This window comes from Lotus japonicus, chromosome 1, assembly GCF_012489685.1.
Source record: "Lotus japonicus ecotype B-129 chromosome 1, LjGifu_v1.2".
NCBI classification, from domain to species: Eukaryota; Viridiplantae; Streptophyta; class Magnoliopsida; order Fabales; family Fabaceae; genus Lotus; species Lotus japonicus.
In genome coordinates, this window is record NC_080041.1 from 76,061,034 (window position 1) to 76,163,296 (window position 102,263).

Sequence of the window (102,263 nt, forward strand, 5' to 3'; positions counted from 1 at the left end):
GGGGTCAAAAGCATTGAATGTATTTCGCCACCTCACAATAAAGTCACATGACGAGCGTGGATGGAGGAATGAGTTTGAAAGTGCTGAAGAAAACCAGTTTCATAGATGGGTTCCCCTTGGTACGATTCAAAGCAAGGGAAAGTCATCATTTCAGCTGTGGGGAATTCCCCTATGTACCGCTCATGGGCCCAAGGGTTGTGTAACATACACACCGGCGGTTTGTCGCAACCGGGGTCGCGGCGGGGCGGCGAATAAGAGTTTTGAAATCAGAAGAGTCGCACCAATATTTATTAAATGGAAAACATTGGAAAATCCATAGAAAATGGTTTTTGAAACCAAATCCAGATCCGGGAGTCGATTACGCGAGGGGAAGGTATTAGCACCCCACAGCGCCCGTTTATAAAACGACACCTCTAATTAATTGTGCAAGATATTATAGCTTTAAAAAATATTTGTTTCACCCCAAAATGAAATTTCCTTTTATTATTTAAGTAATATTCTAATTAACTATTTCACCAACTGAATACCTTTTTTATTGTTTTAATTATTTTATTATCATTTTGAAAAATGAAGATTGTAGCTTAAAAAAAACAAAATGCCTACTTATTAGTCACGTCTGCTACCACTTGGGATTTTGTTTTACTTCTAATAATTTTGAATTAGCTTCTGGCATGAGGGTGAATTTTCATAAGAGTAAGTTGGCAGGGGTCTCGGTTGTAGGGTCTGCAGTGGCTCGTTTTGCTTCATTGTTGAACTGTAGGACTATACTACTCCCTTCATATATTTGGGTATTCAGGTTGGGTGTAACCCGAGAAGATTGCTTTCTTGGGATCCAGTAGTACAAAAGTTGAAAAACAAGCTATCCTCATGGAAGAGCAAACATCTCTCTTTTGGTGGCAGGGTATGTCTTATTAAGAGTGTCTTAACTGCAATTCCTCTTTTTTATCTTTCTTTTTTCAGGATGCCCAAAGGAGTGCTAATGCAATGTAAGCAAATTATGTCTCGCTTCCTTTGGGGAGGTTCTGATGAAGATCGGAAGGTGGCATGGGTAAAATGGAATGATCTTTGCAAACCAAAGTCAGTGGGTGGGCCTGGGATTAGAGACTTGGAATGGTTCAATTTAGCATTATTGGGAAAGGAGATGGTGCTTAATGCATGAAAAAGACCAATTATGTGCAAAGTCCTCTATGCAAAATATGGGGATGGTCAAGCGAAAAAGGTGTCGATTTGGTGGGCTGATTTACTAAAATCTTGTGTTGGTTCAGAAGCAAAATTCTGGTTTGAAAATGCAGTTAGCAGGAGAATAGGGAAAGGGGATGATACTTGGTTTTGGAGGGAAGATTGACTTAGCTCTGGTAAATTTTGTGAGGTGTTTGCTGATCTTTTTCATGTCTCGGCCCAACAAGATTTGAGGGTGGTGGAAATGGGTCGCTGGGAATCAGATAAATGGGTTTGGAATTTCCAGTGGCTTTGTAGGTTGGAGGATGGCTGTTCAAAGCAGTTGTCATTGAAGGTATGAAAAACGGTAGAAAGGGGGGGGTTTGAATAACGTTTTCAGTACAAAACTACCACCTTAAAGATTTTAACAAATCTTTTCGAGAACTAAGTGCAAAAGATAGAGATAGAAAAGCACACAAGATTTTATCCTGGTTCACTTGATAAATCACTCAAGTACTCCAGTCACCCGTTAAGGTGATTTCTTCCTTCTTAGAATGAAGGCAATCCACTAATCAGTAAGATTACAACTGCACTTGAAACCTACAAGTGACTAACAATTACACTGACTTAGCTCACACTAAGATTCACTCTCTTAGTCTTCTCTAGGATCCGATCAACCTTGATCTCCTAAAGGAAAATCAAACAACTGTTTGAGGTTGGTGTTTACAAGGGTTTGCTTCTGAATAAGCTGAGTGTAAACTAAATAAATTACAAGATGAAAGAAAGCTTAGAATATTTTGAATGTCTTGCGCGGTGTTGCTTCTTAGTTTCTTAGCCGCTTCTTTCATCTTCAGCCTCTATATATACTCCAAGATTAGGTTGAGCGTTGCATGGGAAATGCTACCGTTGGAGGCAGTTCTGGAAAATCCAGCTTCTGCTGTGGCTGAGAACGTTAGGTAGGTCGTCAGGAAGGTACACTGCTTTTGTACTTGGATAGCGACTTGACCTTTTAACCTAGGAGACTTCTGATCAGAGGAATGCTTCGTATAGGAACTTGTGAAGCCGGTTGATCAGAGTCAGAGGAAAGCACAGATCCTCTGACCATTGTATCTTCTGATTCTGAACTCAGAGGGAAGAACATGCCTTCAGAGTTCTTGCTTCTGGACTTCAGAGTTTCCACTATTCAGCTTCTGGATCTTCAGAGTCTTCTACACCATCAGAACATCTGAACCTTCAGTGTTTCTTGGTTGTCAGAACTTCTGGATCATCAGAGCTTCTAGCGACTGATCCTCATCAGAGTTTGTATAGCTTCAGATCTTCTGAAGCTTTTCCACTGTTCATACTGAACATGGTGAATGCGAAAGCGTTGCTTGGGTTACCCTTTATACACAGTGCTTCTGATTTGTGTGAAATTGAGTCAGGGTCAGAGCCTGTAAACAGCACACTCAGAAAAACACGTTAGAGTACCACAATTGTTCATATCAAAAGGTTAACTTGTAATCATCAAAACATAGAGTTGTACTACTAGATCAAAACTTGATCTTACAATCTCCCCCTTTTTGATGATGACAAAACTAAGATTTTTGATGAACAATTCTTAAACATTAAACTGAATTCACTCAGAGTTTAGAGATATAGAATAAGACTTATCCTGATGTGAATAGTTTATCTTGCTCATTCTGAATTCAAGTCACTGCTTGATTCTGAGCTTAGCTCCCCCTGAATCTAATACTTGATGAAAACGTTAGTAAAGTCTAGATTCTGAGCTAAATCATATAAGAGTTCAGAGTGAAAAACTTATGACATAGATGAAAAACGAATAATCAGAGCGCATAAGTGATCAGAGTCATGGACAAGGTATCAGAGTCTTGGGTATCAGAGTCAACTTAGAATCACTTCAGAAGAAGTGAAATGTATTCCTTGTATTTGCCCAGTGACACATCTATGGTCATGAAGTGGAACTCTTAGAATCTCCAAAAGAAAAATAAGTCACACTAACACATCTTACACATCAAAAACTGGGTTTACTCCCCCTTTTGTCATAAGCAAAAGGCTCGGGGTGTGAAAAACTTAGCTTGAAGTACAAGGTACTCCCCCTTAGAGAAGGTCTAAGTTTAAAGAAAATGAAGACGATGTAAGAAGCAGAGTGAGGCGATAATAAATAGAGGAGTTAATGCAAGGGTATGAACGTTTACCACCGGTCAAGGGAGTAAATAGAAGGGTCAGTTACCAAGTACTTAACCTCGAGAAAACTGTAAAGAGCATTAACTTTCAGAGAGAAGGTGAAGCCTATAAAAACGTTGGAGAGAATGGTAAGCTTCACATCTCGAATAATTTTCAGTAAGAAAAATGGCATCATACAGAATGGCATTAGAAGAGCTCAGAAGGAAGGCGTTTGAGGAAGATATGTTCCTCAATATTAGGCATCCCGATGGTTCAAAGACCATACAAGAGCTGACGAAGACACTGCTTGAAGAAGATCTTGGTCCAGAGATGGAGAAAGATCTGAAGGAGTTCCTCTGCTTCGTGGAAGAGATTCAGGAGCTTTGCCAGCGGGAGCTGAATCTGCTGGAAGAGAAGGAGACTGTGGAAAAGAGACTCAAGACGACAGAAGATAGTCTAGAAAAAGATGATCTGAGCATCAAACTCGGCAACATAGAGTATGCATTGGATCGTCTGGAGAAAGAAAGAGTGAAGCAGCGCCAAGAATGCAGAAGAATGAGGAAGGATCCTCCATTCTAGATATAGGGAATAATGTATGATGGAAGGAAATATGATGTAAATATAGAACAATTATGAATAAAACAGGTTTTGCAAACATGTGTGACACAAATATATATAGATATATGCATATAGAAACACAAATGAACAAATTAAAATAAGTAAATAAACAGAGTTTAAATAAAACAACGTTAAATAAAAAGGAAAAGGAAGAAAAAGAAGAGATCCTAAAAACTAAGGTTTGTCAGTACGGCGCAGAAGTTCCATCATCATGTGCTTCATCTCAATCAGCATGGATTCATGAGTGTCAAGACGTTGTTCCATGATGTCGAGTCTGGATGAGCTTGTCGGAGTAGAGCTGGAAGGAACGTTCTGAGCAGCTTGAGGTTCTGGAATGGAAGCAGAAGCAGCAGGAGTAAATGGAACTGGTGCAAGTCGCTCTGCCTCAGCTTCAGCTTCAAGACGTTCTGCCTCAAGTCTGGCTTGTTCAGCCTGAGCTGCTGCTTGACGGGCAGCTTCTTCTTCTTGTTCTTTCTGTCTCCTGGCTTCTTCAATGGCTTCAAGAAGCTTGGTTCTCTGTTCGAGTTCATGAAGAGCCACCCTCCTAGCAAACCTTTGCTTTGCAGCCTCAATGCTCTGACTTCCCTCTGCATGCAGGAGCTGCAGCATAACGGGAAACTGAGCCACCAGCCAAGTGCTCAACTCGTGCCACTCATCAGCCACATTTTCAGCATTCTCACTGAGGTCAGTCTGACCGTGCACATTGCGGAGCCTCAAGGAGGCTTCATGATTGAAAATATTGATGCACTCAGAGAGAGATGTGGGTTGAAGGTGAGTATAGGGAATGATGGAGAGGTTGGGTGCAGGAGAGGCTGGGTGATTGCTGCTATGAGCTTCAGAGGCACCTTGTGGAGAACCAATGTTAATTATGGGAGCATTGGGTTCAGAGGTTCCACGGTGAGGGTCTGAAGTTTCAACCAGAGGGTGAGGTGATCTAACCGAGGATTGGTTAGATACTGATTGTTCGGGTTCAGGGTCTGGTTGAATTGGCTCTTGTTGGTCAGGGACAGGGTGAGCCTGTTGAACTAGGGGGTCTGCCTCTTGGATAGGATTGGCCAAGATAGGTTCATCTGGGTCAACTAGACGTTCAGGTCTAGGGCCAGGATATTGCCTAGGGCTTGGACAGGTAAGGTAATGTTCTTCCAAGGCAGATACCTTCTCTTTCCTAACCTCCATGAATTTTCTAAGTGATTCAGAGGTATTGGAGGGAGGAGAGTCAAAGACATTGATGGGGAAGGATACAGGTGTGAAGGCTGATGAAGAGTCTGTATCCGTGGGTCTGACAGCAGGACGTGCTGATGCTCTGGGAGCAGAGTGATCAGACGTTCTGGGTTGTGATTCTGTTGGTTTGGGTTCTGGTTGGTTTTGGATGATGGGTTCAGAAAGTAATGGGTCGTATGGAATGGTGAGGAGAGAGGTTGGATCTTCTGACCTAGAGGGTTGGTTCTGAAGCAAATTCCAGAGTGGTGCTTCAGTAGGAGAAGGTTGAAAGAAAGAAGATCTTGGGGAATGTGGTGGAGTGGTGGTTGGTGCGGCTGGCTGGGATTCAGGAATAGGAGTGAGGGGATTTGAAGATTGTTGGAGTAAGGCAGAAATTGGGAGTGCATCAAATAAATTCAAATCATCATCAGAGGTAAGTGCAGGCTTACTTGTATGTGCTGATGATCGAGTCACTCTGGCAGGAGGTTCAGTCCTTCTGACCTCTGCAGCAGCTGGTTCCACCCGAGTAGGCTTCACCACAATTCTGACTTTCTTCTTCTTCTTCTTTGGAGGACCATCCTCACGATCATCACCATCATCATCATCAGGCTTGCTCTTCGCCTTCTTGACCAGAGGGACATCAGATTCCTCTGAGGATTCGTCCAGAACCATCTTCCTCTTGGTTTTCTTCTTGGGAGGAGAAGGAAACTCTGGAGCTGGTGGAAGTCTGCTGACGAAATCATCAAGGTCAATCTCGAATCCTTGAGCCCTGAGGTCTTCAACATAGCATCTGATGGCTTCAGGATGATCTGCTTGAGTCCACAGAGGGTAGTCATTCAGAGGCATTCTTCTTCCTCTGATCTCAGAAGATGTGTCCTCATGAGCAGGAGCAATCTTCTTCTGGACTAAGCCCATCTTCTTCAGAGAGTTGGCAGTGAAGACATCGCTGACGATTGTGCTCAGGTCCTCTGTGCAACCAGTATCGATCAAATCTTGCACCAGGTTGCTTTCAATGAGAAAGTCTGAGAGCAGCCTCCCAAAAGGGATATATTTGATGGCTGACTTGATGGAGGAGGTGGTGCGAGACTTCCGGATGCATTCCTTCAAATAGGAGAACAGGAAGTAGGGAAGGCAGATCTTCTCCTTGTCTTGAATGAAGAACAGCATCGCCTTCTGATTGAAGTTGATGTAGTCTGGAGAACTGCCCTTTGGTCGTTGATTGATGCAGTGGAGCAAGATCTTGTGCCAGATTCTCAGTTTGGGGTGAAGATCCATCACTTTGTAGCTCGTCTTGCCCGGTTTGAAGGTGGTGTACAGGGCCTTGTTGACGATGTCCTTGGTTCTGGGTTTCAGCTTCGATTCCGTCAGTGAGAACCGATACCCATGAGCAGTTTCTGCACCTAGCAGATTCACGAAGGACTTCTCCGTGATGATGATCTTCCTACCCAGGATGTAAGAAACCACCTGAGTGTCATCACAATCAGCGTGCTTCCAGAATTCCTTTACTAGCTTCTCAAACACCGGTCCTCGAAGTCGATTGAAGTAGTTTCCCCAACCTTGAGCTTGGACTTCAGGACGGAGATCAAACCCATTTGCAGCCAAGTTGTCGAGGTTGAATCTCCATTCTGCCAGGACTTGGAGTTCCTCAGGAGGAAATACACAGTGAACGGCACAGCCCCGTTCTGCAATAGGAACAATCTCCTCTTGAGCTTGAGCTTGTTCTTGTGCTGGGTTCTCAGGACCCCGTTGACCCGTTGCCAAACCGACTACCATGTGAGGGAACTGAGGTGCATCTCTTCTGGTTTGTCTCACCATCTTGAAGAGGTTGAAGGTTTGAGGTAGAAGATGAAGTTTGAAGGATGAAGAGAGATCGAGAGAGAAATCACGAAGGAGGCGGTTTTGAAAAGCAGGGAGTGCGAGAGTGAAAACCGGAAGTGAGAGAGAACGTGTGTGTATAGTGGGTTTATCAAATAACCGTTGTTGATTCAAAAAGCACTTTAAGATAAACGGTTGAAAATTAAAAATAGACAGTAACTGTAAAATACACAATCACACACAGGAGATAAGCAGATCTACACGCAATCACAACAGACTGTCACACGGGCACAAGGAACTATGCATCAGAAATTCTGACGCACGTGTTGTTGTCTCAGCTTCAGAGTCAGTACCAGTGGGCACACACACTTTGATTGAGTTACCTTCTGAACTAGACATCTTCTGATCAAGAAGTATCATAGTCAGAGGTTCTGATCTATCTTCACTCTGGACAAAAGTCCATGTTTAGATTTTTCAGAATAAAATTAAATCTATCTTCAGCTAAGGGCTTTGTAAAGATATCTGCCCATTGATGGTCAGTATCAACAAACTTCAGAAGAAGTACGCCCTTCTGCACATAATCTCTAATGAAGTGATACTTTACCTCAATGTGCTTTGCCCTTGAATGCAAGATAGGATTCTTGCTCAACGAAATTGCAGCAGTGTTATCACAATAAATTGGGATATTGCTCTCAAGGATCTGATAATCCTCCAGCTGATGTTTCATCCAGAGCATCTGAGTGCTGCATATTGCTGCTGAGATATATTCTGCCTCTGCAGTTGATAGAGCAATGGTTGATTGCCTCTTGCTTGCCCATGAGACTAGATTGCTTCCCAGAAATTGACAGTTTCCAGAAGTACTTTTTCTCTCTGTTCTATCTCCAGCATAATCAGCATCACAATAACCTGAAAGCTTATACTCTGATGTTTTCTTATACATCAAGCCAAGGTTAGTGGTGCCTTTCAGATACCTTAGGATCCTCTTAACAGCAGTTAAGTGGGTTTCCCTTGGATCTGATTGGAAACGAGCACATAAATGAACACTAAATAATATGTCTGGCCTAGATGCAGTTAAGTACAGAAGTGAACCTATCATGCCACGATAGAGCTTCTGACATACTTTACCACTTATATCTTCTTTTTCCAGAATGCATGTTGGATGCATTGGAGTCTTGGCCACTGTAGATTCCAGCATGTTGAACTTCTTCAGAAGTTCTTTAGTGTACTTGCTCTGATGGATATATGTTCCTTCTGGTGTTTGATTAACTTGTATTCCCAGAAAGTACTTTAATTCTCCCATCATACTCATCTCAAATTCAGCCTGCATCATCTCAGAAAATTCTTTGCATAGAGATTGATTAGCAGAACCAAATATAATATCATCAACATAAATTTGCACAATTAAGATATCATCTTTATAAGTCTTGCAAAAGAGAGTTGTATCTACTTTACCCCTTACAAACTCATTCTCCAGAAGGAATGAGCTAAGTCTCTCATACCATGCTCTGGGAGCTTGCTTCAGACCGTAGAGTGATTTCTTCAATTTGAACACATGGTCTGGTTTCTTTTCATCTTCAAAACCTGGGGGTTGATGAACATAGACTTCCTCTGAGATATAACCATTTAGGAAGGCACTCTTTACGTCCATCTGATGTAGAACTATGTTGTGATTTACTGAGAAAGAAATCAATAGTCTGATTGCCTCCAGTCTTGCTACTGGAGCAAATGTTTCAGTGTAGTCTATTCCTTCCTGCTGGCTGTAGCCTTGAGCAACTAGCCTTGCCTTGTTTCTGACTACATCTCCTTTCTCATTTAGCTTGTTTCTGAATACCCATTTCGTTCCAATAACATGGACATTCTCAGGCTTCTTCACTAAGCTCCAAACATCGTTCTTGGAGAATTGATTCAATTCTTCTTCCATGGCCAGAATCCAATCCTTGTCCTGAAGAGCTTCATCTATGGACTTGGGTTCAATTAAGGACACCAATCCTTTCAGACTCAGCAAGGTCTCTTCAGAGGGTCTGAAGGCAGATCTGGTTCTGACTGGTTCATCTTTGTTGCCCAGAATCAATTCCTTAGGATGAGCTGCAGTGATTCTGCTCTTCTTCAGAGTTTGTGAGTTAGAGGGACCAGCTTCTTCCTCTGGTTCATCTTCCTCTGGCTCAACTTCCTCTGGAGCTTTGCCTTTGTCAGAAACATTAATGCTTAAATCTGCAAACTTTTCAACTAGCTTTGACTGGTCAGAGTCAAGCTTATCATCAAATCTAACATGAATAGATTCTTCAATAGTCTTAGCATCAGTATTATAAAATCTAAAACCTTTAGATCTATCAGAATAACCAAGTAATAGACACTTAGAAGATTTAGCATCAAATTTATGCAATCTATCCTTAGTATTGAGAACATAACAAACACAGCCAAAAGGATGAAAATAAGAAATGTTGGGTTTTATGTTCTTCCACAATTCATAAGGAGTCTTATTCAGAATTGGTCTCACAGAGATTCTGTTCTGAATGTAACATGCTGTATTTACTGCCTCTGCCCAAAAGTGCTTAGCCATGCCAGTTTCTTGGAGCATGGTTCTAGCCATCTCCTGAAGAGTTCTGTTCTTCCTCTCAACAACACCATTTTGTTGAGGAGTTCTGGGACAAGAGAAATCATGTGCAATTCCATAGGAATCAAACAGACTCTCAAACTTGTCATTCTCAAACTCTCCACCATGGTCACTTCTGACACGCACAATTCTACAAGCCTTCTCGTTTTGCACTTGAGCAATGAAGGTAGAGAACACAGCATGAGACTCATCCTTGCGGGTTAGAAACTTTACCCATGTCCAGCGGCTATAGTCATCAACGATAACCATCCCATATCTCTTGCCACCTATAGACTCAGTTTTCACTGGTCCAAACAGGTCGATATGCAGAAGTTCTAACGGCCTTGAGGTTGAGACAACATTCTTTGCCTTGAAAGGGACTTTTGTGAATTTGCCTTTCTGACATGCTTCACAAAGAGCGTCTGAAGCGAACTTCAGATTGGGTAAGCCCCTGACAAGGTTTAGCTTGCTCAGCTGAGAAATCTTTCTCATACTGGCATGCCCTAACCGTCTATGCCATACCCACTGCTCTTCATTAACAGACAGAAGGCACTTCACATTTTGAGCCTCCAACTCAGATAATCTGATCTTATAAATGTTGTTCTTCCTCTTGCTGTTAAACAGAACAGAGCCATCGATCTGACTTACAGCCCGGCAGGACTTTTGATTGAATATAACATCATAACCCTTGTCAGCTAATTGACTTATAGACAATAAGTTATGTGTTAAGCCGTCTACCAATAAAACATTATCAATGCATGGACTACTATCTACACAAATAGTACCAGTACCAATAATTTTACCCTTTTCATTTCCACCGAAGCCAACTTCGCCTCCAGGCTTAAGTTTCAGCTCTCGGAACATACGCTTTTCTCCCGTCATGTGACGCGAGCATCCACTGTCCAGATACCATGATTGGTGTTTCAGTGGAGCTATCAAGGATATCTGCAACATAGATAATCTTGTCCTTAGGTACCCACTTTCTGGGTCCTCTTTTGTTAGTTACCCCAAAGGTTCTGATCACCTTGGGTGTCTCAACATGATATTTTAAAGGAATATTTGCATGATATTTAGTCATAGAGAAAGATCCCTTTTTAAGAGGGTTTTTAGCAACTTCAGCAGGTACAGGATCAGGCAATATGGTACCAGAGGGAACAAAGCATTCATACAAGGATTTAGCTTTAGACACAGAAGGCTCATTTCTAATTGGTTTAGAATAGCCAATGCCATGCATTCCATTTCTGCTTACACCATAGATCATTGAAGCCATTAAGCTTCTATCTACGCTTTTAGCCAGGAATCTTTGAAAAGATTTTTCATACTTAGATTCATGCTTACTATCAGAGGCATCGCAGGCAATAACTTCTTCTAACTTTGCAATTTGATTCTTAAGCACAGAGTTAGAATTAACTAAAGCATGGTTATCATTTTTCAAATCAGATATGATTTTCTCATGTTCAGAAGGAGTTTTAGAAACAGCAGATAAGTTCTTTTTCAGCTTCTTATGCTTAGACAACAAGGAGTTATACTTATCCATGATATCAGACAAGGCATGTTTCAGTTCAGAGGTAGAGAAGGAAGCAAATACCTCATTTTCATCGTCAGAGTCTGGATCTCCTTCTGATTCTGAGTCAGAGTCAACAGCTTCCTTTGACTCTGTTCCTTTGTCTTTGACAATAGCCATGAGTCCTTGGACTTCACCATCAGAGTCAACATCCTCTGACTCTGATTCATCGAATGTCACCATCAGACTCTTCTTGGTCTTGAAGTGCTTCTTTGGCTTCTTGTCCTTCTTCAATTTTGGACAGTCACTTTTGTAGTGCCCTGATTCTTTGCACTCAAAGCAAGTGACTTCCTTGATTGATGACTTCTTCTGACCTGAGGATTCAGACTTTCCTCTTGCCTTTCCAGAGCCTTTGAACTTGCTCTGCCTGTGCTTCCAGATGCGGTTGAGTCTCTTGGAGATCAGAGTCAGCTCATCTTCATCAGAATCTTCTGATGCTTCTTCAGATTCTTCTTCTTCAGCTTGAAAAGCCTTTGACTTCTCAACCTTAGCCTTTTCAGATTTGGATTTCAAGGCTATGGACTTTTTCCTCAGATCTTGCATCTCTGAGCGCTTCAGCTCATGGCATTTCAAAATGCTGATGAGTTCTTCTAAACTCATATTCTCAACATCTCTCGTGAGCTCTATTGAAGTCACCAAAGGCATCCAACTTTCAGGAAGACACCTGATGACCCTTATGACATGATCTTTTGTTGTGTAGCTCTTGTTGAGAGGACGTATGCCAGCTACAAGCAGTTGAAATCTGGAGAACATTTCTTCAATGGACTCATTTGGCTCCATGATGAAGGATTCATACTTTTGGATCAAAGACAATGCCTTTGATTCTTTGACTTTCTTGTTTCCTTCATGAGACATCTTCAGAGAATCAAAAATACCTTTAGCAAACTCACGATCTGTAATCTTCTGGTACTCCTCATAGGAGATAGCACTTAGAAGAATTGCTCTTGCTTTGTGATGTTGTGAATACAGCTTCTTTTGATCTGCAGTCATCTCTGACCTTGGGATCTTCTTGCCATCTGCATCAACTGGACGCTCGTAGCCATCCACAATAATATCCCAGAGATCTGCATCGAAACCCAGAAAGAAACTTTCCAGTCTATCTTTCCAATATTCGAACCTTTGACCGTCGAACATAGGAGGCTTTGCGTTGTAACCATCTCTTTGAGTTTCACTGGTGGTGGCAGCCATTGTTTTTCACACCGGCCCGGATCACTGAACACTGTTAGGTGTGGTAATCAGAACTTGCGCTCTGATACCAATTGAAGGTATGAAAAACGGTAGAAAGGGGGGGGTTTGAATAACGTTTTCAGTACAAAACTACCACCTTAAAGATTTTAACAAATCTTTTCGAGAACTAAGTGCAAAAGATAGAGATAGAAAAGCACACAAGGATTTTATCCTGGTTCACTTGATAAATCACTCAAGCTACTCCAGTCCACCCGTTAAGGTGATTTCTTCCTTCTTAGAATGAAGGCAATCCACTAATCAGGTAAGAGTTACAACTGCACTTGAAACCTACAAGTGACTAACAATTACACTGACTTAGCTCACACTAAGATTCACTCTCTTAGTCTTCTCTAGGATCCGATCAACCTTGATCTCCTAAAGGAAAATCAAACAACTGTTTGAGGTTGGTGTTTACAAGGGTTTGCTTCTGAATAAGCTGAGTGTAAACTAAATAAATTACAAGATGAAAGAAAGCTTAGAATATTTTGAATGTCTTGCGCGTGTGTTGCTTCTTAGTTTCTTAGCCGCTTCTTTCAATCTTCAGCCTCTATATATACTCCAAGGATTAGGGTTGAGCGTTGCATGGGAAATGCTACCGTTGGAGGGCAGTTCTGGAAAATCCAGCTTCTGCTGTGGCTGAGAACGTTAGGTAGGTCGTCAGGAAGGTACACTGCTTTTGTACTTGGATAGCGACTTGACCTTTTAACCTAGGAGACTTCTGATCAGAGGAATGCTTCGTATAGGAACTTGTGAAGCCGGTTGATCAGAGTCAGAGGGAAAGCACAGATCCTCTGACCATTGTATCTTCTGATTCTGAACTCAGAGGGAAGAACATGGCCTTCAGAGTTTCTTGCTTCTGGACTTCAGAGTTTCCACTATTCAGCTTCTGGATCTTCAGAGTCTTCTACACCATCAGAACATCTGAACCTTCAGTGTTTCTTGGTTGTCAGAACTTCTGGATCATCAGAGCTTCTAGCGACTGAGTCCTCATCAGAGTTTGTATAGCTTCAGATCTTCTGAAGCTTTTCCACTGTTCATACTGAACATGGTGAATGCGAAAGCGTTGCTTGGGTTACCCTTTATACACAGTGCTTCTGATTTGTGTGAAATTGAGTCAGGGTCAGAGCCTGTAAACAGCACACTCAGAAAAACACGTTAGAGTACCACAATTGTTCATATCAAAAGGTTAACTTGTAATCATCAAAACATAGAGTTGTACTACTAGATCAAAACTTGATCTTACAGTCATCTCTTCTAAATATTTTGTCTTCTTTTTCCCCAGTTAGAGGCAGAAGGATAAATGGTTCTGGATAAAGGAAGGTAATGGTATTTTTTCTGTCTGCTCAGCTTATGAGGCCTTGGCTTTTGATGTTAGTTGGGAAGAGGAACCGTGTTTCAAACTGCTGTGGAAAGCACAAGCTCCGTCAAATGCAATTGCTTTGGGTTGGAAGGTGTTACTGGATAGAATCCAAACTAAAGATAATTTGGTACATAGGAACATTCTGATTGCTGATTTGTCATGTCCTTTATGTGATGCTTTGGAAGAAAGGTCATGCCATTTATTCTTTTCCTGTTCGGTGGCGTGGAAAATATAGGGTTTAATTCACAAATGGCTGGGTTTTTCTGTGGTTATACCTTGGCAGGCCAAAGCTCATCTTCTGCAGTTTGTGGGTCTTGGGTCATGGAAATCAAGGGCTGGTTTGTTGGTTATTTGGTTGGCAGTAATATAGCAAATTTGGGTGGGACGAAATGCAAAGTTGTTTAGGGGGGAGGTTTTTAATTTGTTAGTGTGTTTTGATCAGGCTCGAATGAAAGCTTGGCTTTGGCTTAAATCAAATAATAAGAATTTTACTCATGCTCTATCAGAGTGGTTTGGTGAGCCGTTATCTTGCTTGGAGGACATGTGATTCAGCTGCTGTTGTTGATAGCTGTGTATGGAATACATCTTTCTTATCTTGACTTGTTGGTAATATGAACCTGTCATAGCTTCAAGGCGTGTACTGGGGCCTCATATTGGCTTTTGAAGATTTGGAATAGTTTTGATGCTTGGAGAAGTTTGCTGGTTTTTTCTTGTGATTTAGTGCTGTTCGTGTTGATTGGGTGATGCCATTTATATGGTTTCAGCATGAAAATTGCATTGGATGGAAGCTGTATTGGGTGCATCCTATTCTTACCTGTTCCAATATCTAGAAGGCTTGGATTTGCATTGATTTTGAAGGCATGAGGCGTGTAGGGGATCACAGAGTCAGCATTCTGGGTCGGTTTCTTGGAGAAGCTATTTGTTTGATTGGCAATTTTGATCTAATATTTTCATGGACTTATTCGTTAATTGGTGTTTTAAATTGTGCTTGAATTGGCAACAGGGTGTGAGGTGGGTTATTAGATTTTTTTGTAAACCTCCTTGAAAATTTACTCTTGACTCTTCAAAATTGGTACTCTTTTTCCTTGATAGGTTTTCCCAAGGGGGTTTTATCCTATTAAGGTTTTAATGAGGCTCGTTTTGTTTAGTCTATTTTCATTGAGGTATTAGGTGGGGTAGTTTCGTTTTCCTTAGGACCCTTGCTCTTGTTCAAGTTAGCTTGTAGCTTGTCTCTTTCTATCTACTTCTTTCTCTTTGTATTGGGTTGAAGTACCCCTTGTACTTCTATTCAATATATTTCTTATCGCTTATCAAAAAAAATATAATATAATAATAATAACAACATCTAACAAAGTTAACAATTAAAAAAAGGAAACTTATCCTAAGAAAGAAAAAAAGAAACTGATTGAAAGAGTAGTGGCGAAGTGCAGCGGCGGCCGGCGGAGACAGTGAAAACAGGGGAAGAGGTGCGAACTTAATTTGACAAAAATTAAGAATTCAATTGAAGTGGTTCATACACACTTAATCATTTTGTTCTTCCTTTCTCTATCTATAGTACTGTAAAATTCGGTTTTTCATTCGGATTGTATTTGATTCTATCATCCATGCTCAACAATTTGATTACAAAGTTTGATCACTATGAACATATATTGAGGTTAAAAATCACGGAGATACATGTGAGTTTGCAGTGTTACAATAATTTGTGCAAAGGTGAGATAAGAAAATAAAGAAAGACAACAATTACTTGGTGATAGAACCAGTTGCAATTAATTTCCTTTCCACTGCTCAGTGACCAAGCTCTCCTCCTCAGCACTATCTATCTCAACACTCTGTTCTGATTTTTTCTCTCAATATTCTGGTCGTGTTTCTTCCTCCTTTTTGTTCCCTTTTGAACTCTGCTCCTCTCTTCATTTATAGGCCAGAAAGCTTGGTAATTTCTTCATGCATTTAAAGAGCCCAACTGTATTTCTTCCATGTTTTCAACAATTGCAGCTGAGATGTGAAAAATTGTATGCGGTGCTTGCCATTCTTGACATTATATCTTCAAATTGCAACTTGAGAGGATTTGGTACTGTGCCATGGTTGCCATTTTCAACCGTAAATCTAGCACCAAGGTGTATATTCAACAGCATATCTCTAGATTAGCTTCAGATAGGTAGATAGCAAGGCACATGGTTGGCATGCTACTAAGGGCTTTTGTCTCTCTTTTCTTTATTTTTGTATTCTCTTTTATTGCTTGGTCACGTTGTGCCCCTTTTCTTTCTCTTCTTCTATAATACTTCAGGGATAAAAATTAAAAAAGCTGGTTGAAATTTGTTTTTGAAAGCATTTAATGAGATGCCAATTTTCAACACAAATTTCTTCAACTTCACTTGATGTCCTCGACCACATTTCTTTAGTTTCCAAGCCAGTGCATGGCCTGCAAGAAAAGATGGTGCGCATGCACCTAAAAACTTTTCAAAAATGATAGAAATTTGAATAAAATTAGAATAAGGGAAAGATAAAAAGGGTAGGATAAAATTAGGTGTTCACAGGTGAAATAGAAAAACAAATAATACTTTCATGAAAATTAACAAAATTAATTGCACTTATAAATATATGTGTTTCTTCTTCTCTATCTAGATAATTATATAGGAACGAAAGTAGTACAATTTATAACATGCAAAATCTATTTCTCGTTGCCAAAGGCGTATCTAGGGAGGAGCTGGTAGGGGCCGCGACCCCCGCAAGAATTTTATTTTTTCACCGACTACAAGTACTTTTATGGAGTTTTGTTTGTGGTCTTATTCTCGCCCCTGCAAAGTTTTGTTGTTGTAGAATTTTAGTCTCATCCCTCAGTTATCACAAATTTATACTTTACAACGTCCTCATGAAACTAAATGGAGTTCTCATTTTAAATTAATAGTAACAAGTTTGATAAAATTATTTGGCGAAATTTCTAAGGTTCTTGAAAATATAAATGAGAATGCATTTAATTCTTCTCAACGAAGAGATACAAGAGCAACTTCTCGAATTTGTCAAAATTAAAATTAATAAAATCTATCTTAGATCAATCATGTCTCAATAAAGATTAAATAGATTAGCTTTATTATCAACTAGATATCATACCCGTGCAATGCACGGGCTTAGTTAAAATATTGTTTAACATTATATAAAAATTATTATAGTTAAATAATTAAAATTATTTTTTTTTTCACTATCAATATAAAAAAAATTATGTCAATCCATTTCAATAAATATTATTATAGTTCATTTTGTATAAATAATTAATATTACTCAAATTTAATTATTAGCATAAAATAATTTTAACAAATAAATTTTTTATTTATTTAATAATATGAAAAATTATTAAGTTAATTTGAAATATTTAAATTACTAAAAAAATGTTAAATAGTAAGTGTTTAATGTCTTGAAATAAGTTTTAATATCATTTTTTATATTTTTTTTACCTGGAAAAGCCATTTGGTGTGACATGTCAAGACCAAGAAGAATAAATTAATTTTAACTTTTTGAATTATAATAAGTGATAACTTAAATAAAATTTTTACAAAAAAAAGTCCAAAATATTATCTTGTGAATTTAATTTTTTTCAACTTATTTGGTTTGGGAGTATTTTCTCACAGCTGATAGCCATGAGACTAATTTTTTGAGATTCTACGATCACGTTAAATGGATAGACCAGGCCTCTCACAACAAACATTTATTCAACTTTGATCATTATTATTTTCTCTATTATGCTTCCTTGAGTAATTTTATTAATACATCATAGATAAAAAAACATTTTTTTATAGTTAATATTAAATACCTTAGCATTTTTCAATTTTAAAATAATTTTAATTTTTAATATTTGTAAAATGCAAAACTTAAATAATTTTAAATAAATATTTAATATTTGTCAAATGCAAATAAATATTTTTTGTTTTATAGTTTAATGTATTTAATGTAAAATTCAAGTCTCCTTCACATTTTTTTTGGTACTTCGGAAAGATAAGTTGCACTCGCTAGGAATCGATTCCTGGACCTCCCACTATCCAACCCATATGTTCCGAGCTCTTACCACTTGAGCTATCCTACGGGGACCAAGTCTCCTTTACATATAAACTCAAATGCACATATTTGTTTTTAATTGTAATTTTTTATTGTAAGATCTTTATAAATTATAATTTTTTATAAATATAAGAAATATATTAAATAGAAGAAGAGTTACTATTTCCTTTACTATTGTCTTATAATTTTGTTTTTAATTAGTTAATGGCTTTAAACATTGCAATTTTATTAAGTTTTTAGAGTTGTGCTATCCCACACGATTTCATATTATAATCTCATTATTTTCTAATAACTGATACTTAATTTTTTTTTTTAGTCGGTTACATCTCCATGTAGTATAATTTTTTGCGAGTTCATTTCATTGACCTTTCATTAAAAGAAAAATGAAAATACATCAGAAAATACAAATACATTCTAGGAGTATATTATTCACTGTATGTTGATTATACATATTCATCTATTTATTTATTTAACCATTATTGGGGACTTTTCATTTCTGTCAGTTTCTTAATCCTTACTCCCTCATATGTCAACTTACTAATGTGGATTATCATGCTTATAAAAAAACTAATGTAGATTATTATTTTAATTCAATCTTTGTATTTAATACAATGATGAAGTCTCTTGTACATATACACATTTAATGCTTAAAAAAACACAAGTGTGCCTTACATATATACTAGAAATTAAACCCGTGCGTTGCACGGGTTTGTTTTTAAGTTATGTGTCTATTATTTGTTAAATTAATTTATGTAATATGACAAATTATTGAATAGTAGGTTATTAAGAATATGATAAACATATGTAATGAAATTACATTAATGAAGCTCAATAAAAAAAATTATTGTACACTAATTTTATTAGTTTTTTTTTGTAATAAACATTTGGTACCGGTCACCCTTTGGATATACCGACAGATTCGAGATTTAGTCACAATTAAGACTCATCATCCATCTCCCAGAGTAGTGATGATGAGAGGCTCAGTTGGCAACGCAGGTTGAGTGTGTGTGAAGAGCTCTCAATATTAAGTAAAATGATAAAAATATATAATTAGAGCTGAATAAGTTAGTCTGTGTTTGTGTAAAATCATCTGTAAAAGTAAACTGACTTTTATAAAGTGGTATTTATCTCTTGCTTTCATGTTTTGGCCATCAAAGTAGTGTTTTTAGTTGAAACTTTATGGGAAGTGTTCTAATGAAAGTTTAATGTCGAAACATATTCTTAGTGACACATATAAAATTTATACTATTTATTGCATAATGAGTATTTAATTAGTTAATATGCAGTTTGTAAGAGCATATATTTTTTTAACTTGATTACGAATTAAGATAATAATTTATCTTATTCGATAAATGTTTATAGTATTATAGAAAGTAAAAAATTATAAAACTCCATAAGACAATTTGAAAACACAAATCATCCAACCTAATGAATGTACATTACAATGGTTAAAATTAACTCTTTGAATCCCTGATATTCCGTTATTAAGGAATGCACTTTATGATAGACCTTTAACTTTCACTACACTTGAGGAGAACATGGTTCCTTCAGTAGAGGATTGATGTGGTTAACACAAGTAAATTATAAGGACTTAGTTAAGAAATATTCTTAATTAAGCTCGTGTAGCATAATAATGTGCAAAAGTGAAAGTTTGTTAAGAATGGTTGTTATTTTTTATCAATGAATAAATATTGTAGCTATATCAAATATGATTTCATTTAGGAACTTTATGAAATACTTCATTGCATACTTCATTTTTAGTCTATTGTAGATAAGTGCAACAATGGTAAACCTCATAGGAGGTTATAAACTCATATTAAATATTATTAGAAAACATACTTTAGATCAAAATTATAACTAACCAAAAATTTTAAAGTTAAACTATTTTTACAAATAAATTTAATTAAATTATTCTATTTTTTGAACAGCATAAAGAACTTTATTGAAAAAATGATCAAACATACAACCAATGGATACTTGCATGACTTGCATAAAATAATTAATATATATCTCATAATTTAATTAACTTAGTTTTTAATATATTTAATTTATTTATCATCATATATGCAGTTAAATAGAAAATTACTCTATGATAATTTTAACTATCAATAATTATTTAATAAAAATATTTATTAATTTTAAATCTATTTTACATAATTAAATCTATTTTATATTAATCTATTTTAATTTTTAATATTTGTCAACTCAAGTTATTTTTTTAAATTATAACTATTATTATTTAATATAGATATTTTTGTGAATATTTAATGTAGGTAGTTGAATAGCTTTTGACAATACAATTTTTTTTCAGTTTTTAATCTTATTATTTAATATATTTATTACAAAGATAATTTGTTATTACTTAATGCATTATAATACATGCAATATTTACTAATGTATTTAATGTAATGGTTCAAGTGTGCTTTACTTATATATATAGACTAGTACTTTTACCCGTGCGATGCACGGGGATACTAATTTTTGTTTATAGCATGTAATTGATTAAAATCTGTGTTTTTTGTTATTTTTTAAGAAAAATTTCATGAATAAAAAAATAAGATTAAAAAAAAACAAAAAATTGATTTTTTTTTTATAAATGTGTCTGATTTACTGAAATGAAGGTCTAACAACTGGTTCATTCGCCAAGATTTGATTCCTGACTTTTCACCTTGCAAATCTCTTCATTTCCCTTTGCTCACCAAGTGAGTTACCCTTCCCCCCGAATGCCTAATAACTAACCACTAAATTGTATTTAATTTCTATGTTAAATGATTGATAGTGCAAATACATTACCCCCGCCTCCCACTTGCATAGAATAGATATTGCAGTTAAACCACAAAAAACAGTAGATGATTGATATAAAACTCTAGTAAAGTGCACTCATCTACCACATCATGAAATAAATTCCATCACCTAAAACTAAATATATATAAATGAAGACTAACCGGATATTTACAAACTCTCAAGCTGAAGTTCATTTATTTTAGGAGACCATAGCATTAGCCATTAACATTAGCATCATCTTCATCAACATCTCTTGTTTCACTGAACATGTAATGACTTAGATATTCCATCAAGTAATGACTTAGACATATATCAAGGCTGTTTCTACACCTATTTTGGTTAATTAACAAACACTTTGCGCCTTCAGTGAACGCTACATCTTTCTCATGGCATCCAAATCCAGAGATATAAGTATAATAGAGGTATAAACTTTGAACAATAACAGGCCCCCCTCAATGACAGAGTTATCAATCAGAGCAAATATCTGCTTGTTCAACTTTCTGTATCCTCTATGTTGGTTCAACTTTCTAAACATGAACTCTTCAAATTCGGGATCAACTATGTATTATGCAGCATTTTCATTGTTGATTTGTTAACTTTAAGAAAAACACCATTAAAAATTTGTCTCAATCTCAATAGCTGTAGAAACCTCCTTGTCTTAGGATGCATGGCATTAATGCCAAGGATACGAATAATAAATAAGAGAGAGCTTAGCATTAGGATCTACATAAAATCAACCTTTCAGCTTTTCCTCACATTTCAATGGAATCAATTCCATTTCCTGCTCATTGCACTCCTTCACGCACTGCTTAGTCCTGTTGTAGATAATCTTACGACTCTTGGCTCTCTTTTCTTCTTAGCAGCTTCAAGCTCCTGCGTTTTCACCAAGGCAGGTCCCTCTTCCGCTTCTTACACAATGTCCTACATGCAAAGAGAATTTGATCAATAATAGTAAAGAAGAGGTTACCTAGAATAATGCCCCTTGACTGACTAAGACCTAAAATAATTTGTACACTTGATGCTAAAATTATTTCACCTTCAGCCTCAAGTTATTTCAGTAAATTATTTCAAGCTTTCATGCCAAATCCTAATATCTTAGATCAAATTTAATTCCCAAAGATCTGAAGCAGCAACCAAGCAGCCTCAAGTTATTTCAGTAAATGAATAAATCAATGTACATGAAGACAAAAGTTTGTTAATAGATCATGGTAACTTAGGTTGATCATGGGAAAGGGGTAGGAGCTAAATTTGAAAGTTAAAGGGGGAAAAAAGAAAAGGCATAAATGCAAGAAGGTGAAGTTGGACCAATAACCTAAGAAGGAAAAGAGCAGGAAAGAGCTTGTTGAGGAAACATATGTATGAATCTAAATCAATTTATTTGAAAATGTAGATCAAGTGCACAAATGTCCCAGAGCAGCAAGTCTCGGAGTCCAAAAACACAACAGATTTTGTATTAAGGAGACAAAAAGTAGTAGGATGAAATAAAATTTAATCAGCTATAGGAAAGATATATGTCTAGCATTGGAATTTATTAGTTGCAGCTAATGTAAGAACTTTCTTTGACAACATTACATCTCCAACATGGTCACACTCACACCCAACATAGAAAGTGCTAACCTGTTAAAACTCCCCATGTTATGAGATCAGCGAATTGCATAACAAACATTAGATGTTAAGAAAATTAACAAACTTGCTGCATTAAAGAAAGAAATTTATAAAATGCATGTAAATGAAGCAATTTAAGGGTGAAGCGAATTAAGCCAAAGCCAAAGACAGAGCACACTTACCTATTCATTTTTTGAGATGTAAAATTAGATTCCCATTGGTTTAGAACTTTCTCCTCCCATATGTTGTTCGAAACCTTGTAAGCTACTCAGTGGTTGCAGCTGATTTTGAAGTAAATCCAGCAGGTACTACCAAAATTAAGTGTTTTCATGCTCTAGCTGATACATTAAAATGAATAAAATATATCAGAATCATGGATAAAAGAAACAAAGAGGTGGGAGTATATTTGGCAGCAACATAACAATCAAAAGAATGTCAAAGTAGTATGAAATATTTTAAATTTCTTTTTAGGTCAGATAGGGAATATGATAAGGATAATTTTTCCAGACCACATGCCCACCACGCTTTCCTTTTTTTCTTCAAGTTACCTTCTTGATTTTTATCATGTCTGATTAATTGCTTATGCCCTGGTTCATAGCTGCATAGATAAATATTAATGTGCTTGGAAAACCAAAAGTCTTCCATCTCTAAGACCATAGACATGAACAAATTGGATAAGAAATAGGAAAAGAAGAAGCTCTAATTAAGAGCTTGTCTAACAATCAAAACCCAGTAAAACCCTTTTAAAATTACACTCCTTCTTAATACTTTTAGAAATAAAATAGAAGAGTAGTATTTGTGAAGCCAGTCCAAAGAGCATTGATTTAATAAAAAGGCATTAAAAAAGCACTATGCAAGAAACAATACAGGACCTGCTATTCTCACACTGACGCATCATGTTCCTTGCACATTACGTGTGGAAGCCCAGACACCATTTCAACAGCCATTTCTCCTACTTAGTAAATATCAAAGAATGTAAAATCAGCAGCCTTTCAAAAAAAAATTAGTTCTATAATTTATGTAGGAGGAAAAAAGAGAACCATTCTTACAATGGGGATTGACAACTCCATAACCGTAAAAAAACACATGCATAAAAAACATCAATTCAATTCTAACCCAGAAAATGCAAGCATGGGCGTCAGTTCAAATGAATTAAAGTCCCTCAAATTTGGCCTGTCCAGAGCATAACTGCAAGTAAATTAAAAATGAAAGAGAAGATGAGACCCTAAATCACATAATAAGGTTGATTGAGATGAACAAATGAAAGATAAAAAGAAGAACAATCAAAGAGTTGCAGATAAAGAAACCTAACACCATGATAAACCCAGCCAAGGCGCACCGCAGCGGCGAAGCCACAAATCCAAGGCGGAAGCAGCGGTGCGGTCAGCATCGGCGGGAGTTCCAAATCCAACGGTGAGATGAATCTAGTGAACAACAGCGACAAAGGAATTAAATCAACAGCGACAAAGGAAGGCGTACAACAGAACTGAAACTGTGCAAAAGAGAAGAATAAGAACGGTAGGAGAAAACGAAAAGTGTGAGCGGATACGTTTGAGAAGCCAAAAAGCTAGGAAGATTGTAAAGGGAACTAACGGCTGTGATTGAATCAAGAAGAAGTAATAAGTATTTTTACCAAAATAACCATACTTAAATTTTTAATATAGTACAATAAAATATTGAAGTACCAAATTGCCCTCAAGGTTGCAAAAACTCTTCCTTTATATATAGTATAGATAGATAGATAGATAGATAGATAGATAGATAGATAGATAGATAGATATAGATGGAAAAAGACATGTTAAATCAAATTGGTTATGATAATATAATAAATGATTTTGCATCTTAAAAAGCTCAAAAAATGATATTTTTTTACATAATTTTTTTAATAAAGAAATAATTTTTTAGGTAAAAAAAGTCTCATTTTAAAGTTTTCTTTATGCCTTATTTTATGTTGAGCCGGCCCTTGCCTTTGCCATTGGGTTCCACCATGTTATCCTCAATTGCCACACGTTTACGATTTGATGATAACAACAACAATAACGAGTGCTGGAAGACCATGTTTGAGCTCCAGCATTGCACTGGTGAGGCCATCCTCTTCTTTCTCAACGACGAGACCTATTTGGGATCCACTTGTTGTCATGCCCTCCTTACCATAGCCTAATGATGCTGGCCTGAAATGCTTCTCACGCTTGGCCTCACCCGCCAGGAAGGTGATCTCCTCCGTGGCTACTGCGATGATGTCGCCAGCAAAATCGTTGCCACCATTTGTCTTCGACGTCCATGCCCTAAGCCCTATGGCCTGAAATCCCACTTATTCTAGACTCTAGACCACTATTCTGTTGATGATAAAATAAATACACATCTCATATTGTCACCATCAATACATAATACGAAAGAGAAAGATTATTATTTACAATGTTTTTTTTATGGAATATTATTTGGTTGTTATGATGTTGTTTACTTCTGTTTTGATTTTTATTTGGGCAACAATGAGTTAGTAGTTACTGATGCTTTATTTCTGAGTGAAACTACTGATTTGCAATAGAACGCAAACAGTCAAAACAGAAAGTTTTAATTCTACTAACATCTGGCCTATTAGCTCAGCTGGTTAGAGCGTCGTGCTAATAACGCGAAGGTCGCAGGTTCGAGACCTGCATGGGCCACTTTTTTAACTCCCGCGTCACTTAATATTAAACCGTATATACTTTTTTTTCTTGTCAAAACCGTATAGCTTTATGGATAAAAAAACATATGGGCCACAAGCCCACAACGTTGTTTTGCAGTTTTTTTTCCTCTCCTTACAAGCGTAACTTGTTGACAAAAACAAAAAACGTCACTTTGATTTTTTTTTAACATCACTTGATATTAAATAGTGAATGGTTCAAACTTGAATCATTGGAAAAAATTAACCTTAAGTCAGTTAAGATTTTTTTCCTACACTTAAAAATGTTTGCCATTTTTTTCAGAATTCTTTATTCCCTTGCAATAGCAATTTTTAAGTCATTTATGATTTAACATTATTTCACAACTCTTGCTCCCTTTCAATTGATTTTTTTTGTGTGGATGTAAAGTTTTATTGGTGATTCATTTTCAATTGATACTAGACAACGTATAAAAAAAAATTTATGGGACATTTTTTCACTAATTGATTTTCTTCCAACTTATTACTTTACATGAAATTCATCCGCATTCTCGAACTCATGTTACAAACATTTTTTTAGAACTCTAATTCCTTTCCAACGGGATTCCATACGGTAAGAAGCATCATCTTGTGCGTAAACTCCGCACTTGAAGTAATGGGAGACCCCACTGCGTCCCATCGCCTCATGAACAAAAACTCCATCAATGTAAATCTTCACATTTGAGGCATCAATATCATGGATCACATTTAATTTAATCCATTTTCCCCAAATATTTGGCACCAAAACTGGAGTCCGATAGTATGAAAGTGAACCATTGTAGGTTCTGAGCATAAGAGTGGTGGCATGAGGCGGAGCTGCCCCAAACACTTGCATAATGCACACGCCGGAAGTACAATCCGGCACAAAGAAATGCCCTTCAAATTGCCACACCCCGGATGAATAATCATAGCCCTGAAATGGTAAGCGAACAAATTTGACAAGCGAGATACACAATAATATTTGTGGGCTTCATTTCAGATCTTTGGATTTGAACTGTTTGATTAAAACATATGATAATCCAAGATCTTTTGGAGGTTCCAAATTAATTAAAAGTGTGTGTTAAGTTGATAGCATTATTTTTCTGAGTATCATGGAGATTGTAAAAGTTCAGAGGATCACTTCTAGAAATTAGAAGGGGTCATTTTGTAATAATTAGTTAGTCACTTCTGAACTTTTACGGGAAGGAATATAATTAATTGAAGATGAAATTGGAGTAGAGTAGTAAAGCAAATCTAGAAGATTTAACTCTCCTAAATACTAGCTATGTCGATAGTTATTTTACCTTTTATAAACACTTATCTTGTTAGAATATAATATTAAACTATTTCTGTGATGTTTATCCCGCAATAGTCCATGAATAATATACTAACTCACCTATCATGGGCTGAAATTTAACTTTTAATTAGAATTATGAGGCAACAATGATCGAACTCTAGACCACTTAATTAGTCATAGAGAATCTATACCATGTCTCATGTCAAGTTACAAATTATCCAAAAGCTTAGGTAAGAGCCACATGAATTATACTATACACTAACATATTACATATCTAACCATATTTCAAATCAATGCGAGAAATCTCAATAAAAATAGGTTTACTACTTACTGTAATACGGATTTCTGTTCGGGGATTGGTTTTGCTAGTTACGGAGTGAGGTTTATCGGTGGAATACACCCACAGCTTGTGTACTCCATAGACAAAGCTATAGCGAGCGCTTTCAGGCAAATCATAAGGCTTCTGAATAACAAGGTTGGAGCTGTTCAAAGGAACTTCATTGAATCCAAAGGTTAGGTCCACCCCCGGCCAGCTTCTTGCTGCATGCATGAATGAACAACAAACAAGGAAGTTAAAAAGAGCAACCATGGCCTGGCACATATATCTCATCTTCCTAGATTGAAGATATATAAATTGGGATTCCCTATTTGAATTTGAAGTAGTCTATGGGATCATTTGATCAAATTAGAGAATGTATAAATATGCTGAGTGTTTGAAGGAGTGAGGAAGTGTGAGTACTTCAGAGTTCAAACTTCTCAATTGAATAATTAAATTATATATAATACCTACTCTACTCTAAGCTCCATAATTAAGAGAACTGCATCTTTTTAATCAAATACAATTAAATAATAAGACTTATAAAAATATAAGGGTGGGTGGGTGTTATACATATATTTTTTTATTGAAAACACTTATTGTTAAATAATTTAATTTAAAAAATAACCACGAATCTTTATGTCGGAAAAGAGACAAGGGGATGATGAAACAAGAAATATTGCGTGTTAAAGCTACTTCAACAGAACAGTTTACTTTTCAAATATTGATAGGGGAGGTTAGAAAATTGGATAATTCACACTTCTCAACCTCCACGAGAAAGATAGAAAAAGAATGGAGAGAATTAAGAAATATGATATGTGATGTAATAAAATAGAGGAGAAAATAAAAATAAGATGACAGAAAATCTAAAGTGTGAACATATCATTATTATTATTATGGAGATTATTACTAACACCTCATCACCCCAATTTATACATCAATTCGCACCCCTTTTTTTTAAATTAAACTATCCTTTTCCTTTTCCTTTTCCACATTCTCACCCTCAGCTCACTCACGGACTCGCTCCAACCCCCTCATTTCTTATCATCTCATCACCCTCACCATCACCCACTAGTCTCTTTCAACAGTACTCCTCATCATCTCTCCCCACAATTCTTCCTAACTATAACTTCTACCGCTTTCCCTTAGTCAAGAAGTTCGACGACGGAATCGGTGAAGCAGATATGCATTTGATCGAGAATTCAATCTTCAGAAAGCATTTTAATCATACCGTATTCTAAAATGCAGTATGTTAAAAATTCATCTACTGAATTTTCTTATTTCTAGTATGTATATGTTTAAGTCGTGGAAAATACAATTTTTGGAGTCAAACTGAAGTCTAAACACATTACAGGTTCTAAAACCCACTAATGTGTAATTTGGAAATTACCTAATATTCGAATATCCGATATTTGGAAAGTTGGAACAAATAAACTCGTGAATTTTACAATTCACGATATTGTTAGAGAAAAAAAGTTATGCAAATATGTCACTTGTTTTTATATCCCAATAAGGTTAATGTGTACTACTAGATTTTTAAAAATCCGGTACTATTCTAATTTAGTTTCGAGAACTTCAGTTTTTAGAGTGTAAATCACCAAAAGCTATATTGGGAACAAGAACCTAGGCGAGCAATTTTGATTTTAACGTGCCAAATTCTAATTCTCATTACGTTAATAGTTAGAATCATGGTAGTAAGTATCGGCCGATACATCGATACGATACGCGATACGATACGTTTTTTTAGACTAATGATACGTATCGTACCCGTGTATCGAATAGTCCCTGTATCGCACTCGTATCGGATGTATTGTATCAGGAATCGTTATATCGCGATACAAAGTTGAATCGCACGATACAGAAATTGGGCAAAAACTTCGGAAAAGACTTATTTTTTAGCCTTTTTTACGTTTTTTTTTAGTACTTTACATTTTGTCATGTTAATGATGTTTATTGGAGGGAATGAACACTTGCAATTCGTCATCTTTGTTTATTTTGAACTTCGAAGTTTATTAAGTTGTAGCCTTGTACGATCAAAGCATAGTTTTATTGACGATTTTGAATGAGATGAAGAGTTGCATTTATCATATTTTGATTAATTATATATATATATCATATATTTTCATTTATGACTTATTTTTGTGTGTGTTTGTATCGTACGATACATAATACGATACGATACACGAGACAAAAAATAGGTCTTTCGATACACGATACGATACACGATTCAACTACCATGGTTAGAATACGTACCGGGTTTTAGATTCTGGTAAATAATGGAATTGATGATATTTTAAAAAATTACTCTTGATATGAGAGGCATGAAGAATAACTAAAGTGATAAGAACAAAGAGACCTAAGGATGCGGAAATTAATTTCTGCAAAGAATAAACCCCTTCCGAAAAAAAAATTGGTCGATGAGAGATGTGGTTGGAGGTGTTTATAACAACCCTTCATAATGGAGGTAGGGGTTGTTTAAATAATACATGAAAAAGTTTGAGTTAAATAACTTATCGTCCAATCACATTGAAGATAAACGTGTTAGAATTTCTATATTTTATTTACAAAAAATTCTATTGGTTTATTGAGTTATAGGTTAGTAAATAGTAATTCACATAGACCATTTAGACAACCCGTGAATTAACTAATTCAAGTAACATAAAAAGAAAAATTCAATATCACTGTGGATTTTGATATGGAAATATTTAATGTTGATAGTCAGAACTTTAACATGCATTTTGGTTTATTATCGTTCGATTACTACAATTTTTTAGATTTCTTTCTGGTGTTTTTGTCTGATTTACTAGACATCAGCCGTCCTATGCCACAAGATAAGTAAGAGTCAACGCGAACCAGTATTAATCTTCATGGTTTAGACATTTAAATTTGAATATTTGCAAGTGGGCACACTCCACAATGTGAGGCAGTATTATACAATCAAAACATTTTGTGTAAAAAATACTAGTGCATTGCAATCAAAAAATAAGTAAAAGCCCCAACTTAAGTTGACATGATTAACCATGAATTTTAAGTTTAACTCTCAATTATGTATTGAGGGTGTTTAAATGACCAATGATAAAGTTTGGGTTAAATAACTCATCATCCAATCACATTGGAGATAAGTGAGTTGGAAATAAATTAATAAATAAAATATAGAAATTCCACCTCACTTATTTTCAATATGATTGGATGATGAGTTATTTAACCCAAATTTTATTATGAGTCATTTAGACAACCTGGTTGATATTATCAAAAAAAATAAAACATTTATTAGTTGATAGATCAAATTTTCCTGCGCTTGTGTCCTGTAAAATCTCAGGCGTCTGATGCTAAATCTAAAATGTAAAGTCATATTAAGCATCAAAAGAAACTAATTTTCATGACTCAACAACTCTATTTCATTTCAATCATGAACATTTTTTGAGAACTCTGATTCCCTTCCACCGGGACTCCATGTAGTAGGAAGGATCATTCTGTGCATAAACTCCAAATTTGAAGTAATGGGAGCTCCCTCCACGACCCGGTGCTTCTAAAACCAGAACCCCATCAACATAAACCTTCACATTACAAGCCTCCACATCATGGATCACATTCAAATAAAACCATCTATCCCAGATGTTTTGAACCAGAACAGGACCCCTATAATATGAAAGAGACCCGTTATAGGTTCTAACCATTAAGGTGGTCGCATGTGGAGGATCTGACCCAAACACTTGCATGATGGAAACGCCAGAAGTACCACATGGCACATACCCCTGCCCTTCAAATTGCCATACCCCAGAAGAGTAATCGTGGCCCTGAAAGCAACATAATACATTAATTCATATATATGGACATATGGTATGAGCCTAAAGAAGAATCAGAAAAGTGTACTTGAGAAAATTAAGATTGAATGTTCAATTTCCTCACAGAAAATGTAAGTGTCAAATAGGTTAGTCTGTAAAAAAAAAAAGAAATATCCACGCGGTCCTTATTGTTCAAATGTTGGTGAAGTTGGTTCCTATATCTGCCATAGGGATTAACTTGACCCACATTCAACACAATCAAGAAGGAACTGCGTCATGAGATATTTCCTTCTTTTATTGACTAACTTTCCCGACACTTACACTTTGAGAGAGAAATTGAGCACTCACTCGAAAATTAAGGAGGTTGCTTGGATTATATACAGCAATGCGGATTTCTGATCTAGGCTTGGTTGGGCTATTTCGGTACAAAGGTTTGTCTGTGGAGTGTACCCAAAGCTTGTGTACTCCGTGTCTAAAGCTGTAGCGTTTGTGTAGGGGTAAATTGTATGGCTTGTGATGGCGCAAATTGGAGGAGTTTAGTGGGAGATGAATGAAACCAAGTGTGAGGTCCACCCGTGAGGTGCTTATTGTGCTGTGCATGATTAATGTAATATAAAGAAGCATGTTCAGAAGAGGCAGAGTAATCTGATGCAGAGTACCCATATCCTTCAGTTGAAAGATGTGGAACAGAGAAAGCCTTAGTAATATAAGTTGAAGCAGTTGAAATGATGAGGAAATGTGAGGAGATGGAGGGAAGCCTTGAGCGGATGGTTTGCAAAATTAGCTAGTCTGAGCGGCATATTTATAATCTGCCCCAATATTACATTGGTTTGTGCCTGCAAGAGAGTTTTCATTGGTTCAATTGGTTTGTGCCTGCAAGAGAGTTTTTATCAAAAGGTTGAACCCCAAAAGAAAAAACAAGAGGGTATGCAACCTGCTATTGATGCCGTCCGCATCCGGGCACTTAATAGTGATTATTGAGCTGCAATAGGAAGACTATGATAATTTACTGAGTTTAGTTTGCATGTGATGTGTGGGGTCGAATCAATATATGTGTATTTGTAAAAGTTCATTGGATCACTATTAGTAATAAGTAGTAGTACAAGGACTATATTGTAATACTATAGAAGTTTATTGTAAGCTGGCATGAGCTGGCATGTTAGTTACTGATTAGTTCAGAGTTTGTTAGGTTGTTAGATAATTAGTTAGTGTCTAATCTAGCTATAAATAGCTATCAACAGTGTTGTATCTTCATTCAGTTGAAATCTCAATATATCAAAGTTTCTTCTTCTTCAATCTCTCTCGATCTCTCTCAAACTAATTTGTGACTCCTCTTTATAGCTAGATTAGACACTAACTAATTATCTAACAACCTAACAAACTCTGAACTAATCAGTAAGTAACATGCCAGCTCATGCCAGCTTACAATTATATCGTATTATACTTTAATTAAGTAATTTTTTTATAAATTTTTTAAATAATAAAAATAAAACAAAAAAACCAAGGTAGTACTCAGTTACCTGGTGGCGCTTTTGGAAGAGTCGTTGATCTCACAAATGGGGATTGCATTTGCAGTGGAATAAGGGTTATGAACAGAGATATTGACTCAGTTCTTGGCTTTATTCAGCAACTGCGGCATATATTATTTTCAATGGTTTATGTCTGTGATCACTGATTACTGTCATTCGCGAGTGAGGTTAGTGGTGTTGTTCGTTTCCTCGTGTTCTATTTTCGTTTCCTGTTCTTCCTGTTTTGGTTTCCATCGTTTTCTATTACTTTTCGGAGGGTTTGGGTGGGTTTAGATTTAGTGTCTGAACAAACCTATTACCTAACACTAATTTGAGTGACCATTTCTTTCTATAGCCAGTCCACTGAGTTTGCTGCTCTTGTTTTTATTTGTGATTTTTAGTGTTTACAAAAAAACCTAGATGAAGAGAAACATTCAGGAAGTGTAAGAGATTAACTGAAGAAAGACAAAGAATCAAGTATCCCAGAGGAAAAACTGATAAAGGTGAGAATCATTATTTCATTATTCATTCCTTTGATCTTCAATTAGCATTGTTATTTTAGCGGGTTGATCAGATTCTTGGGGTCCAAAGATTGGGTTATTGATTAAGTATACATTACATAGCCCTGGGAAATTTGGAAAATAGTACAGCAGACCATTGCATTTTCTTTTAAGGGAAACATGCATTCAACCACCATTAACTTTACACCTTTTGCAAATGAGCGCCATAAATTTTTATTTTGTACTATTTAATCCTTTAACTACACCTATTGTTATAATATGTCATTTGTTCATTATTATATCATGTTCCTTGGAACATTGAAGTTCAAATTGAAATACAATTCGGGCCTCAACAAGTTTTCTGCTAAGAATGCATTAAAATCATCACTTGCTTTTCGAGGGATGCAAGATGACCCAGAGTATGATGTAGAAAACTGAACGTGGGGGGTGATGTGTCTGATTTTCTAGCGCTGTCTCTTGAAGAACCGCTCTTCAGGACCCTTTACCTTTAAGCCATTTTTCAAGGCAAAAAGATGCTGCACTAGGGGAACTTGCTTCACTAGCATATATTGTATTTCATCAGTTCGATTTGTAGTTCAACATGGAGCAATGCTGCAGAAGCTCAAGAACTATATTCAAAATTTTCCAAGGAAACTGTCCTAGACATCACAGCTTCCCTTTTTGACCCTTCCTTTCTTGTTTTAACGGGCTTTATTTTACCACCAAAGCCTGGTAGATAGAGGTAAAGACCAAAGAGCACTGTATTTCAATCCATCCTCTAGTATTTTCATGTGCGTAATGCTCTTACTCTTAGGACTTTCTTTAAGAGCTTCAGTTTTGGAGAATTTTCCATGGTGCACGCAAGTTAACTTGCTTCACTACACTTGGTTTTGACAACCAGTGATCAATTTCATCAGAGGCCGCACATGCTCTTCCTTCACATGGGGTATGCAACTTTGCATTTTCAATTACCCATGACCGATACAACCTTCTTCTTAAGCTGATTGCTCAAGCAAGGTTCCCACTTTTTCTAATGGTAATCAGGCATGGCGCTGATAATGATCAAAGGATCTATTATAACAATAGTAGAAGTTTAAGGATTAATTAAGACAAAATGAAAATTCATGGTGCCCATTTGCAAAAGGGGTAAAGTTTATGGTGGTTGAATGCATTTTCCCCTTTTTTTTATAAGCGTAGACCATTGCATATGCTCAATCTGCATCTGCTATCATGGGTTTTACAAATTCTTCTCAGCTGCTAGCTTCTGCTACTGCCCCGAAAGAGGCTATCTTGATGCCTCTATTGCTGAATAAATGGCTTTTAGATGGGTTTTATGTTTTACTGAAGTATGGTTTGAAACATACTGTCTGAATTTGGGTAAATGCTTGGCAGAATCCACACTTTTTTGTCCTACCTGGTTGCTGTTGTCAAGGATTGTAATAACTGTTTCTTCCTATTTTGTCATCTATTCTCTTTTTATTCAATTTTGTCACTTATTTGCCGTGTATGCTTTCTGTATTAATAAAATATGAGATTAGGAATTCCTCAGTGTTATTGTTCAAGCTTCCAATTGTTTCTACATATATTAACATTGATCTCATAGCCTTTTCTTGTTACAAATTGTGTTCCTTTTCCTTCTACAATAATTATTGCTTTATACTACAGATATTGTAGGAATCTCTCAGTGCTTCCTTCTCAAAAGCATCATATCAGTGCAATAAAATCTACACAACCAAAACTAAAACACAAAATAAAAATGGTGTTCAATGGCTTTGTATTTTATTGACTTAACTACTGTGATCATATTTATCTTTGTAAAAGTTTATTATCAGGCCTTCGTGGAAGGGAGATAAGTTTTATCCAGTCAAATTTTATAATTATACAGGGGCGAAATTATCATTTCTTATTTTTTGAAGGCGTATAGTGCAATGCTCTATGTGATTAGATATTTTTATGTTAATACTAGTCATGAGATCTGTTGAGCTTAGAAAAAGGTTTTTTTTTTCTTTTTTCTATAAATATTTAAACACCAAAAAATAAATTTTCATATTAATAATATTTTGAAAAATTATATATATTAAAACAAAAAATAAAATACCCGTGCATTGTATGGTCTACTTACTAGTATATATAAAACAATGATTAAATAATGAAATTTGAGGTGGGCCATTTTTAATTGAAAGGTGTCATGTTATTAGTTTTGGCCTTTGGGGTGTGAAAATGCAACACTTTGAAAAAGAACACAAAATAGTGATGATCACAGAATAGGAAGTAGTTGAGTTCAAATTCTCCACCTCATGAACCTTCATTCTCTACAATCTTCTCCCTCTTGCAGAATGGCGTGCATCGTAGCTAAACTCAGAGCAACAACCCAATGCTCCTCTCTTCTGAGGCGCATTCAGAGCATGAGCAACATTCCCGAAAACACAGTGTACTCAGGACCCATTTCCCAGAACTCGAACCAGAGAGTGACGCTGTCCCAGTTGAGGCAGAAGCACAAGAAGTCCGAACCCATCTCCATGGTCACTGCCTACGATTACCCTTCCGCAGTGCACGTGGACATGGCCGGAATTGACATCTGCCTCGTCGGTGATTCCGCAGCCATGGTGGTTCACGGTTACGACACCACTCTTCCCATCACCATCGATGAAATGCTCGTTCATTGCCGCGCAGTGGCTCGTGGAGCCAAAACACCTCTTCTTGTTGGGGACTTGCCTTTTGGAACATATGAATGCAGCCCCAACCAGGTCATATGCTATAATTTATTTAAATTTTCTTATCTTTTTCAATATGGGTGGAATTTGTCACTTTTGGAGTTGAAATGTGTGTTTTGTTCCAAACAGGTCATGTGTGTTTTGTTTTTGGGAATTGATATGTGTAAGTGAAAAATGAAATTTAAAGGTTTTTGATATTAAGCGCTTGAGGTGTTTGTTTGTTTGTTTCACTCAATTGTTGAACTTTCTTACCTTTTGAAATGGTTGTAAGTGTTGCTGTTTTGGTTATGAGCAGGCAGTGGATGCTGCAGTACGGATTTTGAAAGAAGGGGGAATGGATGCCATAAAATTGGAAGGAGGGTCCCCTTCGAGAATTGTTGCTGCAAAAGCTATTGTTGAGGCTGGAATAGCAGTGATGGGGCATGTTGGGCTTACTCCCCAGGCCATTAGTGTTTTAGGGGGATTTAGACCTCAAGGAAGGAATGTTGCTAGTGCTGTCAAGGTCTATCTCTCTCTTGCATAATGCATCTATTTTGTATTTGAACAATTTTTTCGTCATCCTAAGAAGAATATGTCTGTGTAGGTTGTGGAGACGGCATTGGCTTTACAGGAAGCAGGGTGCTTCTCGGTTGTTCTAGAATGTGTGCCTGCCCCTGTGGCTGCTGCAGCAACAGCAGCCCTTCAAATTCCGACAATCGGAATTGGAGCTGGACCCTTTTGCAGTGGACAGGTTCGTTTGCTTGATTTCTCTCTTAACTAGTATCTATTGATAAGATATTTTTATTAAGAGATGAGTGGTTTACATTTGTAGCACTTATTTGGTTTAGGTGAAAACACATCACCATTGCTTGATTTGAAGTCATTTATTCTTCATCAACTTGCTTTATTTGGCTTTTAAATCATGATGAGTTTGCTCTTAAATTATAGTTTCATTTCCCATGTATGCGTCTAGATTTTACTGAGTTGGAGAATATGACAAGATTTGTTTGAGTCTCTTGAGTCTTGACTACCTGAAGCTATAGATGGATGTAGCTCTAGTTTAATTATTTCTCAGTTATTTTGGCATGATTAGACAAAGCGCTATTTGTGCATTTACAACTTTACCTGGCACTTGTTCTTCTGGGGAATCTGGTTTCAGATGAAGCCAATAATGTCTAATTAGTTTTATTATTCATGCAGGTGCTAGTTTATCATGATCTGCTTGGTATGCTACAACACCCCCACCATGCAAAGGTGCTTAATGCAAAGCAATTATTAACCTAGTTGTTCTTTCTTTCATTATGGGATTCAAAATAAAGTTGAGATTATCTATATCTTTCACAGGTTACTCCAAAATTTTGTAAGCAATATGCCCGTGTTGGAGATGTCATCACTAAAGCATTAGTGGAGTATAAGGAAGATGTGATAAATGGTTCATTTCCTGATGCTCAGCATAGCCCATATAAGATCAGTGAAACAGATGCTAATGGTTTCTTAAATGAGTTGCAAAGGTTAGGTTTTGACAAGGCAGCATCTGCGGTGTCTGATGCAGTTCAGAAAATGGTTACAAACAAGTCAATTGGTGAAAGAAACTCAACAAAGTGATTATTTAGTAAAGCTACATGATAGCCCTTCTTTTTCACTTGATGTCCTTCATTTTCTTTAATGTCAGATAATTAAAAGGCACAACACTTGACTAAGATAGATAGATGCCATCTTGGGGCATATTTCTTTTCTTGTTTTTCCTCATCTCCTTTTGATAGTCAAGGTGGAATGCATGAATCTAGATATGCTACAGTACAGAAACATGTTTTTGCTATCTAACGTCATATATGGAGCCTCCAAAATACCAAAGCCAATATCAGTAAAATAGTCCTACGTTTTGAAGCATTGTAGCAGAGTAGAATGTTGGAAACTGACTCTGAGTAAACCCGTTCATATGTGGAAGCCGATGTCTACTTCATTCACTCACCAAAATGAGGTGGGTGGTAACATGCTTGGATTGTGTTATTTACCGGTTCTTCTTTTTTCCTTCATAAGTTGCGCTTATTGGGTTGGAATCTACTAAAGCTCGCAAAACTAAATATGTACTTGTGAAATTGCTTGTTAAAAATTCAGAAATAATAGTTAGGTTTTGGTTTGGCAACACCTAGCTGATAAGTTAGTTCAAAGCTGAAATGCTAGATGATAGGTTATACGTTATCTGAAGGCTAAAAGATGAACAGTTGGCTGATATAATCTTGGTTTTCTTAGTTCTAGAGATTTTCTTAATGATTTTCCTGAATGAATATCATCATATAGACTCTCTGATCTTTATTGTTACCCTGCTTTATTTGAAATTTGTGTTGCACCATTCACAACCATTTCATACATGTCATATTCGTAGCATATTATATCTCAATTTAAAATTGAGTTTTATCTGTACAATACTTTTCTAAAGTTTTGAATGAAACTTAGTGTTAGCAGGTCCACCGGTGAGGTGCTTATTGTGCTGTGCATGATTAGTGTAAATAATATAAACAAGCATGTTCAGAAGAGGCAGAACAATCTGATGAAGAGGACCCATATGTTTCAGCTGAAGATGTGGAACATAGCCTTGGTAATATAAGTAGAAGCAGTTGAAATGATGATGAAATGTGAGGAGTGGGAGGAAACCTTGAGGAAATGGATTGCAAAATTAGCTAGTTTGAGCGTCATATTTATAACCAAACCTGATATTTACCACTCTCAACAGTCACTTTTATGATAATTTTTTACCGCCGCAAAATGTAAAATAGAGAAAACGTGCACGGTCCTACAAATGACTTCGGAAGTGAATTGGAAATTTTACACTTTTATTAAGAATTGTATATTAGAGGATAAATTAGACAAATACTCCTCCCTGAATTTGCATTGGTTTGTGCCTGCAAGAGAGTTTTTATCAAAAGGTTGAACCCCAAAGAAAAAACAAGAGGGTATGCAACCTGCTATTGATGCCTTCTGCATCCGGGCACTTAATAGTGATTATTGAGCTACAATAGGAATACTATGATCATTTACTTGGAGTTTAGTTTGCATGTGATGTGTGGGGTCGAATCAATATATGTGTATTTGAGCAAGATTTTTGTTCTCTTTCACCAAGTACCTTCTGCTTGCTTGGATTAACTATCTTGTGTCTCAATAAATTTATTTTTCTTATAATAAACTGCAGTTCAATTGTTGGAAGCTCCTACAATGTTTCCTCTCATGTTAATGATGCTGAATGAGATTTTATCCATTGCTTTTCGCCTTGAATTAGACCATCTTCTTCAAGCATGTGCGTAAAGAGGCTAATTGTGCAGAATTGTTAGCATTTTGGGATTTCCATTTGCAGTGTACTCTTAAGATTTGGGTTGTTCCTTTAATTTTGATCCACTTCTTGTTTTTTATAAGAGGTGTTGTGTTGTTGTTAGGTAGTGTTTATTGTTTATTTTCCTTTTGCACCAAAAAATAATGACATATCAAAGAAAAGATAAATTTTCTTTGATAATATTGTATTTTATTTGTAGACATAAAAGATGGTTGGGTCGGTTCAAAGGGCCCAATAGCACCTCAGCGTATAAGTCATCATGACTAAGTGAGTACAATAAGAGCAGACAAAATATATGATTTAATTTAGTGAAGGAAAATCTTGTTCTAGCTAAGACCGATCAATTTGACTGAAAAAGCTTTTGGAACTCGCTCCTACATAGTATCTCCCAGTGCAATGTAAAATTCAAAATCATGTAATTTTGTCGCTGAAAGAGATTTTGTAAAGTAAACAGGTAAAAATGATATTGTATTATACCATCAACTAAGTAATTTTTTTATATAATTTTTTTAAATCATATAGTTGTGTTATTTTATATGAGACGAAATGCATGATCAAACATAAATACACTGTTGCGTTTAAAAAATAAATGTATTAATAAAATTGTATTTGAAATTACGTGACAGAATACAGAAAGGTGAGGTATTCTTGTCTTTTGATGGATGCTCTTTCCTAATAAAGAACATTTTCGTTCATCATATCTCTAGTTTCTTCTCTTCTATTTTTTATCTCTCTAGTTGGGGTTGGGGTTGGGGTGTGGGTGAAATGTCATGTTTTTCCTTTTTAAAAACTTTGATATTTTTCCACTGAGATTCCATGTAGTCGGAAGGATCATTTTGTTCGTAAACCCCAAACTTGAAGTAGTGCGTTCCGGCTCCACGATCAGCACCTTCGTACTTAAGCACCCCATTAATGTAAACCTTAACACTAGAGGCACCCACATCATGAATCGCATTCACCTTGAACCACCTATCGTAGATGTTCTCAGCCATAACAGGGGACCTATAATAAGTGAGAGAACCATTGTAGACCCTAAGTTGCAAGGTTGTCGCAGAGGAGGTTCCACCGAACATTTGCATAATGCACACCCCGGTTGTGCCACTAGGCACATAACCATACCCTTCAAATTGCCACACACCAGATGTATAATTGTGTCCCTGCAAAGTGAAAATTAAGTCAGCCGAAACTATTCATGGTCTTTTACTCCAAAAACTTAAAGTTGGTTTAAGACATGTATCGTGGACTTTCTTGATAGAAAATAGAAGTAATGAGAAATGTAATAAAAAAATTTAGGAAAAGGGTGGCAGAGAGAGCTCTAGTTGTGGGCTAACCCGACAAAGTGCGATAAGGGCAAGCCAAACAACCATGACTCAGGAACCTACGCGCCTTATATAACACGTCAACTTGCATGAGTAACTTATTCATTTAAAGTGGTTTCATGAGTAGGTTTTGGCAAGCCAACTCGCAAGCCAACCTGCCAAAAATATTTTTTAAATGCTTTCACATCATTTATTATTATTTTTCTTGTGGGTTAAGTTGTCAATCTGTCGTGGGACAGACGAGTTGGTTACCAACCCGCATTCTCTCTCTAATGGGTCAACTCGTCCCTCTCTGCCCAGTTTTAAGGCAGAGTAGGGTGGGTTGGGTTCTCCTTTTTTTTTTTGAAAGCACAGGTGGGTCGGATTCATTACAATCCTCGAATAGAAAAAAAAAATTAATAAGTTATATATGTCTACCGTAAACCAATAAAATTTCATTTCGCAAGTTTAAAGAGTTTTTTCATGTAAATTAATTTTAGCACATAAATGACTATATTATAAATAATATCGGATAAATTTTTATAGTCAATATATTCTTCATGAAAGAACCACTTTTTAACATGATTAATCCACTATATATAGAATAGCAGCGCCGAAAATAAGAGGATTGGAGACGTAAGAAAAAATTGATGTGATGTATCAAGACTGAATTAATCAAATCTGAAACATAGAGAATTGGGTCTTACAGTGATACGAATCTCAGTTCGTGGCTTTGTATTGCTGCTAGGCATGTGAGGCTTGTCCGTGGAGTATACCCAAAACCTGTGCACCCCATTTATGAAGCTGTAACGTTCGTCCACTGCAACATCGTAAGGCTTTTCGACTATAAAATTTGAGCTGTCTAAGTGAACCCGGGCGAACCCTTTTGTGGGATTGTCAGCACCTGAGGCCAGGGAAGGTTGGTAGATGATCAATGACAAAATGGTAAGATGCAAAATTGGTAACAGCTGCACCATTTTTGAGGTTGAAGATAAGATGGTTTCAGACTAGTTCTTTTCTCTTAATATTGGATGGTTTGGAAAGGTTTGACATGGGTACATGGTTTTATATGGAAGAGAGTCAAACACGTACGGTTGATAAGAATATGTCATATATGGTTTATGTTCTGAAAACTATATATAATATAAACGTATAAAAAGTCAAGCTGTCTATTAAGACCCTAACTCATACGCCAACTCATGTCTTTGTCCCCTTCCACACCCAATTCTACTCACTCATGAGATTGAAATATAAAAGAAAAAATTACGATATATGATGAATAATGTGATAGAATAAAAATATAAGTGAAGATAAAATAGATGATTATATTATGTGAATAAGAAATAAATCAAACACATTGTCACTAATTTAATTTATAGCTAACTTTTTTTTTGAAACCAATTTATATAACTTGATGATATGGTTGTGGGGGATTCCATACATTTTTTTTTTATCAACTTTGACTTTTACACTATTTTTTTCTTATAATCGCAATACTTTTTCATCTTTTTTTTCATATACTTTTCTTTTACTTTTTATAATCACAGATCATTTACAATATCTAAATTTTTTTTTTATCTTTTTTTCTCATTCTAGGTGTATATGAACATTAGTGTTTCCCGACCTAAACACGCACAGTAAGCGTTGATGTCTGAAGTTAGCGGCATTTTTAATAGATAATCCAAATTCAAAGGTCTTGCATGATGTCACTTGACCCTGGCTCTACGAAAATGCCTAATCCTCATTGAGATTTAATAAACATAAACTTTTAATTACTGTAATATTACTTAGTTTTGATTTTGGTATACTCTAACTTTTTCCTATATAAGCCCTAATATCTGAATGTTTGTAGTTGATTTTCGTCATTAAGGGAGAATATAGTAGTTAAGTGATGGTAAATCTAACATAAATCTATATCATCATCATTTGATGATGTGACATACTTTTCCACAAAGTCACATTCAAAAATCAAAATCAGATTTGTTTAAATTACATATAAGGGTGATTTTAACCCTATTCTAAAGGACTGATCAGATTATATTTAAAAAGTAAAGAAAAAAGTTATGAAATTCTTCCTGTATTATTTGAACAATGAAATGAAAGTGAATCCCTAACATATGTCACCCTTTCTATATTAGATGGCATAATTATAATATGCACCATCTTAGAAAATGCATGATAAAAATAATTTGGGCCCTTTTTTGTTTTTCTTCAAAGCAATCTTTTTCAAAATTTCACCTATCCATCCCAGGAAATGTCTCCCATTGTGTGGTTAATGGGCGTTTAGGCCCAAAGTCCAAGATCACACGGGCCAATTGCATAATAGAACGTACAAGTAGTTGTTGAGGGTGCCCACTAGGATGGGTAAGTTATATTTTGGTCCACCGTTTGACCAAAGGATAATTTTGACATTTCCCTTTTTCTCTACCATTTTTCTCTTCCTGTTCCCTTTCCCTTCCTATTCTCTTTTCCTCTTCTCCCACTTCTTCCCAATCAGCCCAGCCACCAGTGAGAATAAGTGAGATTTGCAAAGAGCGGTGCGATTCACATCCTCGTCGGAGCACTCACTCGCCACCACCACCCATACAATCCGGCGAATGCAATTCCCCTGCTCGATGCTCCGCCGACAACCGTCGACAACAAAAATCACAGAGGAAAACGATCAACAACCACATAGGTCAGGTAGAATCCCAGGAAGATTTTTTGCTTCAATTGGAGAATCATCACCTTCTTCATTGAAGAAACAGGGTTCTGGTTCTGGTTCTATCCGTTCCGCCATTGTCCCAGGAAGATTGTCACTGGATGAGAGAAGTGGGAGGAAGAGGAAAATAAGTGAGATTTGCAACCCAAAAGGTTTCTGATTGTTGCTTCTCTTCAACTTGCTTTGATTTCACAACTTCTCATATGCAAATGGAGAGCGATTGTAACATGAAGCTGAGTATTGGATTGATGGGTAAAGGGAACAGATCTCACAACTGGATGAGTATCTAACGATTGGGGGAAGGGGGAGTCTCACGCCCAGAACCGAAGCTTTGAATCATAGGGGTGTTGAAGACAACCGATTCTTCTGACCCTTCAATCTCTCTAAAATCATATTCAAAACATCATGGAAGAAAATGAGATTCAGATCTAGGTTCAGATTTTTCATTTGAAGAATAACAAGATCTTCGTTCTCCTGTTCGCATAGATGTCCTGAGATGGCGTTGACAGAACTGAGTTTCGGATAAGGTGTGAGGATGACAGAATTGAGGGGTTGAAGGAGGTGGCTGGGAAGAAGATGGGTCTATTTCCACTTTTACCCTTTTATCATCCATCAAATCCTAACCATTCAAATAAAGAATATTCTAAGATTCTTAAATCCAACGGTGTTTAAGACTGGTCCACCGGTGGGCTAAAATATAACTTGCCAACCCTAGTGGGCACCGTTGTTGAGACTCTAGTTTTTAAAGGCCACATATTGAAATAGAACATAAACCCAAGCACATGGAAATAAATTATAAAATAATTTGGACTCTAGTTTTGTTTACCATAAAAATTACACTGTATTTCTCTTATATGAATTTTTTTTTACAAGAGGATAAAAAAAACAGAGAAATACTTCATACAACTATGAATAGAAACTAGTTCCTATAGCGTCCGTTAGGAGATGAGGAGCAAGATTTGCCGGAGGATCCTGAACTAGAACAAAGCCACAATCTTGATGAGCCTTGACCTTGGCCAAGAATTTCACATATGCATTGCCCTCCCCCACTCTTAATATCTATCAAACAGATCGCTAATATTAGTAATGAGGACTTTATATTTTTATATATTTTACGATAAAAATATATTCTAACATAAAAGTAACTGTTTTTTTTTTTAACCAAATAAGAGGACGATGTCTACTTCTTTCTCATTTTTTTCTCATATAGTTCTTTCTTACCAAAAAAATTATATGATTTACTATATTTCTGACCACTTTCTTTTATCTATATATGTTATCTGACAACGACCTTTGCATAAAGATTTGTTTCAACCAGTCACTTTAAATGTTATCTCGCTGTTTACACCGGTTGCTCACTTCGGACCGGGGCGTCGAGGATTTACAGGTTTGGAGTGGAAATTTGGATGGTTCTCACTTCGTGATGGGTACAAGTGACTTTTGTCTTAAGATAATACCTAGTAAATGGTCTCGAGCAGTGTAGTTAAAACCACGATCCAGATCCTGGAATCGCACGATTCAGCGATGTCACTCACCTTCACCGATCTGAATCCTGCATAGAATCGCCGGTTTCTAGGCTCGCGTGGAATCGACGGTGTGCATCTGTTGAAAGATTTTTACTGAACCGAACCACTTTCGAATCCTTCAAGATTCAATTGTAGTATAGCATAGGGTTTTTGTCGTATCCGCAGGGAATTGCTAATACAAATGTCGTTCTCTAGTAAAATTACCCAAGCAATAGATTTTCAAAAGGTTGATAATTGTTTCGGTGACCAAAACACATTCAAATTAAACAAAGTGAGAGTAAAACGATTGGATATCAAGATGAGAAAGTTGTTGGAATTGGACTTCACCATTTAACTACTAGTGTCCTATGATTCTATATGGAAATTCATTCTTATATATGATTCATCTACACCAGTTCTACCATACTTCATTGATTCCTCACATGATTGGATATCTATAACTTACTTTCCTAAACATTGATTCCTCACATGCATAGCAAAGTTAAGTTATCTTTAAGCTTAGGTGTTTCAGTGACTAGCAACGCCTAATTCCATTCCTAGACATTAGGATTACTAGATGATTAACTCTATGTTAGACTCTAGACGACGTAGCTTCCGCTCTTACGCCGAATCAAGCGATATGTTCTAGGTGCGCAACTAAAACATAGCATTATGAACAAGAGAAAATCATTGAATCATGTAATAGAAACGATATTTTCATATAGAAATCAAGAGAAACACATCATAGTTAAAGGCTACATCCAAATCCAACAAAAAGGGTTTAACAATCCATTTCCATGGATGCTTTAAGGCTTACAAAGAGAAACAAGAAGATGATGACAATCCGGGACGTCCGCCGAGCGTTCCCACCTCGATGGATGATCAAAGAAGTCCAAAACTATCTTCTTCTCCTCAGTTCTATGAGTTCTCTGTTCTGTTTCCCTATTTTTCCGCCCCCCTGTGAAATACGCTTGTCTGTTCTTTTTATAATAGTTTTGTTTGCTCAAGCGGTCCAAAGTTTGCTCAAGCGAACTCTTTCTTCAACGTGAAGGAAGGGATTGGGAACCGTCTTTCAACTGCTCAAGCGACCAAATGTTCGCTTGAGCCAACTTCAGAGCCAAACACTCAAAACCTTTTGTTGCTAGATGGCTTGAGCAAACTTCTGAGTCAAGCACTCAAAACCTTCTATTGCAAGATGGCTTGAGAAAACTTCTGAGCCAAGCACTATTCTTTGATGTTTTTTATGATTCAAGCCTCTTTGAAGCAATCTTCATTCCCAATTCATTCCTACATCAAAATTTGATAATTAATACTTAAATTCTCTAAGGACCTCTACTAAACCATATCTTCACAATTGAGGGTAAATTTGATAGTTATTTCACATTTCTAACCTAAATAAGTGCCAAAGAATGATATCAAAATTAAGTAAATTTGGCACTTATCAGCATCGCAGAATCGTGGAATCTCCGAGCGATCCCGATTATGATTTCGACCTATTTTCCTGCTTTCGACCCGTTTTCCCCCCAAACGACCACGTTTTGGCAAAACGTGGAACCCTAAAATTGAACGCAAAAACGCTGTGTTTCAATTCAATAACGAAAATTTTGGCTCCTTCTCCTCTCGCATAACGCCACAACCCACTGCTATGCCTCTCCTCGTTTCTTCTCACATACCCATACTTCGTCCCCGCCGCTCGGTGCGACTAGCTCTGCTTTGTGTGTGGTTTCGTTTCCTTGCTCTGCTTTGTGCGTGATTTTGTTTCTTGTTTCTTCTCATGGCTGGAAGGGAAGGTTCTGTGTGTGGTGTTGGAAGGGGTTCTGGAGTGGGAAGGGTTTCTAGAGCTGTTGGAAGGGGTTCTGGTACTTGAGTTGGGTACTTTATTATGACAAATGACAATATTATGGTACTTTAATGCATATATATAATATATGCATTAATGTGCACACACAAATATACAAATTGTGGAATCGTAGCGAACGAGTTATGTTTATACGATTTATGATTTTACATCCCCTCTTCGATCCTACGTAGGAACACAATTTTGTTAACCTTGGTTCCAAGGGCTTGGCTATGGAAACTTGAGGTTCCGAGAAAAATGAAGGTTTTTTCTTGGCAAGGTTTCCATGAAGCCCACCTTGTTGCGTGATTTCATCATCAGGGTGTTAATCTTCCTTTGATTTGCAAGATTTGTGGCTGTCATGTTGAGACCAGGGTTGTCAATAGCGGGCTATAGCGCCGCTATCGCGGCGCTGCGTGGCGGAGCGGCGGCTGGGCGCGACGCCGGTGGTCGTAGCGGCGCAGGAATCGCGGCGCGGTGGTAGTGGCCGCAATCGCGGCTGGGTTGGGGCTATAGCGGCGCGATCTGAATTGGGGAAGGGGATGAACTTGAAATTCCGATTTTGTCCCTACTTAGGTTAAAAAATGAGGGCAAAATTGTATTTTCCCTCAATTAATGAAATATCTTTACAGCTGTATTTTCCCCCCTATTTTCCCTCCCTGCTTCCTCTGTCAAAACCGTACCCTCTTTCTCTTTTACACGCATCTGTTCCATTCTTTTTCATCTTTTACCTCACACTCCTTCTTTCTCTTCAAACTTCTTCTTCTCCTCCTCCACACCCTCACCACTTCCGGCGGTTTTCCGGCAGGTTTTCTGGCGTGGAGGTTCTGAGCCTTCTCAGAACAACACTGGTTTGAGGTGAGGATTTTATGCTCTATTCTTTGTCTTTATACTCTGTCTTTCTTTTTCTTGTTTTTCTTCTCTCTTTTTCTAATTTTCTATGTTCTCTAAGCCTTATTTCTTTGTTTTCCATCTTCTTTTTCTCTATTTTCCACATCTGTTGATTCTGTTCCAGTTTTTTCTTATTCTTTTGGTGTTTGTTCTACCTATTCTTCATCTAGATATGCTCTGTTTTCTGTTCCATATGTTCATTCCTTCATGGTCATATCTTGCTTCAGTTGATGCTCTGTTTTCCTATCTCCACATGTTTGCTTATGTTGATGCTCTGTTCTGGGTTCTTTAGGATGACTACTCCCAATGAACAAGCCCAAGACCCAAACTCAGCACCTGCTGCAGCCTTGATCAAGCCAAAGGGTGATAATCTTGACATAGCATGGCAGTGGAATAGTATGAAGACGGTGGATAATAGAAGATCAGTGATATGTGATTTCTGTGGGTTTTTGTCAAATGGAGGAATTACCCGAGCCAAAAGACACCAAATGGGAATAGCGGGAGATGCTAAAAAGTGTCTAAAGTGCCCTGCTGAAGTGAAACTCTTGCTGAAGGAGGCTCTTGAAAAGAAACAAGGGATAGCTAATGACTCAATGTTGAAAGAGATGCAAGATGCTCATGATGAGATGGAAGAAGTGCAAGAAATTTTGAACCTCCAAAGTGGAAAGAGACCTTTACCCCTAGGATCTCAGGCCTCTTTGCTGAATTCCAAGAGAGTGAAAGGCCCCTTGGATCTAATGTTCTTTAAGGATCCAACGATAACTATGAGGTTGGAAAAAGACAAGAGGCAAACAAGCATAATTGATTCTTGTGAAAAAGAAGCTAGAGCAAGAACCATTCAATACATAGAACGGTTTCTTTGTTCAAATGAGATTGCTTTTAATGTTGTCAAATCAAAAAGCTTCAAATTGATGGTGGAAGCTCTTGGAAATTATGGACCTCACCTAAAGCCTCCTAGCTATCATGAGTGTAGGGTTCCACTCCTTAAAAAAGAGTTGGAATACACAAAGGCATTGTTGAAGAACCATGAGGAAGAGCGTGTCTTGCACAGATGTTCCATTATGTCGGATGCTTGGACGGATAGGAAGAATAGAACGTTGATAAATTTCTTGGTGAATTGTCCAAAGGGATCATTGTTTGTCAAGAGCGTTGATGGCTCTTCATTCATGAAGACGGGGGAGAAATTGTTTGAGCTCTTGGATAGCTTTGTCACGGAGATTGGAGAAAACAATGTGGTGCAAGTGATCACGGACAATGGGAGCAACTATAAGTTGGCCGGTAAGAGATTAAGAGTTATGTTTAGTATTCACTTGTGATTATTATTTTATGTTTGATTTTCACTTATGTTGCTTGTTGATTTTGGTCTTAGGGAAACTTTTAGAGATAAGAAGGAAGCATTTGTTTTGGACTCCTTGTGCTGCCCATTGCATAGACTTGATGCTAGAGGACATTGGGAAGCTTACCAAAGTTCACAAAGCAATAGAGAGAGGCATCAGCCTTGTTGGTTTCATATACAACCACACATTGGCTTTGAACACAATGAGGTTGTTCACAAAGAAGATGGAGATGATTAGGCATGGGGTTACATGGTTTGCTACGTCATTCCTTACTTTGCAGAGATTGCATACTCAGAAAGATAACCTAGAAAAAATGTTCCGTTCAGATGAATGGTTGAAAACAAATGTAGCTAAAGACCGCAAGGGGAAGAAGGTGGCTTCCATTTTTTTCATGTCTTCATTTTGGAATGATGTTCTCTACACACTTAAGGTCATGGGGCCTCTTGTTCGTGTGCTAAGACATGTTGATCATGAGAAAAAGCCCGCAATGGGTTACATTTATGAGGCTATTGATAGAGCAAAGGAGGAAATTAAAGCTTCTTTCAATGACAAGGAAGAAAAGTACAAAGAAGTCTTTGAAATCATTGATAGAAGATGGGAGTGTCAACTCCACCATCCTTTGCATGCGGCTGGTCACTTCTTGAACCCCGACATTTTCTACAAAAATTCAGCAGCAATTGAGATGGATGCTAAGGTGATGAGTGGACTTTATGCTTGCATAGAGAGGCTAAGTCGAGGTGAAAAGGAACAAGATCAAATTATGGATGAGCTGGTGAAGTATAAGATGGGTGAAGATCTCTTTGGACTTGGTTTGGCAGTTAGATCAAGGGATACACTTTCTCCTGGTAAGTGAAATTGAATTAGATTTCTAATACATTTTATTTCAGAATGTGTCCTAATAAGGTGCATTGCATTGTATTGTAGCTACATGGTGGAGTAACTATGGATCAAGAACTCCACATCTCCAAAAGTTTCCCATCAAAATATTGAGCTTGACTTGTAGCTCATCGGGATGTGAGCGTAACTGGAGTGTGTTTGAACATGTAAGTAATCATGATTTCAATTTATGCTTGATTTGAAAAGTGAAAATGAAACTAAATAACTTATATCATTTATTTTAAATTGCATAGATTCATTCAAAAAAGAGGAGTAAGCTAGAGCATCAAAAGCTACAAGACTTGGTATACATCAAGTATAACCAAGCTCTTGCTCACCGCTTTGATTGTCGTGATGTGATTGATCCAATTCTACTAGATGATATTGATGGAAGCAATGAGTGGTTGATGGGACAAATGAGAGATGGTGAAGATATTGAAGCTGAAGATGATTTGCCATTTGAGGATCATACCTTGAATGTGGAAAATGTTGGTAATGTAGCTGATGTTAGTGACCCTATTATATACACTAGGAGAAGGGGAAGAGAAGCACCTACACTTGCACCTACACATGTGGCCTCAAGCTCTAGGGGGAGGGGAATGGAAGTAGATGAAGAATATTCTGAAGAAGAAATAGAAAATGATGAAGAAGTTCACATCAATGTAGATGAAGTCATTGATCTTAATGGAAGTGATAAAGAGGAAGACCTCTATCTAGAGGACGATGATTGATTAAGAAGCATTCACTTGATGATTTATGTTTATATTAGTTAGAACATTGCTGCCTTTTGTATACTAGCAGCTAGTAGTATGAGCTTTCATTTGTTCTTCATGGTTTTAGAAGTTAGAAGTAGAACACTAATGTCTACTTACAAGCTAGAAAGCTTTATTATAACCACTCATATCTTTTTGTAGCTAATTATGAGTGAAATATAATTTCAGACTTCAATCTATTTATCATTTTTTAGTAGTCATATATATATATATATATATATATATATATATATATATATATATATATATATATATATATAGTATAATTATATGTAATATATATATAAAAAATCTGCGTAGCGGCCGTAGCGCTACCCGCTATAGCGCTATAGCCATTTTTGGGATTGCCGCTACGCGACGCTATCCGCCATTAACAACACTGGTTGAGACTATGCCCCACTGCCTAAGAATTGTGAATCATTAAGTCCCCGACAACAAGGAATTAGGAATCCTCAAGAATCCTGATCATAACTCATAATTACTCACGGTCAGCCAAAAGGCTGAGCGATATTATACATAGGTATAAGCAACACTAATACAACTTAGACTACCAACGTGCAATGGCTAAAGGGATCGGGACAACCCAGAGGGATCTTAGTAAAGCTCAGAGGCTTAACATGTCAACGACACAACAAGTTGGTGGGGCTGTTGTTATGGTCAGCTCTAACACCATACGATCTGATGGCGTTGCGGTCGACTCAAAAGGGTCTACTCTTAAGCAGACACCATAACCAACACTACCTAGTTAAAAAACGGACCCTCCAAACTAAACTTGCAAAGTATCTGGGCGGTCTAGCAAAGGAACGAGATAAACTAGATAAACACGATGGCACCAAGCAAACCGCACGTTCAAAAGCTCCATTGAAAGGACTTTTCTCACACTTGCAAAGACTTCGAACACAAACAATGAGCCTATAATTATTGGTTCTTTCGTTCATTTATATAACAAGTCATTCATTCTTAACATTTTCAGAATTCTTCTAAGACTCATGGATACGTTATTTGCTCATCCACTGACTTGAAAATCGGAGTGTCTTCTGTAGGTACTTTCCCCGCACTCGAGGTCAGTACCACCACTCTCAGGCCAAGCCACTACAAAGCTTCGCCACCAAGCACGACAAGAAAAATAATCCAGAATTTGGGAAGAACATAGTGAAATGCATAATGTGTACATGGACTTTACATTAGTTCATAGATTTTCTAATCATTTTTTATCAACTCTCATCCCATTCTTCATTTTTCACACCACCTACAAAACGACGATTATGACTACACCATTTTCCGACGACTTCATCAACCTCCATATCCTCCTCTTTCCTCCTATTTCTCTACCTCTACCTCTCTCCCTCAAACCTCTCTCTTCCCATGTTTTTTTGCAGTGTCTTGTTAACATTTCGAAATAAAATATTGATTCATTCGCACTTCTTTTTTTCTTGTATCTTATTTTTACTCACATTTCTTCTTATATTTTCCTATCAAATCATATATCTCATTTATCTATTTTTCCCTTTCGTATATCTCACTATATATCTCTTTTTTCCCTTCGTGTATATGTTTCTTTTAAGTGTTATAGAAATATTATTCTTATAATTAATGTATACCTATCACGTAATCCCCAATCCTTACCAATGAGCATAGCTGGATATGAGGAAGCAAATCCTACCAAGCTTCCCCTCTTCCCCCAAATACGCGACGTAGCATCTCCAATTCCAATATCATCACAATATTCTTGTCATTATTATATTATATGCAGCACTGTACAGCAGATGCCACGCGAATAATTTTATATCTCCCCTCCCTTAAATTAAATCATACTATAAGAAACAAAAAATACCAGAAATTGAAGATAAGAAGAAATCTGATCTCTAAAGTCGTCCAAACTCAATGCTTCTGTTTTTTGTCCGTTCATCTCCCTTAGCCCCCACCAAACATAAGAAAACAAAATAAAATAAGAAAACATTACCCTAACCCTCTCAATAACTCTCTCTTCTTATCGTCAAAATATATACTCAGAGTTCACATGTACCTAATTACATAAGCGATGTGCTCCAAATAAAATTTTGACCGATTAAAAAAAGAGTGTTAAAAAGTGAGTGTTGTAATGTTACTAATAAAATAATACAGATACAGCTTCCATCGCACCAAACCGTAGGCTACAACAACACAAGTAGGAGGTGGTGGTATTGGTCACCACGCACCAACTACAACACACTCTTCACCCTTTACCATACCAATTACCACACCACACCACCACACTGTACATGCAAATTGCAATACAACTACACAACACAACAACAAACAAAAACTTTAATCAAATTCAATTCAATAAAATCAAAAAAAAAAAAAAAATTAAAAATTCAACGATTCTCTTCTCGAATATACTCACTCCTTCCTCATCATCAATCATCATCTTTCACTATTCTCTTCTCCATTATCATCCTCATCTTCTTCTTCAAAGCCTTCTTCATCTTCCACAGATTCAACCAACCTTCACCTTTCACCTCAGTTCTACGCCGTAACCGTTTCCGGTGCTCACCACGCGCCACCATCACCACCTCCGTTAGATCCTGAAACTGAACCTCTAAGCCTTTGAAACGGAACAAGGAATAGCGTTTCCTTCAGTAGAAGAAACAGAAGAAGCTAGCTATTGCTCAGTGTATATATATTACAGTTTCTGATTGATCTGTTTTTTGTGAACGAACTTGTTGATTGTTGATTGTTCCACGCACGCGCCTCGGATATGGATTTGGACGATTTCCGATCCGTATTGAAGACGGCGGGAATCGACGTGTGGACGTTCATCGACACCGCAATCGCCGTCGCTTCAACGGATTGCGCCGGCGAGCTGAGGCGTCGGAGAGACGGAATCGTCCAGCGTCTCTATTCCGCCACGTCGGCTCCTCCGCAGTGCCGGAACTGCGAGGGGAGCGGCGGCGGTTTGATTCCCAACGGAAAGCAAATCAGCAAGCGGAGCAGTCCTAGCCCCAGTCCTCAGCGCCGCGGCACGGTTTCTCCGGCGACGCCGCAGTCTCTCGGAAACGATGAGGAGAATGAGGAAGAGGTGGATCCTTATGGTGGCTTGTTCGATGATGAACAGAAGAAGATTCTAGAGATTAAAGAGCAACTCGAAGATCCTGAACAGGTTTTGAATTATTGAATTCGTTTTTTTAGTTTAATTAATTCAGAAGCTTAATTAGGAGTGTGATTAACTGATAATGCTTTTTTTTTTTGCTTTGATATTTTGTAGACTGAAGATTATTTGGTGGAGTTGCTGCAAAATCTGGCGGATATGGATATTACATTCCAAGCGTTAAAGGTGAAATTTGCTTTGAAAACTGTTTTTTCATTGTGCTTTTGCTTGTGATGATGATTTGTTTCGGTTGCGCTCTTACTTTACTTTGCGGATTTTGATTCCTGTAGGATTCTGACATTGGGAGGCATGTGAATCGGTTGCGCAAGCATCCTTCCAATGAAGTTCGCCGATTGGTTAAGCTACTTGTCAGGTTGTGAAAGAGCACATGATTTGAAAATTGTTGTGTTTGTGTGTGTTTGCGGTTCGTGATTGCGGATTTTGTTATTTGCAGGAAGTGGAAGGAGATTGTTGATGAGTGGGTGAAGCTGAATCCACAGAAAGGAAACAACAGTTTAATGGGTGGATAATCTTAGTTCTTACTACTACTAATATTTAGGGAGTTTTTTCAATTAAAGATTGAAATCTTGATGTGAAGTTGTTATTAATGGTAATTAATGGCGACATTCGCAGCTGATGGAGACTCTCCTCTGCAGAAAACCACCCAAAATGGGCAGCATCATCAGGTCAAAAGCAAAAAATTCTTCAAATATTACTTTTCAATGAGAAGGAACAAACTTTGTTTGGTTTGCTAATATTCTATTCCTTATGCAGATTCCAGATTTTGCGTACTCGCCAAATCCACACAGTGAGTGTAGCATAGCACCTGATTCAAATCTCACTTTCTTTTACTTTGTTCAATTGCTTGAACTTTGTTGATATGTATGGTTTCTGCTGACACAGATGGGAGCTCTGGGTCTGACCGCAACAACTCAGAAGCAGAACCTAAACCGAAAGTGATTCCTCGCCAAACTCCGCCAAAACCAACGCCATCACCATCAGTTACCACTCTTGCATTTACTCCTCAAAATGTACGGATATGATTTTGTTTCCATTTTGAAGCCTCTGACCTCAGAATGTGGATGGAATTAAATATACTACACCAAATTAGAAACAAAAACACAAAAAGTTTTAGGATTTTCTTGTTAATCTCTATGTGATAACATATATAGTGTTGAATGATTGCAGAAGCAAAGAGAACAGAGGAATAGCAATTTTGAGGCGGAGAAGCTTGCTTCGGCAAGAAAACGGCTTCAAGAGAACTACAGAGATGCTGAAAATGGTGGAATTTCCATTTCCATGATTTTGATCATTTTCATGCTAGTTCTTTCCCTATATATAACACAAGTACACAACTGACAAATGATTTTTGTGTGTTTTTGTGTGTGGTTTCTAGCCAAAAAGCAAAGAACGATTCAGGTGATGGATATCCATGAGTTACCAAAGTCAAAATCCAAGAACACCTTCTTTGGAAAGAACAAAGGAGGAGGTAGTTCACAGGGAAGGCACTGGTGATGCATGTTGTTCCATTGTTCGTCCGTGCCAATTTCACGTGTAAAAAAAGGTTGTGGGGGTGCCGGATGAACGCCCTGAACCGGTTCATCCCTGAGGTGGATTGTTCCTCCGATGATGATAAACTTATTTTTTTCTTGTTGGTTTTTGTTTACTTAAATTAATAATAACCGAAGGAAAAAAATTCCACGATATTTTTCCTTTTTGAAAGGGGACTTGTGGGGTTTATTTATTGATGAGCAGCACGTGAATTTGGCATCAGGATATAGATAGAAAATGAGACTATGAGAGTGTGGGGCAAAAAATGTTTTTTTTCTTCTGAAATATATAAAAAAATGCTTTGTACCGGAGGTTTTGGAGTGCAGACTTCTGCTCAGGAGACAGTGGGTGGTTACGGTTCGAGCAATCCCTCGTGAGGGGAACTACGTCGCAGATTTCATGGCTAAATCAGCTCCGGTTCAGCTTGGTCATCGTCTCCTACGAGAACCAGATCCTGATTTACAAGTCCTCCTTATGAAAGACTCTTTAAGTGCCTTGTAGTCCTTTTCTCTGTTTTGTTAGCTTTCCGATGTATCGAAAAAAAAGAAATATATAAAAAAATATTTTGGTTGAAAGTTTGAATTGGAGTAACCTTGGGTTTAGGAATGCCTTTAAACTCTATTAAACGGCACTTCAGTCATTTCCTCAAAGATAAACATAGTTGGGAAATTACATAGTCATCGTACGTAACCATTTACTTGGGGCCAGGTTTGGTGGGGGTAGGAGTTGAGTTGCTGTAGCAATTAATTCACATTTGTCTTTGGGTCTTTGGGAAATTACACGTGCAAAATGAAGTTGTCTTTCTTTTGCATATTTTTGGTCTAACTTTCAATCGAAAATGCTAGCATTGCTCTTTTTGCACATTTTTTCCAACACAATGCTAGCATTGTACTTTTTTGCACATTTTTTTGAATACGCATTATGTTATTAGTTTATTTTTTGAAAAGTCAACAATTTTTTACTAAGTAGGAAAAATATGTTGAATTTTTTTAAAATAAATCAATTACATGAATGTGTTAGAGAGTGCTTATATAATAATGTGTTCATATTCATAGCACTTCTCCCTTTCGTTTACATCAAGAATGTATTTTTTGTTTGTAACATTTTTTGGGGTCAATTTTTGTTTGTCAACATATTTAAATGAAAGTTAGAACATATTTTGTGATACTTTATAAGTTATTTAAGTTATTTAAAACATATTTTTATGATAAAACTTATTTTGTGATACATTACAAGTTTAAATATGTTTTTATCTCTTATTTATACATCATAATCTAAAATGGTTTATGTACAAAAATTCATAATTTTTAGTCTAGCTAAATTTGTTTGATTGAAAATAGCCCGTATAGCATCATAAAACATATTGTTGTTTAAGGTTATGCACATAATTTAAAAGTTCATTAATTGATGTTATAAATTGATTGAAACACCCCTATTTGATGTTGAGTTATATTAAAGAGAGAGAATGATAATTATTGGTTAACTTATTGGTGAGAATTGTGATAGGTGAAAATGTGAGGTGATAATTGGGTGATATAATATTAAATGAGGGTATAAATGAAAGAAAATGAGATAAAATGCTTTGGAATTGTAAAACATCAATGATTTTGGAAAAAAAAATCTAAAATCTAAAACAACAATAGTTTTGGAACAATGAGAGTAACATTTAAAAATGATCTTAGGGTTAAAAATTTCAAATTTTTAGTTTAATCAATAAAATAAAATAATAGCATTTAAAGACGATCTTATGGTTTAAAGTTATAATTATTAAGATATTAAATAATTTATGATAATATTAATAATTATTAATAGAGAAAATATGCAAAAATGAATCAGTAAAAAAAGATTATATACACTAGTAATGTAAAGGTGTTCATTTTAATGATAAAAATAAATCTAAATGAATTTAATTATTAAACTAAATGATAATTAACTCTCTAACTAATATATATATATATATATATATTATAAATCTATAATTAATTATTGACACCTGATGTCAACTGTAGTATATATAAAAAAAATTAACTGCCATATGTTCATATCTCAGACATAGACCTGATGCTTTGTGCTTTGAGCTCAAGTGGGAGGGACACACTCCTATCTCTTCGTTGCTATAATTTGGTGAGTGTGGTGTTGTAGGAATGATACAGTTCTGGGGAGAATTGATGAACCGTCCACTCAACCTATAAAAGGATTAGACAGAAGCATGGTGACCATCTGCAATTTCTTCAGACAACCTTATTGTCTTCCCTCGGTGGTCAGCACAACCTCTGAGTTGCGCCGCTTTGAATTCTGATGGTGCCTTTAGCCTGACGGATTAGTCATTGGGCATGGGAATGTTGATTCGTGACAACTCTAGAACGTGGACACACGATTTTTATGCTGGCTATGCTGGTGGAGATGTTGTTCATGTAGTGATTGGTGCTCTAAAGGATGGCCTCAATTTGCTTTGGAGCATGGATATAAGGAAAGTCGTTTGCGAAATAGTTTGTTTGGAGTTTATTGAGTCTTTAGACAAGGATAAGTGCAAGTTCCACATATATATGCAGGGGATCTCCTTGACATTCTTAGAGTTCTGGAATGTAATTGGGATGTTCATTTTCAACATATTCCCTGTGAAGTCAAGGCTCCAACATATTTCCTAGGTGAAATTGATGCTACTCTCTAGTGTGACATCACTCTTCTGGACTCTCCTCCGATTAGGGTTGAACTCTTTCTTGCGACGGACATTCTAGGCTTGTAGTTGTTTGATGTTTTCATTTATTTTCCCATTCACAAAATAATCATGCAGTTGTTTACTACGACTTCTCTGAAACAATGTTTTTCGGATTAAAGTTGTAAATTCCATTGATGAATTACACTAAAAATCTAAAATTGTAATTTCTTTTTTTTAAAAGGCACTATTTTGATAATCATCGTACAAAGTTACATGGAAAAGAGAAATTTTAATTTCAGCAAATCAACCTTAGACGTAACCTTGTGTAAAGGGGAAATTGTGTGAAAATATGGAAATTGCATGAAAGTGTTTTCACGAAATTGAACGCCATGCATATTTTGGTTTGAATTAATCAAACATTTTTTTTTTGATAAAAGAAGCAAAGAAAGAAAAACAACAGAAAGAAAACTACTGCCTCAAGAAGGCGACACCACGCAAAGCAGGCATGACCCCTGCTAAAGAAGAATCCCAAAAGCTAATAGTGGCCGTAGAAGACGCTCCAAGCTTAGCCAAATAATCAGCAACAACATTTCCTTCACGGAGCAAGTGATGACAGTGGACAACCCAACTCCGACGAAGAAGACCCTTGATGCCATTAATTATGCACGCATACTGATGAAACGGGGGATGATCAGAAGCCAAAAGCCCCAACGCAAGCATAGAGTCTGTGAAAAGCTCCACACTCCTATATCCATGCTCCCAACACAACGTCAAACCCCGAAGAATTGCCAACAACTCCGCACGAAGGCTATCACCAACACCCGCAAACCCAGCAAAGCCAAATATCCAAGAACCCTGGGAGGTACGCACGACACCTCCAAACCCAGAGGGACCTGGATTCCCAATCAAGCTGCCATCAGTATTAAGAGAAACGAAGCCCGTCCTAAGAGGGATCCATCTAACCCATCGCTCCACAGCAGGGGGTGTCGAACGGTGAAAGACATGGGCCACCAGCACCCACAGAGAACGAGCCTCGCGCACCACCTGAAAGACCTCAAGATTCTGACCAGCAATCAAGGCCTTACATCTAGCTTTCCAAATTGTCCAAGTTGTCGACAATACTACAAGCAGGCTAAACCCCTCAAACTCATGCAACACATCCTGAAAATCCTGTAGCGTGAAAAAAGCCGCCGGAAGCACAAAACCAATCCCCCGCCAAACCTGAAGCGAAGCCGGACAATCCCGCAGGCAATGAACCACAGTCTCAATCGCGGAGCCACACCGACCACAAATCCCAAAACCAGATATATGAAGGCGACAAAAAAATTCAGAGGTAGGTCGGGCATTATGAACAATTTGCCAAGCAAAGAACTGAATATTATGCGGAACCTGAAGCTTCCAGAGCGCGTGCCAAAAGGGGACAGCGGGCGAAGCTTGATCTCGATCCACCAACCACCGGTACCCATCCCTGACGCTATAGTCACCATTCACATTATGGGACCAAATCAAACAATCTGGAGTATCCTCATCAAACAACACCTGCTGAAAGCTGCCAAGGTACTGTAATAAATCCGGGGGGAGACCAGAATACAACAGGTTAACATTAAAAGATCCTGAAGCATAGACATCCTGAAGCTTAAGCTCCATATCATGAATATCCACAAAAGGGACCCTATGACAAAGAGGGCCCAAAGGGGACCAGCTATCATACCAAAAGGAAGAGCTCCCATTACCAAACCGCACGCTAAAACCATCCTTAAGGACTTTCTTAGCTTTCAGAATGGACTGCCAGAAATACGACCCCTGATTCCCCTCATGAGACAACACAGAAGAGCCAGCAAGGTAGCGATCCTCAACCACCCGGACCCAAAACTTATCCTGCCGCTGCACTAAACTCCACAAATTTTTTCCCAACAAAGCCACATTATTCAACCGAGCACTACGGATACCAAGCCCCCCATGCCGCTTTGGCTTCGTAATCGTTTCCCAAGCAACTAAAGGAATACCAGTGCCATTAGCATTCCCCCAAATAAAACGGCGAACAACAGAATTAATCAAACATTTAGAATGTAAACCACATTAAAAATAAGTTATATTCCTTTCATTTGTCAAATAAAAATGAGATTTATACGTAATTGTTAAGTAATCCAACCAGCCCCATAGATGTAACTTACATTACAAGTTTCCACACAAAAGGGACCTTTCCATCCATTTTCGTTCTCCCACTGTGTCCTTCACTCACTCCTCCATCCATTGTTTAGCCACCATTTTTCTTCTTTAACGTGAAATGCTTAAAATTTAACAATTACAATTTTTTACCAAAAAAAAAAAACAATTACAATGTCCAATTTGTTTCTAATAATTTATCCCCCTAAAAAAATTAATAAGAGGCTTGCCTTGAATATATATTGAATACTTTATACTTTTTAATTTCAATAAAACATCAAAATAACGTCTTAATATTATTAATTTATTTTTCTTTTCTTTATGATTGACAAAAATAAGATACCTTAATAGAACAATGCATCACTTTAATCAGTGTGGTGAGTTTTACTCATAATTTTAATTAGACAAAATTAAAAAGATAATTGGCCTATAAAAATTTCTAATATATTATTAAATCATATATTTAAATATGAGGGTTAAAAAGAGGAAAGTTGAACCTAATAATAATTAATATCGAACAAACCAATGAATCCATTGGTGTGACCTGAATGAAAGGAGAAGCTTAACAATTGAATAGTATATATCCTGTGTCCATCACTTCCAAAAAGCTTTAGAATAAGATTTCTTCCGACTTGCAGCATTCCCCTGTCATCACTTTGGATCATCACTTTGCTCCTCCCAAATATAATCATCTGTTGCACCACAAATAGAAGAAGTAATGCCAATATACAAGTTCAAAAGGGCAGTAGTCATTAGTTATAAATTCCTAATCAAACACATCCAAGTTTAGAATCAAATAATTATATCAAAATGAAGAAAAAGAGATGTGAATACCATAAATTGTAGCCATTTGAAGTCTTTCTAATTCTATCCTTCTACCCACGAGGTTTCTCTGATCATTCATCGATAAAAAATAAGAGTCCTGCTATATATTACGAAGTACGAACTCGGAGATGCAAGAAACAAAAGAACAACATAATTTGAGAGATAGATCACTCTCATTGCCTCCTATTCAGTATTAAGAATAATGCATAACATCAAAACTTGGCATATATGAAGTTAGCACTCTAGGAAGGCTACATTCATTGCCTCCTATTCAGTATTAAGAATAATTTGAGAGCTAACGAAAGAGATAGATCACTTAGTCTCGTTCCAATTCCGGATGGGTTTTTCTGAAGTAATATGGAGGTGAATAATGTTCAAACCTGATGAGTAGAAAAGGGAGATCATGTTCAACATTTCAGGAATAAAGCACTAAGTTGGCCTTTGAACAGACAGATAGAGTACCCTTAACTATTTCAGATAAAAGTAAATCAATGTGAAGGTACCTGGGATACATTTACTTATTGCGGTGCTATATTGCACTGAGGTCAATCAATGAGTTAATCTAGGTCAAATAAAGATATAAAAAAACTGCAAAAAATCCCTCAATCAAATGAATAAATGGCTAGATGATTTTGTAGCCAAATCACTCCACAAATACAAATCCACTAATAAATTCTATAACTCACTGTTAATATCAGATAGAGTATTAAAGAAACAAAATCTTGAACAAATGACACAAATTCAGCGTTACCTTATTTTGCACCATCAAAAGCATTGCCTCCTCGCCTTCCAAACTAAACAAAGATATTCAAACCCTCAGTTCTGCATTTTTGGTTCATCTGCTTTCTTGAAGCCATCTAATAAGCCGCCTATCAGCTTGTCCTTGTCAGATATGACTGGGTCAGCAACAAATGAATAGTTCGTTTGAGATCTTTGATTCTCTCTGGAATTTCCCGAAGGAATTTTGGGAAGGTCCTTTGTCGATTCAGTGGATGACTTCAAGATATCGGCCAGAGAATTGCCCAATACGTCAACAGTGTCTGACTTCTTCACACTATTTTCTCCTTTCTTGCTGGCTTCCCACGAATCCAGAACATGCCAAATAGAACTGTCTAGCTCATTACATTTTGGCTTTGGTTGAGTTAAACAGATGTCCCCTCCAGAATCAGAAGAATCATAGTCTGAGTCTACAGGTTCATAATAAAAATTCTTTAATGTATCCCGTTTTTTGGCTTTCTGACTCAAATTTGATTCTTTATCATTCTGGTTGGAATTAGTTGTAGAAACTGGACCTAATTCCTCCCATTGACATTCCGTGTTATCACCTTTTGGGGCTGAATCATCTAATTCATTATCTGAGTTGGAGCTTGCAAGACTAGCATCGGTTAGTTGACTTTTGAGGATAGAAGTTTCTGTGTCAGAAGCATCAACAGCAGGAACAGCAGGATAAATGTAAGTGGACTCTAATTTCACCTCAGGCATTATCTGTAATAAGGATGCCATCTTCTTATAGCCAAGCTTCTGTATATCTAGATGATAGCCATACCTTGTAACAAATAGTTTTCGAAAAGAACCAATGTTATATCCCTCTGGGTATTGCCTCAATATCTCCCTCACAAGTTTCTGACAGTCTACCAATATATCATCTCTAGACCTCTCAGTATATTTATTTTCATTGGCCGACATGGATACTCTAGTCTGATGAATGATCTGATTGTGTTTATCAATATCATGTTCAGATGATTTTGGCAAGTTAGACTGTGATGTTTTACTTAGGAAGAGGGATCTCAAACCATTTGCACCATGAGATTGACAACCCCCGGATGAGCTTTTCTGAACTGGTTGAGTTAGCCTAAAAGGAAATAATGCTTGGGAGGGGCTTTCCTCCAGCCATTTTTTCTCTGCTATTAACAATTCCACCAATTGAAAGATCTCTTTTTCATTGAGAGATCTAAGAACCACAGGTCCATGCTTTTGTAATTTATGAGCCAGATCCTCCCTGAAACAAATAAAACACCAAATATTACTAAGTCACTCATTCAACAAGTAGCTACATAATGATCATAAAAAATATCAAAAGAGCCACACAGCAGAAAGTTTATGGCGCAGTTAATGCGTTAGATTTTCTATTTCTTTGGTACTTGAGGTTTAGATTAGAACAAGAAATGAATGAACGTATGGAGGCCAAAAGTTTATTACTATCCAAACGGAAAATATGATAAGTGTAAAACAATTATGCACACTAACCTGCTTTTTGACTGGGAAAGAAGAAGTGATCCTTTGGGCATGAAAACAAAAGATTCCATGTCACTCCAAAAGGAACCACTAGAAAATAACTCAGGCTTTCCTGATTGAATAACATCGTGGTCCGGATCTGATGGCTTGGTCTCTTCAAGATCCTCAGAATTACTAACCACCTTGTCCTGATTAGCAGTCAAATCATCAGAGTCTGCACTGTTTTTCCCAAATGGCCACCAACTTCTAATCCAGCTAAAGAAAGTTGAACTTTTTCTATAAGTTTCAGCACTTCCATCAGGTATTTTCTCAACCTGAGAGTCATCTACTGCTGGTGAAGAATATGAGCGACAAACTTCATCAACCTCCTTTCTAGTTGGATTCTCATATTCGCTCATTGCTTTAAATTTTCCAGCTTCATGATTTCCAACATCATTGTTTTCCAACGTTGTATGATTATCCCCAGCAGAGTGATTCCCTGAAATTGTATATTTTTCCAGTATTTTGGGACTTGCATCCTCAGACCTAACAGTGGCATTATCAGGCAACGTTTTAGATCTATTAAAGAAACCCGTCTTAGTTTTGGAAACTTCACTATCATTTGGAGGTAGCTGAATATCTGATAATGGTGCATTAGCCACATCCACAACCTTCTTACTACCAAGAGATGGTGATTTCGGCAACTCATAAAGGGGCTGGAGGACATGTCTTTCAACGAATGAAGGAGATGATGATTTCTCTTCTATATATTCCCGAATAGGTTTGCCTTGTGAAGAGACAGGGTGTAATGATTTTGAATCATCCTCCATACCCCTTTCGTACAATGGCACATGTGCATATCTATCCCTATTCTTACCCTCACCATTTAGCACTGTGGTTGCTGCATAGCCCCTCTCATCATTCTTAACAGCAGATGTTGTTGATGGTAGATTAATGCTCTCACAGGGTGCAGGGGATTCTGAAGAGACCAAACGTACCAAAAAATTACCATCACCTATATGTGGAATTGCTAATAGAAACTGAGAAAACTTTTTGTATCCATATAAGTTTTTATCCAAGTGCACATGATTTTTTGTCAACTCTGCACGAAGATCTGTAATGGATATTCCGTTTGGATGTGAATTCAATATATGCCTAACCTTCTTTACAACTGAATTTGGAATTGGACCCAACTTTACGTCTGAGGAAGGTTTGTGGATCTCCGCATTTTGTAAAGATGTAGATTGCTCAGCAGCTGAGAAGGGGTTTTGAAGAGGCGCCTTAGAGTTTCCATACCAAGAACCAAACAGACCATCAGGAGGATGGTTGAAATGTTTTCCAATAAGATCTTCTCCCTTGAGCAATGAAGACCAATGCCACATTATTGTTGCTGCACTACAGAGAACGTCAGAAGCCTTTCCAGGACTTGCAAGCAAGATATTGTAGTTATTCATTCTTAACCGGTGCAATATGCCAGCAAAGTCTTTATCACCAGATATCAGAAAGAGATGTGCAGGTGGAGGATTTTGGGAAACCCAATACATAAGATCAATAAGAAGAGATCTATCGGCACTATTCTTTCCACCTGCATCAAAGTACTTAAAGATATTATAATTTAAAAAAATAGTAGATGAATGAAACATTTCAGGAAGTCCTGAAGCTATATGGACTAAATACTAGTACATGATCAGTAAACCATCTGCAATAATTTATTAGCTTTATCTCCATCTAAAAAATGATGCTATAATGAATTTTCCCCAAACAATAACAATCAAACCCCTCAACAAATAAATAAACAGCATCTAAAACTGTATCAAGCAGAAGCTCTCTAACAGACATGCAGAAGAAAAAAAGAACTTTCATCTTACCCAGTGGTGGAGCTTGAAGATGAGTTAGTGGGAGCCAAAAAAATTCTCATTTGATTTATTCTTAAAAAATTACTATGTTCTGTCTCAACTTTTAATTAAAATTGAAAAATCTTATACGTTGTGGTTAATATTTACCATTTACCATTTTCATAATCTTAATATGTATAAACGAAAGAAAAAATAAAAAATTACTAGTAAATATAGTTATAGAGCGACTAAATAATACATGCTTATGCTATTGATAAATCAAACAACGTTTCAAGCTAACACAATAAATCTATCAAAGTGAGATAATATAGTTGCAAAGTAGATCAAACAAAGTTTCATGATTACTGAGACTACAATTTTTGTAGTTTCACAAATAATAATTATATAAATAAATGTGTTTGTGTGTGTGCAATTTTTCTTTTTTATAAATTTGGGGGTAGTCACACTTAAGCTCTGATGGCTCCCCTAATCACACTTAAGCTCCGCCACTGATCTTTACTGCAAAAGGCATTTATAAGACTATTTTTATCATTGTATTTTTTTTCCGATTCACTGCCTTTAAAATTAAACTTACCTTCAGCCGTTATTGGAGCTAGATCCTGAAAAAAAAACTACCTAGTTCAAAAACTGTGACTGACTATTCATTTAAAAAAATTACAAATTCTGCAATTGATCCTATTTTATATGCAACAATGAATCTGCATGGAACTGTTGGTCAAATGCTGGACAAAAAATCAGTGGGGTAATTTGCACTTTATTTCATCTAAGGTTAAGCACAACCAACCATGACCCAAATATTTTCAATTCCTCAATTCGCACCAACATATTTTCAAAAACATACATTACAGCACCTTGAACATTCAAAAGCACAGCAAATTATGCAGTTTTTTCTCCCTAAAACATGCAGGTTCTAACAAGATGCATCGAGATTTGCTTTCTAAAACATGCTACTATGAGCGACAACAACATGTGCACGTCCACTGCATACATAAAAACAAAACAAAAAAGTGTGAAATGCTATGACTTATGGTCTGAAACAACAGGAAAAAACTGTTGCTGGCTTTTCCTGTAAACAATATCATCATATTCATAGGTGTCCTCAACCAAACTATCAACAGCTCCAACGCCTTCGATTAATATGATTTTGAAACATAAAGAGTGACAAAATGTAAGACATTAAACACGGCGCAACACAATTGACTCAGACCTCTAATCTTATAATTTAGGAAAATTGAGTATGTTATACAATTGATGCAACAAGCTTTTAAATTCTAAGAACAATAAAGACACTTTATTTAAGGAAAATGGTTGACAATCATAACATTTGAATTTGATTCTAATAAACAATAACAAAAGAGCTCAAATTTAAAAACACACACATATATATAGAGGGATGGAGAACAACCATTGGGAATGTGAGTGAGATGAATCCCGGTATAAACAAGCGCTTCCTGGTTAGCCCTAGAAAGCTGAAGAACATCGCCGAAAGCGGTGATATGAACAGGACCTTTGATCCCATTGGCCCTAATAGCTTCAGTGACAGCAGGGGCGACTTTGGAAATGTTGACACCATTGGGGACATTGCAGTTCTCGAAATCCCACCAGACGGAAACCCTAACATTGCGAGACTCCTCCTCTTGACGCCGCCAGTGAGGTTGGTGATGAGAAGGAGCAGAAGAAGGAGTTGATGAGAATTCGCATAGTTGGAGCCGAATGAGAAGCGCGCCAGGTGAACATGACGGAGGGAAGAAGAAGGGTTTTCTCCGGAGGAGGAGAAGGTGCCTCATCGTCGCCGGAATCGGAAAGGGAAGGCGGAGGCGGAGGCGGTTATGCCATGAGTGTGAGTGTGAACAAAATTGGAAATGGAGATGGGAAGGAGAAGAGGGTTTAGGGAGAAAACTAAAACCCTTGCACTTTTTATTTTTCTATTCTTTTTTTTTTCAACAGTTTTATACTCTCATCATCAAGGGTACTTTGGGTAGTTGGTTTTGACTTTTGATGTTTTGGGCTCACTTCTTTCATGAAAAGCCCAAAAAACAATGTTGTATTTTTTTTTTTACATTAGAAGTATAAATTATAAAATTACATTATTCAGGGATTGATAAAAAACAATGTTGTCTGGCAATTGATAATTTTGTTTTTTTAAGAAAATGATTGCATTTTTTCCAATAAATATCTTTTTTAGGATTTGAGCCGGTGTTGTTCTTATCATTGCAGAAGTGCGCACTTACAATTTTATTTTGAAATTTTTTAAAATAAATTGTATACTTATTCGAGTTTTTGAAACAAAAATTAAAATCCTTCAAAGAAATGAGCACATTCAAACTTCATTTATTTCGATTTCTAAAAAAAACTTCATCTATTTTATTAATGTTTTTAGACATTATATTTTTTGAAATTATGTTTGAGACATTATAAAAAACATTGAAGAGACCAAATCGATTTTTCCTCTATTATACACGGCTAAAAACATATTTGACCATAAATGAATTACAAGTAAAAAATAACAAATAAATAAAATAAAAATGATTATATGATATATATGATGTGAATTTGATTTATATTATACAATAATTTAAAAATAGATATTAAAAAATTAGAGTCTAAAAATATAAGTTATTGAAATTAAAATGATGAAGGAAATTTTTGGAATCAAAATTTAAGTAATAAAATAATTTTGTGAGTATACAAAATTGAATAAGCCAATAGAAGCCAATTATACCTTCATAATAATGATTTAAAAATTAAAAATAGATTACCATATGTTTTAAATAATTTAATATCTAAATTTTTTATGATTAGTATCAACTTCATTCATATCATTTTTTTGTCAAATAAGGTTCTATGAATCTCAAACAAAATAAATTCCAAAAATTAAATTAATTCTAAACACATGCACAACAGTACTATATTCCAATTAAATTACCAATCGTACTAGTTCAAAGTTCAAACGGAATATTTGAAAATTTTACATAATATACTTTCAAAGGGTCTTCTGACAGCATCAAATTACTCATTTATTTTTATGTCTCCTTGGTTGTTTGCCAAATTGAAAAATAACATCTTAAAAAAATGTTAACAATTGAAAAGAAGAATATTTAAAAGAGAAATCTTTTGAGAAATATATTATTTTGCATAATTGAAAAGAAATTAAACAGAGGCAGGAACAAATGATGTCAATTTCCTTCCAACAAAGTTGCTAAGAAAAGATACTAGTTGTTTCTATTAAATAATTACTTTTAGGCTGATATACTGAAGGATGAGATGCTATCATGCATGCTACCTATATTCCTATATTAAAGATTTATTTTAAAATAATTAAGAGTGCTTACAGAATAGATACACCACTGAAATATCTATTCCAACTGTAATTTCATTAACTTAAAGCATGAATATTTTCGTTTAAGGGAATAGAACTTAGCAACAAATTTGAGACTATATATAATGTTCACTTGAATGATGAAAACCACATGGTGTAAATATATATCCATACATTTTCAGTGTGAATGGGTGAACTAGAGCCATATTTGGCAGTGTTTCTAATACAATTAATATATTCTGGGATAACTTTGTTGTCCAAAGCTGCGTTTAATGGGGGCATGAATCCCTGTGTGTTTGTCTTTTATAGACAACTCGTTGGAACCCTTGTTCTGGTCCCTCTGGCCATAATATGTGAACGGTAATGTAGCAAATGATAGATATATATTATATATGTTTTTCTTCCAAAGAGTTATTTATTACTTGGCTTGATTAGTTATATATAGTGGGCTTATTTAGCTAACATTTTAATTTTATTATATGGTACTCCAGTAGAAAAGCAGTGACAGTGCCACTCTCTTTCATGACCTTCTGCAAGATTTTTATCCTTTCATTATTTGGGTACAGTATTATACTAGTTCTTTAATTATGTGATTCCTAAACAAATGCTACTTTGTTAATTAAGACCTAAATTAGATCTATAATCCTACTTAATTGTTGCTTTTCAGGCTTACTTTGACTATGAATGTGCAAGGTATTGCCCTTTGTTTACACATCTGCCATGTTGGCTGGTGCAATTGTTAATTGCCTCCCCGCTTCTACATTCTTCTTTGCTGTGCTACTTAGGTAATTTTTTGGAGAATCACATTTTTCTTTATTTTATCTAATGTTAATCACTTCAATTAATATATTTGATTTGGATTAGATCTGACGTACTTTTGTGACGCGGTAAATGATACATTGTGCTCTCACCTTTGTTGTACGACTATCTCCTCGGAGCCCTGTCAGGTTGAAGGAGCTACCAAGAGGGTCTTGTGAGGCCTGTAAAGATACTCTCACGCTCAAGTTGGACTAAATAGTTATGAGTTTTGTGCTAATTAATTAACTAATTAGACTATTGACTGCCTAGTATGATTCTCAGCATGGGTAAGGGGGTTGGCAAGGATCAGCCCCAAGAATTTAATTTCTTTGACGACTATAGCCGATCCCCTCCAAAGATTATGTAGATATTTTGTAATTTTATTCCAATTCCAATGAAAAAAATCCTGAATAGATGATATGTTGCAGAATGGAGAAGGTAAATATAAGGACAAAATCTGGAATTGCAAAAATGGGAAGTGTGCTACTGTGTATGGTTGGTGTAGGGACCCTAGCATTTTACAAAGGACCCCAGTTAAGGAATGTACACTATCTCCTATCTGGGCATCACAACAGTGTCAATCAACAACATGAAGATCATCTTTCATCTGACAAAAGATGGATATTGGGTTCTTTACTCTTGTTCTTTGCCGTCATCACCTGGAGTTTGTGGCTTGTAATTCAGGTAGCAAATTATGTTGCATATTGGTGCTAGCTATTCCAAGTTTATGGATTTTATACACTTTTTGGTAATTATCTTGTGTTTTGATGACACACACGACAAGCAGGCTCAAATTCTTAAAAGCTACCCTTCAAAACTAATGTTCACGAGCCTTCAAAGCCTATCAAGTGCAATTCAATCATTTGGTGTTGCAATAGCTTTTGAGAGAGATATTCAGCAGTGGAAATTGGGCTGGAACATGAGACTGTTTGCAGTTGTATATAGTGTAAGTATCTAAGTAGTGCATTCTATTTATGCAACATTTCAGAGTAAAATCTTTAGGTTATGTTTATGTTAATTCTTGATTTAAACTCTGATATATACCAGAACAAAAGGTTTGTTGATACAACAAATGCAATAGATTTTGATTAAACTGCACATAAAGATGTTGCAGGTTTAAATTGAAATTGGATCGCCAAATTTCTAAAACAAAGTTGGAAGGGGGAAAATAAAAAAGATGGAAAGTACTCTCTATCACCTAGCAGTATAAGACCTAAGAATCAGGGGACTACTGTGGCTAAATAACGAGCAAATGCTCAATTTCGTGCTCGAAAGTGTAAGCGTCAAATAAGTAAGTTCCCTAGAAGAAGGAAACATTCATGCGGTCCTTGATTGGGTCAAATGACAATCAAGTTAGTCCCTTAGTCCCTGCACACACTAATTTTGACCAACGTTTTATTTGGTCGTAGAGATTAACTTAAATGACATTTGACACAATCAATTAGGGAATGTGAGATGTATTTCCTTCTTTTAGCGACTAACTTGACCGATTCTTCCACTTTTTAAAATGAAATTCACCATTCACTCAATTTAGTTCTAAGCAATCAACATCTTATGTAGGCATTTTATCTTCAGTTAGCACACCATTGTATAAACTAAATACATTGATGATGATGGTGTTTATATTATTCTGATAGAATCCTATATATTATCTAACAGGGGACACTGGTGACTGGGGTCGCTTACTACATGCAAGCTTGGGTACTTGAGAAGAGAGGACCAGTTTTCTCAGCAATGTGGAACCCACTAAGTTTTATAATTGTCATAATAGGTTCTATGTTGCTCTTGGGGGAGCCCCTATCATTAGGGAGGTGAGTGCAATAATAGTATAATACTATGATGTTTGGAATAGTATCTATGATGCTTGGCCTACCTTGGTTACCATAATTCTTATAAATTTTGGTTGTGTGTATTTCAGTGTTCTGGGTGGGGTTTTACTGGTATTAAGCCTGTACAGTGTTCTATGGGCAAAAAACAGAGAAGGAATGACTTATCAGAATTCTTTACCAGTTCAAGCACTTAAAGAATGTGCAGAGGTGAAAACAGAGGCCAGAACTAGCCAACTTCCCCAACCCCTGTAGTTTGGCTCTTTTTCATTCTCTTTTATTTCTGTTAGGGACCAAAAGAAAAATGTATAACCAAAAGAAAGCCTGGCAGGGAGGTGCAAGAACACTGAGAGATCTAAGAACCTTTCCATGCTTTTGTAGTTTCAGCCAGATCCTCCCTTGACACAAATAACATAGCAAATTTAGTATTAATTACTAATTTACTCTTTCAACAAGTAGCAAAGGCTTAAGGGGGAGTAAATGACTCTAAATGGTTTTCTATATTTCTAGCACGCCTCCGAGGCTTGAAGTGTAGACAATGAATAGACTCACATATCTTGTGGTTGTGCTGCTGTAATTTAACTTTTTATCATGAGTCATACATCTGGAATCGGTAATACATAATAGAATTTTTTAATTTTGATTTCCATACAATTTTTTTATATCCAAATGCACACATCACATTTTGTCAACTCTGCACAAAGATATGTAATTACTAATTAATATCCCACTGCCTAATCTTCCTTCCTTAAAACTCCATGTGATTTCAATATATGCCTAGCCTTCCTTACAAAACTTTGGAATTGGACATGTTGAAATGTTTATTCCAAACCGGTGCTATCAGAATTCAGACATCATAAAGAAATATGCAGATTTAAATATATTACAATTTAACAAAATAGTAGATTAATGAAACATTTAAATATGGACTATTACTCGATTTTTTTTTAAATATTGTAAAAAAAATTAAATATTTACCAAAATATTGTATTTTGATAAATATTTACCAATCTATGGTAGTTTTGGCCATGTAGGATGATTAGGTGGTCACTTTTTGCAAAAACTCCTTTATGAGGAGTTTTCTTTATGACAAAGACGTCTAGAAGTAAGAGTTTTCGCAGTCAATAATTACATCATCATTATGTCGCCTAAAGACTCCTGAAATGAGAAGTTCTGCTATCACTTCAGACTCCTGGAACGAGACACCATTATTTTGAGAAAAAGTCCTCATTTGAGGAGTTCTCCTATCAAATCAGTCTTTTCATACAAGGAGTCTCTTTTTCAAACGTGTGACACAAGGTTAACAACTTTTCACTGCCCATAAGACTAAAAGTAAATCCACACACAAATCCAGTTGAAAACATAGTTGTTTTCCCATTAAAACATGTTTCAAATTACAACATAAAAGCATTACTATTGATACTTTAGGGATAAATAGTTTCTATTGGAAAAACTTCCATGGTAATAATATACTCGTAGCAATTTATCTGAAATCGTTTTAAAAACTTATTCTAATTTATTTGTTGTTTTAAAAATTCAAGATAATAATATTAGTTGTCACTTTTTTATCGTATTTTGTTTCATCTATTTAATTTTATATGTTTAATTAAAAATAACACATTGAATATGATTGGATCATTTCACACATAAATAGGAGGAATGTAGTGATTTTTGTGGCTGCTTTATAGAGTGTTTAAGGTGGCCTAAAAGTATGGTTTTAGGTCGTCAACCGTGGTAGTTTGAATATTCTTGGCGCATTCTCTCTTCGGCCGGGCCACCTTTGTTGGATCAATTCGTCAAATTTAATTCAGATGGTAGTTGACCTCGTTTCACGTATTTAGAAAAGAGACTCCTCGTATGGGAAGATTGATTTGATAGGAGAACTCCTCAAATGAGGAGTTTTTCTCAAAATAGTGATGCTTCGTTTCAGGAGTCTGACGTGACAACATGACTCCTCACTTCAGGAGTCTTTATGCGACATAATGATGATGTAATTATTGACTGCAAAAACTCTTACTTCTAGACGTCTTTGTCATAAAGAAAACTCCCCATATGAGAAGTTTTTGCAAAAAGTGACCACCTAAGCATCCTACATGGCCAAAACTACCATAGATTGGTAAATATTTATCAAAATACAATATTTTGGTAAATATTTATTTTTTTTACAATATTTAAAAAAAAATCACTATTACTTGTATATGAGCTTATGCGTTGATCCACATAACAATTTCCAAAAGAACATATAGGGCCCGTTTGGTGCGACGTATAGTATAAGGCCTGATAGTATAAGACCTGATAGTATTAGGCCTGATAGTATAAGCCCTGATAACTTTTTTATACTATCCAGCGTTTGGACATACTATGTATAGTTTACCATATCGTTTAAATTAATGCAATTTTATGTTTAATGAAGTATTGAATAATGGTATATAATAAAAATCAAATATGGAGGTGATTATAACGGTGGTGGCGGTGGTGATGGAAGTAGTGGTAGGTTGGTGGTGGTGGTGGCAAGGGTGGTAGGTTGGTGTTGGTGGCGGTGGTGGTGATAGTGGAGATAGGTTGGAGGTGGTGGTGGCAGCGATGGTGGTTGTGGTGGTGGCGATGATAGGGTGGTGGTGGTGGTGGTAAGGCGGTGGTGGAGGAAATGGTGGTGGTGGTGGCGATAGGGTGGTGGTTGTGGTGTCGGTGGTGGTGGCGGTGGCGGCAACATCGGTGGTGGCGGTGGTGGTGATCGGATGGTGGCAGCGATGGTGGTTGTGGTGTTGGCGACGATAGAGTGTGGTGGTGGTGGTAAGGCGGTGGCGGCTTAGTAAGGTGGCGGCGACGGTGGAGGGTGGAGGCAATGGTGGTGGTGGCGGCGACGGTGATCGGGTGGTGGCGGTGGTGGTGGTGGTGGCGGTGACGGTGATCGGGTGGTGGCGGTGGCGGTGGTGGTGGTGGTGGCGGCGACGGTGATCGGGTGGAGGCAATGGTGGTGGTGGTGGCGGCCACGGTGATCGGGTGGCGGCGACGGTGGAGGGTGGAGGCAATGGTGGTGGTGGTGGTGGCGGCGACGGTGATCGGGTGGTGGCGGTGGTGGTGGTGGTGGCGGTGACGGTGATTGGGTGGCGGCGGCGGTGGTGGTGGTGGCGGCGACGGTGATCGGGTGGTGGCGGTGGTGGTGCCAATGATGGTGTAAGTTGACAGCAATAGAGGGTGGTGGTGATGGTGACTTATACATCACAACCTTATCATGCCTTATCCATCACTCACATGATGGATTAAATAATACGTCATTTTAACGTATAAGGGGACTTTGATGGATAAGCTTATACAATACAATGTCATCACCAAACAATGGATAAACTCATAATGTATTGTATAAGCTTATACTATCATGCCTAATACGGCGTGCCAAACGAGCCCATATACTTTCACCTTGAATATCCAAAAGCAATGCAAATTATACAATTTTTTCTACCTAAAACCTGCAAAGTCTAACAAGATAGAAGAACCATTGCGAATGTGCTTTCTGGTTGACCCTACAGAGCTGACGAACACGTTGCAGTTTCAATAGCCATCCACGCCGAAACCCTAAGGCAGAAACACTAACAGTTAGGGTTTCGTCGCACATGTACTACCGGAGCTACAACATCCCAACCGGCAAAAACATTTCCCAGGTCGTGGTTGCTGTTCAGAGAGATGGTTCGGAAGCAGAAGAGTGGAGAGATAGGGTTTGGTTTAGAGAGATGGCAAGAGTGAAAAATTAAATATAGTGAGCACCGAAACCCTGGATCTACTCTAGTGTTGTTGTCTTTTTGGGCCTTTGTCCCTCCCAACCCAACAAGACAACACTGAAACCGTTGCAATTTTTCATTGCATCAAATATTTTGCACTCGTTTGGTACACCGTATTAAGCAAGATAGTTTAAGCTTATACAATACATTATAAACTTATTCATTGGTTGGTGCTCGCATTGTATTGTATAAGCTTATACATCAATCCTCTCTTATACAGTAAAATGATGGATTATTTAATCCACCCTATAGATAATGGATAAGACATGATAAGAGTGTGGTGTATAAACTACTTGAATATGTTTAATCAACCACCACCACCGCCGCCACCACGCTCCACCACTGCCACCATCGTTGATATTATCATCGTTATCCCCACTACTACCACTACCGTCGTCGCCACCACCACCACCACCGCCGACACCACCACCACTGCCATCATCGTTGATATCGTCAAACCACCACTGCCGCCACCCCCACCCTTACCATTGCCGCTGCCGCCACCACCACCACCACGCTCCACCATTGTCGTCTCCCCCACTCTCCACCATCGCTGCTACTACCACTGCCGCCACCACCTCCACCGTCGCCGCCACCACCAGCACGCTTAAGCACTACCATCATCGTTGATATTGTCATACCAACACTGACGCCGGCCCCCGGCCCCACCCTCCACCACCACCACCACCACCGCCGCCCCGCAACCACCACCGTCGCCACCACCACCACCACTACCACCATCGTTGATACCGTCATACCACCACTTATGTCGCCCCCACTCTCCACCACCACCGCCGCCACCAACGCCACCCTCCACCACCACTATCACCAACACTAGCATCATCGCCGCTACCGCCACTACTAGCACCATCGCCGCCGCCACCATCTTCCAATACCACCACTACCATTATCACCACTGTCGCCACCAAATTATATAGTGTATGACCAAATGTTGTATAGTATTAAAATTTTATCGTGTCTTATCCTGTTAGGCTTAATGCAATCAGGACTTACACTATCAAGTCTTATAGTATACAACGTACCAAACATGCCCTTTATAATGAAACTTGTTTGGTTTCATTGTTTGGGCTGGCTACTTCTTTCAATAAAAGTTGAGAATCAAGTTTTTTAAGGATGTTTGTTGAGTAAAATTAAATTTGGGGTTTTTTTTTTTAAAATAAGAGTATCTCTAATGCATATCCTTGAAGAGATTCTTATTTTTAAGGATTGTTGTTTACTTTGGGATAACCATTTGAGCATAATGACATGTAGTTCTTTTTTGCTTAAATTTTAGCAACGTTGGTTATTCTTTTTGTGATTGTTTTTTGACTAAAAGAATCATATTTTCTCTTTCATTCAGGACCCAACCAAAAGTAAATATATGAGGTATAGTGTGAACCACTAAAAGTAAAATTAGAAGTCGTGGTTGGAGCGAAATCTGCATCGGTTGCTTATGAGTTGCTTAATTCATATGTGACATTTTTTGCCCACCGGAATAATATTTAAGCAACATATCTAGAAACTCATGGTTGGAGATGCTCTAATGAGGAAAAAATAATTACCAATCAACGGCAAAAAAACATATTTACCTCAATAGTGTGTTATTGGACCGCTTGGCGTTTATGTGGCTGGTGGGGGTGGATTCGCGTGAAGTGATGCGAATTTAGTGCAGAATTCGCGTGGTGTGATGTGAATTCAATGAGGTGGAACGAGATGAATCTTGAAGGGATTCTATGAGATTCAACTAGAACCAAACGAATTTATATCGAACAAAGTTGACATGATGGGACGATGAAGATATGATTTTCATGTGATGGGGGACAGACACCGACTTCACGTTGACCGAGGCGAATTAATGTGCGACAGGAATTCTAGTCACGCGAGTCGAACTCTGTGTCTTATCTGACGCAATCATTAAAGCTTTGACTACCACCATGATTACGCTTTGATAGAGGCAAATTCCACCATGACTCCCCCAGATTCCTTGAATTCGTGTCACTCCATGTGAATCTACCACACGTGCCACGTTAGCACCAAAGCGTCCAAAAGCACCTCATTGTGTGGCAAATATGATTTCCTTTTTGTTTTTTATTTTTTTCATGGCTAATTTTTAAATGCCATCCGAAATTAGGCGGCAGGAATGCCACTTGTACGTGGCCCAGTTGAAATCCGTTTAGGAGTGTGCCATGAGTCAAACTCGCAAGATTTCCATAATCCCAAATTCGGTCCCCAATAGTTTTAATTTCAGTCCCCAATATTTAATGTTATTATAAAAAGGAATTATGTATTTACAGAAAAACATTTCAGATATTACAACAATTCTAAAAACCTTAATAAATCAAATAATTCAATTGTTTTCTCCCTCCATCTCCACCATCTTCAAGCCTTTGTTTTCATCTTATACATTCTCCAGTTCTCCCTAACTCCGTTGGCAATTGAAGCTTGACAGGCCATCGTGCTTCCTTTCTTCCTCGCTGAGCCATAAACCTTCGATGACATAGCATACTAAAGCAAGCCATCAATTGATTGTTTCAGAAAAAATCCCCTTCTTCATCTACAGTGGGAACACTCGTACATTCGTTGAGCCCTATTTGATCGTTTGCAAGCAGGTCGTTCAGCTGATTTTAAGTTTACTCAGGCACCACATTGTGCTCATTTCAAGCCGTGAGTCCTAATTGTTAACTGTTATTCAGATGCAGAGATCCGGAGATTGAGCAAAGTTCGAAAATCGTTGAAACCCTAAATCCACCAATTCAAACAGTAAGTAATTTGTCATTTGGGACTTTGTCGAGTTGCTTTGTAGAAGCGTAGTTTGCGAAACTGACCAATTTTGTGATATTTGTTGGCTATTTGGTTATTTTCTTATTATTTGGTTGATGGTTATGCATTGTGGTTTTTAAGGTTTGCGTGACCACCATGGGTTTGTCAATTGGTCTGAAGAAGGCTGTTTTTGCTTTGTTTGTGAATACTATGTAGGTTTGTCCCTAAATCGAGTGATAATTTCATTAGGGAGATTGTATACTGTCCTTTAAGGCTATTATATGGCTACTTCAGAGGATGATGGGGGTGAACCAAAATTTCCTGAGCCACTTTTCGTAGAAGATGAAGAGGAAGAGCACGAGGATGACGAAGAGGTAGTGGAAGACAATGAATTGGGATGCAGTGGTGACGATACAATTCAGATAGTTCAGATGATGAATTCAGGAATGTGCTTACCTTAACAGCTGATGAGATACGAGCTTTAACGTTTTGCAGTGAGTCTAATGCATACACATTTTACTGTGCCTACGCGAAGGGAAAGGGATTTGTGGTTAGAAAAGATGCATGTGAACGAGATTCTAATAACAAAGTTGTAATGCGAAAATTTGTATGCAATAGGGAGGGGTTAAGGGAACCAAAGTACTTCATTATGGATAGGCAAAGAGCCCACAGAAGCCTAACCCGCACTAACTGTCATGCAAGACTCAGGATACGGTACAATAACAAGAAATGCCAATGGGGTGTGGTGGGGTTTGAGGAGAAACACAACCACGAACTTACCCCGTCGGTATATGTCCCTGTGATTAATGCTTACCGTACAATTAGTGAAGGAGACAAAGCTCAGGCAGAAAGTCTTCACGCATATGGTGTCAGAACCTGTCATATCATGGGTTATTTGACGGCACAGAAGGGGGGATATTCTAAAGTAGGATTCTTGAAAGAAGATCTGTACAACTACTTCAGTCGCCAGAGACATAACAGAGTCAAAGGTGGGGATGCTCGAGCTGCTCTAACTTACCTAACATCAAAGGCTGATGCAGATCCCATGTTCTATTCGAAATACACCACCTCAGGAGACAATAGATTGAATAATCTTTTTTGGGCAGATGGTGTTAGCAGGACAGATTACCAATGCTTCGGGGATGTTCTTGCCTTTGACTCCACTTACGGCTCCACTAAGTATAAACATCCACTGGTTATATTTTGTGGAACTAACCATCATGACCAAACGGTTATATTTGGATGCGCTTTATTGATTGATGAGACTATTGAGACATACAAGTGGTTGTTGGAAACTTTTTTGGAAGCAATGAGTGGGAAACAACCTAAATCTGTTGTAACCGACAGAGATCTTTCTATGAGGGAGGCCATCAAACAAGTATTCCCGAACGCATCGCATCGACTATGTGCATGGCACTTGCACAAGAACGCAAAGGATCACAGAATGAGCAAGGAATTTTTGGATGACTTTCAGAAAGCACTTTATTGGCACTTCAGTGTTGAGGAATTTGAGGAACACTGGCAGAACATGGTTTCTAAGCACGGCCTACAGAAAGACAAGTGGGTTTTAAGTGTGTATGAGAAAAAGGAATCGTGGTGCTCCGCATATCTCCGTGATCAGTTTTTTGCTGGGATACGGACAACATCAATATGTGAAGCCATAAATAGTCGTATCAAGGTCTATGTCAAGAGAAGAATTAGTCTTATAGACTTCATGCAAACCATTGAGCATGCTTTAAGAGGGTACAGATTTAATGAGTTGCGAGCTGATTACGGTAGTATTTACACTGAACCTGTTTTGACTACCACTCTGTACAAATTTGAAAGTGAAGCTGCAAAACTGTACACGCGTGAAATTTTTAAAGAAGTAAGAAATCAAATTGAGCGTGTGGCTCCATTGAATTATAAAGATAAAACAGCGGATGGAGATGAAGTGAGGTACGAAATGTTCCATTATAGGAGGCCAGAAAGAACCATTGAAGTAGTCTACAACAAGAAAAGTAATCAATTTTACTGTCCATGCCGGCTATTTGAATCACGTGGAATACCATGTTCACATATTTTCAACAGCATGAAATATGAGCTCATGGAAACCATTCCTAAAACACTTATGCTTAGCAGGTGGGGACGGTATGCAAAATCTGAATACTTGTCGGCAACATCCACCGATGAGGTGGACAGTTCTGTAATGAAGACAACACGATTTGGGGCTATATCTACTGCGTGCAACGGGCTCTCCGTCTTAGGTTCTGACAATCCTGGGCTCTTCACTAACATGATGAATGATATTTTGAGGTTGACGACGAAGTATAAGAATAAGATACTCAAACAAGGCGGACATGTCAACGGGACCAACGACATTCGTGATCCCAATATCGTCAAATCTAAAGGACGCCAACCTGCAACCCTGAAACCAAAGAAGAATAAAAAGAATAAGAAACAAGCAAGGTGTTCAAACTGTCATAAGCTTGGTCACAACGCAAGGACTTGTTCTACCCTCGTTGGTGGAGAAGATAATGATTTGGAGGGTGATGAGCGATCCACGCAGGAGGATGAGGGCAACGTAAATGACGATAGCACGGGCCAGCCAGCCGAGGCCACGACGCAGCCAAGTAGATCCAATTCTAATGTAATAAACCATTTGGTAAGTCATTGATCCTTTATTGTTTGTGTTGCTGTTATTTGTGATATTGTTGTTGTTGAGCAGGTTGGTCGTCGAGGACATAAAGCCAAGAAACAAAAGACAAAGAACTCGAATCTCTGTTCAGTTAATGAAAAGGTTGGTCGATATATATCAACTCAATTGTAGTTTTTCATGCGTTAAATGGACTTGGATAATCGTTTAAGTGAACTGAAAATGCTGTTATTCTACTTGTGGATTCAGGAAAACCTAACCCCCGCAACTGATAAAGATGAAAGTCAGATGGGCTCACGTGCTTTATCCCCACAAAATTCAACAATGCAACCAGTGAGTTCCTGACAGTGAATCACTGACCAGTTCAGAAATATGCAGTTCACAGATAAGTTGAATTTGTATTTCTTGTTCACAAAGCTTAATGCGAGGTATTACGTCTTTTGGATACAGCCAACCCAGACAGCTGCTTCTTGTGGTATAGCTCATCCCGGATTTCATTACGCTGTCCCTCAATATCCAACACGACCACCTAACTTAGCCGTTGGTACGGGTATGCCAGCCCAGGTCAACTTCCCACATGGTTATGGTGGATGGATGCCAGACCCCAACATTCAATATGCTTATGGTCAACCCATAAATGGTCCTCAAAATGCTCCTCAATGCTATGGTTATGTTCCGATATTGCCCCAAAACTATCAGGTTTTGTACAAGTTATTCAGTGTTTGTAAAATTTTTAATATATCCATGATATTCCTCACCAGTGAAATTTTTGATAATCTACTCAATCGCAGAATCTATCTGCTTGTCAACCTATTCATACTCCTGCTGTTAGAGGACATAGCCAACACCAAGGCCCCCGTAGCCAAATGCAACATGATGCGGCGAAGAAAAAGGCTGGTACATAAGCAAATGCAGTTTGATGTGCAATCGGACGCCGAAAATATGTCCATGTCAAAAACCACTGTTGAATCCAAAGTAGTCACTATTATGCGGGCCAGAGCGGCTTGTAGATGAAAATTAAACTTCGGCTGTACAATGGTTTCGGATAGAAGTTGAACTTTTCAACCCTTATGCACCAATGTTGTAGAATATGTGATTTCTCATTATCATACGTATTACTATTGTAGAGTGAGGGAAAATGCTGAAAAGCTACAAATGGAAGCTTACATTTTATTGTTTTAACCCCTTTTAGTTGCAAGAAACTGTTTAACTCTGATACAAAATACAGACACAAACTTTGAAGAAAAAATGCAAGAAACTTTCATTTATGTAATTACGGAGGCGTTTTACCTGCACCACTTTTTTGTAGTACGGTGCAGGAAGAAAAGAAGATGATGAACTAATTAAATTTGACCTAATTTAATTACTTGATAATTAATTCAATTAACCTAATGATTAATTCAAGATTTAAAAAGATAGGTTTTTTTATTTAAAAAAAAAATACTTGCTATTGCAGGTCATAAGGGGGGTGGTCTAAGGTTACACCACCAAGAACTAGTGTAGGATAAATTTCTCCAAACATTTTTCCCGTTGTTAATCTTATTAGAAGCATTTTACATGAGATACTGGAGCTTCAGAAATATATTGCAAATTATGAACTAAAAAAAAAAACATGGGCCAAGGTTTTTTTATTGGGCCCAGTAAACAAATCCGGAGCATGATGTTTTTTGGTAAATTTTATAAAACTAAAATTTTAGAAAATGTTCCAACCCAACGGCCCAACCCAACCCAACCAAAATCCCACTAAATGGCAGGCTCAAACTGTGCGGGTTATGCGGGCTAATGGGCACAATACCCCATAAACTAACCCTTCTAAATATGATGTCAGGGCGGGTTGGCCCAGCGGGCCTATCCTACCACTGTTTAACGAAGATAATTTTGGATCAATTCTTCAGGGCATTTTCAACATCATACCAAGAGTAACAAGTTAACAATGTCTGAAATAAAATTAAAGAACACAGAAAGAAAGATTGTTTAAACTACTTGAACAAACAAGCATTCAAGTACACAGTTGTTCAAAAACATAGTCACAGCGACTATGCTACTTCTTTTTCTTCTGACAGCGGTGAATGGTGCAGTAGACAAGATTATTGGCAGTGCTACATGGTTGGCAATGAACCCTGTCCCCAACTTTTAATTTGTGGTCCTTCACAAAATCATACCAACGACCTGCAAGATTGCAGGGACTTCGTTGCTCATCCTTATACCTCCACTTGAGGTCGCAAACATACCACTTACTCTGTTCATTGGCCAATATGATCTGCATCCATTCTTTCTTCAAGTGTCTGCGAACATAGCGCGCTGGTAGGTGCTGGCAACAGAATTAAACCTCAAGTTACGATTCGCATTGCTCAAATTTTAACTGAGAATATAAATGCAATCTTCATTCTTCACTATAACTAATGAAATAAAAGGTAACCAAACATTGAATAAAGAGATACGTAATGAGTACTCACAACTGTCTGGCGTCCTGAAATTGCTGAGGCGGTCATCACCAAATCAAATTCCACAACTGGAGGATCCTTGTCTGCATTAGGAAATCGCCGGACAGAACCCATCAGACCGTCATCTTCTATTCCGTGGTCTTCTTCAACCTCCACATACATACAATCTTCTTCAATATGGACAGTCACACCAGGCTCATCCATCTCAACACCCACACGCTCCTCGCCGCCGTTGTGACACACACAATCCTTTCCTGCAGCAGGGTTTTCATTTCTCTGAGTTTGTCTCTGGGAAGTTCCCACACCGTAATCGATTTCATTCATCGACTTGTCAGTTAATTTCACATTGAACTTGTTTCGAATGAAGTGGTAAAAGTGAACCAACTGATCTTCTTCCAAGTTATACTTAACAGCAAGTGCACGAACAGATTCCCAAATCCTACACGTATTTGCCCCAAAGTATAACTTAAACTCGCAAATACCCCCTACTGGATCTCTAAGTTTAATTGTACTACCCATATCCGCTCTGTGTAAGATCAAGTTTTGATCTAGTAGTACAACTCTATGTTTTGATGATTACAAGTTAACCTTTTGATATGAACAATTGTGGTACTCTAACGTGTTTTTCTGAGTGTTCTATTTACAGGCTCTGACCTCAACTCAATCTCACACAAATCAGAAGCACTGTGTATAAAGGGTAACCCAAGCAACGCTTTCGCATTCACCATGTTCAGTATGAACAGTGGAAAAGCTTCAGAAGTTCTGAAGCAATACAAACTCTGATGTGGACTCAGTCGCTAGAAGCTCTGAAGATCCAGAAGTTCTGATAACCAAGAAACACTGAAGGTTCAGATGTTCTGATGGTGTAGAAGACTCTGAAGATCCAGAAGCTGAATAGTGGAAACTCTGAAGTCCAGAAGCAAGAAACTCTGAAGGCCATGTTCTTCCCTCTGAGTTCAGAATCAGAAGATACAATGGTCAGAGGATCTGTGCTTTCCCTCTGACTCTGATCAACCGGCTTCACAAGTTCCAATATGAAGTATTCCCCTGATCAGAAGTCTCCTAGGTTAAAAGGTCAAGTCGCTATCCAAGTACAAAAGCAAGTGTACCTTCCTGACGACCTACCTAACGTTCTCAGCCACAGCAGAAGCTGGATTTTCCAGAACTGCCCTCCAACGGTAGCATTTCCCATGCAACGCTCAACCCTAATCCTTGGAGTATATATAGAGGCTGAAGATTGAAAGAAACGGCTAGAAGCATTCACATACGCAAGACATATTCAAAATATTCTAAGCTTTCTTTCATTTGAAATTCATTGTGTTTACTATTAGCTTTTTAGAAGCAAATCTCTTGTAAACAATTCTTTGATAAACAGTTTGTTTAGTTCCTTTAGGAGATCAAGGTTGATCGGATCCTAGAGAAGACTAAGAGAGTGAATCTTAGTGAGAGCTAAGTCAGTGTAATTGTTAGTCACTTGTAGGTTTCAAGTGCAGTTGTAACTCTTACCTGATTAGTGGATTGCCTTCATTCTAAGAAGGAAGAAATCACCTTAACGGGTGGACTGGAGTAGCTTGAGTGATTTATCAAGTGAACCAGGATAAAATCCTTGTGTGCTTTTCTATCTCTTATCTTTAGCACTTAAGTTCTCGAAAGATTTGTCAAAATCTTTAAGGTGGAAGTTTTGTTCTGAAAACGTTATTCAAACCCCCCCTTTCTACCGTTTTTCATACCTTCAATTGGTATCAGAGCGCAAGTTCTGATTACCACACCTAACAGTGTTCAGTGATCCGGGCCGGTGTGAAAAACAATGGCTGCCACCACCAGTGAAACTCAAAGAGATGGTTACAACGCAAAGCCTCCTATGTTCGATGGTCAAAGGTTCGAATATTGGAAAGATAGACTGGAAAGTTTCTTTCTGGGTTTCGATGCAGATCTCTGGGATATTATTGTGGATGGCTATGAGCGTCCAGTTGATGCAGATGGCAAGGAGATCCCAAGGTCAGAGATGACTGCAGATCAAAAGAAGCTGTACTCACAACATCACAAAGCAAGAGCAATTCTTCTAAGTGCTATTTCCTATGAGGAGTACCAGAAGATTACAGATCGTGAGTTTACTAAAGGCATTTTTGAATCTCTGAAGATGTCTCATGAAGGAAACAAGAAAGTCAAAGAATCAAAGGCATTGTCTTTGATCCAAAAGTATGAATCCTTCATCATGGAGCCAAATGAGTCCATTGAAGAAATGTTCTCCAGATTTCAATTGCTTGTAGCTGGCATACGACCTCTCAACAAGAGCTACACAACAAAAGATCATGTCATAAGGGTCATCAGGTGTCTTCCTGAAAGTTGGATGCCTTTGGTGACTTCAATAGAGCTCACAAGAGACGTTGAGAATATGAGTTTAGAAGAACTCATCAGCATTTTGAAATGCCATGAGCTGAAGCGCTCAGAGATGCAAGATCTGAGGAAAAAGTCCATAGCCTTGAAATCCAAATCTGAAAAGGCTAAGGTTGAGAAGTCAAAAGCTCTTCAAGCTGAAGAAGAAGAATCTGAAGAAGCATCAGAAGATTCTGATGAAGATGAGCTGACTCTGATCTCCAAGAGACTCAACCGCATCTGGAAGCACAGGCAGAGCAAGTTCAAAGGCTCTGGAATGGCAAAAGGAAAGTATGAGTCCTCAGGCCAGAAGAAGTCTTCAATCAAGGAAGTCACATGTTTTGAGTGCAAAGAATCTGGGCACTACAAAAGTGATTGTCCAAAGTTGAAGAAAGACAAGAAGCCAAAGAAGCACTTCAAGACGAAGAAGAGTCTGATGGTGACATTTGATGAATCAGAGTCAGAGGATGTTGACTCTGATGGTGAAGTCCAAGGACTCATGGCCATTGTCAAAGACAAAGGAGCAGAGTCAAAGGAAGCTGTTGACTCTGACTCAGAATCAGAAGGAGATCCTAACTCAGACGATGAAAATGAGGTATTCTCTTCTTTCTCTACCTCTGAACTGAAACATGCTTTGTCTGATATCATGGATAAGTATAACTCTTTATTGTCTAAGCATAAAAAGTTGAAAAAGAACTTATCTGCTGTTTCCAAGACTCCTTCTGAACATGAGAAAAGTATTTCTGATTTGAAAAATGAAAATCATGCTTTGGTAAATTCTAACTCTGTGCTTAAGAACCAGATTGCTAAGTTAGAAGAAATTGTTGCCTGTGATGCCTCTGATTGTAGAAATGAATCTAAGTATGAAAAGTCTTTTCAAAGATTCCTAGCTAAAAGCGTGGATAGAAGCTTAATGGCTTCAATGATCTATGGCGTAAGCAGAAATGGAATGCATGGCATTGGCTATTCTAAACCAATTAGAAATGAGCCTTCTGTGTCTAAAGCTAAATCCTTGTATGAATGCTTTGTTCCCTCTGGTACCATATTGCCTGATCCTGTACCTGCTAAAGTTGCTAAAAACCCTCTTAAAAAGGGATCTTTCTCTATGACTAAATATCATGCAAACATTCCTTTAAAATATTATGTTGAGACACCCAAGGTGATCAGAACCTCTGGGGTAACTAACAAAAGAGGACCCAGAAAGTGGGTACCTAAGGACAAAATTATCTATGTTGCAGATATCCTTGATAGCTCCACTGAAACACCAATCATGGTATCTGGACAGTGGATGCTCGCGTCACATGACGGGAGAAAAGCGTATGTTCCGAGAGCTGAAACTTAAGCCTGGAGGCGAAGTTGGCTTCGGAGGAAATGAAAAGGGTAAAATTATTGGTACTGGCACTATTTGTGTAGATAGTAGTCCATGCATTGATAATGTTTTATTGGTAGACGGCTTAACACATAACTTATTGTCTATAAGTCAATTAGCTGACAAGGGTTATGATGTTATATTCAATCAAAAGTCCTGCCGGGCTGTAAGTCAGATCGATGGCTCTGTTCTGTTTAACAGCAAGAGGAAGAACAACATTTATAAGATCAGATTATCTGAGTTGGAGGCTCAGAATGTGAAGTGCCTTCTGTCTGTTAATGAAGAGCAGTGGGTATGGCATAGACGGTTAGGGCATGCCAGTATGAGAAAGATTTCTCAGCTGAGCAAGCTAAACCTTGTCAGGGGCTTACCCAATCTGAAGTTCGCTTCAGACGCTCTTTGTGAAGCATGTCAGAAAGGCAAATTCACAAAAGTCCCTTTCAAGGCAAAGAATGTTGTCTCAACCTCAAGGCCGTTGGAACTTCTGCATATAGACCTTTTTGGACCAGTGAAAACTGAGTCTATAGGTGGCAAGAGATATGGGATGGTTATCGTTGATGACTATAGCCGCTGGACATGGGTAAAGTTTCTAACCCGCAAGGATGAGTCTCATGCTGTGTTCTCTACCTTCATTGCTCAAGTGAAAAACGAGAAGGCTTGTAGGATTGTGCGTGTCAGAAGTGACCATGGTGGAGAGTTTGAGAATGACAAGTTTGAGAGTCTGTTTGATTCCTATGGAATTGCACATGATTTCTCTTGTCCCAGAACTCCTCAACAAAATGGTGTTGTTGAGAGGAAGAACAGAACTCTTCAGGAGATGGCTAGAACCATGCTCCAAGAAACTGGCATGGCTAAGCACTTTTGGGCAGAGGCAGTAAATACAGCATGTTACATTCAGAACAGAATCTCTGTGAGACCAATTCTGAATAAGACTCCTTATGAATTGTGGAAGAACATAAAACCCAACATTTCTTATTTTCATCCTTTTGGCTGTGTTTGTTATGTTCTCAATACTAAGGATAGATTGCATAAATTTGATGCTAAGTCTTCTAAGTGTCTATTACTTGGTTATTCTGATAGATCTAAAGGTTTTAGATTTTATAATACTGATGCTAAGACTATTGAAGAATCTATTCATGTTAGATTTGATGATAAGCTTGACTCTGACCAGTCAAAGCTAGTTGAAAAGTTTGCAGATTTAAGCATTAATGTTTCTGACAAAGGCAAAGCTCCAGAGGAAGTTGAGCCAGAGGAAGATGAACCAGAGGAAGAAGCTGGTCCCTCTAACTCACAAACTCTGAAGAAGAGCAGAATCACTGCAGCTCACCCTAAGGAATTGATTCTGGGCAACAAAGATGAACCAGTCAGAACCAGATCTGCCTTCAGACCCTCTGAAGAGACCTTGCTGAGTCTGAAAGGATTGGTGTCCTTAATTGAACCCAAGTCCATAGATGAAGCTCTTCAGGACAAGGATTGAATTCTGGCCATGGAAGAAGAATTAAATCAATTCTCCAAGAACGATGTTTGGAGCTTAGTGAAGAAGCCTGAGAATGTCCATGTTATTGGAACGAAATGGGTATTCAGAAACAAGCTAAATGAGAAAGGAGATGTAGTCAGAAACAAGGCAAGGCTAGTTGCTCAAGGCTACAGCCAGCAGGAAGGAATAGACTACACTGAAACATTTGCTCCAGTAGCAAGACTGGAGGCAATCATACTGTTGATCTCTTTTTCAGTAAATCACAACATAGTTCTACATCAGATGGACGTGAAGAGTGCCTTCCTAAATGGTTATATCTCAGAGGAAGTCTATGTTCATCAACCCCCAGGTTTTGAAGATGAAAAGAAACCAGACCATGTGTTCAAATTGAAGAAATCACTCTACGGTCTGAAGCAAGCTCCCAGAGCATGGTATGAGAGACTTAGCTCATTCCTTCTGGAAAATGAGTTTGTAAGGGGTAAAGTAGATACAACTCTCTTTTGCAAGACTTATAAAGATGATATCTTAATTGTGCAAATTTATGTTGATGATATTATATTTGGTTCTGCTAATCAATCTCTATGCAAAGAATTTTCTGAGATGATGCAGGCTGAATTTGAGATGAGTATGATGGGAGAATTAAAGTACTTTCTGGGAATACAAGTTGATCAGACACCAGAAGGAACATATATCCATCAGAGCAAGTACACTAAAGAACTTCTGAAGAAGTTCAATATGCTGGAATCTACAGTGGCCAAGACTCCAATGCATCCTACATGCATTTTGGAGAAAGAAGATAAAAGTGGTAAAGTATGTCAGAAGCTCTATCGTGGAATGATAGGTTCACTTCTATACTTAACTGCATCTAGGCCAGACATATTATTTAGTGTCCACTTATGTGCTCGTTTCCAATCAGATCCAAGGGAAACCCACTTAACTGTTGTTAAGAGGATCCTAAGGTATCTGAAAGGCACCACTAACCTTGGCTTGATGTATAAGAAAACATCAGAGTATAAGCTTTCAGGTTATTGTGATGCTGATTATGCTGGAGATAGAACAGAGAGAAAAAGTACTTCTGGAAATTGTCAATTTCTGGGAAGCAATCTAGTCTCATGGGCAAGCAAGAGGCAATCAACCATTGCACTATCAACTGCAGAGGCAGAATATATCTCAGCAGCAATATGCAGCACTCAGATGCTCTGGATGAAACATCAGCTGGAGGATTATCAGATCCTTGAGAGCAATATCCCAATCTATTGTGATAACACTGCTGCAATCTCATTGAGTAAGAATCCTATCTTGCATTCAAGGGCAAAGCACATTGAGGTAAAGTATCACTTTATTAGAGATTATGTACAGAAGGGCGTACTTCTTCTGAAGTTTGTTGATACTGACCATCAATGGGCAGATATCTTTACAAAGCCCTTAGCAGAGGATAGATTTAATTTTATTCTGAAAAATCTAAACATGGACTTTTGTCCAGAGTGAAGATGGATCAGAACCTCTGACTATGATACTTCTTGATCAGAAGATGTCTAGTCCAGAAGGTAACTCAATCAGAGTGTGTGTGCCCACTGGTACTGACTCTGAAGCTGAGACAACAACACGTGTGTCAGAATTTCTGATGCATAATTCCTTGTGCCCGTGTGACAGTCTGTTATGATTGCGTGTAGATATGCTTATCTCCTGTGTGTGATTGTGTATTTTACTGTTACTATCTATCTTTAATTTTCAACCGTTGATCTTAAAGTGCTTTTTGAATCAACAACGGTTATTTGATAAAACCCACTATACACACACGTTCTCGTTCACTTCCGGTTTTCACTCTCGCTCTCTCTGCTTTTCAAAACCGCCTCTTTCTTGATTTCTCTCTCGATCTCTCTTCATCTTTCAAACTTCATCTTCTACCTCAAACCTTCAACCTCTTCAAAATGGTGAGACAAACCAGAAGATCTACTGCAGATGCACCTCAGTTCCCTCACATGGTAGTTGGTCTAGCAACGGGTCAAAGGGGCTCTGAGAACCCGGCACAAGAACAAGTTCAAGCTCAAGAGCAGATTGTTCCAATTGCAGAACGGGGCTGTGTCGTTCACTGTGTATTTGCTCCCGAGGAACTTCAAGTCCTGGCAGAATGGAGATTCGACCTCGACAACCTGGCTGCAAATGGGTATGATCTTCGTCCTGAAGTCCAAGCTCAAGGTTGGGGAAATTACTTCAACCGACTTCGAGGACCGGTGTATGAGAAGTTGGTCAAGGAATTCTGGAAGCACGCCGACTGCGATGATACTCAAGTGGTATCTCATATTCTTGGCAGGAAGATCATCATCACGGAGAAGTCATTCGTGAATCTGCTCGGTGCAGACACTGCTTATGGGTTTCGATTCCAATTCACTGAGTCGAAGCTGAAACCCAGCACCAAAGACAAAACCAACCAGGCCCTGTACACCACTTTCAAACCGGGCAAGACAAGTTACAAGGTGATGGACCTTCACCCCAAACTCAGGATCTGGCACAAGATCCTGCTCAATTGCATCAATCAGAGACCGAAGGGCAGTTCCCCAGATTACATCAACTTCAACCAGAAGGCGATGCTGTTTTTCATTCAAGACAAGAGGAAGATCTGCCTTCCCTACTTCCTGTTCGCCTACTTGAAGGAGTGTATCCGGAAGTCTAGGACTACTGCCTCAATCAAGTCAGCAATCAAGTATATCCCCTTTGGGAGACTGCTGTCTGATCTCTTCATTGAGAGTGGCCTCATTCAAGACCTGATCAATGCTGGTTGCACAGAGGATTTGAGCACAATGGTCAGCGATGTCTTCACTGCCAACTCTCTGAAGAAGATGGGTTTGATCCAGAAGAAGATTGCTCCTGCTCGTGAAGACACATCCTCTGAGATCAGAAGCAGACGGATGCCTCTGAATGACTACCCACTGTGGACTCAGGCAGACAATCCTGAAGCCATCCGGTGCTATGTCGAAGACCTAAGGGCTCAAGGCTTCGAAATTGATCTTGATGATTTCTTCAGCAGACTGCCGCCAGCTCCAGAGTTTCCTTCTCCTCCCAAGAAGAAAGCTCAGAGGAAGATGGTTCTGGAAGAATCCTCTGAAGAATCTGATGTCCCTCTGGTCAAGAAGACGAAGAGAAAGCCTGATGATGGTGATGATAGTGATAGTGAGGATGGTCCTCCTAAGAAGAAGCAGAAGAAGGTCAGAATCGTGGTGAAGCCTACTCGGGTGGAACCAGCTGCTGAAGTAGTCAGAAGGACTGTACCTCCTGCCAGAGTGACTAGATCATCAGCACATTCAAGTAAGCCTGCACTTGCTTCTGATGATGATTTGAATTTATTTGATGCACTTCCTATTTCTGCCCTGCTTCAACACTCCTCAAATCCCCTCACTCCTATTCCTGAATCCCAGCCAGCCGCACAAACCACCACTCCACCACATTCCCCAAGATCTTCCTTCTTTCAACCTTCCCCTACTGAAGCACCTCTCTGGAATTTGCTTCAGAACCAACCCTCTAGGTCAGAAGATCCAACCTCTCTCATTACCATTCCATACGACCCATTATCTTCTGAACCCATCATCCATGAACAACCCGAGCCAAACCAAACAGAACCACAACCCAGAACGTCTGATCACTCTGTTCCCAGAGCATCAGAACGTCCTGCTGTCAGACCCACGGATACAGACTCTTCAACCGCCTTTACACCTGTATCCTTTCCAACCAATGTTGTTGATTCTTCTCCCTCCAATAACTCTGAATCTATTAGAAAATTCATGGAGGTTAGAAAAGAAAAGGTGTCTACCTTAGAGGAATATTACTTTACCTGTCCAAGCCCTAGGAGATATCCTGGCCCTAGACCTGAACGTCTAGTTGACCCAGATGAACCTATCTTGGCCAATCCTATCCAAGAGGCAGACCCCTTAGTTCAACAAGCTCACCCTGTCCCTGACCAACAAGAGCCCATTCAACCAGACCCTGAACCCGAACAATCAGTGTCTAACCAATCCTCGGTTAGATCACCTCACCCTCTTGTTGAAACTTCAGAACCTCACCTTGGAACCTCTGAACCCAATGCTCCCATGATTCACATTGGTTCTCCACAAGGTGCCTCTGAAGCTCATAGCAGCAATCACCCAGCCTCTCCTGAAACCAACCTCTCCATCATTCCCTATACTCACCTCCAACCCACATCTCTCTCTGAGTGCATCAATATTTTCTGTCATGAAGCCTCCTTGAGGCTCCGCAATGTGCACGGTCAGACTGATCTCAGTGAGAATGCTGAAAATGTGGCTGATGAGTGGAACAATCTGAGCACTTGGCTAGTGGCTCAAGTTCCGATTATGATGCAGCTCCTGCATGCAGAGGGAAGTCAGAGGATTGAGGCTGCAAAGCAACGGTTTGCTAGAAGGGTGGCTCTTCATGAACTAGAACAGAGAAATAAGCTTCTTGAAGCTATTGAAGAAGCCAAGAGAAAGAAAGAACAAGCCGAAGAAGCTGCACGTCAAGCAGCAGCTCAAGCTGAACAAGCCAGACTTGAGGCAGAGCGACTTGAAGCTGAGGCTGAAGCTCTTAGATGCCAAGCACTTGCACCAGTTGTGTTTACTCCTGCTGCTTCTGCTTCCATTCCAGATCCTCACGCTGCTCAGAATGTTCCTTCCAGTTCTACTCAGACAAGCTCATCCAGACTCGACATCATGGAACAACGTCTTGACATTCATGAATCCATGCTGATTGAGATGAAGCACATGATGATGGAACTTCTGCGACGCACTGACAAACCTTAGTTTTAGGATCTCTTCTTTTTCTTCTTTTTCGTTACATTTGTTTTCCTTTGTTAAACTCTGTTTCTTTTTATTTATTTATTCTCTTTTGTCCGTTTGTGATTATATATGCATAACTATATACTTATGTCACATATGTTTGCTAAACTCGTTTTATTCATAATTGTTTTGTGTTTACATCATATTTCTTTCCATCATATAATCTAGAATGGAGGATCTCTCCTCATTCTTCTGCACTCCTGGCGCTGCTCTGACCTATCCTTCTCCAGACGCTCCAGTACATGCTGGATGTTGCTGAGCCTGATCTTTAGCTCATCCCTCTCCAGAATCTCTTCTGAAGTCTTGAGCTTCTCTTCCAAACTCTCTTTCTCTTCCAGCAGCTTGAGTTCAAGCCGGCTGAGTTCTTGCACCTCCTCCACGAAGGCAAGAAATTCCTTCAGGTCTCTCTCCAACTCTGGACGCAGGTCCTCTTCCAGCAGTGTCCGTGTTAGCTCCGAGATGGTCGTTGTACCCTCTGGATGCCTGATGTTCAGGAACAAGTCCTCTTCAAAGGCCTTCTTCCTCAGCTCTTCTAGTGCTACGTTGTATGATGCCATTTTTCACTACAAATTGTTCACGGTGTGAAGCTTACCTTTCTCTCCAACGCTTTATATAGGCTTCACTTTCTCTCTGAAAGTTAATGCTCCTACGGTTTCTCGAGGTTAAGTTCTTGGTAACTGACCCTTCTCTTTACTCACTTGACCGATGGTAAACGTACTTCTCTTGCATTAACTCCTTTATCTATTTCGCCTAACTCTGATTCTTGCATCGTTTTCATCTTCTTTAAACTTAGACCTTCTCTAAGGGGGAGTACATTGTACTTCAAGCTAAGTTTTTCACACCCCAAGCTTTTTGCTTATGACAAAAAGGGGGAGTAAACCCAGTTTTTGATGTGTAAGATGTGTAAACCCAGTTTTCTTTTGGAGATTTTAAGAGTTCCACCTTCATGACCATAGATGTGTCACTGGGCAAATACAAGGAATACATTTCACTTCTTCTGAAGTGATTCTAAGTTGACTCTGATACCCAAGACTCTGATACCTTGTCCATGACTCTGATTACTTATGCGCTCTGATTATTCGTTTTTCATCTATGTCATAAGTTTTTCACTCTGAACTCTTATATCATTTAGCTCAGAATCTAGACTTTACTAACGTTTTCATCAAGTATTAGATTCAGGGGGAGCTAAGCTCAGAATCAAGCAGTGACTTGAATTCAGAATGAGCAAGATAAACTATTCACATCAGGATAAGTCTTATCATATATCTCTAAACTCTGAGTGAATTCAGTTTAATGTTTAAGAATTGTTCATCAAAAATCTTAGTTTTGTCATCATCAAAAAGGGGGAGATTGTAAGATCAAGTTTTGATCTAGTAGTACAACTCTATGTTTTGATGATTACAAGTTAACCTTTTGATATGAACAATTGTGGTACTCTAACGTGTTTTTCTGAGTGTGCTATTTACAGGCTCTGACCTCAACTCAATCTCACACAAATCAGAAGCACTGTGTATAAAGGGTAACCCAAGCAACGCTTTCGCATTCACCATGTTCAGTATGAACAGTGGAAAAGCTTCAGAAGTTCTGAAGCAATACAAACTCTGATGTGGACTCAGTCGCTAGAAGCTCTGAAGATCCAGAAGTTCTGATAACCAAGAAACACTGAAGGTTCAGATGTTCTGATGGTGTAGAAGACTCTGAAGATCCAGAAGCTGAATAGTGGAAACTCTGAAGTCCAGAAGCAAGAAACTCTGAAGGCCATGTTCTTCCCTCTGAGTTCAGAATCAGAAGATACAATGGTCAGAGGATCTGTGCTTTCCCTCTGACTCTGATCAACCGGCTTCACAAGTTCCAATATAAAGTATTCCCCTGATCAGAAGTCTCCTAGGTTAAAAGGTCAAGTCGCTATCCAAGTACAAAAGCAAGTGTACCTTCCTGACGACCTACCTAACGTTCTCAGCCACAGCAGAAGCTGGATTTTCCAGAACTGCCCTCCAACGGTAGCATTTCCCATGCAACGCTCAACCCTAATCCTTGGAGTATATATAGAGGCTGAAGATTGAAAGAAACGGCTAGAAGCATTCACATACGCAAGACATATTCAAAATATTCTAAGCTTTCTTTCATCTGAAATTCATTGTGTTTACTATTAGCTTTTTAGAAGCAAATCTCTTGTAAACAATTCTTTGATAAACAGTTTGTTTAGTTCCTTTAGGAGATCAAGGTTGATCGGATCCTAGAGAAGACTAAGAGAGTGAATCTTAGTGAGAGCTAAGTCAGTGTAATTGTTAGTCACTTGTAGGTTTCAAGTGCAGTTGTAACTCTTACCTGATTAGTGGATTGCCTTCATTCTAAGAAGGAAGAAATCACCTTAACGGGTGGACTGGAGTAGCTTGAGTGATTTATCAAGTGAACCAGGATAAAATCCTTGTGTGCTTTTCTATCTCTTATCTTTAGCACTTAAGTTCTCGAAAGATTTGTCAAAATCTTTAAGGTGGAAGTTTTGTTCTGAAAAGTGAAAAGATGAGCTGATGAAGGGTCGGAGAGAGAGGAAGAGGGGGAGAGAAAATAAGTTTTTTATTATTTTTTTATGAGCGCATAGAAAAGAAGTGGTGTTAAAGTTTTTGATTTATTCATTTAGAATTTTTTTTTTGAAAGAATTCATTTAGAAATTGAAGTAGTGCAAAATTGGATATTAATTTGGACTAAATAAATTGAATTGTTTTCTATTTTGAGAGTTATATATATATATCGAAGTGTTTTTCGATTTTATTGCATTTTACCAACTTTAATCACTTACCTTAAATTAAGAATATAAGCATCAAAATATTGGTTATATACTATGAATTAATATCATTTAGGAACAATATGTAAGTTAAAAAATTTAAAACTTTAAAGATTAGTTAAATTCAAATCTCACCTCAAAGTGTCTAATGATGACACAAAAATAAAGAATTTCATGAGGCAAAAACTTTTCCATTTCTACAATATGAATAACATGTGGTTACTATTATGTAGAAAATATAAAATAAAATTGGTATGTCAGTTTTTAAAATAAAAAACATAGAATTCAAAACTAATTTATTTAAATAATAATAATGTAATATTAAAATTAAAAAAGAACGAAAAAATTATTTCTGTTACGTGTGGTTAAATTATATTTATTGAAAAATTTAGTGATTAATATATCAGTTAAAATTTCCGAAAGACATGATTAATTAGTTGGAATTTATACAATATATTAATCCTAAAAACTGAAATTTAATAGTTTTAAATTTTAACATAAATTTTAGATAAACTCCAAATAATTTATTAATGTTGATCTTTTAATTTAAAAACCACACAACACATTCATGATCATAATGACAAGATAAAATAATTTCTTCTTTAATGATGAATAGAAAAATAACCTTTGCACTACAAAAGTTTCAGTTACATGTGATTAATATCATATTATGTGTTTATTGAAAAATTTAATGGATAATATGTGGTTAATAACACGTAGGAATTCAAAAGGATATGATTAGTTACTTAGGATTTACATGAAATATTAATATTTTAGCCTTTAAGAAGTGAATATTTGTAACAAGATTTCATAGGACATGACAACATATTTAGATTTATTTATATATTAATTAATATTAATATTAACCTTTAGCAATTCACAACCCTTTCCCCTACTGAATTTTTTTTTCTATTTAATTAATATTAGTTGCACACTAAATAAAAAATTTATTATTAGTTATAGAATTTCATGACAAATGGTAAATTGTATTTGATTTATATAATATTTTAATTAATATTAACAATAATATTTAACAACTAACGGTGGGAGTTTTAGGAGTTTTAACATTAAATTTGATATGAATGTCAGAATAAATATGGACTAACCCTTTCACTTTCACCATTTTTTTAAGATTATAGTTAGTATTAGTTATACACCAAATAACAACACCAAATAACGAGGTTAATATCAGTTATGGAATTACAAAGGACACATATAATGAGTTTTGATTTATTGAATAGTAAATAAAATAATAATTAATATTAGCCATAATTAAAAGTTGAAGGCAGTGATTTTAATACTAAATATTATATCTACGCATAATATAACCTTCTCACTATCCCTTTTTCCTTGAAGTTCTGTTTGACAGTTTCAGTTCTCATATAAGTGTCATGATATATTCTTTTTATATTTATCTCGAAACTATTTAAAAAAGGTTTAATGGTTTATCATTATTTGACTCATGAGTTAAGAAATTTCAAAGGGCACACATAGAGTTACTATTAATTTCTTTCGATACCAGTTTATTTGAGCTTATTAGAGATTGGAGATTCTCTACTAAAAAAGCACTAAATAAGCTCTAATAAGTGTTTTTTATTTGCATCCAAACGACTTTTATGATATCTTCAAGGACGTGTGTTATACAATTGAGTACTTTGCAGTTATCAGATCAGTTTTCAAATGGTAGAATTTGTTTGGAAAAAACCTGATAGTATTTAAGTGGTGCTATTTTGAATAGATAAAGACTTCTTATGCAACGTAGTGGTGAGTACATTTTTAATCAGAACTTAAAATAATAATAAAAACTTGAGTTTCTACAAAATAAAAGCAAACACGTTCATCAAGGAAGAGAAACTTACAAACTTTATTTGCTTATATCTAAAATTAATTTCATTCTTTTAATTCATAAATTTTCTTTCAATAAACAACAAAATAACACAAACTTAGAAAAAAATACACACAAAATAAATAATCCCCCGTGCATCGCACGGGTCAAAATACTAGTCTAATATAAAGGAGAAGTTTAGCAACCTCGAGGGTAAAATAGTCTATCAATAAAAAAATGTTCCATGTATTTTTTTACCTATGGGCTTTAAATAATAATTATACATATGATTTCAAAAAGGTATTTATATTTATTTGTATATAATATAATTGATAAGTTTAGAAACTTGGAGGGTAAAATAGTTTATCAATAAACAATGTTTTATATATTTGTTTTTACCTATGAACTTTTAAGTAATTATACATATTATTTCAAATTAGATTTTTCAAAAACCGTTCGATATTTAGCGGACTTTTAATCTCAGCCATTCGATATTCCCATTGAATTTTCTCCATCAATGTTTGTATATAACTTTCTACTATTAAGCTCAAACTATTTTAAATAAATTTATTATTTTTTAACATATATGAGGTATATGTACAAAAAAAAAAACTTATATGAGTTATGGAATGTCATAAGTCAAAATTAATATTAAATATGATATTAGTTATGAATTCCATAAGACACGTATTATTAGTTTAGATTTGTTGAAGTATTAATCAACTAATAATTAATATATATATTTTTTTTTGGTAAGCAATGAGATATATATTGAATGAAGTACAAGGGGTACTAATAACTAATAATTAATATTAATAATAACCTTAAAAGTCTTTTCAAAAAAAAAATAATAACCTTAAAAGTTAAAGGTCACTCAATAAAAAAAAAACTTACCTATCCCTTCCTCTTGAACTTCCTTCGTCAATGTAATTCTATAGACTTCTTGACCTAATAAGTGGTGACTCGCCGGCCGATCGTTAACCTTACTTAGGATTGTACGCTCATGATCCATTAACCCTAACCCTAATATTTTTGGCACGCATGACTGGTAATATGTCATCGTGTGTGCCTCTCACGAGCGCGACTAAGCGAAATGGATAACTCGGTGTAAGGGACTATATCACGGGAACCCTAATGCATCTAACTTGACCTAATAAGTGGTGAAAAAAATAAAAAATAATAAAGACAAGACTTGCAATTAATGTTTTTTATTTTTTTTGAAATGAAAGAATTTTTTTTTCTTGAAGATAACAATCTTTGATGGTCTGAATTCTGAAATGAAATCAATCACTTCAAAGTTCAATTTCAATGAGACGTGTAACAAAAAAAAAAACTCAATGAGATATCACATCGGTATTTATGAGATTTTTAATGCTAAATTATCAGTAATCAATTACTTCTAAAATACTCCAAAATTGGCAGCTGATAAGACAAAGGGAATTTTTACGCGCCAGAAGAAAAATGAAACAGTCAGGCGTAATCATTTCTGCATCGGGAAAGAAGAATATTTCACAGTAATCAAAGGCTGCTGAACATTAATCCCACACACGACTAAAACACTATCTATCACTTTCTGCGGGATTCACATACTTCTCTCCCCTTTGTCAAAACCTTACTTCTCATCCAACTAGCAGGCATTCAAGCAGGCAGCAGGAATTGAGGTTAGCCCCTTTTCGCATTTGTTAGGGTTTCTTCACTTGATCTTGGTTTTACTGTTTTGGTTTTTTTTTTATATTATGTTTTCAGCTTCAATTTTTCCCCAATTTTTCCTTCATATGCTTGATTTGATTGTTCTTTTTTCTGATTGCATCACTGAGTAACCCTATTGTTCCTTTGTTTTAAGTTTGCTCATCCTCTATTTGCCTATTTATGTGTCCAACCATGCAGTTACTTTTGAATTTCTAATAGCATGCAGTTACTTGTTTTGATTATTCTTTTTTCTAATTGCAATTTGAAAAAAGAATAATTTAGAAAAAAGACTAATCAAAACTGGCGCACACACACACATGGTATATTGGTTGCAAACCGTTTTGTAACTTCCCCCTGTTTGGACTATATATATAGTGATGTAGTGGTGTTTATTCCCCTCAACCATTCTTGTAACTTTGAAGGTGAAATATACAACTTTTAAGAACTGCAGAAGTGATAGATATACATGCATTATTTAAATTCTGCTTCTGGTTCTAATTGATGATTGCTGTTGCTATTCCCTTGAATTATTTCAAAAATACTATTTGTTGGTGACATACTTTAAGTTTATTCTTGAATTGTACACATCAAACCCCTTTTGTTCAAACCCCATTATGCATTCTAATGTATATAATGTCTACATTTTGATTTGTTTGCAGAAATTGTTAATTCTATATTTCACAACATGCCTCTAAGAGATATTTGCCCACACCACTGCTATGATTCAGACAACTTGGCTATATGGGATGTTCCTGCTGCTGATTTGATTATACGTTCATCACTGGATGCAATCAACACTGCTGCTACCCTTGGCCATATTTACCCAGAGATTGTACAGGAGTTTTGGGGGTCTGCAAAATTCACTGAAAATGATGGACTGAAAGGTGAGTTTTTTGACTATGTCCTTAATTACAACATGAAGTCAATCTCAGAAGTACTAGGGGTTCGAAGTGAAGGGGCAAAATTCAAAACAGGGTGGATGCTTGAAAACGATCCTGTTCATATCAGAAAAACTGTTTATGGAAATGGTAACCTCTCTGCCCCTGAAGCCACAAAGGCAGCCAATTTGACTCAACCTGCAAGGGTGATTCATTTATTGATCACTAATGTCTACACACCAAGGCTCAAATACCATGATTATGTCTTTGAGAAGGACGTTTTTATAATGTACCACATGCTGAATAATGTCCCCATAGATCCAGTGAATTTAGTCTATGAGCATCTAAAGACTGTGCAGGCCAACACAACGCATGCAATTCCATATGGCTATCTGATCACACATTCTCTGAATAAAATGAGGTTTCACCCCTTCCCAGGTTGGAGCCACTTCTACCCGGTGCTTGTTGCTGTTATGGACAAGGATATTTTTCTGTGCAGTGGTGTCAGACTTCCTGATGTTGAGTATGAAGATGAGGATTCTGATATGGATTCAGAGAGTGAAGCCGAGGACAAATAGATAGGTGGCTGCTGATGTGTTATGTTGTTTTGTTTAGTATAATTCTTAATTGTGGTTTGTAACTTAACAAGTATTTGGACAAATTTATATTTCACTTTCCTCTGGTATGGCAGTAGTCAACCAGATGAAAGCTTGTGTTCTTCTATGCTGACAATGGTTTAATTTTATGGTTTAATTTATGCAAGTGTTCTATGCTGATAATGGTTTCACTTTGATTATGGTTTTATGATTTTACTTTCTTTGATGGTGTTTCTGGAAAATGGTATATACTTTAGTAAATATCATTGCAAAGATACTCTGGTAAATATCTTTAGTAAATATTATTGATAATCAATTTTTGCTTGATGATCACACATGGAGAGGGCAGCCATGACCAGCCAAGGAGAACCCTACCACTGCCTTCAACTTTGATAGGGTTGACATTCTTATCTAGATCAATTAATTCTAGGGTTTTTATGCTCCTCTAAGTCATATATCATTGTCAATTTTGCTGTCCATGTACCTTGTAAAATTAATGAAAGAATATAGAATAGTGTATGTGTGTGTGTGGTGTGAGTGATAGTGTTATGGTTGTTGATTTCTGAGGGCATAAGGGTTCAGCCCTTAATGTGCTTGAAAAGCTTTTGCGAAAACTCACATAAAACTGTTTTTGTTTTCAAAAAAAAGATACTCTGGTAAATATCATGGTTTGCAGATGTTCATGAGTTTGATAATATGCCCAGTTTTTTTTTTCCTTTCCTTTTCTTTCTTGTTTTATGATTTCTGTGTTAAATTATTGGACTTATACACATTTAATCGAACAGATAACAAAAATCGATAACTGTCAAAGTGGTTAATGCCACAACAGTTTAGCTATGGGTCCTAGGTTCAAATCCAAACTTTGGCAGTTTTTAAGTAGGTTGACCTTATTAAGGTTGATATTATAAAAAAAAAGCTAAAGTAGGATTCGAACACTCTACCTTAAACAACCAAATAAAGTACTTGGCCAATGAGACAAGGCAGTAATTTGGTAATTTAAGTCAACAATATATAATATATTCTAAAATATTTTGTTACACGGTGTTGTAACTCACACTTCATCAAGTTCAATCTCATCCACTTCGCAGCCCCAACAACAATGTCTGCATCTTTGTTTCTCTCTAGAAACTAGTGTTAAAATACTAAAATTAACAATATCAAATTTATTTTTCATTAATAGATAAATTGATTTATTTTCACATGAGATATCTATTCTCATTAAAATGTTTACTCAAAAAACGCCATATTTTATTTAAACCTGAACAAAGCAAAATTGATTTATTTACACATCTTCTCATGAAAATGGGTACTCTATAACGTCAGTAAAATTGATTTATTTACATAGCATTCATAAAATGAAAAGAAAAGAAGACAACACTATATATAGAAGACAAAAACATTTCTTTTAATAAAAACAAAGAGGTAATGAAACGAAAGCATTCATACTAAAAGTAAAAACCAAGAACTGGAACGTGATAAGGAATTTAAAGAATCAGCCGTGATTCATGATGGGACCATCTAACGTAACGATTCCTTGTGCCGAAAGTTAGGGTAAGAGGGAAAATAAAATCAATCTGAATGTAAAAATATTCACATACATATATCTTTCTAAATTTTGTTTTTCAACCATTTTTGTTAACTTAAATTAATTGATCCTATTAAATTATTTTTTTACAGGTAAATATACCCAATTAATTAAAAGTTAGATTATTTGTTTTATTTTATTTGTAAAATTTCAAAATTTCCTGCAGGAACAAAACCCCAACGCTACCCACTCTTCATTTATCCTTCATCTTTTCATTCACGTGCTTTGTTGCAGGGTCATCATTAGCTCCGCGTTGGTAACCCACACGACCAATTGAACAGTGCCTTGAGCACAGTGACCAAGGGCTTCGGCTGCGGATAGGTGAGCTCTGTACTCAGAAGCCATCTAACGTGATAAACACGTCGTTTATCTATGATGATCCCTCTCCTCCCCCCCTTAAATATGAAGCATGCAACACACTATGCTAGGGTTTGTGGAAGGCAGCGAGGAATCAAGGTACGAATTTCACATTTTCCTGAAATAGGGTTTATAAAGAAATGCTTCATGCTCGACTACATCTCTATCGCTTAGACTCAATTTTGTGTTCGTTATCACCATGTTTTAGGTTTATTCTTTCTGAGGCTTCTTGTCATTAGTAGCGTGTTTTTAATGTAGGGATTTAGGGGTTTGATGATAGAACTTTTATATTTTTCAGTTGATATTCATGCTTCAGTTTTTCCACATTGAAAAACATGCTTAGTTATTTACTTTATCCTCTTTTTTTCCCCTATGTGTGCGTAGTATTCATAGCTTGTCTGCTTGTTTATCTTTTAATGGAATATTGGCTAGCTCCATTTTATTTTTAATCCATGGTACCTGATCATCTTTCCCCTGATTATGTAAATTTCGAATTTCCATCGCTATATAACTTTATTGTTTTATTTTAGGCATTCTAATTCAGCAGGACTGGAAGCAATTTATTTGTATTTTCGCTGCAATGATTATTTCCTTCGTGACCTATATATATTGTTGTTCTGACTCACTTGCTTGTTGTAACATGTTTCACTTACAGAACACACATATTTGTTCACAGTTGTCGACACCACAGTTTCTGAAATGGCGTCCAGAGCTATATGCAAGCCTAGGTGTTTTCACAAGACTGAGCTCCGTGGGTGGAAGATACGGGGTGGCAAACGAATCGCATCCTCTTCGTTGATGTGCATCAACGCTGCTTCTCATGCACCTGTCTATCCCACACTTGTTTCAGAATTCTAGGGGGGTGCTAAGGTTGAAGGAGGCCAAGGAATAACTGGGGAGGTTCTTGACTTGACGTTGTCATGTAACATGATAACACTTTCTGAGATACTCAAAGCCCCAATGGAGGGAAGAAGATATATGTGTGGTTGGGATGCCCATTTCGACCGTGCTGATATAAATTTAACTCTGTATGGCAGGGCATCCATAACTGCTGACGAAGCCTCTAAGGTGCTCTATCTGACGGACGATGCCTGCCTTGT

At 37.2% G+C, this 102,263-nt stretch overlaps 8 protein-coding genes, 1 non-coding gene and 1 pseudogene across 11 annotated transcripts; 6 read left to right on the forward strand and 4 right to left on the reverse strand.

Annotated features, from left to right (window-relative positions):
• Positions 1–24,723: 24,723 nt before the first annotated feature.
• TRNAI-AAU (transfer RNA isoleucine (anticodon AAU)) lies at positions 24,724–24,797 on the forward strand. Its single transcript has one exon. It is a non-coding gene; the product is annotated as a tRNA-Ile (tRNA).
• Positions 24,798–25,246: 449 nt separating this feature from the next.
• On the reverse strand, positions 25,247–26,837 carry LOC130732054 (citrate-binding protein-like). Its single transcript, XM_057584179.1, has 2 exons — positions 26,422–26,837; positions 25,247–25,727 (listed from the first exon to the last, which is right to left on the reverse strand). Exons 1-2 carry the CDS (start codon positions 26,698–26,700, stop codon positions 25,338–25,340), a joined length of 669 nt encoding a protein of 222 aa, XP_057440162.1. The 5' UTR covers positions 26,701–26,837; the 3' UTR covers positions 25,247–25,337.
• Positions 26,838–29,759: 2,922 nt separating this feature from the next.
• On the reverse strand, positions 29,760–31,224 carry LOC130732055 (citrate-binding protein-like). Of its 2 annotated transcripts, XM_057584180.1 has the most exons (3): positions 31,126–31,224; positions 30,573–31,027; positions 29,760–30,203 (listed from the first exon to the last, which is right to left on the reverse strand). In XM_057584180.1, exons 2-3 carry the CDS (start codon positions 30,852–30,854, stop codon positions 29,814–29,816), a joined length of 672 nt encoding a protein of 223 aa, XP_057440163.1. In that variant the 5' UTR covers positions 30,855–31,027; positions 31,126–31,224; the 3' UTR covers positions 29,760–29,813. The 2 variants fall into 2 exon arrangements, with proteins under 2 accessions (XP_057440163.1, XP_057440164.1); XM_057584181.1 differs by lacking the exon at positions 31,126–31,224 and having other exon boundaries at positions 30,642–31,119.
• A 473-nt stretch (positions 31,225–31,697) lies between these two features.
• Positions 31,698–36,923, forward strand: LOC130711925 (3-methyl-2-oxobutanoate hydroxymethyltransferase 2, mitochondrial-like). Its single transcript, XM_057561714.1, has 7 exons — positions 31,698–31,887; positions 32,101–32,202; positions 34,535–34,946; positions 35,209–35,415; positions 35,497–35,643; positions 36,093–36,146; positions 36,237–36,923. Exons 3-7 carry the CDS (start codon positions 34,536–34,538, stop codon positions 36,495–36,497), a joined length of 1,080 nt encoding a protein of 359 aa, XP_057417697.1. The 5' UTR covers positions 31,698–31,887; positions 32,101–32,202; position 34,535; the 3' UTR covers positions 36,498–36,923.
• Positions 36,924–38,797: 1,874 nt separating this feature from the next.
• LOC130732056 (citrate-binding protein-like) lies at positions 38,798–40,596 on the reverse strand. The gene is made up of 2 exons (XM_057584182.1): positions 40,226–40,596; positions 38,798–39,377 (listed from the first exon to the last, which is right to left on the reverse strand). The coding sequence occupies exons 1-2, from the start codon at positions 40,493–40,495 to the stop codon at positions 38,946–38,948; spliced, it is 702 nt and encodes a 233-aa protein (XP_057440165.1). The 5' UTR covers positions 40,496–40,596; the 3' UTR covers positions 38,798–38,945.
• Positions 40,597–45,498: 4,902 nt separating this feature from the next.
• LOC130746601 (uncharacterized) lies at positions 45,499–49,396 on the forward strand. The gene is made up of 6 exons (XM_057599285.1): positions 45,499–45,583; positions 45,936–46,041; positions 46,745–47,730; positions 47,822–48,634; positions 48,714–48,832; positions 48,920–49,396. The coding sequence occupies exons 1-6, from the start codon at positions 45,499–45,501 to the stop codon at positions 49,394–49,396; spliced, it is 2,586 nt and encodes an 861-aa protein (XP_057455268.1).
• Positions 49,397–51,700: 2,304 nt separating this feature from the next.
• Positions 51,701–54,694, forward strand: LOC130711940 (probable mediator of RNA polymerase II transcription subunit 26c). The gene is made up of 9 exons (XM_057561735.1): positions 51,701–52,580; positions 52,686–52,754; positions 52,859–52,941; positions 53,023–53,090; positions 53,202–53,254; positions 53,343–53,376; positions 53,472–53,599; positions 53,757–53,850; positions 53,965–54,694. Exons 1-9 carry the CDS (start codon positions 52,179–52,181, stop codon positions 54,081–54,083), a joined length of 1,050 nt encoding a protein of 349 aa, XP_057417718.1. The 5' UTR covers positions 51,701–52,178; the 3' UTR covers positions 54,084–54,694.
• Positions 54,695–59,420: 4,726 nt separating this feature from the next.
• On the reverse strand, positions 59,421–65,768 carry LOC130711948 (uncharacterized). Of its 2 annotated transcripts, XM_057561755.1 has the most exons (5): positions 65,245–65,768; positions 62,017–63,568; positions 60,521–61,768; positions 59,779–59,836; positions 59,421–59,636 (listed from the first exon to the last, which is right to left on the reverse strand). In XM_057561755.1, exons 1-3 carry the CDS (start codon positions 65,624–65,626, stop codon positions 60,586–60,588), a joined length of 3,117 nt encoding a protein of 1,038 aa, XP_057417738.1. In that variant the 5' UTR covers positions 65,627–65,768; the 3' UTR covers positions 59,421–59,636; positions 59,779–59,836; positions 60,521–60,585. The 2 variants fall into 2 exon arrangements, with proteins under 2 accessions (XP_057417738.1, XP_057417728.1); XM_057561745.1 differs by lacking the exon at positions 59,779–59,836.
• A 1,537-nt stretch (positions 65,769–67,305) lies between these two features.
• LOC130711959 (WAT1-related protein At5g64700-like) lies at positions 67,306–70,482 on the forward strand (annotated as a pseudogene).
• Positions 70,483–76,602: 6,120 nt separating this feature from the next.
• LOC130746631 (protein FAR1-RELATED SEQUENCE 5-like) lies at positions 76,603–79,861 on the forward strand. The gene is made up of 6 exons (XM_057599328.1): positions 76,603–76,726; positions 76,786–78,965; positions 79,029–79,100; positions 79,206–79,289; positions 79,407–79,655; positions 79,748–79,861. The coding sequence occupies exons 1-6, from the start codon at positions 76,603–76,605 to the stop codon at positions 79,859–79,861; spliced, it is 2,823 nt and encodes a 940-aa protein (XP_057455311.1).
• Positions 79,862–102,263: the final 22,402 nt, after the last annotated feature.

Excerpts from the sequence above, each read along its gene's own strand:
- LOC130732056 (XM_057584182.1), bottom strand. The coding sequence starts at position 40,495 with ATGGTGCAGCTGTTACCAATTTTGCATCTTACCATTTTGTCATTGATC. Across the intron at positions 39,378-40,225 it reads GAACTGAGATTCGTATCACT|GGACACAATTATACATCTGG; the intron begins GTAAGACCCAAT and ends TTCACTTTGCAG.
- LOC130746631 (XM_057599328.1), top strand. The coding sequence starts at position 76,603 with ATGGCTACTTCAGAGGATGATGGGGGTGAACCAAAATTTCCTGAGCCA. Across the intron at positions 76,727-76,785 it reads CAATGAATTGGGATGCAGTG|CTGATGAGATACGAGCTTTA; the intron begins GTGACGATACAA and ends TTACCTTAACAG. Across the intron at positions 79,101-79,205 it reads TCTGTTCAGTTAATGAAAAG|GAAAACCTAACCCCCGCAAC; the intron begins GTTGGTCGATAT and ends TTGTGGATTCAG.
- LOC130711940 (XM_057561735.1), top strand. The coding sequence starts at position 52,179 with ATGGATTTGGACGATTTCCGATCCGTATTGAAGACGGCGGGAATCGAC. Across the intron at positions 53,377-53,471 it reads GTACTCGCCAAATCCACACA|ATGGGAGCTCTGGGTCTGAC; the intron begins GTGAGTGTAGCA and ends CTGCTGACACAG. Across the intron at positions 53,851-53,964 it reads CTACAGAGATGCTGAAAATG|CCAAAAAGCAAAGAACGATT; the intron begins GTGGAATTTCCA and ends TGTGGTTTCTAG.
- LOC130711925 (XM_057561714.1), top strand. The coding sequence starts at position 34,536 with ATGGCGTGCATCGTAGCTAAACTCAGAGCAACAACCCAATGCTCCTCT. Across the intron at positions 35,644-36,092 it reads GACCCTTTTGCAGTGGACAG|GTGCTAGTTTATCATGATCT; the intron begins GTTCGTTTGCTT and ends TTATTCATGCAG. Across the intron at positions 36,147-36,236 it reads AACACCCCCACCATGCAAAG|GTTACTCCAAAATTTTGTAA; the intron begins GTGCTTAATGCA and ends TATCTTTCACAG.
- LOC130732055 (XM_057584180.1), bottom strand. The coding sequence starts at position 30,854 with ATGGGTACTCTGCATCAGATTACTCTGCCTCTTCTGAACATGCTTCTT. Across the intron at positions 30,204-30,572 it reads GATCAGAAATCCGCATTGCT|GGCCACGATTACTCTTCTGG; the intron begins GTATATAATCCA and ends TGTTGCTTTCAG.
- LOC130711948 (XM_057561745.1), bottom strand. The coding sequence starts at position 65,626 with ATGAGGCACCTTCTCCTCCTCCGGAGAAAACCCTTCTTCTTCCCTCCG. Across the intron at positions 63,569-65,244 it reads TCTCACTCACATTCCCAATG|GTGGAAAGAATAGTGCCGAT; the intron begins GTTGTTCTCCAT and ends ACTTTGATGCAG. Across the intron at positions 61,769-62,016 it reads CTTTCCCAGTCAAAAAGCAG|GGAGGATCTGGCTCATAAAT; the intron begins GTTAGTGTGCAT and ends TATTTGTTTCAG.
- LOC130732054 (XM_057584179.1), bottom strand. The coding sequence starts at position 26,700 with ATGAGATATATGTGCCAGGCCATGGTTGCTCTTTTTAACTTCCTTGTT. Across the intron at positions 25,728-26,421 it reads GAACAGAAATCCGTATTACA|GGCTATGATTATTCATCCGG; the intron begins GTAAGTAGTAAA and ends TTACCATTTCAG.
- LOC130746601 (XM_057599285.1), top strand. The coding sequence starts at position 45,499 with ATGGCTGGAAGGGAAGGTTCTGTGTGTGGTGTTGGAAGGGGTTCTGGA. Across the intron at positions 48,635-48,713 it reads AAGGGATACACTTTCTCCTG|CTACATGGTGGAGTAACTAT; the intron begins GTAAGTGAAATT and ends ATTGTATTGTAG. Across the intron at positions 48,833-48,919 it reads ACTGGAGTGTGTTTGAACAT|ATTCATTCAAAAAAGAGGAG; the intron begins GTAAGTAATCAT and ends TAAATTGCATAG.